The following is a 124,623-nucleotide window of genomic DNA, read 5'->3' as shown; positions in this document are numbered from 1 at the left end:
GCCTTACATTTGGGAGAGTTCCTGTATACACACAAAGCTCTGGTAAAGATGGCACTTTGGTCTGCAATTTGCTACTAAGCCCTGCATGGTGTTTCCACCAGCTAGGACTTGAAAGTGAAAGAATACGCCATACGAATGCATTTTAAATCCCTAGCACATTCTGATGTTTTATGCTATGATTCCGATCCAAGGTGACAAACACCAAAGGATCATGGTAAAATGGGGGTTGGTGCTGCTACCAAGGCCATTTTGAGCCGCCACATGTACCCTGGCAGCTGGCCTTGGCTAGTGTATAGCAGGTTACAGCAGCTTTTGTTGCAGTCTGAATGGAATAACGCACTGCTTTAGTTGAAATTTCAGGTGTCAAACAATGCACAAGGAGAAAGCCACCCTTGTCAAGGATCGGGAGCTGCCTTTCTTTGGAACGCACAAGCAAGCAAGCAGAACTCTGGCCTTGAACAATGAATGGATTGAAGAGCTCACAGTGGCCTTCAACCTACCAGGCAGCTCTGCTCCTCAAGGGCGCGGGTAGGCTGAAGGGAGGGCCGTCTAGCAAGAAAAGGAGCTCTGCAGGAGTGTGGGTAGGGAAGTCCGGGGAGACTCAGTGAAGCAGCAGCTCTTCTGGATGGCCCAGCACCGCTAGATTCTGATCCGGGAGGGGCAGCTGTAAATGCTGGGACATCGCCTGCTCAAAGGAGTGACGGGTGTGACCCAAAACTGAGCAGGATGCTCCTTCACTACAGACCAGGCACTAGCACACGTCAACGTGAAAGAATTGAGAATGGAAACATGACCAGTCCTCCCTTATTTGGAGATCAAATCTGAATTTTCTTACCAGAAGCTACAGAAAACCTGTCCCAGAAGAAAAACAAAAGGAGTCCAGTGATTTCATTTCATCAAAATGCAGTTAACATTATTTCCGAGGGACACTTTTTATATAATGTGATCCATGACCTTTAGCAGATTAGAATACAGTGAGGATCTGAGAGATGGCTCAATGGTTAAGAGTATTTGCTCTGTCACCGTGAGGATGAGAGTTCGAATCCCGCACTCACGAGAGCAACTCACCTGTAAAAGGCAGGCAGAGGTGGGAAGATCAAACTTGCTAGCTTCTTGCCTAGATGAGGAAACGGGAGCAATACCTTCGGAGAAAAATCCTGCCTCCAAACAATAGATAATGTGGCAGAGGACACCCAAGGGCCTCTTCTGACCTCCACACACAAGTATACACTCATACACACAGACATGCATAAAAAAATCTTTAATTAAAAAAAAGAATCACCATGACCACCAGGCCTGTTCCAAACTGACGACTTTAATGAGTTCGAAAGGCAAAGAAGGAAGGCAAGATGGTTGGCTTTTTACTTTGGCAGCTTGTACTTTTCACTCATGAAAACTTGCTTTTGGGGAACACACACAAGTCCACTGTCGGCAGGCGGAACACCCGAGTTCATTTCTCTATAACCTGTAAGCAGGGGCCAAGCCACTGGCCACTCCGTAGCTGGATCACCACACACAGGAGTCAGGCTTTCACTTCACTCTCTCCCCTGGAAGAGCCTCAACACCGGCTCCCCCACCCCTGGCCTCTGGGGCAGCTGCTCTGCTCCATCTCATTACTAGAAGGGGGCAAATCCTGCTGAGGGTTTGCCTTGGGTAAATATCTAAAGCCTGATGCGTAATGCTGCATTACAGATCAGCAAGCAACCGGGCATTTCCCCAGACTTTTAAACTGATGAACACTGACTAGAACGTCCCTTGTGCCCTTGTGTTAAGTGAGTGAGTGACTTTTGCAGCCCATCATCTCCGAGCCACGAAAGCAGGTAGAAGGTACAAGAGATTCTGAATGTGGAATTCAGGAATGTCCTAAACATGAAAGGACACATGTTCACAACATGGAGGGGAAACCTGGACGGTGAGAAGGAAGCACGGGATTACAATGAGCGGTCAGCAACAGGAAACATTTGGTGGTTCTGGTGTCAAACTCTAGCAAGACAAAGAGCTGGCTGGCCAGGTCGTAACTCCTTCCCAGTCAGACTCTAAAATGGCTGCAGGTGCAATGCTTCCTAAGCTGTCAGAGCCGGACATTAATGACTAGTGGACAAAAGCCCTAGACATTTGCAGAAAAATATTTTAGACCAAATGAAACAAACCAAAAACAACAACTGTAACTTCTCGACATTCCTCCTGCCCTCGACGTACCACGTCTGTAACTTCTCTGTATTCCCTCGAGCCTTGATTTACCGTTGGTTAACTCTTTCTCCATTTGCATATTGCAGTTACCACTCATCACTGGTTAAAAGATTTACAACCACAACACCGGCCTCACATTTTGCAATAACATCATTTCACATTCAAACTTATTCTTGGACACCGTTAACCTCCTTCTAAGCTGTTATTTTAAAAAAAAAAATGTGTTTGGAATTATTCTCTTAAAAGTGTTATTCAATCCTGTAAGAGCACCAGTGGATGCTTTGGTTTTAGACTGTTGGGGGAGGTGGCAATGGGGAGGGTTGGGAGGAAACACCCATAAGGAAGGGAGGGGGAGGGGATGTTTGCCCGAAACCAGAAAGGATGAAATGTATATAAGAAATATTCAAGTTAATTAAAAAAAAAAAAAGAAATCTGAAACTTGCACTTTAGGTTTTATAATTTTTAAGAAGAATACCCAGCCCATCGGGAAGTGGGAGGCAGTCTCGTTTAAAAAAAAAAAAGTGTTATTCAATGCCACACATGCTTTAGTTTGCAGTATAAAAAAGGGAGCAGGATGCTGTGTGGTGGTGTTACACCCCTTTAAACCCAGCCCTCGGGAGGGAGAGGCAAGCGGGTCTCTGTGAGTTAAGAGGCCAGCCTGGTCCACAGAGCAAGTTCCAGGACACCCAAGGCTACACAGAGAAACCCCATCTTGAAAACATAAACAAGCAAGCAAACAAACAAACCAAAGAAGAAGAGGAGGAGAAGGAAAGAAAACAAACAAATAAAAAAGAGATAGCAAGATGAACACGTATTCAGGCCAAGAGAAAAGGAAAGTATACTGAACTGTGTATATAAAGGGAACCCAGGCTCACTCAGCTTCACTGCGATCCTGTTTCAGCCTTGCTAGTGCTGGGGCAGCAGGCACGCACCCCCAAGCCTGCATATATTTAAGTATTACATGATTTGGACGCCCTCCGCGTGGCCCTGACAAAAGCTTATGGGCACTGTTCTCAGTCCGCTCTGGAAAACAGAAGTGTCGAGGGTTGTTTGTGTGCCCAGCGGCACACCAGGGCGGACCGTGGAAAAGCCAGTTGACAACCGCGTTCCAGACTTCTACCTCGTGCTGGGCAAACAAGACCTGCACTTGTCTACCCCACATCCAAATCTACGGGCAAATGGAGCTGGTCTTCCAAGGAACATGTTAGGACACGGCTAAAAACCCAAGGTTTGGTCTCAGCCTTCAATGAGAAAGCACCCATCCAAGCGTTCATTTTTCACTCTGCGTGCAGTGAAGACTTGTGAAGAACAAACTCAGTTTCTGCTCAACTCTGGTGGCCTCAGAGCCTGTGCCAAGGGCTTCTTCATAGATGTAACTGTTCAGTTCTGGTTTAGGGAAGGCCAGCGTGGTTCACGCTTCTCCGCTGGTTGTGTGTCTTGTTCTCCCACACTCTGTGACATCCCCTCAGATCTCAAGTCCTCCGAGAAGTACCGGACCAGCGAAGCCTCACCACTTTTCCTATTGAGAACGAGGGGCAGCCAGCCAAGTGTCTCACTAGCAATAAAGTTACGTTGCCACAGCTAAATGTTCAGGCCCCAAACTTCTATTTCCTTTCCCTCACACAAGGACTTCAGAAGCTTCATAAGGCTACTGATTCACTAATGAATCTCCAGACGTGAACATCCGGATAACACAATGTACACATTAGCTACTAACCTTTGAAACTGGAAGTGTTAATCCTGACCCTAATGTACAGTTTGTTGGTGACCAATGGGCACAGATGTGTCGTTCCCGTGTTACAAATGACCAAGCATCTAAGTGACCTGAGCTGTCCGACTATTTTCTCATTGGCCAAGACCTGACATAAGGGGGGATGAGGGGGAAGCTGTCAGAGTCATATATTCTCAGGGGAAATAGAATTCCCAAGGAAATTATAAGAAAATTGTATATAATATTTCCATCATCTCTAGGATTTTAAAGGTAAGAAATGACGCTTTTATACCATTTGCCTTCCCACTGTGCATGAATATAAATTACTATACCCTTCAAACTACGACCACATGACTCGAAGTGACTGATACTCACACTCAAGTCCTCTATGAGGACTGCTTTAATTCCAACAGCAGTGACTCGTCATCCTCTACTCTCACCTGAGGCTTAAAGGTCACCTTCAAAGGCTCAGGCGTTGGGGGGTCCCCTCCCTCTTGGGGAATGTACCCTACTTTGGTCACCTCCTTTTCTGTTTCACTGAACTCATCAGAGTGGAACTCATGGATGGGCCCCAGAGCCAGGCTACCTGAGATGATGTCCACCCCCATGCCCCTGTCTACCTCCTGGCCTTCCGCCTTGGGGTCCTTCAGTTTTCTAAGGCTCCGGATCTTAAAAGCTTCCTTGGAGGGGGCGGCATTTGAGATCGATTTCTTAAATCTTTCCCCTGACAGCCTCAGCCTCTCCCCCGACTGCCTCAGCCTCTCTCTTCTCTCGGGTGTGACTATCCTGGTTCTAATTCCACTCACTTTCTTATCAAAATTCTGCCGCGTCTTCTGCATGTTTTCTTTGGAAAATGCCTTCTTAATATGATCGATGTGCTCTTTGCCTGACTTTCTCAGCCTGGCAGATCTGCTTTCTTCAACATAGTATTCTTCATCCGACGAGAGATCGATCGGGGGATCGAAGACTTCCTCAGCTTCCTCCTCATTCTCCGGCAGGCTTCTGTCTTTAACAACAGACAGGGATGCAGGGCAGGGAACATCCTCCTGAAGGAGAGAAAAACAGTGTACGTGAGTATTTCCTGTGTAGCCAGCACCAGCTACACCTTACAACATGCCTCCATGCTGTTTGTCCCCAGCCTGCATCTTTCAGGGTCTCCCCCGCCCCCGGCCTTTTTCTCACAATATTGTATCTTTGCTTCTCCACTCCCAACCTGACAAACTTCTCCATCTCAATATAGCACAGGCACCTCTCACTATAATCCTCAAGACCCATCCACCATCCATTTTCCTTACACTGCCTTTCCTGCCTTTCTCAGCATCGGTGGCCATCTCAGCAATACAAAAGGTAGAGACCTCAGAAACGTCCCCCAAATACATCCTCACCCTCTTGTCCCGTAGTCATCAGGTTCCACGGATGCAAACACTGCAAAATGCTGACTTTGCTTCTCATTCCTCTACCCATGCCTTATACAGGCCCTCATCACCTCAGGTGTGGACTTGAGCCATCAGTCTCCCCAATCCCTCTCCTTCCAGACCATTATCTGAGAGCTTCCTGAGAAATGCTTTTACAAGCAGAGTTTGGTTATAACCCACCAAAGACTTCTGAGAGCCCACCAGCGCTTAAAGGCAGAACCTGAATCTTCCAGGATACTTAGAAAGCTCTGGACCTGACCCTAACTCTCCTGCTCCTCAAGCCCAGAGACACAAAACACCCTCAAGTTCCTCAAATGCAAAAGATTTTGAACCCTCTAACAGGAGGGGTCCACCCTATAGCATGCTGGGATGTAAATCCCAGGATAGCTATGGATGTGCCCCAATGTATGTGCGGATGTTCAAGTCACATCTCAGTGTGGAGCAGTTGGACACTACACCATCGTATGCATGGCTGCCTCTGTCCCCAGTGCCCCTTTACCTCTTTTTAGCTTTACGAATAATAGCTTTCTTCAAGAATCAATTTAAATGCCCTAATTTCCCCCCACGCAGAGAGTTGGGAAAGCCAGGTCAAGAGAGGCTCTAGGGCCAATAGTGAGGACAGAAGCTACTATTCTGACAGGAAGACTTGTCAAGGTCTTGGGGACAGCAGTGACATGATTTGACCCATGCTGTGCAAGAGTCACTCTGCTGGAGACAAGGCTCATGGGTAGGACAAGCAAGGAGAGTGACAGGATAGTGATGACTTTAAGCAAAGGGAAGGCAAAGCAGGGCGTTTGTGGGCAGGGAAAGGGGTGGGAGGTCCTCTGACTGCAGATCTGCTTTGAAAGCCAGAACCTATAGGACCTGTTGCTAGATCAACAGACAGGAATCCGCCATTAACTGAGACCGCACAGAAGAAAGAGACCCTGTCCTTGGAATGTGCACTGGGTATGCAGGTAGAGAGGCTGAGCAACCGGCATGCAGGAGGGAGGCCAGAAATATGCATTCAAGAACCATTAGCTGGCATCACGAAGCTCTTGCACTAGGGAGATCACTCAGCTGGTGAAGCGGCACAGCCATATCCACTAGACATGGCAGGAAGCACAGCTGCTTGACACAGTTCCAGCAAAGCTGAGCGGGGGTCTACAATCGCTGTCCTTCTAGATCTAACGTTTGGGTTTCGGTCTCTGCGTGTTACGTTACTGGGGACTTTCTTCATTATGATTCATTTTATATCTTTTTCTAGAAAAAATATGTCTGAGTCTTATTAGGAAAATTCTAAAGTTAACTTTATCTGGCCACTATTTGGAAGTCTCCTTATCCCTGGAGATCATTAAGCATAGATAAGCACATAGTTAGATGAAGCCATCTCTCCGGGAATCTTCTTTGGGTATCTGCCCCTGAGCTAACTCAAACAGCATAACTGATGCAGGGTAAACAGAGACATCTGACAAGCTGACGAACCAGGAGAAGAGATTAGAGATTCAAGGTCTCATTTTAATTATAGGCTTAGAGGTCACTAAAAGTATAGTTTAAAGATGGGGGGGGGTCATACAGGGTACACCCATAGAGGAGTAGAACTCAGTAAATAGGATAGATTGCCTGAAACCTTTCTCCTTTATAGACTTTATAGATGATGAAACATACAGTAAAAGAAGTTATTATGCAACTAGTATTTGCTGTTTATAAAAGGCCAGTTCAGATACACTTTTGTTTGTCCAGAGTGCTTTCAAACAGCAAACGCTGCCAACTGAAAAGCAGGCTGTCATATAATAAATATGTTCGCTTTGAAGGAAACTTCTTTAGATTCTTTAAATTGGAGTGACAGGTGGATAATAATAATAATAATAATCTAATCCTGTTTTATTTTCTTTTTCTTTTTTTTTGTTCTTTTTTTTCGGAGCTGGGGATCGAACCCAGGGCCTTGGGCTTCCTGGGCAAGCCCTCTACCACTAAGCTAAATCCCCAACCCCTCTGTTTTTATTTTCTAATTGTGACTGAACTTGTTACCCTGGATCAAGCACATGTTCTGGACCACTTGGATAATCATTAGTCTGACTCTCTTCTGTGAAACCTGTATAAATAAAGAGGCACCCGATTGCTAGTCAGTCAGCTGAGAGATTCCCTGGCCATCATGCCTGGCTCACTCCCTCTCCTCAGAGATTCCTAATCTCATCTACAGGCCCACCTTGTCTTCAAAGAGCCTCCAACACTCCTCTGTGCCCGGGAAAAGCTCCCCGGGAAGGCCCTAGAAGTGAAGGGTTCGCCCCACAAGAGAACCTATATTCAGCCCCAGAGATCATGTAAAAAAGGAGAAGAGTCTGGCTGGACTCGGTAGGTAAAACATAGTCGCCAAGCAAACCTGACGACCTGGACTCAGATGCCACAGCAGGAGAAAATCAGTTCCCAAACACTAAAATGGAGTCCTCTGGACTCCACTCACATGCTGTAGCATATTTGTGCACATCACACACACACACACACACACACACACACACACACACACACACACACACACGCCAGTAAAAGATCAGAAGACAGAGTGGTGTTTCATTCATAACTCCTCAGAGGTAAAGGGTATCTCAAAATTCAGAATGAAATTGACTTTGGGAAAATTATACACCATTCCCCGGATGACTTCAGGCCAAGCAAAGTCTCCTATCAAATGAGTTATCTTAAAAGTTTTATTTTGCTGCCATGGTGGTCCATGACTATAGCCCCAGTTCTCAGGAGGATGAGGGAGAAGGACCACAAGATCAATACCAGTAAAAAAGGAAAAAAGGGAGGGAGGGAGGGAGAGAAATATGGAAGGGAGGGAAGGAGGGGTAAGGGGTGGGAGGAGGAGGGAGGGTTGGGGGGGAGAAAGGTGCAGAACAGAGAACAGACTCTGCCAAGTGTGTCAGAAGAGAACCAGCCTGAGACAGGCCAGCCCAGGGCACAGGTGAAAGGAGCCTGGTGTCCTTTAGAGATCCCATCTAGAGATTATTTCTAAAACATAACAGGCAAAACTTCAGGAATTAGGAGATTTTTAAAAACTGGACCATGAGTTAATTTCTAAAAGAAATGGTATTGACATTTGAGATTCAGGTCAATTCCACTCAACAGATTCAATAAATACACAAGAAGGATGTTTGCACATACTCTAAAACGTGACCAGCTCGATAGTCAAGAAGGCATCCTTAGAATCTAATTCCTTAGTTTCAATGACATCTTTGGCTCCGGGACCAGAATGCTCTGAGCCCCACCTCTCCCCAACAAAAGCGGCAGAAGTGGGCGTCTCATGGCTCTCTGATGAGTCAGTTGGAGGCGGGGAAGTTATTCCTCTCCTTTCCTGACACCTGTCGTGGCCTGGGCAAGCCTAAGAAGGTATAATTAGAAAGGGGAGAGCCAAAGGGTAGCGGGTATTACTTGGTAGGTAGAGACCCTCATAATCCTTCAGTGAAGGCATCAGACACAGGGGACCTGGAATGGCACACACCCTCTCTTCAAACACACAGCAGACAGTACAAACAGAGGCAAGGGAAGGCAAAGACCTTGCCCGGGAATCTATCACAGCCCCGATGAGTTGGTATTACAGTGAGTTAAGGGCAAACGCCGTGCTAATACTGGAAGGTTGTAAGGGTAAATCACAGATGACTTCTGAATAACAATCACATTTCTGTATCAAAGTCCAGGCAAAATTTGCCTTTTACTGTTTTTGTGACGGGGTCTCCCATAGCTCAAGCATGCTTCAAACTCTCAGTATATCTGAATTCCCAATCCTCTTGCCTCAGCCTGGCGATTGACAGGACTGGAGGTTTGCACCACCACACCTGGTTCAAAGTATCACTTTTACAATAGAAGGAATGCTACAGATCACAGTAAAGTGGACGTGAATCGGTGTAAAAGGAAAACAGAGAGGAACATTTTGGATACACAGAAGTCTAGAACTTATCATTAGAGGAGCTTAGACATATACAACTGTAGGAGATGAGATACCAATAAGCAGTATCAACAGAAGAGGTGCCTGGGAAAACCTCACATGGAAATAAAGAGTAGATTAGCTCATTTTTGAGTAATTTTATTAGGGACGGTCTTCGAATAACTACGAGAATTAACTAAGGTTAATCTTAACTGCTAAAAATAACCACGTAAATATCGTACCTATCTATATACGTTCTAACCTATAACAAGTACACAAATTTGAGCCTTAGGTCCACAATACGAGACTTCATATTTTCCCTGTAGGCTTATAAAAGATGGTAATTTTTTTTTTTGACAAGCTGCTGGCCTAATTTAAACATCTTAGTTTTGCAGAACCTTCCAGATAGTCTATCCTAAAAGAAAAGAGGATTATCATTAACTAGTACCTCTCAGCTTCTCTACGGAACTTTAGGATCCAAAGACAGGAGGGAAACACCAGTAAGTTATGGAGGATAGAGACAAACAGAAAACCAACTTTTAAGTAGAGGTCAGGGCAGGAATTACATCAATAGACACGGCCAGGTGGAATTTCTCTGTTTCCCTGCTGTAGCTTCTGTGCGTCCTGAGGGAACCCTGGTCCGCTGCCTTGATACAGGTTCCCCAAAAACATGGGACCCCAAGTGTACTTCCTGACATTATGCATGCAAATGGAGGGTAGGCACCCAGGCCGTGGCTGACGCCCCAGAAGGTGAATGGATTTATCCTTCCGTCCCATGCCCAGCTCACCACTGTCTGCACCAATACTGGAAGGGACACCTGAAGTCAGGAGACATTGTTAATAAGCATAGACAAAGGCCTCTAGGAGCCTAGAAGAAAAGGGTGATGGGAAAGGAATTCTGAAGACATCAGTCTACTCTTGTATCTTTGAAATTCCCTATTTTTTTCCCCTAAATAACTGTGAACTCCTAAAAACAGATCCAAAAATACCACTCGCCCATTGCAGTGTAACTTGACCACTCAGAGAGTCTGGGGCACTGCCGAATGCACTAAGAACATGAAGGTTAAGGTCCAATATTTCAATCAAGCATGTCCATATTCCATGTTGTGTCTACTCTTCTAGGGTTCCGTGCACAGAGACTTTCACTTTTAAAAGTACATAGCTGTGCGTACGCATAGATGAACATTTCACACATTCCTGACTTCACGCTCACAACAAATCCTCTGACACCAAATTCGGGGGCCAATAGGAATGTTTAAAGTTCACAGTACACACTATCAAAAATGTCTTCCAAACTGTTGTGCCAACCGCTTCTCCCCAGAGCAGATCAGGACAGGCGGGTCTGCCCCAACCTTCGCACTCTGGATGTACAGTTCTGTAACGGGCAGTGTTTAAATCGGTGAGCAAAGAACTCTGCCCTCATCTGCTTCGTCTCTTCCTGTCATCGCTCGTTCTTAATGTGGCTAAGGAGTCCAACTTGTCCTTTTTAATTCAAGAGCTTAAAAAACATATATGCATTTGCCGTGGGTTTTTTTTTTTTTCTTTTTTCTTTTTTTCGGAGCTGGGGACCAAACCCAGGCCCTTGCGCTTGCTAGGCAAGCGCTCTACCACTGAGCTAAATCCCCAACCCCTTGCCGTGGGTTTTTAAAAACAGTTATTGAACAGTTACAGGAATTTAGCAAACAATAAAAATAAAAAGGTTTTTCAATTGAGTAAGGAATTATCTATGGGACTTCAATATCTGTATTATTGTAAGAATAATATTAAAACATAAAACTTAGGGGGGGACTTGTGGCTCATGTCTATAATCCTAGCATGTGAGAGGCTGAGCCCAGATTATTACATAGTGAGGGTTATATCAGCATGAACTACAGGATGGACTGTCTTCCAAACACAGTCAACATTTTAAAAACAAACAATGACTCGATTATTCATGTGGAAACAGGTAACTTTTCTTATTGTGAATAGTACAAAAAAAATTCCAATGGACAAACTATATTCAGAGTTTTTGATTTACCAGTTGGGTTCTTAGAATAAAACCATGGCTGCCGGGGTGCTGGTTCCTCACTTGTTTTCTTTTAGGGGGATGCTGTCAATCAAACACAGGTCTCAGCCACATGGGCAAATGTTCTACCCCTGAACTGCATCTCCCTTGACCGCCCTCCCACCCAGTTTCTTCTTTTAGGTAGCAAAGGTAGTTTTTAAACTTGAGACTGCTTAGGACCTGTTCGGTTCCAACGTTCTAAAGTCTACTGGGTCACTGGGCTTAATAGGACTCAAATGCCGAAAGAACCTGACGGGATTGAGTTTCAAAGGCAAGAAATAGCCTGAGCCACAAGGCTGGGCCCACACTGCATGACCAGTAAGAGGCCTGCCCCATGGTGACAGCAGCAGTGGTTAGAAATGGCTCTCTCCCGAGGTGACTACTCGGTGAGCTCAGTACATTCCCATACACTGTGGCTGGGAGGTGACACTGGAAACCCCTGTGACCCGATGGCAAAGGATGACGGGGATTATGGTCATCGAGCTGGCCCCAAGTGCAAGCTTACCTGGAAGATTACCACGCGGAACTTGTTCTTCTTCATTATTTCTTCTTGCTTGGTTTCGACTTTGGTTACTCGAACCTGTTGCTTCTCTACCCGGGCCTTCACATCTTTAATGTGAGCGCTGACTTTCCGGGTCTTCTCAAACAGCTTGTTCACAACGTAGCCCGTGTTGCTGTGTGATTGTGAGAGCTTCAGCAGGTCTATCTGGACAGACTTGATGGCGTTTCCCATCTCTCTGTGTCTCTCCTCGATTCTCTTCTGGCTTGCCTGCACGCTGTCCACGACGGTGGCCACCCTGTCCAGCACGGTCACAATTGTGAGAGCTGCGTCTTGGTCTTCATCTTCAGTCACACTTGACAATCGGTTCTGGTGGATTTTACCAGCATTTGAAGCAGATCCATTGTGTTCCATTTTACTTTTTTTTCTCAGCAGAAGATGTCCTACAGCGATCGGCTCCTACACTCGGAGCCAAAAGTCGGCTTGGTAGCCGGCAACGAAGCTGCTTTAAAGGGTTGAAAAACGCACCCTGGAGAGTGGTCAAGTATTTATAACTACAAGTGCCCATACGTGACTGCCCTGCAACATGAGCCCTTGCAAAGCACCGGGGCTGGTTCCAAACATGCTTGCCGACTGACTAAGGACCTCAAATAGGTCTGTGTGGGTGGAAGGGGAGAGCTGTCTGAAGGCTTCACTGAAGCCACTATGTTGCCCATACTAAGCCTACAAGCCATGTAGCTCCAAACACTGAATAAAGCTTTTCTCTTCAGATCATGTGTAAGAGGAAAGAGAATTCTGAGCTGCAATCTTCCTGTCCTGTAATCTCGCCTATTATGAGCCCTCGCAGGCCAACATCAAAGAACACAAGAAATGAGCACACAAAGACCGTATAGCGAAAACATTATATTATAACATGCTTTTCCAAATCAAATTATTAAAATTAATATTTAAGTTTAAACATAGTCTTTCAATTCTACATGCATAATTTTGACTGGCTAAACTACACATTAAACACCTCGATAACATTCTACTCACAGTTCAGACTTTTAAACACCAACAATCTATTAATAGAGCTACTGCAGGACAGATTCGAATTAGAGGTCTTAGGTCATTTTTTAAGCTCGCTTTCAGAGCACCGATCATCAACAATTATTTCTGCGTTGTATTCACAAACACTGATACAATTTGTACATTTATATGAAAACAGATACAATGTTTAAAAATGAACTCGTATTAAAGTAGTTTAACTGATACTGTAGGTTTTCTCCCAATCTGCTCATTAAAACACCCTATCTTGACAATATCTAAGTCTATTTTCAGCGATCTGTTCCATCGTTAATTCCCAGGTACCTTTTAAAATTATTAGGATTACTTCTCCAAAGAGAGAAATGGTCAGTTCCAGTTCGTTCAGCTTATAAATATGTTACATCTAACACACACACAGCTTTGCAGCTCATGCAATAGGGGAAGTATCTAAAAAAACCAGGTACTAAATCTCAAAAAACATTTGAATATCTATTTAAACACAGTGTCCTCTAGATTTTTTTTCTTTTTTGTAAGAAAAGTAATCTGTAAACATCTTTACTTTTAGTTCATGCTTTGTCATTTGCTGTGGTCATTGGGGAAGAAAGTATGACTTTATAACGACCAGGAAGTGGGTCCATCCGTCTCTGCAAAAATATTACATTCCATGGATAAAGAGCAAATCTTAGTATTACCATGTGTTACAAATCCGTGGAGCCAATTTCCATATTTAAAAACATAAGACGGAGACTACTAAACAGTCAAAAACTGTTGTAGCTGAATATTCTAAATACGAGCCAACAGTACTACACTAAAAATGTCCAAAAATAAGGCCTCTGAAATAAATATTTCCATTCTTTAAAAAAAGACATAATAAATGTACATCACGTGGTCAGTGTGCATATAAAAGTCAGCAGCTCAAACCATCCTGGATGAAGTCTCTGAAGTAAAGTGACCTAGGTTTTGCTTCTGCCGCCGTCCTCTGTTGTTCTTGGGGCATTTTCTGTTGCATGGAAACACAGAAATTAAGAAACGAAATCACTTAAGGATGTTTATACGAAGTCAAAGTACCACACAGTTCATACACTGCACCCCGTGAGAGAAAGAAGAAAGAGACGGTTAGTTCAGGGCATAATGAGGAGGACAGGCACAGTGACTGGCTGTTCTCTGCTGTGTGGCTGGAGTTGGGAGAGCTCGCACACTGCTGATACACACTCTGTCTGCCTCTCTGGCCCGGTAACTCCTCAGCGCCTGTGACTGATCTCAGTGTCGGTAGAAAAGATGCTGATCTGAGTACTTTTCCTGAGCATCATTCACAGAGCCAAAACGACGAGAAAAGCTTCGCTAGCGGAGACCGAGTAGCACCGCATCGGTGATCTCAGACAGGATGCACCGGAGTCCTCTAAGTCAAGGAAACAAGTCAAGCAGGGCTGGAGGACACATGGCTGCAGCACGCCACAGAGCCACCCAGGAAACTGGGACCCTACAGGTGAGGGCCTCCTGGTGTCTGCTCTTATATTTCAGTAAAGGTGGCCCTAATGTAGAATGAATCTCAGGACAGTGTAACTATTCCTGTCTCTACCCACCAGACTGCATGGTCAGCTCTTGCAAGGGAATGTGCAAACGCAGAGTTGAATTCCGGTCATTTTGAGTTTGGATCCTACTGCTAGTAATAACCGCCTAGTATTAGTAGTAGCCATCTGTGCAAATGCTCCTTCCTGGAAACAGTGCCGTTACAAGACCATTTCCACTCTAATGTTTTCATTCAGTTTCAAAGAGGGCTGCTCTGCCTTAACGTGAAAGCCGTAATGATAATGTTTCTGGTGGTTACAGTGGATTTTCTCTCACTAATCCTTATTTAAAAAATCGTCTGGTATAGACAGGGCTGGGATCACATCCATTTCATCACGAGGGAGCTGGCTGACAGACCAAGCAACTGGCTTCAAACTGCCACTAACCCACCATGACCGGGAGGAATCCCAAGTTCCTGAGACCAGGCCTTTTCCTGCTATACAGTGAAAAGTTTGGCCGAGACATGTTCAAAGTCCCTGTCAATCTGTCATTCTAGGAGCCTGAGAAAGATAAAGATTCCAAGCATAAAAGAAGAAAACATGACTCACAGGTAGTGGGGTAGCAGGGACATCCATTTAAAGGAAGATTCCTCACAAGAAATAGTCACCAAGCATGTACAGCTCTCCCCTAATGGACTACATGGGAGAGGCGTGCCTTAAAAAATTAATGGTGTGGTCCAAGAACATAATCACGGTATTCCACATACAAGACAATAAGCTGTTCAGGGACACGGGTGGAGAAAGGCTGTGTTTCTCATATGACAGTACGTGTGGCCATATGGGGCACAAATGTGGGGACAGTATAACTACTCTTCCTGTACCCCACACACATTATTAGTAGGGGCTTTCCTCTACTAATGCCCTAAATGGTCTCCTCTTATCACATGTGTGCCCCAGTCCAGTCAGTTCTGCACGTGACCATCGGTAGGGTTCAAACACACTGAACCTTGACAACATCGAGTCTGGTTCCTGTCCCAGTGCAGCCGTCATACCTGGCTGACCTAATCCCACACAACGTGACACTGCCCTCTCTGCTTCTCAATGGCTCAGTAGAAAGAGGAAGAATGACTGTAGAATCAAACAGTACTGAAGCCAAGCCCAGACACTTCCCCTTGCTGGCTGAACGACCAGAGGCAAGGCGGTTAACCCGTGGGCCTGTGGTGAATGGCCTCGGCTGTGAGGCTGTTAAATGCTTTTTCCCCATCTTCTGTTCCTGTTGTCATTGTTTGTTATGGCATCCCGTCCCAGCTTTGATCTACTGCCCGATTTTATGCTCAGTTGTCTTGCCCAAAGGCAGATCATTAGTTCTGAGGAATAAAGCATGCTGCCTTTAGTGCCTAAACTCCATGAAGAATATCAGCTGCTCAGAGAGCATTTTTCCATCACTTATAGATTTACCTTTTTTTTTTTTTTTTTTTTTTTTTTTTTTTTTGTCTCCAGGGTGCTGGGACTACTTGAAGATCTTTTTCCAGGTCTTAGATAGAAAGTCTATAAATCTGATCAGCTTGTCAATATCTGTTTGATATGCTATGACTCTCTGCCCTGAGCCCCACCTCCCCCGCCCCAAGGCAGGCAAATACAAAGATGTCGGAACATGAGAACCAAACTTTAGAGGAGGTAGGAAGAGGTGAGGAAGAAGCAAACAGAGAAGCTGGAAGGGCAGGACCTTCTGCTCTGGCTTTTCCAACTCAGTCTGACATGTTTCTACTCCATTTGAAACATCCATTTATTGTCAATTATGCTGCAAACAAGTCTTTTAAAATATGATGAATGCTTTTTTAAATTTATTCAGAATGTGTGTGTTGTGTGTGCATGTATGTGTGTCTGTGTATGTGTATGTGTCTGTGTGTGTATGTGTCTGTGTGTGTGTGTATGTGTCTGTGTGTGTGTGTGTGCATGCGGGTGTGCATGTGTGTGTGCGCATGTGCGTGTGCAGGTGTGCATGTGTGTGTAGGTCAGAGGAAAACTATGCAGAGTTGGTTCTCTCCTACCATGTGGGTCCTAGGGATGAAACTCAGATCAACAAGCTTGCTGGCAGAAGCCTTTACCCACTAGCCATCTTGCTGGCTTGTTTGTTTTTTTGTTTTGTTTTGTTTTTTGTTTTTTTAATTTATTTATTTATTATATATACATCATACAGCTTTCTGCCTGCATGTATGCACCTGCAGGCCAGAAGAGGGCACCAGACCTGATTATAGGTGGTTGTGAGCCACCATGTGGTTGCTGGGAATTGAACTCAGGACCTCTGGAAGAGCAGACAGTGCTCTTAACCTCTGAGCCATCTCTCCAGCCCCAGCTTGTTTGTTTTTAACACAGCATTTTAAAGCCTTTTGCATACCACTGTAATCTAGACTAGAGAGCACTGTTAGGTCCGTGGTGCAGTCAGAAAGGTTATCTTTAAAGTTGACGGTTGCTTTCTTTCTCACTACACTTACTGTGGGTGAAGTGCATCTTCAGACCTAACACACGCCGCAGTTCTGCAAGACTTAAAGCACTGCTGCACAGCTCTTCTGTGAACGCACAGAAACTTCCAGAAACTCTGCTCCAGCCACTTCCCCTGAAGTCCGCATCCTAGCATACAGCTGTAAGACCCCTAGCCTCCTTGATTACACGGACTGCTCTCACCCCTCCTCTGCCTATGACTCAAGATATGTGTCTAACTCTGGGAAGGAGTTCCTACACATATTCTAAAGAAGCAAGACAGGGAGAAACCAGACCCACGTGGGAATTCTGGCTAGTGAACCAACCAGTGGAACTGTGCTCGATGGACTGGCAGCCATAAGGGCCTAGCACAGTGAACGTGCTTTAAGGTTCTCTCTGATTTACAAGTAACAGTGTCTAAAGACCACACTCTATGGTCTTCACCTACCTTGTTATGCACATGACAATTGCTACTATAATGGCGATCTGTACTGCTCCAATAATGGCTGCGATAAGAACATGGGTGAGCTTCTGCCTACTTGGCACTACATAGAGAATACTAAAGTCCGTCTTCTCACAGTGCTGTCCAGTATAACCAGATTCGCATCTGCAAGGGGGAACAAAAGCAATCCCTGTGAGAATTACGTTTTTAATATACCATTTTTACTCTTCGAGACGTTCATACATTCATATGATGAATTTTGATCGTGCTCGCCCTCCCCAATTCTTCCCCTTAACGTCTAGATTTACCCCACCCCCATCCCTCCCAGCCTCGTGTCCGTTAATAATCCATTTGGTTTAATTGGTGCTGCCCATACACACAGGTGTGAGACCATCCACTGGAACAGGATCAACTTACCAAGGACCCTGTACCCCTAAAGAGACTGAGTCTCCCTCTCCTATAGCCATCAATGTCAATAGAGCTCAGTTAGGGGTGGCGGCTCATGAGCCCCTCCCCTCTCTATGCTGGACCGTTGACTGGACTGATCTTGTACAGGTCTTGTGCAGGGATCCACAGTTGTTGTGAGTTCACAGCGCAATGAACCCGCTATGTCAATAGGGCACTGTTCACTCCCGTGTTAAGCGACCTCTGACTCCTGCCATCTTTCCACTCTCTCTTACACAATGCTCCTTGATCCCTGGGGACGGGGTAGTCTTTCAGATGTCTCATTTATGGCTGAGTGCACCAAAGTCACATGAGTATAGAGTTTTGTTTTTTTGTTTTGTTTGTTTTTTGAGACAAGATCTTATTATATGCCTTAAGCTGGCCTAGAACCAGCTCCCAGGAGCTGAGATGTTGGTGTGTACTGCCACACCTGAAAGAATTATTTGTCAGGATTTTTAAGTTAAAACACAAAAGAACAACAACACTTGAACAGGAGTAGAGAAATCTCTTCACCGCCATGGGGGAAATGTGTGGTTTTTCACGCCTGTGCTTAGTGAGGATAACTTCATCCAGACTCATCAGACTACTTTTGAAGTTATAAATTATCCTTATCACCATCGTCTAAACTAGAATCACGGCCGAGTAGGAACTACCCTATTCATTCTGAGATGCACCTGTTGTCTCCAGACTTCACCCCGAGAAACAGGATAACATAAGATCCCAGGGACAGTGGCCCTTCTCCATTTAGACCTACTCTTCAGGATAGATGTCTGGGAATGCGATTGCTGGATAAAAAGGAAGAAACCTTCCAATTCTGTGGGCAAAGCACGGAATATACTCAAGACACTCCTCAGTGTGAACAGCACAAGCGCTGACTGTGCAGGGAGGATGAAAATAAATGATTAAACAAACAGCAAAGCAGCCAAGTGTAAGCTAACCTTACAAACCCTCTAATGAGAGGAAATGTAAAGACACCATCATCGGCCGGTGATGGCCATCTGATAGGGAAACACTTAGATATTTATCAGAAGAAAGGCTCCTATTTTAAGCTGACAGGACTGACAGTATTGACATGTGAGAACACCGTGGGCGCTCACTGGGCATCCGTGTGCGTGCTCACTGCTGCCTACACTTGGATAGGAAAGCTTTTAAAGCAGCATTATCTCAAAATGCAAGCAACAGAAAAGAAACCTGGATACGGGCAGCAGGGGAGGCCAGGGTGTGGTGGGCTTGCACACTCACTCTAGGGCTCGTGGATGCCTGCCAGGAAGATCTGCACTGAGTCCTCGACCTCAGAAAATTCAAAAGAGTGAGGCAGTACATTGGCCATGAAATCGAACTGAGAGGCCAGAAGAAAAGCATACAGCTATGGTTGGTTAACCTGTTTGACAGAGGTGCTAGGGTGAGTCAGTGGAAACAGTGTCTTCAAAAACTGATGCTGAGAAACTGGGGTACACGTTATGAAGCTGAGCTTCTTCCTTGCAACCCCAAAATTAAGTAAAGAGGGTGTGCAGGTTGGTTTTGTCAACTTGACGGAAAGTAGTCATCTGGGAGGGCGGACCTCAACCGAGGACGCGCCTCCCTCAGACCGGTGTGTAGGCAAGTTGTGTGGCTTTTGTTTTTAAATCGGTCATCAATGTGAGAGCCTAGACCACAGTGGACAGTAGGCCTGGGGGTACAAGAAAGGTCGCTGAACACAATCCTGAAAGCCAGTTAGCAATGCCCCCCCATGGCTTCTGCTTCAGTTCCTGTCCCTTGGGTTCCTGCCTTGATGTCCCTCAGTGAAGGAAGAAATCCTTTCCTTTCCAAGTTGCTTTTGGTCAGGATGCTTTTATCATAGCAATGGAAAGCAAACTAAGACAACAGTCACACATCCAATGTAGGAGCCAAAGCTATCAAGAAGCCCTCGGGAAAAATACTAGCATACAAAGTTTCACAACCCCGGGTTGGGCAATAATTTCTTAGACATGACGCCAAAAGCAAACTGAAAAGGTAAAGCAGGGTAAGTCACGGTTAAGATCCTCATGGTCACGGTGTTATCACAGTGAAAGTGCGGCCTGTACAAAGGGAAGTGACAACTGCAAACTACGGGTTCGACGTGAGACTTGCACGAGTAAGTGGCTGAGGAGACGAGGGTCGGCTATAGCTACGTAAACCTGATGATCCAAGTTTGATCCCACGGGGGAGAAGGCAGATGCAATGGTTCACATCTGTGACCTGTCATATGGGGAGACGAGGGGATGGAGGGTGGGGGTGGGTGGAGACTGAACTGTCCAGAAGCTGGCCTGGAACACACAGGGCAGGGGCAGAAGAAACAAGAGAGACCTCGCCTCACAAGGTGGAAGGTGAGGACCAACTCCCTCACACAGGTTGTCTGCTGACCTCGAAGATACACACTCACGCGCACGCGCACGCGCACACACACACACACACACACACACATAGACACAGACACACACACACACACAGACATAGACACAGACACACACACACACAGACACACACACACACACACAGACACAGACACACACACACACACACAGACATAGACACAGACACACACACACACACACACACACACCATTTTTAAAATAATTAAATAAAAAATATTTTAAAACACGCATCCTTAAAAAGCACCCACTAGTTAAGAAACAGGCAGAGGACCTAAACTCCATTTTCCAGAGAAGATATACAATTGGCCAAAAGGAGAGTCAATATGGTGGCGCATACCTGAAACCCTAACACTCAGGAGGCTGAGACAGGGGGATTTCAAGTTAGAAGACTACCTATAAAACACATGACCCTGCCTCCAAACCAGACAAACAAACAAAAACAAGCACACACAGTGGGCTAGCACCACACGCCCAAAGACAAGCTCACACAGTGGGCTAGCACCACACACCCAAAGACAAGCACACACAGTGGGCTAGCACCACACACCCAAAGACAAGCACACACAGTGGGCTAGCACCACATGCCCAAAGACAAGCACACACAGTGGGCTAGCACCACATGCCCACAGCCCCGCCTAGATCAGAAAATAAGGTGACTACAAATGCTAGTGAAGGCCTTGGAGAAGATGAGAAATGGGAAGGGTACTTTGAAAGACTGGCGGTCCTTGAAAGGTTAAACAGGGTCAGCACTGGACCTAGTAATTACATTCCTAAGCATTTACCCAAGAAAATTAAAGCAGGTGTCCACACATAAGCACAAGTGCTCAGGGCAGCTGCACTCAAAACAGCCAAAATGTGCACACAAGCCCAGTGTTCATCAGCAGACAGCTGGAGGTAAACATGGGATCCAATCCCCAGAGCAGAGCGTTCCTCAGCTCTAAGAAGAAACCAAGTGTGGACAGACAGCTATAATACCGCTGACTTAGAAGCAGCTCTCCAGGTGAAAGAAGCCAGGGGCGGAAGACCACGCCATCTCATTCCGTTTGCGTGAAAAGTGAGAATAGGCCTGAAAATGCAGCTAGGCTGACGGAGCACTTGGCTAGCATCCATGCGGCTCTGGTTCGACTCTAAGTACCATCTATACTAGGCTGGCAGAGCACACCTGCCTTCCCAACACTCAGAAGGCGGAGGCAGGAAGACCAGGAGTTCAAAGTCACCCTCTGCTACATAGTGACTGTAAGACCAGCCTGGGCTACATAAAACCCTGTCTCAAGACAGAATAAGGAATGTCTAGAATGGGTGACTTCTAGACAGGAAGAAATCACTGGTTGCCTGGGGCCTAGGACAATAGAAAGATTTGGAAACAGTGAGTAAAGGACACTACATCTCGAAAATTCACTAAAATTGATTGTGGTGGTACTATATTAACACCATTGGATTGGAAATGAGGGAAAGAGAGGAAGAGGAAGAGGGAGAGAGAAGAGACAGGGTAGGGGGAGAGGAGTCAGGGAGAGGAAGACTAGGGGAGGGACACAGGAGTGAGAAAGAGAACTGACACGAAAAGCAATCTCCATAAAATAAAATCAAACAAGCCATTTCAAAGGAGCAGCTGCTTCTGTTATTAAACTCTGGGGAACGTCCCTTCTCTGGTCCTCATTTAAGGAGGGCACCTTCTAATACAGAGAATACCGTTCTCAACAACGCAGCAGCAGTAAATCCAATACTATAATGAACACCCATGGGACTTTTAAAATAATGTCCTTCATGGTAGGCTAATGGCTCAAAGTCACAGCTCAGTAAAATCAAAACAGCTCCACGGAGAGCTGTAACAATACCTGAGATGTGTAGCTCCCGACAGATCGGCGTGATTCACAGATTAAAATCAGAATATCAAAAAGGACCTTTAGACCACATATCATTCAAGCCATCCCCCTGGATATTACTTTCCACGACTGACTTCAACAGTCTTCAAACATCTAGAGTATCAAGTTCTAAGTGGCCGTTGCTTCTTGTGTTACTAAAGGCAGATCCAGGGGTGCGGCCCACTGGCAAACTCATTCACTCCCAGCGCTTCACAGATTCATTCACTCATCCACGTAGCACATTTACTGAGAGTCAGGTACTGACTGCAGGAAGCATTCAGAGAAACAAGGCAACAAAAGGGTGGAATCCCAGGCTATGGAGATGGGTGGAGGGATAAAGCACTCGCCGTGCAAGCATGAGGACCTGAGTTCAGATCCCCAGTATGCATGTAAAGCCAGACGCAGTGACCTGTGTCTCTCAGAGATCCTATGGAGTTAAACAGACAGGAAAATCCCCAGAAACTCCTGGTCAGATGAAATAGAGTAACTAAGACGACTTCTCAACTAATTAGGACATGGGGAACATGAGGAGAGAGAGGTCAAAGGTGTAAGGTGTACACGTGGTACTCTGTCTGAACAAGTGAAGACAGAGTTGCATCCACTTCCACGAAGATGGAAAAGTTGCAGGTGGCCCTAGCGCTGTGGGTGCCAGGGGAGCAGATCAGGTTTAGTCCAGGTGAGACTGAGCCAGACAGCACCGGAAATGTAAAGGAATCACAGTCTAGAACCTCAGATCCAAAAGGAAGGACTGGGATTTATGTAAATTAGGAGCCATCTACGAAAGGCCCAGAGACTGGATCTAGTCACTTGGGAAGGACACAAGATGGAATCATGGTGTATTATAGCATGGTGAAGTCAGGGAGGAAGAGGAAACCAACCAGGAGCGGAACGCCCAGTGAGACCAGAGAAAAACGAGGGAGTTGCACCTCGGAAGCCACGAGGAGAGCGCAGGACACGCGGCAAATGGGGCCAAGCACTTGGGTGCGACTTTAACGGTGAGACTTGTCCAGTGACTTCAGACATAATGAACAAGCTCTCCCCGGGATGCTGGAGACAAAAGCTTACTGGAGCGGGTTCCAGAGAGCCCAGAAATGACAACGGGAGCCGGACCAGGCAACACAGGCTCTTCTGCAAAGGAAACGTGGTGGGTTTCCTCATGGAAGAAATAAAGTACTCGTAAAATACATTTATATCAAGATATGTGATGTGGAGGGAGGACTGCTTGGGTGACAGTGACAGCCTGTGGGAGACCTTGATGTACTGCTCTGGTTTCAGTTCACCGAGAAACACGTTCATCAGTGAGGAAGACAGGGAGTGCTGGCAGTGAGAATAGGAATGGCTGCAGCCATGCTTAGCTAGGTGGCCCTGTGAAGGCTGGAACCAACTCGACTGCAGCTGGGTCAAGGAAGGAGCAAGAGAAGAAGAGAGGTGATACAGGCACTCAGTATAGGAAATGAAGGATGCAGGAGGCCTAGACGGATTACTACAGATGTTAACGGGACACGCTAGAGATGGGCTGACTCTCAAGTCTACTTCTCCCACTTGGATCTCCCATGAATTTTTAAGTTGATTATCTCAAACAGCTTAGTAAACATCCATATACCAGATAACCCATAGGCCCAGGACACCGGATAACCAGCCATAGGCCCAGGACACCAACAGGTGAAACTGAATGCATCATTTCCCCAAAACCCCTTTCTCTGAATTCTCCTATTCAGTTTTACCACAGCCAGAAGCCGAGGAGACTCTGTACGCATCGTCCCTCTACCCTCCATCACCTCTGTTTTGTTTTAAAGTCTTAGATCACCCCATGCACTTGTGCAGATGACATCATTGTTCATATTGTATTTTAGCTACTAAATATTTCCTGAGGACAAGATCCCTAGATCCCTGATATATATGTAAGTTCAACAACCCATTAGCACAGAGTTTAGTAGAAAGAATAAGCTAGTGTGTCAATGGTGGGATAACACTAGGTTTTAGTCTAATAAAAGGATTATGGCTTTATTCATCCCTGGCTAGTACTATAGACACATGGTATTTTAGCCTGATTCTTACAAATGCTGTAAATACACAATAGAAAGCTACAAACTGCTCTTATTCTAGGAATGATAAATGCATAGGAAATAAACTCTTTACCATTTCCAAAGTTCCTCCATTCAGGAGAGTTGATTTGCATTATTAGAAATTTATTTACTACGACCTACTAGGTTAGGCACTAGAAAGGAAGTAATTTGCTAAATGGAGTCCTTGATAGAGCAGGCTTGTGGTCTAGTATCAGTTGCCGTTTCTTAGAGAACTCCAAAGCAACTGCGGTTAGCGATGCATGCTACACACACCACTCTTACAGCCATCATGGCTTGTGGCTGCAGGTTTTTGAGACGGCATCTCACCATGTAGCCCTATCTGGTCGGGAGCCTGCTATGTCGCTCAGGTTGGTGTAGAACTCATGATCTTCCTGCTTCACCCTCCCAAGAGTGCAATGTCAGACAGTGGCACCACGGCTTGAAGTAGAATGCCCCATCTCAAGCCAACCTGAACGGCCAAGATTTCTGTACCACTGTGCGGCAAACGTGAAGAATCCGTTGTGTGCTTTGCTTATGCAATCCGTTCTCTTTATAGACTTGTTGTTCTGAAATGTTTGGGAGGGAGGAGGAAAGAGGAGTTGGCTCCTTCAAAGACAAAGAGAACTGTCAATGGGGAAAAGACAATGATTTTTATAAAGAGCTGCTCAACCATTAACAGTGAAAGCATTTGCTCTGCTATTCATCTTTATGCAGGAGGAAAGGGAAGGGAGGTAAAGAAGAGGGACCCAGGAGGCCCCAGGGCCAAAGCAGAGTCCCTACCCTGTGGGTAGATAAAGAAAAAGAAAAATGAAACAACTCCCCACGTTTTGATGTTTTGCCTAAGAACAGGAAGCAGGTTCCTGCCCAACTCCCAGAGTGAGTGGAAGGATAGCAATGGCCCGCCCCCTTCTCTGCAGAAACCCAGCCTGGCTAACCAGACACAAGACAGCATGCAATTCACGACAACAACAGCAGCATACACACACAGGCACACATGCACATGCATGCACAGAAAATCACACATGTGCACACACATGCACACACACACACACACACACACACACACACACACACACACACACCAGCAAAAGGCACTGATAACCTCAGACTGTCTGTCAGGGAATCTGATGTCTAGTTTCTTCTCGGCTCTATTTCCAACTTGCTGTTGACCTTGAACAAATTCATAACGTCTCTGAGTACAGGAGCTGAAGACTGGACGCTCTCTCCACTTCCCTCTCACAATTCACACCTGGTTCCTTGTCCCTACTCCTTTATTTTTAGAAGTCTATTTTAGCGTATGTTTTATTTGAGTTATTCCTTCTCTATTCGTAATATATTCCTCAGTCGTTCAACCACCTTGTGACAGATTGCCGAAAGATCAAAATAGTGTTGGAATATGGCAAATTAATATTAAAATGTCATCGTAAAGATGTTAAGCTCAGAGCCTCCAAACCCTAATGCAGCCTGTTTCTCATCTTTGCATATTTCTTGCCAGAGTTTGGGGGATGTATAGATGACTTGTTGGTTTATTTGAAACTTATCTATTGTAGATAACACTATTTAGTCTATGACCAATGGAAAAAAGACTCTCAGCCCCGATTATGAGCCGCCAACTTACCTACAAGAGGCCTTCTGAGTAGAGTAGATGAATTCACACTTCCCGTGGATGCAGTACCCATTAAGGTTTTCAGGGCAAGGCATGTGGCTTCCGATATAAACATCTTCCCTTTGATCACCAGCATCTTAAAAGAACACAAACCAGGTCACTGAATACTGAAAACAAAAATAGAAAATACAAACCCTTTCCAAGCCTCAGAAACAAATGAATTCACCCTGTCAATCACCAGCTGGGCGATTTAGAAGGGAGACTGATCAGAGAGGGTAGGCAAGATCTAAGGTCCCTTGCAACCCACCGTGCACAAACACAGCAAGCAGGCAGACAAATAAGACAGAGAGCACACAAGAATAGCTGCAGAACATGACCACTGTGAACTACTGCTACATTAAAAACAATCTGAAAAAGAAAAACATCTTTGCTAAACTATAAGTGCCAGGTGTAGAAGGAAGTTGGCCCTGTGACAGAGATGCTATTCACAATATTGTGTTTGGAGGGGTGGAGCTGCTCACCTACGTGGAGCCTATGAGACTGAGAATCAAGAGCATCGGCAGAGAGCAAGTTACAGGGTTCTGAAACTTTGGGTAAAAGATTTCTTTTTTTGAGTGAAAACTGTCAAGGGCTTGTCTTTTTCCACTGGTAACAGCTTTAGCCAGGTACGGTAGCACACACTGTAACCTCAGTACTCAAAAGGCTGATGCAGGATGAACCCAATTTTCACACCACCCTCGGCCAAATGTTAACACATCATTGCTGTATTGTGTCTCAGAAACATGGTAGGGAAGGAGAGAGGAGGAGACAGACAGACAGAAAGCCGGTGGGGGTGGCAGGACACCTTTGCTAGTTTTTTCTTTTTCACACAGTACCTTTAAAGTAAATGTTCATTCAAAAGAAAGTCAAGTCACAGAACATGACAAAAATGTCTTACAGATTCCCCGCACGTTGGCTGCGTGACCTTTACCACCCTACTCTCTCTAACCTTAGAATTCATAACTGTAAAAAGCAGGGTGACAGCCTATACTACACAGTGGCAATAAAACAACCAGCTATCCACATGACACCACAACAATAAGGGGCTTGTCTCCCCAGATCACAAAGTGTAATAAAATCTGAAAAATGTTAATAGAAACAGATTAGGAAGGTCAAAGAAGTGGGGCTACAGGAGCCCTACTCCTCTGTTCTAGTGCCTTTGGTGTGGGAAGGTACTCGGCAGGCTACCAAAAGACAAACATAGACACCAACCAGCCACAAAACCTTTGACATACAATCTGTACTACCTGCAAAATATGCCAGGGCAACGGCCCACAGGACTTGTGGGAGAATCCGACCAATGTCTAATGTGGCTTAAGGCCCACTCCACAGAAGGATCCCATACCTGACATTGCTTGGGTAAGCAAGAACCAGAGACTAGATAGATAGCCCAGAGAGCCATAATAAAACCATAAGACTCTGGATCAAAGAGAGAGAGAGAGAGAAAATCAATAACATGATTCCTAATGATATTCTGCTGTAGTCATAGATCCGTGCCCTGTCCAGTCTTCATCAGAAAAGCTTCTTCCAGCAGCAGACGGGAACAGATGCAGAGACCCACAGCTAGACACTATGTGGAGAGACAGTCTAAACGGAGGTCTCCATCAAATTCCTCCCCTCAGAGCTCAGGGAACCCAGAGCCATGAGGAGGTGGACAGAACGTAAGAGCCGAGTGAATGGAAGGCACCAGGAGAACAAAGCCATCTGAAGCAGCTCAGCTAGGTGCACACGAGCTCACACAGACTGAAGCAGCAAGCGCAGGGCCTGCATGGCTGCCCCAGGTCCTCTGCGTGTGTGTTAGAGCTTTCAGCTTAGTACTCTGTGGGACGCCCGACTGTGAGAATGAGTGTCTCTGACTCTTCTGCCTGCTCTCGGGATTCTGTTCCTCCTGTTGGGTGGCCGTGTCCGACTTCCATGGAGTTGCTTCGTCTTACTGTATTTTATTTGATTGTGTGAGATTGTTATCATTCCCTCCGATGTATAGAAAACTTAACATTCCCTCTTGTGATAATGCAGGGTAACGGTTCATTGCTTTGTCCTGAAGCTTCTCGAATTACCCTTACACAAATAAAGCTTAATAGCTCTGGTGGGGAAAATGACAAGAAAAAGGGGGTTATCCTTATACAAACACAGAAGGAGGAGTGCCACGGGGAAACCAGTCACAATGCAGATTGTTTAAGGACATTTACATATACTAATAGACTTATGCAGAAAGAGAACCGAGTCAGGACCCAGGCCACAAATCCTCCATCATGAACTCATCTCTGTGGCTTTGTGACCTCATGCACGACACTTATTCTCCAATAGACACATGACGAGACACGGATATAATCTCCTATTTTCTATTTGCCACATTTTAAAGTAAAAAGAAACATAAATTGATATTAATCATATAGCTTAATAAATATTAGCATCTCAATATCTCAGTATGAAAACTGAGACACTCTACATTTGTTCCCAGGACATCAATTCTGTCTAGCCTAATTCAAGTCACAGTAGTCACAAGTGGCCAGAAGGTACCACATTGAAAAGGCTAGAATTAAAGGATAAATTTGTTAATCTTCCATGGGCCTAAGTCTTGAGGACACAACAACAAGACATATCTTGACCTGGAAGGGGTTCCAGGCCCTCCTGCAGCTCCCAGATGATAGCAGAAGCAAGCAGCCTCCCTCAGAATGCTGTGCGGCCTGAGCATCCCTCCCTACTACACGCTCATCACCGTGTACACTACACACAGCAGACACTACACTCTCATCACTGTGCACACTACACAGTGGACACTACACGCTCATCGCCATGTACATTATACACAGTGGACACTACACTGTATACACTATACATAGTGGGCACTACACGCTCACTGCTATGTTCACTAAACACAGTGGACACTACACACTCACTGATGTGTACACTATATACAGTGAATGCTACACATTCACCACTGTGTATACTATACACAGTGGACACTACACACTCCTCGCTGTATATACTATATACAGCAGACCCTACACACTCACCACCGTGTACACTAGACATAGCGGACCCTACATGCTCACCACCATGTACACTATACACAGTGGATGCTCCACACTCCTCGCTGTATACACTATATGCAGCGGACATTCACACTCATCACTGTTTATACTATACACAGTGGAACAGCTGTTTGGAGTTTAAAATCAGCCATACGATGGAGTTCTTCAGGAGTCTAGATACCACTGCTCTTTTTCCCTGTATAATTCCCAGTTCTGAAAAGCAGTGCGTACAATGTAAAAGGACATCTCTAGGGTCAGAATGTTAGAATCTGAACTCTGGTCTCAGCACTTCCCTAACTGTGACCTAAAGGCAAGCAAGCCTTCCACTCCCTAGTCTGAGGAACAGGATATATAATAACCACGTCCAGTTTTCACAGAATTGAGTTGAGGCCTAAGGGAGGTGAGATCTAGCCTATAGTAGTAGGTGAACTGGTTCAGAACGTTACGTTTCTCTCAGAGTTATTTGTGAGAGTTTAGCTGGCAACTATGCATGTGTATCATAGGTGTTCTGGCGCTGGAAGAGGACGACACTGGACCCCTGGAGCTGGATCTACTCGGATGGTAAACCATGTGAGAACTGGGTACAGACCCCAGCTCCTCTACAACAGCACCGTGTACTCTTAACCACAGAGCCAACTCTCCAGCCCTGGTACAGAACTTTCAAACAGTCCTTTGCAAACAGTAAGTGCTTAATCAGTAGTGCCAGCTGTCACTCTAGGCCTAAAGAATGTTGCAAGAATGAGCCACAACTTTCATCTGTTGACGTCACGCCGTAGTGAACTTCCTGGCCATGTGCCATGAGTGTACTTCAAGAGATGGGCTGAAGTTCTGGGTTCAACTCCCAGCAACAGGAAAGAAAAAAAATAGTAAGTGTATGGGTTGAATCATCTTTAGTTTCCATTTAAAAAAAAGAAAAACTATCCCAACAACAAACTAAAAGGCTTCTACTTTGAAATCCCCATTCAGAAAGAAGCTGCTTTGAGCAGTGCTGCCCTGGGTCTCACAACACAGGCTGGAACTTAATTAACAGACTGCTTGTTTACAAACACTTGTGATCAAAGCAGAAGGCATGCCTCAAGCAATCGGCGCTGATGAGAAGGAACCCACAGAAACCAGCCGCACGTACTTTTCCCCCGCTTCGATTTTGAGCTGAAAGTGCAGTTTAGCATTCCCGCTCCAGTGGCAAGGAAGGCGGTCACTACCCCACTTCACCACGCTTCTCGGAACATGGAACCTAATAGTGGGACACCCTCAAAGTGTGTATTCGTGGGTCCACAGAGTGAGATTGCGGCGGTCAGGTAGTGTCATAATGGATCATAAAAAAAGCCCAATACACTGCCGAAAAATCCAGGCATAATACTGTGGGAAAATTCAACTACATGAAAGCAGTGAGAAAAAAATAGGGTAAATTAAGAATGGGTTTTGAGACATTAATAGTGTGGTGCTAAGAAACATTAACTGAATGGACCCATGAGGGAAAGTGGACCCTGGCGACACACGAAGAGAAGCTTAGAAAAGAAGGCACATCCAGTAAGGCTGAGTGCCTGGCTGGCAAAGTCCAAACTCAGCATTCCACTCTATGCCAAAATTACCCAGCATGCTCTACTTCCACGCCACTCTACACACGGGCTCAGCTACCTGGAGAACATGAGGGGGAAGTTAACACGCCAGAGAACTCATCGTAACGTGGTAGGATCGGACACTGCTGGGTATTTTTCATGCTGAATGAAATCTCTAACTTTGTACACATTCCCTAGTGTCCACTCACTCATTCACTACTGCCTACCTGTGTTGTACTCTCAAGGTCAAACTTCACATTCCTATTGGAACGAGTTTAGGCTACATCTATCTTAAAGAGTGGGACCCAGGGCCTGGAGACACAGCTCAGTAATTAAGAGCAGGTTCGATTCCCAGCACTCGCATGGTGGCTTGTGACTGTAACTCCAATTCCAGGAGACTCAATGCCCTCCTCTTCTGGTCTCCGTAGGCACTGAACCCACGAGGTACACAACATAAACATTCATACTCTAAAATATGAATAAATATTTACAAAAAGAAAAGTACCCATCACTAACCCAGTACATCTAACGGAACAGAACTATCCTCTTTACCAAATACGTTCTTAACGGAGCATCACAAATGTCTCTAAACCTGAGCCTCATGAAGGGGAGCCCGAGAGAGAGACCAGGAAGCTGAGTTAAAACTTAGATCTGTGGTCATCCTAAAAGTGCTTTTTAGAGATTTGCAGTGATTTGCCACGTTCTGAGCACCGTGGTAGTTTCCTGGAGTTTGAGAGAATGGCAGAATGAACAGAGTATAAGAACAAAGCCACACTAAGCAACTGCGTGTGTGGACAGAGCTCAGCAAGGTTCTCTGAGTAACAGACCAGAAAGAGATTCAGGAGAGAAAGCCGCCAGAGAGCGCAGGACTCTCACCAGCTGTGAGATACAGCCAAGAGCACCAGGGTTCGGGAGACTGGCTCTGTTCAGCCTCTCTACGTGGGAAAACACTCAGTTCCAGCATTATCATGCAAAAGGAGGACAGCATGGATCACTCAAAGGCCCAGGAGCACACAGGACACTTGCTTAAAACCTGCTCAATGGCTACTGAGACCACCCATGAGCCATTACAGGAATCTGCAACAGAAGTGAGCTCAGCTATTGTGAGAATAATCGGAACCAGCTACTCGGTAATAATCGTGTATCAAAAAGTGAAGGCAGGAACCTGGCGGTTGATTTTTCAGAGTGATTGCAGCGAAGGGGCATTACCCGTCTCTCCTAAGCCGATGTGATCTCTGAGGCTCAGAGAAATCGGGTCTCGTTAGCCTTACGTGTAGCTCAAGTCTGACTCCACAGCACAAGACCTTGGCTACTAAACTCTGACTTCAGCAGTAATCTCGCAGTAACCTGGGAGGTGTGTAGAACCTGGGTCACAGTGTAATGCTCGAGACATGCTCTCTAGCCTATGTAAGTGAGGCCGATTGAGAAATGAAAGATAAAAAAGCTTTAAAGACCCGATAAAGCATGACTTCAGATACCAAAGGAGAGACACGGCAGCCTTGGCATAGGACATGGCCACAGAAGAATCCTGTCTGAACAATGCCCTCAGGCGAGTGGTGACAGGCTCCAGCATCAACAGCACCCACTGCTGTTGCCTGAACAATGCTTCAAGTGTGCACAGTACACACAGGACATCTGGCCACCCAGGGACACGGTCCATCCACAGAAGCTTCGTAAACAACTCCGGCTCCAGCAGCCAGGTTTTCATACACAAAGGAAGGACAGTGTGTTCTAAGTAGTGATGTCATAAGAAACGGTACCAAGCGGCCTACCGGCAGAGGACCGTTCCACTGATCATCTGGTCTGTTCCATAGGAACTGATCTTAGCAGCTGAGACATGTCCCTACAGGGTTAGCCCTTGTGGCTACAACTCTGACAGCATGTCACCAATAACGTTAGGGCTCCCTGTCTCTACAGAGTTAAAAAAAATTTTAAATATTGTGTATAGCTTTCCAAAAGACGCCATCCTATATCCCAACCATCACACTTACATATCCCAATGATTGCACTTACATATCCCAACTATTACACTTACATATTCCTTAGCAGACTTCCCTACCCCTGTCTCCTGAAATCTGGACTTGAGGAAGTATCTACCCAGTAAATACATTCCTACCTTCTCTCAGTCATAAATCCATTGCACTCCATCCCAACCCTGACTCTCCCTAGCCCAATTATGCCAGGGAAATGACTCTTCTAATGTGTATAAGCTCCCCTACCTCCTCAGCTATCCCCTTAGGAAAAACATCCTTCCATCTTCCTTCCTCCACCTTCCCCTGACGCGCTCCTGACAGCTGCTTCCAGCAAGCCCTTCCCTTCTTAGCCCAGATCAAACCCTCCCTTCTCAGGAGATCTTGAGCAGCTCCAACAAGACTCCCACCTGCTCACAACTTGGGTTCCTTCCAGTGAGTCTCACACCTGTATCATTGACTCATTGCCTTTAGAGGGACACATCAAAAGATGATAGACTGAAACACATCAACAGCCACCAGGCAAATGAGACTCTTGGTAATGGCACCTCGATAGCTCTCGTGTCCCTGGCCAGTACAAAACAAGAAGAGTCTCAAGAGCAAGTTCAAAGATGAGGGGAGGGTGGAATGACAAGTGTGGGTGTCTTTCTAATTAAAGCACTACAGTTCAATCTAGGCTGTAGGAAAGTACTTTTGGATTGTAATGTCTGTATCATGAAGGAACTTCCTGGGTAACTGGAAATACTGCCAAGCACAGTAGGGTGTGGTGTAGGTGAACTAAATTGATTTCAGGGTCGAAACTATATCTAAAAATCTGTAAAATTCTAATTATGCTGATAATGTGCTCTGACAGTAAATATAATAAAATGCTAATAAAAACTGACAGCGGGACCAACGTGATGACTCGTGGTTAAGAGCACGCACTGCTCTTGCAGAAGACCTAACTTCAGCTGCCAGCACCCACACTGGGTGGCTCACAATTTAAATTCAGAGAGATTCCACAGTCCTCTGGCCTCTGTGAGCATCTGCATTCGAGTGCAGAAACTCACACAGAGATACATACATACATACATACACACAAACACACACACACACAAACACACACACACACACACATGAGCGCGTGCAAAATGAAAGTTAAATCGTAAAAAACAAACAAACCTACAGATTGGTGCTGGGTACATACAGGTTTGTTATGTTCTCTTGACATTATCTTTGAAACTTTCTATAATAAAGATTATATCTTTCTCCCCTACACACACATTCCTTGTACTCCATCATCACACCTTTATGATTCGAGATCTTCCAATGCTACTGTAAACAGCCGAACTAAACTTATTGAGTTGCTGTCTTAGGGTTTTACTGCTGTGAACAGAAACCATGACCAAGGCAAGTCTTATAGACAACATTTAATTGGGGCTGGCTTACAGATTCAGAGGTTCAGTCCATCATCATTAAGGCAGGAATGTAGCAGCATCCAGGTAGGCATGGTGCAGGAGGAGCTGAGAGTTCTACATCCTCATCTGAAGGCTGCCAGCAGAATACTGACTTCCAGGCAGCAAGGACTAGGGTCTTAAAGCCCACATGCACAATGTCATGCCTACTCCAACAGGGACACACCTTCTAATAATGCCACTCCCTGGACCAAGTATATACAAACCATCACAGTGGCCCTTCTCTAAATAAATAAATAAATAAATAAATAAATAAATAAATAAATAAATAAATAAATACAACCCTTTCCCACTGGGCATCACCTTGAGTTCTGTATGCTCCTGCTTCCTATGGCAGGCCCTGTGGAAGTACCTCCTACTCACACAGTCTGGGCTATGGGCAGGAAGACACAAGAATTCACCAAGGGCTCCTACAATGCTGTGAGAACAGAAACAAAAGGTAACAGAGCTACCTTCTAACATACTCCCTTACAGTTCTACAGTACTGTAACGAGACACCATGACCGTGGCATGTACCAAACTCTCACAATCTGGCCTCCATCTTAACCCTATAGAAATTCTGTCCAATGGCCTTACTGTTTACAATTCAAGATGGTTGACGCCTCATCCCAGAATGCCTTCCTGCCGCATGATAAACTACTGGCCATCCTTTCCGCTTACCAACTCTGGACCAGAGGTTTGTCTCTAGACTTATGCTGAATAGTCTCCTGGACGAGTTTCACATCGCATCAGATTCCAAAATGCAATTAGTCACCTTCACCAACTCCTCCTTCACCCTACTCCAAACCCCTCTGCCTCCCAGCATATCATTTCTATAAGAAGAACCGATTGTCAAAGTCTTGGGGTTTAAGACTCAGTATTTTTAACTTTTACTATCCCACATCTAAGAGGTGTCTGTCCCTTCTGGGCCTGCTGATTTCACCTCTGCCTTTGCCCCTCTGCACAATAAGCACTGTGTTCCTGCAGGTAACCCTCACTCGAGTGATTGATATTGGAGTTTTACCTTTTTCATTTATATTACAGTAATGATCTCTGTCGTAGTTTTTGCTCTATCACTGTGAAGAGACACCATGACCATGGCATTGCTTATAAAAGAAAGCATTTCACTGGGGGTGGCTTACAGTGTCAAAGGTTTAGTCCATTATCATTGCAGGGAACATGGCAGCATGCAGGCAGACAAAATGATGATGGAGAAGGAGAGTTCTACATCCAGACCCATCACATCCACAGACAGCAGGAAGAGAGTAACACTGAGTCTGGCTTAGGCTTTTGAAACCTCAAAGCCCACCCACAGTGACACACTCCCTCCAATAAGGGCACACGTACTCCAACAAGGCCACGCCTCTTAATCCTTCTCAAGTAGTGCCACTCCTTGATGACTAAGCGTGTAACTGTGTTAGCCTATGGGGGCCATTCTTACTCAAACGATCACATCCCTATGGTTCAGAATGAAGTCTCAATTGTCCAACGGAGCAAAACCTGGTCCCAAGCTGCCTTTCCCACCTACCTCCCTCTTCTTCCTCTAAATCCCTCAGCACTTTTCAATACACCCTGTCATAACATTTGAGTCTGCATTGCTTCTTACGACCTTTTCGCCTCCCAAAACCATCCTACAACTTGTTCAAGCTCTTGTAGGTCAAGTTCCATTCAAGTTCATCTTCTCCATGACTTTTCCCCACTGATGAGCAATCCATCTTTTCTAAAGGCCATTTACACTTACTGGATTCTACTGCAAAATGTCTACATTGTCAGAAACCCGTTAAGTGCATGTCTTGCTATAAGGGACACCCAAAAAATGCATACCAAGTACTAAATGATCTTCCCTTCCACGAGTTGTGTGGCTAAAATGAACCCTATAATAAATCAGTATTTTCTAATACAATTTCACAATTACACGACAATTCTTGTGTGTACAGAATTTTCAGCACCTCAAAAGTGGTGCAGATAAGATTATCAATACGTGGTCATATTATTATATGATTTTTATGAACATCACACAAGTGTTTGGGGTATACAAAATTCCCAAATTGCCTTTAAAATGAGCTGCTAACTACTGAAAAATGGTCTTTGTAATGTAGTCATATTTATCAGTAGAGAGAATAAAACTAAAGCTGGTCGGCTATGACTCCAGTGGGAACAGAGGTGATTTCCTATTATAAATACAGCACTTAGTATCAGCAGACGAAAATGTTTTTGAGGGCCTTGTGGGTTAGAAGAAATTCAGGTTTAATACAATTCAAGTAAAGGAAGTAACATATTATTCGATTACAAAAGTTTCTATTTACTGGGCACTTACAACCATGTCAGACACTGTTCTAAGCACTGATGAAGAATCTTATTTAGCTTTGAAGAAATTCTATACAACAGGGAAACTTTTTAAAAAGACATATAATGAATACACATTTTCCCCTATTGTGGTCTGTGGATCCAGCCAGCCAGGGTCCAAGGTTGCCAGGTAAATGCTCTATTGCTGGGCTACCTCGGCCCTTGGTGTTGTGAGACACAGTCTCACTGCTTAGCTCAGGCTGGCCTTGAACTGCACAGCCCAAGCTGGCCACAGGCACATGATTCCCCTTCTTGGTCTCCCAAATGTCACACATATCACACATTTTTATTTATTTTATTAATATCTTTTCCTTCTTTAAGGTGTACTTAATGTGACGATTTAGGAGTCCAGTGATGCAACTCCTCTTTAATTAACCAGATAATCATCCCTAAGCCTCACAGGGGCCACCGGTTGGGTGGTCTTCTTACTGCTACCTGTCAGATTCAAATAAAACAATGCATGTGACCTCAGATGGCAAACACGGTGAAACGTAAGGTCAAGGCACGTGGATTCCAGTCTCTGCTTTGATCTTTACTCGACATGAGACTTTGTGCAAGTAAATAACGCGGTGCCTGTGACTCACGTCCATTCTCCCGATGAATACGGAATAGCTACCAATTTGCCAGACACTCTGCCAGGGTTAGCAGCACAAAGTAAAGGTGCCTCATTTTCAATCCCCATGGAACTCACGATCTGAGGCACAGATGGAGAAGGGAATTATTAGAGTGCGCTAAGTGCTCAGACAGGGGAGGTCTAATCCAGATTTGGGGGCCAAAGAATGATCCTTAAAGGAAACAGTTCCCACCCTGAGACTGGAGAGGATGAGCAGGAGTCAGTCAGTCAGACAAAGAAGTGGAAACTCCCAGATAAAAGGAATGAGGTTCAAAGGCTGGGTAACAGGGAGGAATGTTAATAGCAGAGTCTAGGGGACTTCCTATTGTAAGGAATAGCGCGAATCAATAGAAAGCACATACGTGAGCATTCTCTAAATGGAGCCTCAGCTATCTCAACAAATACTGCTAATCAATTAGTCAAGAGTGCTGTCACGGAGAGCTAATCTAGGAAGCAGAAGCACCAGGGACAGCTAATGGCCACACCAATTGGTCCAAATCTAGGAAACCTTGATTCAGTACCTTTCACATCTGGCCGATACTGCAGCCCGTCATCCTTCTTTCCCAACAAACTTGTGTCATCCGTGTCTGGAAGAAAAAGCAGTTGCAGGTTAAGCAATGCCTGATGCTGACACCACACCAGGGACCTCAGTCACCGCAGCTGCTCTGGCTCCTTCCCATCGTCTACCCGTCCTGCTCATGGAGGACTTTTACCACTCTACTCCCCTACCTCACAGAACTACGTGTGCAAGAATAACATTCTGACATCTACAACACTGTGGGAAAGTTCCCGTCATTCTCGTTACCGGTGGTTCCTTTTCTCTCCCAGCTCTCAAGTGACCTTTACCACTCTACTCCCCTACCTCACAGAACTACGTGTGCAAGAATAACATTCTGACATCTACAACACTGTGGGAAAGTTCCTGTCATTCTCGTTACCGGTGGTTCCTTTTCTCTCCCAGCTCTCAAGTGACCCCAGGTACATCTGCATCTCTGCGTGAAGAACAGATTCAGGACTTCAGCTCAGATGTCACCTACTTTAAAAGTCTGACATGCATTCCTTGGAGAACCTACCTCCTCCCCCCCCCCCACTCTCTCTCTGTAACCACTGAGCTCAAGACTGTTCTTTTCCTGCCATGTTTATCTGGAAATATGAGATTACAATAAATATGGAATCTCTGCTAAATTGTCAAGCAACATTTAGATCCTCTCACGGGAACTGCATTCGACCGTGAAAACCAACGGGGTCCGTAAGCACGTGCCGAGAAACACGGGCTTCCACCTCCAACGCCAGTGCAAGAGCCAATAAGGACCTCAGTTAGGGTGGATGGAAAATTACTGAGAGAAAGAAAATACAACTTAAGGCTTCATCACTCCAAAGCTGCACAGATTTGAATTAAAACCCCCCAGGCTTGCCCATTGCTCTGAACTGGATACCCCAGGGAGGACCATTCAAACATCCCATCTGAGCTCTAAATGCTACTGCATGAAATAAACCGAACTGTATTCCAAGACCAAGGCAAGAGGGATGTCCACCTCTCGGACCTCTCTGCCAGAAAATGGCCTCTGCCATCATGCCCTATCTGCCCTACCTGGAAAGCCGCTGAGGACTATCTCAGCTCTGCTAGCAGCTTGGAACAGTTATGGGACGTGTGTCAGAAATAATTCTTTACTAAGACAAAGGAATAAACTGGCCTTTACGACGTTTCTGCCGTGGCTCAGGTAGAACACATGCCTCTAGTAAGTCCCCAAAGAGCAATGGTAAAGGGAGTGGGATGACAAAGCAAGAAAGGTCTGTAATCCTAGTCCGTGAGCGGGCCTGGCCCCCATGTACTAGAACTGATCCAGTAATACCCAGCCCACGGGTACTACTGAGGACAGAAGCCTATGTCCCCGGCTTCAGTGACTGTTGACATTTCCAATAGGAGAGAAAAACAAAGCCCATTCTTAAATGGCTTATGCTTCCTGACTCAGTAAACAGGAAGAAGGGCAAGCGGAATTTTCCATTACCTTCTGTAACTTTACACTAAAAGCTATATATAATATGTTATAAAAGCTACATATAATATGTTTGGGTGGTGAGAGCAAAGGGAGCTCAGGTGCTATGGGGGGAAAGTAAGAATATATACAGCAAATGTATAGTTTTGCCATAATTAAAATAATCAAATTTCTAGCTACAATTGAATTTGAATTCACCTTAGAACTGTAACTAAACCTCAAACTGATTCGGATACACTCACATTAGACACGGATAAGCTTAATAACCAAGCCACCAAGACACAGTTTATGTCTAAAGAGGGCAAAGATAAATGTCTAAATTAATAGCAGATGAAGTTTTAAAGTATACAGTCACAAAAAGACCAAGCCTGAAAAAACAATACTTATTTTATAAGACGGAGACACACATCACTAAGCAAGAGTACCAACTTGTGATACTCAAGACAGGTTCCCGGTGGACAGAGCGGCTTTTACCTGTGCAGTGGCCAAGATGCCTTATGTCGATCTGTTCTTGCTTTATACAAGACGCTTCTCGAAGCTAAACAGGGATTGTTATAGGAACTCCCGCCGGAAGCGCACACCGGGTTAAAGCTGTACCCGCTGCAGTCTATATTACACACACACCTGTTGAGAAAGACAGCAGTCACCTACATTGGACGACAAGAGGATTTACAGTGCCACGTCAGCAAACAGCCTCCTCTCCGCCTTCTGCAGCACAGGCAGAGCGGTGCTATATATCACAAATAAGTCTAACTGAACGCCAAACTAAACCTGGCTCTCAGGTACGAATTTGGAGATATTCTAGACACCATGTTACCCCAGTCGGTAATCTCTAAAGTTTTCATTTTTAGATCAAATCATGAGGAGCTGTTCAATGTCAACAACATTAATTAAAAACAAGATGGCACCATGGGAAGAACAGTGTTCTAAACCAAAGGTCACAGTTTACACCCAGCATCGTCCTCAGTCTTATTTAACCCACCTGTAAAATGGATAATAATCTACCTGCACCAAACAGTTAGGACAATTAAAGAAGGATATAGATATGAACTATGTAGAAAGTTCTTCCTAGCAACACATCTACCCAGCAACAGAGCATCTACTGTATCCAGAGCCCCACAGGACAGAAGTCAGGAGAACCAGGCTATGGCAATCCTCCCAAGAGCAATGAATGACAGGGGAGGGCATCCAGTCTCCAGCAACATTCTAGCCTACTTCACCACCCTCCTACTGACAAATGCTGGGTAAGGCACTTTAACACTTCCTTTCGGATTCGCCCCAGAGTCGGGAGGAACACCAGGAACATTCAAAGCACAGTCAGCAACATGAAGACGCAGAGACAACTCCAGGCTCTCTAAAGGCAGTTTTTACCTTAAAGGTGTTTTCCAAATGGCAGTCCCGACCATAAGCTTTTTGGTATTGCAGCCCTCTGGGAACAGGAGACAGGTAACAATGACCCACCTAAGAAAGGCTATAGAGGCCCCCCAAAAGCTACAAGCAATGGCAGAACAGGAAAGCCTTTTAAACAGGGCTGCCCTGAGCCATGGCACAGAACACTGGGAGAAAAACTTCTCCCCTGAGAAGCCACAACCACAGCCAGTTCTTTGTTGCAACTTAAAATGCAATTGGTCCTTCTAAGGTCCCCAAGTCCAGAATTGAAGAGGTTAAGGACTAGTTGGGGCCCTAAACCAAGTAACAGAAGCAAACAGGATGTCCTCTAGAGAAGCCCAACTCCACCCTAGGTCTTTGTGGTTCTCCAGAGTGCAAAAGTGAGAAAAATAACCATACGTCCCACATGCAGGCACACACACACATACACACCACACACACACACACACACACACACTATATATATATATATAGTATATATATATATTATATATATACACACCATATATATATATATATATATATATATATATATATATATGGACTAAACTTTACAATAAAATATCAGAGACAGGCTGGATAAAATTACAAAAGCAAGCTCTATGCTGCCTACAGGATAACGAAAACATGTGCCGCTCTTGCAGAAGACACCAGATCAGTTCCCAGCACCCACCCACATCAGGTGGCTCTCAACTGCCTGTAACTCTCGAGGGGACCTGATGCCCTCTTCTGGACTCCACAAGCACCTGCACTCTCACATACCCGTACCCACACAGACACGCCATGTGTGCATAATTAAAGACAGATAAGTTAAGAAGTAATGATACAGAAATTGAGGAGAGAGAATAATGGTGAAGGAGATACTCCTGGTGTGGCCAGTTAGTATCATATACAGAAGACTTTGGGGGCAAAAAGTATCATAGTAAGAATCATAATAATACAGAAGTTAGGAGGCTACCTTATGATACTAAAACATTTTATTGTCAGGAAGATTATCTGATGTTTTAATATAGTCTCAGAATCTTCAAAGCAAATATTGACAAGACTGTGATGAAAATATCACTCAGTAACCCATACAGCAAATATAAAATGCCAGTAAAAATGAACACATATTCTCTCTCTCTCTCTCTCTCTCTCTCTCTCTCTCTCTCTCTCTCTCTCTCTCTCTCTGTCTCTCTCTCTCTCTCTCTCTCTCTCTCTCTCTCTCACACACACACACACACACACACACTGAATCTGAGATTTGCTAAAAATGTTACCCCAAAAAAGTTAAGAAGAAAAGATAAAACAAACAGCCTTTTGAAGATGAGGGGTGGGTATACGGGAAAGGGCCCACTTTAATATTTTTTTCCTTTCCTGTGTGTTTGAAGATTCCTTTAAATCCTGATACTCTATAGAGCAAATGTGAAAGATAAAACTGAACACTAAGAGATTCAGAAGATCAAAGGTAAGAAACTGATAAACCTGACTTTGAAATAAAAAAAGAAATAATTACAGCCTGTATAACCCACAAGAAAATTAGTATCCAGAATACATCATAAATATAAACCCATTTCCTAAAGGATATATATTGATGGGGAAAGAGGGGAGCGAAAACAGACTATGAATGGAAGGAACTTAAACACGGTATTATAGAGACGTGTGCTACCTAACAAGGTTTGTCTTTTATAGTCATGAAGTTGGAAGCCAGGACCACAGCACATTATCACAGTCACGAGGTTGGTAAGAATTAACACAAAGGCGGTGGAAGCACACACAGGTGAGGATGAGGAGCGGGAGCTGCCATGAGGGCCTCGTGGAGCCGTGGGAAGACTCATTCCCATGAACACCTAGACTTGTACTTGCTCCACGAAGTCACTCTTCCAGGGACTTGAACGTTTCTCACAGGTGGGCGCCAGGAGGCATGAAGTACACGGTGTTTGCCACGAGAAGACTGTAAATGACCCAAATGACTATTTGCAGCAAAATGGGGCCATAAAAGCACGAGCTCCATCGGTCAAATTCCACACAGTGAAAATGACTCTGATCATGTACAGTGCCCTAAATGAATCTCAAAAACGCCTCCATTACATAGACAGGGTTAAAAGATACACGTATTATACTTTTTGTCAACTTGATAAAAGTCTCTGGGTCATCTAGAAAGAAAGAATCTCAGTTGAAAAAATATTTCCATCAGACTGGCCCATAGGCACGTCTTGGAGCATTTTTTTGGCTGACTGGGGAGGATTCAGAGCTTTCCCAGCGATAGGCAGTACCACCATGACCAGGCGGGCCTAGAGTGTATAAAGAAGCAAGCTAAGCAGACCATGGGGAGTAAGCCAGTAAGCAGCATTTCTTCATGGTCTCTGTTTCAGTGTGTGTCTCAACTTCCCTGAATGATGGGCTGTGATAAGGACATGTAAGCTAAATAAACTCTTTCTTCCCCAATGTGCTTTTGGTCGTAGTGTTTATCACAGTCATAGAATGCAAGCTAGGACAATGCATACAGCATAATTCAAATATATAAAACCAAAGTTTAAAAAAAAAAAACAAAAACAAATGGTGGAAGAAGTGGCTCAGTGGCTAAGAACATTGTCTGACCATCTAGACAGTTCTGTTCCAGCACCCACATGGTGGCTCACAACCATCTGTAACTCCTATCCCCAGGGGATCTTCTACCCTCTTCTGGCCTCTATTGGAACTGCATGAACATGGTACACAGACATACATGCAAGCACAACACCAATACATATAAAACAAAAATTCAAAGATAAAAAAATTACCTTTTTTTAAAATAAAGGTAATAAATAATAACATACAGCAGAATAATACATATTTTAAGACATATACCACATAGAATAAAACTATAAAGAAAGCAAGGAAATACTTTACACAAAATGCAGTCTACTGGGTGAACAGGAGAGTCAGTCAAGGGGAGCCCTTAGTTCTAGTGAATGCTATGGCTTGAATATAAGTGACCTCCAAAAGACTTGTGTATTGAAGCTTTGGTTTCCCAATATAGGGGAGTTCAGAGGGAAGACTTTGGGGGAGGTGCAGGAGCAGGAGCGCTCTGTTTACACCAGTGGATTCACCCATCCATGGATTTCTGATTTGAGCATCACTGGATGACAGTGGGAAAGTGGCCTAAGTGGAGGAAGCACTAGAACTAGCCCTTCCAGTCTCTCTGCTTCTCACCCACTGTAAGGTGAACTGCTCAACTCCATCATGCTTCAACAGCCCGCTACTCACGTTCCCATAGCAACAGGGCCAAGTGACCACAACCTTCCACCTCTGAAGCAGTGAGCAAAAGTCATCCTTCCAAGGTTACTTCTCTTTGGCGTTTTATTAGCCGCGAGACAGCACTGTAAAACTCCATTCCTCAGTTGGGAGGGAAGACTCACAAAAGCTTGCCTTATTTCTGTGCTACTCCAAATATAAAAGCTGTCTTTAGAGCCAAAGAAAAACATTTAATTCATAAGAACAATATTCACTAACAAGTAAAATGATAACAATCTCGGTGCATTGTTTGTTTTCTAGAACACAGGAGCTGAGGGAATGACCAGAGAGTGTCCTAGAAGGTTAGCTGATCAGAAAAAGGGTGAGCTCAGATGAGCATAGGAAGAGACAAATCCAGAGACCAGCCACCAACTGTACATGAGTGAAGACATTTGTATATTTAGTTCTCTTTCTCCTCCCTCTCCTCCCATCCATCCACCCCGTCTGCCCATCCATCCATCCATTCATCCATCCATCCATTCATTCATCCATCCATCGTCCATCCATCCATCATCCATCCATCCATCATCTATTTATCCATCTATCTATCATCTATCTCAGTGGGTACTGTGCCTATGTATTTATGTATCTCTCTATCCATCATCATCTATCAGATGATGGCACTCTTTTGGATTCGGGGAGTGAGTATCAATGCTGGGAGGGGTGGCCTTGATGGAAGAAGTAGGATTCTGGAAGCCTGGATGTGATGGCTATCCATCTCCTCCCTCCCTCCCACTCCTTCCCACTCCCCTTTATCCCCCTGTCTCGCCCCATCTCCATACCCCTCTCTCTCTCACCCCTTTCCCGGATGTGATGAAAGGAACAAGCTCCTCCTCCACACACTGCTGACACCGCGACTTCCTACCCGAGAACAAGAGGCCGAGCAGCTGTGGACAGAGATGTCTGGAACCATAAGCTACACAAACCTTCCTCCTTTAAACTGCTCTCTGGCACGTAGGTCACGGCTACACAAAAGCACTGGACAGGATTCTGAGTCCACATGTGATCTCAAAACTATCTTCCAAGAACTCCTCCTAAACATTCAGAAACACGTATGTTCTCATTTCTGTAAACTGGATCTCAAGACTATGCATCACTCGCCAATGTGATATTTTTTAATTTGCAACATTTTCATAATAAAGTTTAAATTGCTAAAGATTATTTAATGATTACTCATTGTTCAACGTCCCATGCCCACATCTAGCTTAAGTTTATTATATGAGGGACGCAAAAAACAGCATGTAAAGAATACAGAAATGATTACATTCCTTATTCTAGATACTGTAAATGTCACAGATTCCATGAATGTTCTGTATAATTACATCTAACTTTGACCCATACCAATCAAGGCTCTTACACATACCCATTTCTGCATGTATAACTCTCAAAGCATTTAACTGTTATCTTTTGGAAACCAGGACTCTGAGGATCCTTATCAAATTTTAGGTTATCTCAGAATGCTAAAATAGTTTGGGTTCTAACACTATCACTTAATATCTCTTCTAGATTGACAGTCATAAATTAAACAAGTACATTACATATTTTTACCAAGTCATCAATAAAACACTGATAAAGACAGAATCATATCCTATCATTACAAAACTTTCACAACTTACAGAAAAGTTAATCCACCACTGATCACCTACAAAGAAAAGCTGTGGGTTACGGATGTGGGTCACCTGCTTGAGTGCTTGCCTGGCATCCGTGAAACCCTTGGTTTGAGCCCCAATACGGCATTAACTAGAGTGATGGCCCACACCTGTAATCCCACACTGCGGAGACACAGAAGGACTAAAGTTCACTGTCCTCCTCAGCTATGCAGGACGTCGGAGGCCAGCCTGAGCTACAGGAGACCCCATCTCAAAAGGAGAGGAGTCGGGAGCTAGGACAGTACCCACCACCTACCTGACCTTCTGACTCGTGTGTACCTCAGGCTGGCAAACATCTCTTGCTAACATTTTTAGATGCTGCCATTAGGGCTCTGCTCAGCTCTGATATAGGAAATGTTATTGTACACAAAAAAAAAAAAAAAAAAGAGAGAGAGAGAGAGAGAGAGAGAGAGAGAGAGAGAGAGGAGAGAGAGAGAAGAGGGAGAGAGGAGAGAGAGAGAGAGAGAGAGGGAGAGAGAGAGAGAGAGAGAGAGAGAGAGAGAGAGAGAGAGAGAAAGAGAGAGAGAGAGAGAGGAGAGGAGAGGAGAGGAGAGGAGAGAAAGAGGGAAGGAAGGGACGGAGGGGAGGGGAGGAGAGAGGAGAGGAGGAGAGAAGGAGAAGTAGAGAGAAAAAAGAAAAAAAGAGGAGGAAGGAGGGAGGGGGGGGAGGAGAGAGGAGAGGAGAGGAGAGGAGAGGAGAGGAGAGGAGAGGAGAGGAGAGGAGAGGAGAGGAGAAGTTAGCTATAGCATGACTTGTTCCTGGTAAGCTCAGTGTTACTAGAAACCTCAATGCATGCTCGGAAACAAAGTTTAAAGAAATCCAATGCTGAAAGTCACCCCAGCTCAGAGATCATGACTTGACCAGAACAATACTTATTCCATTAAACAAATGTCCAAAGACCTTTCCCGCTACTCAGACAAAACCTGGGTATTAAATTACTTGTGAAGCTATTTATCAAGCAAAGCGGCCCGCTCCCCTCCCATTTTTCTTGTTTTCACAGTTTCTTCTGCTCCAAGCTTAGCATAAAGGGGAGAGTGTTGGGGACCATCCAATGAAGAAGACGCCTCGCTGTTCGCACAGATGCAAAGTCTGATCTACTCATGTTGCATCTGCTGCTGCCCTTGCTCCCTTCCATAGAAAACTGTTATAAAAATAAGGCAAGGTCGAAACGCTTGAGCATGTGTTTATCTTTCAAGGCAAAGAGAATGCTTACTCTGGAGGCCAAGGGCAGTCGCAGCAAGTTGACATGTAAAGGAGAGACCAGCAAAGATAGGCGCTCAAGCCACCAAGAGAATGGATAAAACTAACTTCAAAAGGCAATCTGTCAAAGTTAACGGACTTTCTGGTAAATTACTATTAGAAAAGGAAACTGAGTCAAAGGTAATAAAGGGACTGATCCAAAAGAAGAGAAAGCTCTCTCCATTCAGTCTGCTCTGCAGGAATGAGGGATGCTTGTGGAGCAACCCAGGGAAGAGATGAAGCAAATGGCCCCACTAAGCACACACATGCCCTGCCTGTAGGACAAATCAATGGAGAATATGGATAGAGGAGAAGAACATGAAGAGAAAGAAGAAATAATGGAAAACTAAGGTGAGGGGGGAAGACATACAAGTAAAGCAGAGGCTAAGGCCCTATTCACTCTCACCTTCGTCGTGTACTAAGAAGAGTCTCACAGTACTCACATGTACTCAGTACTGAGTGCTTGCCTAGCATGCACAAGGTCCTGGCTTCACTCTCCAATACCACATAACATGTGCACACCTGTAATCCCAGCACTCGGGAGCTAGAGTCAAGATGGCCGAAAGTTCAAAGTCATCCTCAGCCACATGGTGATATATGAGTCTGGGATATATGAGTTTGTCCCCAAATATCTGGATGGATGGATGGATGGATGGATGGATGGATGGATGGATGGATAGGAAGGTAGACAGACAGACATCAACAGACAGACAGACCGACCGACCGATATTCTAATCATCAGAAGATTTAATGGATAGCTCACGGGTTGCCAAACTATAGTAGGTCAATGCAGACAAGCTAATCAGATGTTTCTATGTTGTGTGTGCTTGTGCGTGTGGTTTATGTACCCACAGGGGCAAGAATGAGGTCTCTCTTGGAGCTGGAGGTATAGACAGCTGTGAGACACCAGACATGGGTGTTGGGAACCAAACCCTGGTCCTCTGAAAGAGCAGCAACTGCTCCTGACCACTGAACCACCTCTCCAGCTCTGAAGAAGGTATTTCTATTTGTAAAGGGGTGGCCATAATAGGGCACATGTAGCCTGTAAAGCCTTAAAGGTTTACCATCTTTTCTCTGCACAAAAGAAAACTTCCGCTAGTTTACAAGACAAAAATAAGGCAACCCGGAATAGCAACCACATAGAAATGGCAGCAGTGGGGAGAGCTGAAGACCCACTCAGAACCATGAAAAGGGTTGGCAAAGAAGACAAGACACTGTGCCAGTCTCGTCAGAAGCAACAACAACCACTCGTCTGACAAGCGGCATTGTTTATGGTAGGCACTGTGATCAACCAGGAACCGCCTTGACAAAGGTCTGGCAGAGACGAGCGCTCCTCAGTGGGATGGAACCACCGCGTCTACTTCCAAGAACTATGAGCGAACCATTGTCACTGCCTTCTATGCTGTCTGAAGAACTGAGACGAAATTAGCATCTTAGTAAAGGCCAGCCCAGCGGAGCGGTGAGCAGAAGAGAATATAGACTGTGAAGGCCACAGACACAGCCGATTACAGCAACTACAGATGTTCCCAGACTGCCAACGGGAGTGGAGGGCACGATGCCCACCGGCTGGAAGGTGAGGCATGAGAATGGCTCGTGAGTGAGAAACTCCAAAGTCAAAGCATCTGTCAACACTGCCTGCACTCATTGGGTCAGTACACCAGTCACATCATTTAATCCTGACGAAGACGACAAATGTCAAAAGGAAACGAAAAGTAAGACATTTTAAAGCCCACGGAGGGGCGTGTGAGGTGACGTTTTCTCTACTCATTTGTCACCTGAAGTGAATTCTAAACACGGGCATTGCTGCATGGTCACATGAAAAAGAAGTGAAGGAGCTGAGGGTTTGAAACCCATAGGAAGAACAACAATGTCAACCAGCCAGACTCCCCAGAGCTCCCAGGGACTAAACCACCAACCAAAGAGTATGCATGGGGAGACCCATGGCTCCAGCTGCACATGTAGCAGAGGATGGGCCTTGTTGGGCATCACTGGGAGGAGAGGCCCTTGGTCCTGTGAAGGCTCCATGCCCCAGTGTAGGGAAATGCCAGGGTAGGGAGGTGGGGGTGGGGGGTGGGGGAGCACAATCATAGAAGCAGGGGGAGGATGGGACAGGGGGTTTCCAGAAGGGAAACTAGGAAAAGGGATAACATTTGAAATGTAAAGAAATAAATTATCCAATTGAAAAGAAGAAAAGTCTTTCCACTAAACTGCCTCCCATTGCTCTCTGACACACCCGTCCCCACCTCTGTGCATTTTCCTGAGTCATAAAATAACGGACGTAAAGAAAATCACTGTTATAAAAAATAAGTCTAGGGGAGGGTGGAGGGTGGAGAGATAGCTCAGCAGTTAAGATGGCTCACTGGCTGTTCTTCCAGAGGACCTGGGTTCAATTCCCAGCACCCACATGGCAGCTCTCAACTGTCTATAACTTCAGTTAATTTAATAATTTAAGTAAATTATTTTTTAAGTCCCTGGGTGGGAAAGGGGACAGGGAGAGGAAGAAGGGAACATGATCAGGTATTAGGGTTGGGGGGAGGCCCTGAAGGCCAGCAGAAAGAATGGAAACAGGCAATCTCAGGAGGGAGGTGGGGGGACCCTTTACAATGTACCAGAGACCTGGGAGGTGAGAGACTCTCAGGACTCAAAGCGAGGGACCTTAGATGAAATGCCATACGGTGGGGAGAAGGAACTTGTAGAGCCCACCTCCAGTAGAAAGACTGGGCATCAAGTGGAGGGATAGGGTTGCCATCCCACAGTCAAAAACTCTGAATTGTTCCTGTCTGAAAGAACTGCAGGGTGAAAAGCGGAGAAGAGGCCGAGGGATGGGAGGCCCAGTGACTGGTCTAAACTGGGATCCTGCTCAAGGGGAGGCTCCAAGGCCTGACACTATTACTGATGCTACGGTGTGCTTACAGACAGGAGCCTAGCATGGCTGCCCTTCGAGAGGGCCAACAAGCAGCTGAATGAGACAGATGGAAATACTTACACTCAACCAATTGGCAGAAGCTGGTGACTCCTGTGGTTGAATCAGGGAAAAGCTGGAAGAAGCTGAGGAGAAAGGCGACCTTATAGGAAGACCAGCAGTCTTGACCTACCCAGGCTCCCGAGATCTCCCAGACACTGAGCCACCAACAAGGCACCATACACCAGCTGGAATGAGGCCCCCGGCACATATAAAGCAGAGGACTTTTAGAGAAGGTACACCTAACCCTCAACAGACTTGAGACCCCAGGGAGGTCTGGTGGGGTGGGGGATGGGGATGGTGACACAGTCAGAAGGTGGACTGGGAGGGGGACTGGACTGTAAAAAAAGATTAAAGAATAAAAGAAAAAATATGCCACAGACTTGTCTATAGGCCGCTATTATGGAGGCATTTTCTCAACTGAGGCTTCCTCCTCTCAGATAACTCTAGCTTATGTGGAGTTGACGTAAAGCTAGCCAGCATAAATATACTGCAGTTTATTTACTGCTCTGCTGAGGGGCAGGGAGGTCATTTTCTGTGTAATGCTGTTAAGAACAACCTGTGTATGATCACTTCCCTCGCAGGTTAGTTTCCTTAGGGTATTTTAGGCAGTGGTTAGGAGCCGCTCGGTGACAGCGTCTCTGTACAATCTTCCTTCAACCGTCACGCTAAACTCTTGCCCGGAGCTATAACTCTCTCCACTGTCACCAGCAGTGTGCAGGAGGTCAACACAGTTTGACTTTGCCGAGATTGTAGCATTGTCACTTAAATTTTCATAAACTAATTCCCCACCCTGGCTTTTCAAACACAGTCAGAAAGCTGGAGAGATGGATCAGTCAGTGCTCTTCCAGAGGTCCTGAGATTCCATCTGTAATGGAATCTGATGCCCCCTTCTGGTGTGTCCAAAGACAGTGACATTGTACTCACATATATCAAATAAGTAAATCTTTATTAAAAAAAGTTGGGACTGGGAAAATGGCTTGATGGGTAAGGATACTTGCTACCCAAGGATGAGGGCCTGAATTCAGATAATCTAGGAACCATGGACTAGGCATAGCCTTGAACATCTGGGACCCTACCACTGGCAAGAGGGGAATTACCAAGGCTTGCTGACCAGCCAACTTGGCCAAAATAGGAAAAAGTCCAGATACAGTGAAAGACCCTAGACTCAAGAGAATAAAGTGGAGAATTAAAAAGGAAGACACTTGGGGTTGGGGATTTAGCTCAGTGGTAGAGCGCTTGCCTAGGAAGCACAAGGCCCTGGGTTGGTTGGTCCTCAGCTCCAAAAAAAAAAGAACCAAAAAAAAAAAAAAAAATGAAGTCACTCCAATATCCTTCTCTGGCCTACACACATGCTGGTGATTACACACATACACACACGTGCACACACACACACACACACACACACACACACGCGCACTCGAAAAAAACCACAAGCCGAAGACTGCACACTGCCAGCCATGAGCAAGTCAGCTTCCAAACAGGTTAACGATGAGGTCCTGAAGGCTCACAATGAGTACCATGTTCAGCACAGTGTTTCCCTCTGAAGCTGTGTAAGCTCAATTAGGAAGCTCAGTAGCATTCGGAGGCCCTGGCCAGCATAAGAATCTTCAAGCATTGCCCAGGGTCCAGCTGTGGTGAGTATTGGGAAAACCTCGCATGGGCATCCTACACTCAGGCAGAAAAGGAGGTGCTGACAGGTGATACAGGGAGATCCAGAACGACCACTTTCAGAAGTGGACACTCCGAGTGTTGGAACCAGGGCCTCTTCAAAGAGAATGTGTTTACCTGTAAGCGTCTCTCTGACAGCTGCACGTGAGCTCATTCTGATTAAAGGAGGGGCATCCAAGTCATTTATCCAGAGGGTTACCTAGACCGCACTCACTCAGACTGGTAAGAGAATTCTGACATACTTCTGCTGTCATTCTCTAAGCAGACATCTTCTGTATCTTTCTGACTTTTAGTCTCCACACTCGGCCTCTGTGTATTCTGAATATTTACCATGCTGAGTAGGGTCATTTTACATCATCTTCCTGCATTGTAATTTCCTCTTGGTAGACTTTAAAGAGTATTAAACCTCCCTTTAAAATATGAAGAGGATGGAGGGAGAGAAAGGGAAGGAACGGGCGGGGTGGGGGGGCATACTGAAGAAATAAAAGGCAAAGATAAAGAAATCTTAAAAAATAAAATAAATTTTTAAAAAAGATCACTTAAGCCAAACACTGCTTCTTTGAAAAGACTCAGGTCAGGAAAACAGGCTGAACAGAGAAAGACAATGGAAGAACTAAAGAAAACAAAGCCAATCGGGGGCTGGAGAAAAGGCTCGGCCTTGCAGAATGCTTGCTGTTCTTCCATGGGACAAGAGTCTGGTTCCCAGCACCCACCTCGAGCAGGTCACAACAAGCTCGTGAGCCCAGCTCCAGGAACCCTCTGCGGGTGGACACACAGACACACATATATAAACAACAGAACTAACAGAGTTAAGAGCACTTGCTGTTCTTTCAGAGAACCTAGGTTTGGTCGTATCACCTACATGGTGGATTACAACTCCAGTTCCATGAGGTCCAACACCCAAGCACACGACGACAAGCCTGGGGACCCGAGTTCAATTCCAAGGACTCACATAATGAAAAGAACCAACAAACTCCTTGAATTTGTCCTCTGATCTCCACATATGCACAGTGGTGTGTGTGTGTGTGTGTGTGTGTGTGTGTGTGTGTGTGTGTGTGTGTATTACATATATATATATATGTTCTATATATATATGTATTCATATGTGTATATATATGTTATATATGTATACACATATGCTATTCACCCACATATTAGAATCCTGTCAGAGAGTCTAGAGAAATGACTTGTACTTAAGTGCACTAGCCGTTCTTTAAGAGGATCTGGATTTGAGTACCATTGCCTACATGGTGCCTCGCAACCGTTTATAATTCTAGCCCCAGAGAATCTGGTGCCCTTTTCTGTAGGTTGATGCCATCACGCAGGTGAAGGCAGACAAGATAAAACAAGGCCTGTCATTGGACGAGAAGGGAGGGAGGAGGAAACAGAGGAAGACGCTGGGAGGACATGGCAGCAGATGTTAAGATTCTTCTCTTCACATAAATACAGGTTGACATGAATCTGTTTAAGGGAAGGGTGTGTACAGAATTTGGTGCCGTCTGGATGGGCAAATTATATCTCATCAATTGGATCAGAGGTTATTGTGTTGTGTAGTCTTTCATGCGACAACTTGAGTTCAAGAGAGGGTGCAGTGCGGTGGCTGGACGCACCACGCCCGCCATGGAATTGGGATGTGTGTGCCTGGCGTGGTAACAACCCGCCAAGGGAAGTGTGAGCGAAAGTAAAACAGTGTGGCAGGGTGCCTCGCTGGAACGGCTCGCAGACTGCCCAGGTTAGAGAGAGAGCCCGCACCACTTTTCTTTTTTACCACAGCACTTTTCTGTCCTCCACTGGCATGAGGCACACACATGGTGCACATACACATAGACAGGCAAACACTTATACACGTCAAGCAAAATAAGCAAATCTTTTTAAAAAGTGAATCCTGTCAGATATCCCAGAGAGCGTCAACATCTCCAGTTTCTTTAATGTCGTAAGAGGCAATGTCGAAAACTCCACAGAGCCGAAACCCAGCTTCTGGCTGAGAGGCTCTTGGGGGTTCTTGTTCTACCTGCTTTACCGGTAACACGACCGCCCTTTCATTCCCTGGTGAAGCTGATACTGCAGAGTTGGCAACATTTTATTTTATAGCCAGGTACACAGCAGTTCCCTAAATCACACGTGTGCATTAAACACTTCTGGATATAATATAGATGTTACAATAAAAATTCTAAGTAACGTACAGCCTGTGCTGCGACGGCTTTATAAAAGAAAATGGATGTGTCTATGTTTCTGCTTGGACATGCATGAAACACCCCTGGAAGAGTAAACAAAACCGATCACAATGATTGAAGACAACTGAGTGACTGGGAACACGGGTGGGGGAGAGACCTTCCCCTGCACAGCCTCTCCAAGCCTTCCAATCCTTAACACTGTGAATTTCAAAGGCATGAATGCATGCATACGTAAGTAAATAAATGACTAAATAAAATGACTTCTATGATTTAGGGCTATGATTTTGGTAAATTGCAGCTTCCAGTCTTTAAAACTGGAACAATACCTCCTAACACCACTGACAGAGCCCTTTGAAATATTTCAAATGGTACGCGTACTTAAAAGGCACCATTGTGCTATCATTCAAACGTATCTAACCCTCTCCGGTCTTTCTTCTAACTCTGCACGGAAAGCACCATTTCATCTTGATAGTTTACTTAGCAGTTAGGAAAACACTGACTTAAACTAATGCTGGTGAGTTTATTTAGATTTAACAAACACCTAATCAAGCCTGTCACAAGTTCAATACATTAAATCCCCCCAGGTAGCTCTAAGTGAATAATGGATCCAAACCACAGAGTGCTGTTAACCTAACAATGAGGGACCACAGGAAGCACACACACACACACACACACACACACACACACACACACACTCTTGTGGTGGTTTGAATGAGAATGGCCACCATAAGATCATATATGAATGCTTGGTCCCCATTTGGTGGAACTGTTTGGGAGGAATTAGAAGGTGTGGCCTTGTTGGAGGAGATGCATCACGGGGGTTGGGCTTTGAGGTTTCAAAAGCCCCACACCATTCCCCATTCCCAATTAGTTCAGGAGCTCTCACTCTCTTTCCCTCCCTCCCTCCTTCTTTCTCCCTCCTCCCCTCCCTCCCCCTCTTCCCCTCTCTCTGCCTTATGGTTGTGTCTCACGCTGTGAGCTTCTGCTCCAGCACCATGCCTGTCTATTGCCCTACCACCTACCACAATGGCTGTGGCCTAAACCACTGAAACTACGTTCCAAACGAATCCAGCAATAATCTTACAGCAAAGTCCTCGGGACTTTACAACCCGCCAGTGGCCACATGAGATAAACACAATGTCACACAGATGTTGTTCTTGAAGACCAAGAAAGAACTCATAGAGACCACAGGAAAGGCTTCCAAGAAGAGGTGGTGACATTCTAGTCACACCTCATCTCCATCTGGACGGAATGGGTTAAAATCGATAAACAGGTATGGGACTCCAGACAAAGGGAGCACGGGAAAAAACGAGGCAAGAAAAGTGTCCCGAGACACTATAACCAGACGAGAGGATGTAGAGAGATGAAGGTCTGTGCCTTAAAGACAAATCTACCGAGGGGAGCCTTTACTGGAAACCCTCAGAAGTTATTTCTAGAAAAGAACCAGTCTTTGCTAACATCTAGATTACACTTCACATAAAATACAACTGAATAGTATTTATTTTCTATTACCAGCAGAGAAAGAACTTAAAATTATTTTTCTGTAATAGTCTAAGGGACCACAGTAGGAATTCATTAAACTGGGTTTTATTTTTATCATCTGACAGACAATTTCATACATGGACACAATGTATTTCCATCTTATTTGTCCCCTACCTCTCTTCCTTGCCCTCTCATTCTCTCTAAAGCCCTTCTTCTAAGGAAGTCCCCCTCCTACTCTTTCTTATATTTTCGGATGTGAGCCTAGCCTTTAACAGCTGAGCCATCTCTCCAGCCACTTGTCTTTCTCTCAATGACCCCCAGGAATGCAATTAGGGTTGCTTGCAGGAGCATGGGTGTGGGGTTACTTCTGGATCATGGGCAACTTACCAAAAGCTACACCCCTGAGGAAAATACACGCCCTCTTCCCCAGTAGCCAGTAATTGCCAATAGCCCGTCGGCCAGCTGTGAGGCCTTGTGAGTCTCCTAAATTATTTTTAAGTCTCTTATTCTGAATGTACACAACCAGGCAATGCCAAATGACAGTCATCGCCATCATCTCTGTGCAGAAACAAAGCCGAAAAAAAAATATGAGAAACACATAAAGCTTTCAGAAAGAAAGGCAATGTGTAAGTTGATGTCTATATGTAGGTGAAGGATGACACGAGTTAGGTCAAGGCCATGACTGGACAGTAAAACCATAAGGCAAGGACAAAGCTTTTGTAAGGCGGGAGAGAAGGAGAAGGAAAGAGACTCAAGATAGAGATGGAAAAAGATGACCCAGAGATATCTTGATACTAACATTTTGTTTTGAGATTTACATATTGCAGATGATGTGCAGTTTGGTGAAGCTCATCATCAGAATGCTGAGCTGGCCTGCTTGGATTCCTGACTTCAAGAACTTTCAGCAGGGTTCAGTCAAGACAGACATCAGGCTACAACAATTCCCCCAATTTCCCTACCCTCCATCCCCAAAGGATATCTCAATGCCCACATACAGCTTGAAGAAGTTATTGAAGAGTTGTCACCCCAATTCCCTAAACTTTGGGAGGCTAAAAGTGGTTGTTCTAAGGTTGTCTTTCTAGAGAATTTAGAAATGGTCATAATTTAACAGGGAGATTTGCTAGAATTGATTGTATAGCCATAATCTCATTTGGTAAAAAAAAATCCTTGTATGTGTTACTAAGCTAAATATGTAATCGTTACATTGGTATAGAATTTATTTGATACAAGTTAAGATTTTCATTGGCATAAATTTCCTCTATTGTTACAAAAAAATTTAAAAGTACAAGGTCCTTCCATTAATGCCATTGCAAACGAATCTGAGATGATTAAGCGCAGGAATTAAGGGTCAAATAACAAATCTGTGGCTCGTAGTCTACGGCTAGGATGTTTTCAAAGTATTCTCATCATAATACCTGAGAGTAGTTAACAGACAACAGGCCAGATTGCTTTATATAGATAGGTGGTTTTCAAAACCGTCAGAAATCCACAAAACAGGACATTTAATGTCATTTATCTTTGGTTGAGGCATGTCTGCTCCTAACAGCTCCCCTCTGGTGGATTCAAAGAAGGAACTGAACATCTCCACCTCCAGGTGAGGTGCTGTATTGTGATGAGACAGCCACGAGGCAAGAACTGCCTCTATTCATCTACAGACAAAATACTGTCCAAAAAAGGACACTTTGCAGAACAGTCGACTGGTAATGTCTGCCGGCCAGAATAACCAGCCCTTCCTAAGTCTACATATCAAAAGTCTGTCAGGTGATCCTGGCCAGAGGCTGAAGACCTGCTCTCATGCGTTGCTAATGGGGCTGTGCAAACAGAAATTTATCTCTTCAACCTGTCTTAGTTCGGGAAGCCATGTTAGGCTTCCTATATTTACAGATATATTGGTCGTTCTCTGGTTTCTGACGTGGCTGAAACTAGTTATAGTCTCATAGCCTGCTGAGGCTGTTTGAGAAGACATGTTTAATTGGATAGTTATCAGATAGTACACCAGCTAGCCAGGACATGGATTTTAAGCCTTTCTTAAGCAGGAATGGATAACTAACTGTTCTGTTTAACTGATAAAATGTCGGACTAGGTGTTAAGTGTATTTTATACTTTATAAATTACAGAGTGGTAATGGTTGTGCTCAGCTTACATTTGAGAGAAAAGTTTTGTTTTTTTATTAGACAGAAAGGGTGAAGTGTAGGTTGATGTCTACATGCAGGCGAGAGCTGGCACAAGTTAGATCAAGGCCATGATTGGACAGTAAAAAGAATAAGGAGGGGACAAAGCTTCTGTAAGGCAGGAGAGAAGGAGAAGGAGGGAGAGTCAAGATGGAGATGGAGAAAGATGACCCAGATCCGGGTGGTCCTGAATTGCCACGGTAGCTGGGATGGATTTCTGTAGGCAAATTTATCTTATCTAGGTGGGCGGTTTACATCCTTATCGATTGGGTGTGAGTTTATTGTGTGGATGCATTGTGGATTGAGAATTTAACACATAAATCTGATTGTTGGGTTGCAGTTTGTTGAGTCTTGATTTTAACGGGTTGTTGGGAGTTTATACATAACTATTAGGGGGCGGATGTTGGGAGTGTAAACAGAGCAGCGGCAGAGTTACGAGAGGGTAGCGGCCGCTGAGACCAGGGGATGGATGCTGGAAATGCAAGCAGAGTCCACAGTGAGAGAGCCTCGAGATAGGCAGTCTCTGTATGAAACTGGCGTGGCAGCCACCTGCCTTGGGAACCAGATGGGTAAGAGATTGCTGCCGGGCTCAGAGAGTAGTAAGAGATGGGATGGAGCTTAGCTGGTGAGATGCTTTGTTGACTGAGATGAAAATATCCCACAGATGCCATGTGGCCCCATGGGTGGCGGGAAGCACCAAGCTCACCACGGAATTGGGATGTGCATGCCTGGCGTGGTAACAGCCTGCCAAAGGAACCGTGAGTGAGTGGCTCTCGGACTGCCAGGATCAGAGGGAGCCCGGGAGAGAAAGAGCAGAAGGCATGGGAATCGGTCGCACCTTTCTCTTTTTTACCGCAACAGCAATGCATAACCATAGCATTGCTCTCTTCTTGCAATGCAAAGAATTCGTTGTGCCTAGAAGGGAGCCATCAGACATTGCCCTGGAAACTTCCCCCACCACTCCCAAAAAATCGGTAGCAGGCAAACCAAGATGTCCACCAGGGGAATTAGCCAGTTTTCAATGCTGTCTGCCTGCCACACCTGTACAGATCTCTTAGCAGCTCTCGGTTATTTATATCATGCAGCGGTAAAAAGGAAAAGCAGCCCCAAAGAACAGACTGCATCAAATACGCAGAAGAGCAGAGACTACGTCCATAAAGCACAGCACACGAAGCTGGAAGAGAACCATTTGTAGACTTTTGCATCTCACCTGTATTGGCTCCGTGCCTGGGGGGGGGGGGCAATACAGGAGCCTCAGACCGTTCCTAGGCAGGGATGGGGTCAGGCGCATAAGGGCAGCAGGGGGAAGGATCCTATCATTAGTAGCTACGCTGCTCAGGAAAATGACTAGGAGCCGACCTGTGGCCATAACTAAAGCCTTGGACGAGTTAGAGATGCCCTTGAGGAAAGGGAGGTGGGCAGGAGAGTAATAGCAAGAACGCACGCTTTAGAAATAAGCCTCAATGGAAAGGGCATGCTGTTCCTACGGCTGAAGACTGAAGAGGCCATCCAAGGAGTCCCTGTACCTCACAGCCCTCACACTGGGGTACCGAAACCTCACCAGGAAGGGAGCTGCTGGTTTTGAACCTCCCCTACATACACCCAGATATAAATTCAAAAGGCAAGGAATGAGATTGCAGCCACTAAAGCCCATGCAAAGCTCAGGGCACCCGAGGAATAACACAGTCTGCCTCAGGAAGAAGGGAAAGTAGCTCAGAAGTCATTTAATTTGGACTCTTCCTATTTTTAAATTGTGAGTACTTGTGTGTGTGTGTGTGTGTGTGTGTGTATGTGTGTGTGTGTGTATGTGTGTGTGTGTATGTGTGTGTGTGTCTGTCTGTCTGTGTGTATGTGTGTATGTGTGTGTGTCTGTCTGTGTGTGTGTGTGTGTGTGTGTGTGTGTGTGTACCTGCATATAAGTGCAGACGCCGGCATGCCAGAAGAGCTCTAGGCGTTCCACCTTCTAAAGCTAGAGTTACAGGTAGTGTGAGCTACCCGACATGGGTGCTGAGAACTGAATGGTGTCCAGTGCAAGCGCAGGAAGTGTTCTTAATTGCTGAGGCTGAGGCGAGAAAGAAGGGAGGTGACAGAGATCGCAGTCATTTCTGAGTAGGGAAAGTGTAAGCTCATTTGACATTTAAGTTATTCCTGAGCGAGATGCTGTTTGCAGACTCTTCTGTTCCGTGTTGGAGGAGGCAGAAAGGCAAACCTCAGTCAAGTTCACTGACAGGCCCACTGCCAATGCCCACAAACAGCGGCTACCAACCTGACAAAAGAGAAGAAAGCTTTGTTTTGTTTTTTGGGTTGGGTTGGGTGGCTTGGTTGGTTGGGTTGGTTGATGGGTGAATGAGTGAGTGGGTGGGTGGGTGGGTTGGTTGATTGACCTTTTTTTGTCTTTTTGGCTTTTTTATCTTTATTAACTTGAGTATTTCTTATTTACATTTCGATTGTCGTTCCCTTTCCCAGTTACCGGGCCAACATACCCCTAACCCCTCCCCCACCCCCTCTATATGGGTGTTCCCTCCCCATCCTCCCCCTATTACCCCCCCCCCCCCAACAATCCTGTTCACTGGGGTTCAGTCTTGGCAGGACCAAGGGCTTCCCCTTCCACTGGTGCTCTTACTAGGATATTCATTGCTACCTATGAGGTCAGAGTCCAGGGTCAGTCCATGTATAGTCTTTAGGTAGTGGCTTAGTCCCTGGAAGCTCTGGTTGGTTGGCATTGTTGTTCATATGGGGTCTCGAGCCCCTTCGAGCTCTTCTAGTCCTTTCTCTGATTCCTTCAACGGGGGTCCCGTTCTCAGTTCAGTGGTTTGCTGCTGGCATTCGCCTATGTATTTGCCGTATTCTGGGTGTGTCTCTCAGGAGAGATCTACATCCGGTTCCTGTAGGCCTGTACTTCTTTGCTTCATCCATCTTGTCTAATTGGATGGCTGCATATGTATGGGCCACATGTGGGGCAGGCTCTGAATGGGTGTTCCTTCTGCCTCTGTTTTAAGCTTTGCCTCCCTATTCCCTGCCAAGGGAATTCTTGTTCCCCTTTTAAAGAAGGAGTGAAGCATTCACATTTTGGTCATCCTTCTTGAGTTTCATGTGTTCTGGGCATCTAGGGTAATTCAAGCATTTGGGCTAATATCCACTTATCAATGAGTGCATACCATGTGTGTTTTTCTGAGATTGGGTTACCTCACTCAGGATGATATTTTCCAGTTCCATTCATTTGCCTATAATTTCATAAAGTCATTGTTTTTGATAGCTGAGTAGTACTCCATTGTGTAGATGTACCACATTTTTGTATCCATTCCTCTGTTGAAGGGCATCTGGGTTCTTTCCAGCTTCTGGCTATTATAAATAAGGCTGCTGTGAACATAGCGGAGCATGTTGATTGACCGTTTTTTAAGACAATCTCATATTACTACCCAGGCTGGCCTCATATTCACTGTGTAACTGAGAATGACTTGAACTTCAGGAAATCAAACCGTGGGTTTAGGCAAGCACTTTAACACTGAGCTATCCCAAGAGCCAGAAGAGTGTGTGTGTGTGTGTGTGTGTGTGTGTGTGTGTGTGTGTGTCTGTCTGTCTGTCTGTCTGTCTGTTCACAGGTACACATACACATGTATTCATGTGCATGTGGAAGTTAAAGGTCAGCCTCAGTGTTGTTCCTCAGGTGCCATCACCTTGTTTTTTGAGACGGTCGCTACCTGGGAACTGGAGGTCACTATTAGTCTACAATGGCTAACCAGTTGGGCCAGGAACCTGTGTGTGTCTACCTCTCCAGGGCTAGGTTTATAAATACACACTATCCTAGCTGGATTTTCACCTAAGTGTTGGGATCAAACTCAGGTCCACACCAGTAACACATCAAGTACTTTACCAACTGACCTATCTTCCTATCCCAGAAAACTCACTTTACAAACAAACACAAGAACCCAAACTACAAAGCAGAGTGGCGACTCAAGTGTAACAGAGAAAAAAAATGCTACACCAGAACCCTCACACAGCACAAAGGATAAAAAAAAAAAAAAAAAAAAAAGCCTGTTAACAGCGAGCCTCTCCAGGCTTCCGAGCTCACACTCCCCTGGAAAATCAGCACAGCACTTCCCTGCCCTCCTGACAACTGCTTGAAAAGCCAATGGAAAAATTAGATAAGAAAACTTCAAGAATACGCCAAAATGTACATACTCTCCCCAAGAAAGCAGGGACAGTCGGTCATGATGGGACATGCCTATAACCCTAGCACCAGGGAGGCTGAAGCTGGAGGACTGGGAGGTTCAAAGCTCGGCTAAACTAACTGGGAAGACCTGGCCTTAGAAGGGAAGAAAGGAGGCGGGGTGGGGGTGGGGGGGGGTGGAGCTCAGTGAGTAAAGTGCTTTCCAAGCAAGTGTGAGCTCCGGGGGTTCAAATCCCCAGAGCCCTCAGAAAGCAAAGCACGGTAGACCGGGTCTGTAATCCCTGTGCTCCATGAGGAGATAAGCAGGAAAGACAGAAGACTTCTAGGCCAGGCAGCCAGCACATGCAGCAGCAGCAAAGCAAACAACCAGAGAAACCTCTGTCTCAAGCAAAGTGAACGGTGAGGACTAAAATCCTCTCTCTCACCTCCACACGGGTTATGGCATGCACACATCTGACATGCAAACAGACTTTAAAGAGGAAGGGGGCGTGGCTGGATGAAGGACCCTGTGGCTAAGAGTGCTGGACGCTGTCAGGAGGACCAGAGTCTAATTCCCAGCACCTACGTCGGTCTTTAAAGGAAGGAGATGTAAAAAGGACAGAGGGATTTATAAGGTGTAATTAATTAAATTTTCATTTAAGCAGCTGAAGTTTGAAAATTAGAGCTCTTTCTCTTAACAAAATTAATTTCCATGGTACCACTATTTCTTCTTCCAAAGTCCTGGGTTTTTCTTTCTTTTTATTTTTTTAATGTATCGATTAACAATAGAAGGATCCTTAAGTGTGAGAAGTTAGATGAATTGTGCAGCATTTCCTCTGACAGCAAAGATATGACGAAATGAGAAAGATAAAACATCTTAATGGCTACCCATATCTAAAACTATGTGAGATATATGGCTATGATAGTTATGTTTGAGAGCATTATCTTTCAAACCGTAAGTCATAGAAGGAGTGGATTATGAAGTCAATTTGTGGGCCACTATGGTATCACTTCCTTTGCTACTGGCTAGGGCAAAATGCCTGAGAAAAGCAAAGTAGACCAGGAGGCTATGGTGGTTAGAATTTAAATGGCTCATATATTTGAATGTTTGGTCCCCAGTTGGTGAATTGTTTAGGAAGGACCAGGAGGTGTTCATCAGGGGGTGGGCTTTGGAAACCGGGCCCAGTCAGTCTCTCTTTCTCTCCCCCCCACCCCCTTAAAGCAAACCCCCACACCAGCATCTGCCTCTTCTTGAGGATCAGGATGTAAGCTCGAGTTTGCCCGACTGCCTGATGCCACCCTCCCCACCATGATGGTCATGGACCAACCCTCTGAAACTATACGCAAACCTCCAATTGGATGTTTTAGTCTTTACATTGCCTTCATCCTGGTGTCTCTTCCCAGCAATCAAACAGTAACTAAGCAACCGATAGGAGTATTTGCATCACAGTTAATGGTGCTGACCATCCTGGTGGGAAAGGCCTGGCTGTGCTGGCTTGACTTGAGGCCGCTGTCTGGTCACGTGGCATCCTATGTCAGGAAGTGGGGAGAGAGCACTGCTGGTGCTCAGCTCTATCCAGCCCATAGAAAGGCGTCTCCACTGCCTGCAAGGTGTGGCATCCCACCTCAGTTAATTCAGTCTAGAAACTCCTTCACAGATGCGCCCAGATGTTTGGCCCCTACACGATTCTAGACCTTATCAGGTTAACCTTCACGACACTACCTTAGTTATTTTCTACACCATGACCAAGCAACTTACAAACGAAAGTATTTAGTTTAGTGTTACAGTTCCAGAGGGTTAGAGTCCGTAACCATCATGGTGGGAAGCATGGCATCAGGCAGGCAGGCAGGCTTGGCGCTGGAGCGGTAGCTGAGAACTTAGATCGTGCCACACAATCATGAGGAATGCCGTGGGCTTTTTGAACCCTCAAACGCTGCCCCCCATAACACACCTCCTCCAACAAGGCCACACCTCTAATCCTTCCCAAATAGTTCTACCAACTGGGGACCAAGCATTCAAACACATGAGTCTATGGTGGTCATTCTCACTTAAACCACCGCAACCATCAACATTTTTTTTTCTTAAGAAAACAAGATTGGAAAATATTAGAAATATCTTTAAATGCATTGCACTTAGTAAAGGGTTCCACAGGACCCTACTCAAGATATTTAAGTACAGTGTAAATGGGTAAGAAATGTTAGTGAACAATTCTTTTTTACTTTTAAATTTGTTTGTTTTATGTATATGGGTGTTTTGCTGGAAGATATGTGTGTTTACCTCAGCTGTGCCTGTTGCCCACAGAGATAAGAAGGCACTGGATCCCCTGGAACTAGAATTACGTGTGTAAGACACCATGTGGGCGAAACCCAGCTCTGCAAGAGCAAGTGCTCTAACCGCGAGCATCTCCCTAGCCCTGAACTTCTGCAGTGGAGTAGAGTTTTAAAACAACCTGAAAAGGCACATGAATCCTAGCATTCTGGAGGCTGCAACGGGGGAGATGGGATTTCTAAAGCCAAACAGGACTGTATAACAAATCTGCAAAGCCACTGCTCTCGGATGCAGCCGGGCATGATAGGTTATGATCCCAGTACTTAGACTGAATCAGAGAGCTCATGGGAGGCCAACCTGGGTGACATAAAGAGACCCTGACTGGAAAACTGTCAGCAGACAATCTAATGGCTGCTGTCTGCATTGCCCCATCTCTAAGCCCTGTGCTAGAGCTCTGGTGCACAGCAGGACCGCTATCATCTCAATTAACTTCTTATTCATTTTATAAAAGGACAAGTGGGAAACCCAGACTCTTAACATAAGGAAAAGACAAGGTGATGGACATGCTGATTACCCAGTGCACATACATACGGAAGCAGCACACTTTATACCACCTAGACATGTGCAATTACATGTAGGCAATAATTTGTACGTGGATGGCGTATGTGTACACATGTGCATGCCTACAGAAGCCAGAAGATGAGGTAGGGTATTTTCTTTTTTTGTTTAAAGATTTATTCATTTTATTTATTTTATGTATATGCATACACTGTAGCCATCTTCAGACACACCAGGAGAGGGCACCAGATCCCATTACAGATGGTTGTGAGCCACCATGTGGTTGCTGAGATTTGAACTCAGGGCCTCTGGAAGAGCAGTCAGTGCTCTTAACCTCTAAGCCCTCTCTCCACCCCCAGGTTATTTTCATTCTTTTTTGGGGGGGAGGGGTTGGTTTTATTTCATTGATTGGTTGGATAGATGGTGGTTGGTTGGTTGGTTTTGTTTGAGACAGGATCTCAATATGTAGCCTTCCATGGCCTGAAACTTGCTGAGTAGAACAGGTTAGACTTGAACTCAGGAAGATCTGGCTGTCTCTGCTTCCGAGGTGCTGGGATTAAAAGTTTGTGCCACCATACCTGAGGGTAATTTCTCTATCAGTCTCCACCGTATGTATTCCCCTGAGACGGAGGAGTCTCTGCTGAACCTGAAGCCTGGTTTCTGTGAGGCTGCTGGCCAGTTAGCTCCTAGGATCTGCCTTGTCTTCTTCCCCCATGGTTACAGAAACATGCAGCCATGCCCCACTCTTCTGACTGGGTGCTGGGGATTCAAACTTTGGTCCTTATGCTTGCTTAGTGGGTATTCTTACCCGCTGAGCCATTCCCTAGACCACAAAATAAATCGAGTGGTGCATAATAGAGGGAAGGTAGATGGCTTCTGTGGATGCCCGCTCTCACACCAACACAGACATCCACTCACACACGATTCAAAGTAAAACGTTCTTCTAAAACTCAAGGCTACTAGCTAATGTCGTATTTAGGCATGTCTTGGTTTTCTGTACCGTGAGTTCTCTGGAGCTGTGTTGTTAGAGCTGCAAAACCTTCACAGGGAGCCTTCTTGGAATCGAAGCCCATTTAAAAGTAAATTAGAAAAACTCAACGTTGTTCCACCCACAATCAGTAGCAGCTCACAGGCTAATCCTGTAAATAACATTTCCTTTTACTGCATATCTACAGTAGCATCATTGTCTGGACAAATGGCACCAATCGTCTCCTTCAATGTTTTCTTAATTGTGTCATCATCTCCTTGCCTGGCCTTGGCTAGCCATTGCAGTCCATGCTCTCCTCTGCCAAGGTAAGCCCCTCCCAGTCACTACCCACTCACTATGCTTAGACCCGGTTTCTACATGAAAAGTGTCAGCCAAGAAACATATAAAACAGGGCTGAATAGAGAGAATGTTAAAGGAATAAAAACCAGCTAATATACCCAGCCAATCAATCATGGGCAGATATGTAGCCTATGAACACTATTATAAAACTATCCTAAGGGACTAATTCACACACACACACACACACACACACACACTGCTGTTGCACCATGCCTTAGCATTAGTAGCATTGAAGCATAGTATTCTGGAAATACATAATATTTCTTTTTGTCCTATGGAACATTGTCTTCTTTGGATTAAAAGAAAAAAGGTTCTCCCACATCAAATCACTGTAATGGACATAAACACAGGCCAGTCCTGTAAACAACATGTAAAACAACAAACACACTAAGATATGAAGTCCCCAGGTGGTTTGTGGCACATGCCTTTATTCCCAGCTCTCAGGAGGCAGAAGCAGGCTCCATGAGTTCAAAACCAGCCAGGTCTACAGAGTGAGTTCCAGGACAGCCAAGGCTACACAGTGAAAAAAACTGTCTCTCGAAACAAAACAAAACAAACAAAAATTCTGAAGTCACTTCCCTAAATCCATTTATACCAAGCATTTAATCTTATCAAATTCCACCCGTGCAGCTAATATTATGCTGCTCACATTGAAAATGGTATGGCCTTGATTTATAAACTCACTCTGGGCATTAATGCTAATTAATACACGGTTTTGATGAAAAACATTTAAGCACAGAATAAAACATATTTTCTGAAGGCACAAAAACATATACAAAAGGAATACAGTACAAATCTCTATAAAATGAGTGTTTTTGACTATGCACTAGAGGAAACAGAGGAAATGAAGAGACGTCTAGCTGTCAGGTCCTCAAGTCAGTATCAAAGCTTTGAAAATCAAATATGCACAAATTAAGCACCATAGGAGAAGGGAAGAACAAGGCAGGGAATAGCAAACAAGGTTCTGATGAAAGGAGAACTCAGCCTGACGCTGGCAGATGCCGGCTTGTCACTACTCTACCAAATCCTACTTCTTTTTTTTTAATTTTTTATTAGCTATATTTCTTCACTTACATTTCAAATGTTATCCCCCTTCCCGGTTTCCCGTCCATAAGCCCCCATTCCCTCCTCTCCCCCTCCTCCATACGGGTATTCCCCCTACACATCCCCCTTACTGCCCCCAAATCCTACTTCTTACAGGGACAGGTAGGAAACCCATTGAGTCTGCTGGCCGTTAAACTCACCCCGGGGGTTAGAGGAACACAGAGAAGAGAAACAACATGACCTACAACGCCGAGATTTAGAAGAATAACTTTCTATAAAATAGCAACTACAGCTACATTTTTGAAATTTTTTTGGATTTTTCTGAGTGTATGGAAACACATTAAGTTTTTGCATCAAACCGCAAGAGGAGAAACCGGGGCTGTTCATTATAGATACTAGCAGAGTGGAACGGTACAGTTCAAAACAAAAGTTTTGATGAATAAATCATTAATATACACAAAATTAATTTTAAAGGACACAGATAGAACTCAAAAATTGCAAACGGATTCTCATTCTAAACATTTAAACAATTATTGTATTAACATCACGTTAAAAGGGGAGTCAGTCGGACTAGCTAACGGCAACAGTTAAAACTTTACGCATGCGCAGAACCTCCACGCCCCACCCCCCCCCTCCGGTAGAAAGCTCTTCCGACATCACAAGGAAGTGACCTAGGAAGCAGTCGGCGCCTCTTCCCACAACTCACCCAACGTTTTCGGCATCCTCGTCACACTCAGCCTTGTACTTGCACGGTCCACACTTGGAATGCTTCCTATGAGCCCCGGCTCCTGAGCCTTCCTCCTCTGTTTAAACAGAAAAGTGAGTCTTTCAAGCAGGAGTTGGGATGGATCCTTTCCAGACACGCTTCGGGAGCCATTGTCTTCCTTTGAAGGAAAATGCACCCAAGCTTCTGGAGGTAATCGCTTCTAAAGAGTCCTCAGAGTTGGAGGCCACAAACGCTGCTACTACTGAACAACGTATCCCAAAACACAGCGAGGTTAGCAAAATAACGCCCTAGGCTGTGTGTGCTGGAACAATACAGAGGGTGTAATAAGTGAGCTTCTAAAGAATTGCCATTGAATACTGAGAAGGAGAAAATAAAACATGAGCAGAACATCCAGTCTGTGACTACCCTCGCCCTAGAGCAGCCTGTGGAGGCTGATTGGCACAGACGTGCTGGGACACAGCCCGAAAGAGCAATATCGTCACCTCCCTTCACACCAGCTCCACACTCAACTTTCTAAACACATAAAAACTAACCTCACGGTTGAAAGAAATATTTGTCTCCAAGTTCTGCATAAGGAAATGGCTGCTCTTACAAGCTCCCCTTCTCGGGTTGGTTCACTCAGCATAGCCCAAAATACTCAGGTGTAGAAATCTTTGAGTCTCCTATTTTCAAGCCATGCAAGGAGCACATAGGATTGTCCGCAAAAGAACTCAGAGCCCCCAGAGAAGGGCACCCTGCATGTGTGGCCCTCAACTAGAGTAGATCTTTGCAGCTCTCCGGAAGAAGTCCAGGAGGTCAGCTGTGAGAAGGAGTTCGGCCTCGAGGTATGTGCTAGAATTCCATATCAGTGCGCCATTCACTGAAGAGCTCGTCCAAAGGCAGGTCTACAGAACACCTAACATTCCCAGTGTTTGCCATCTGCCTGGCCTGCCCGGGTGCACTCAAACACAAATGAATACCCAGACAGATTGCAACAATTATAACAGTTAATAATTCTAAGAACTTCGGGCCCATCCCGAAATCCGGAATGAGTGAGCTAACCACTACCCTTTCTCACGCATGCTCCCCTGAAGGCTGAGAACGACCCACATTCTCAGCAAAACAGTCAGGACTGTATTGTATTGGCAAATCTTGGGAACATCTGAGGTTGCTAATGGAACAATGACCATGGGGACCAGGTCACATGACCTCTTAAAATCCTCTCTTGCTCTCAGATCTAAAATTCATGAAGTTAGCTTTTCACATGTGATTACAAAGCTCCTGCTTAAACACGTCCATTCAAATCAAACCCTATTGTTCAGTAGCTTTTATCATTTTCTCCCACCCTTCAATTCCTCCCCATAAATGTCCTATTCTCTGCAGTCCTTCAAAGTCCCTTCCAACTCAGGAACTCTTGGGACTCTACGAAGTGCAGAGGAAGGAGCCGCCTGACACAAGGTTTCAAGGTTTCACATGGTTAGGATCGTAATTGCAGTTTACATTTGGGCTGAGTGTTCTCGGTGAGTCGTCTTTTAATATAACCTCAGGGCACCTCAAAATAGGACTTTGCATAGAGTAGATAGTAAGATTTACAGCTTCATTAGACATGAGGCAGATTAGTCATCCTCATTCTGGACCCGCAATGCTATTATCAAATATGACACTTTTTAAACACCAGAAATCATTTTTCTGTGAAATGAAATTTAGAACAGAAAAATTTAAAAGCTTAAATTTAACTCTTAATTCCACCAGAGTTGTCTTGTGGCCTTTCTCTTACCGAGACACGACTTACTCTAAATTTTTTTTTAACCTCGTTATAAAAAAAAAAAAAAAAGGAAGCAAATAAAAGATATTTCAGAGTCCTGTTTCATGATTAAAACCGCGTGTGTAGACAGTCCTGAGCAGAGGTCAGCTTGTGTAACCTGAATTTAACAGGCGCTATGACGGGTCCCCTTTGGTCTGACAATAAACCTTCAGTGAAAGCAGTGTGGAACAAAGGCTGTCTGAGGTGACGTGAAGCCGAAGTAGCCTTGGTGGCCAGGGGTACAGGGCTCGCTGTCAGGATGATGGTGGTGGTGAGCCCAGGACTCTGCATATCATTAAAAGTCCTTGAGCTAGGAACTTCAAGTGAGTGAGTCCTATGGTGTTTGCATTATATCTCAGAGTTGTTAAATATCCCAGGGAAACGAAGGCTTTAAGAGCTATCTGTGCTGGACATGGAGGACCACGCCTGGAATCCCATCCCTTGGGAGGCTGAGACACGAGATCAGAGGTGAGTTCAAGGCCAAACCCGAGCTACACAGAGTTCCAAGCCAGCTTGAGGTACGAGTGCACTCTCTCAGAATAGCAAAGTATTGGAAACTCACCTCCTTCTCCAGATCCAGAGCCGTTATCTGAGAAGAAAAACAACAAATGTAAACATTTCTACTGAAAATTCCAGCTTTTCAGATAGTAACATTTCTTATCAAAAAAACCTGTGACATCCAGGCTCGTATATTCCTTTTCTCACATTTCTGACAGCTAAGTTTATTTTCCTATGTCTACTTTAGGCTGTACAGAGTAAGTAGCCTAGACACATAACCATCAGTCTTTCTTGTATACTGAATACATTTCTCACATCTCAGAAGTCATCGGGCCAGGAAATACCCACATCTCGTGTACCAAGACTAGAAAAATGCTATAAACGGCTAAACAGAGATGATGAGCCCACTCGTTTAAAAGGTAAAAGGGATTTTTCATTTTGTTAGGGCTGGAGAGGAGCTGAACAAAAACTGCTTCTAGTAGCAGGCTAAGCCTGGCTCCTAAAGTCTTCTTAATCAAATCTGTGATACAGACCAGAGGCCAAAAGACTTAAAAAAAAAAAAAAAAAAAATCCCTAAGGTTTAGTGAGGAGAACCTCAGGGTTGAATATGCATAGAAATGATAAAATTAGCTTCCTCTAGAAATCTGTTCAGGATAAATCTCAGACAGAGAACAGCCTAAAATGTAATTAACGTACAAACTTTTTAAAAATGGAGCGCCGGGCCTTGTCCATACTAGACGACCACTCTACCACTGAGCCTCACTCCAAACCCTAACACTGTATTGTATAGGGCTGAATGTACCAATATATAACCCAGAGTGGAAACAGGATACTCTGACACATCAGCATGGAGTTGTCAAAGCTAAAACAGAGATGGCAGATGAAGGCGTTGACACTCTGCAGGGGAGATGATATCATGGACCCGGGGAATTAATGCTATTCCTCAAACAGTCTCTAGAATGGAAGGAAATACTGAATGCCAATCCTTCCCTCCAAACTCCACCAAGCAACAGTCAAATCCCCAGACACGAGACAGCGGGGGTGGGGCGGGGGGATCAGAAAGCAGACAGTGCAGGCATCGACGAGTGCACTGGCTCTGGGTGCAAAGTTACATCCAGTTGCATTCAGTTCTGACTTAAGCAATCGTATAAGGCTTTCTCCTGAAAGGAAAGAGGTTCCTTGGAGGAACGGAAGAGGAGAACGGGAATTGAATTTGTAAAATCTTATGACCGTATTTTCTTAGGGAAACCAACTCTTCTCCCTTTCATTCCATGTTCATTGATTGGACACATATTAAGTCTTTTTTTCAAGCTGTGTCCACTTTTAATGGGTATTTAAAAACCTCACACTTCCTTGGTTATTAAGAATTCCTAAACACGGGGGCTGGAGATGGCTCAGCGGTTAAGAGCACTGACTGATCTTCCAGAGGTCCTGAGTTCAAATCCCAGCAACCACATGGTGGCTCACAACCATCTGTAATGGGATCCAATGCCCTCTTCTGGTGTGTCTGAAGACAGCTGAAGTGTACTCGAATACATAAAATATATAAATCTTGAATTCCTAAATAAAAATGTAAAACTGTAAATACCCTGAGGATACAGTAATTTTCCTTATTAGAATCATATTGATGGTACACACACCCGTGAGTCCCTCCCAGCCCTGAGAAGGTGCTTTGCTTCCCTAGACAGGATACACAGCTTCCTGGCTGAGAAAGCACTTACGGAGCTGTAGGCAAGCAGAGCAGGTAAGTGCAACGCGGCGGCGTGCACTACCTGAAGATAAAACAAACTTCCTAGAGAGGTCATGGAAGAAGGACCTAAGATAGGAAAGCCTAAGATAGGATTTCTCTGAGTAATTGAAAGAGAAAATGTTTCAGCTCTCAGAATAGACACGTCTGAAGACCAAAAGACATGAAAACACTGGCCGGGTCAGCAACAAAGACAATACGGCAGGTACCTCACCGCCTCGGTATCCTGAGCTTACCAAGCCCAGAGGCGGATATTCATGTAATGATCTAGAGAAATGGAGTTCACAGAGCCATGCCGGCCTGCACAAGGGCACATAGTAACTAAGAGCTGGGACGACTTTTACGTGAGACTTCCTAGTTTCAGGGTTGTTTGCAACCTGCCACTCTATCTCCCGTCTAACACTCACCGCTTATCAAAGCACTTGGTGTCTTACACACGCGCTCCTAATAAATGATCAAGGTGGCATCAGAAAGAGTCCCCAAAACTTCACATAGAGCCTGTGAAGCACAGTGTGCTTAGAGAACTATATGAGGACATCCCATGACAGCCCAAGAGCACAATACTTTCCCTCAGACCTAATTATCTTGTATACAGTAAAAATTTATCCTTGTCCAAAGAGGTCTGATATTTATTTAACCCATGCTTCTGGGCAGTCACTTTTAGCGAACCTGATAGGAGTGTCTGTTGGGAGTGAGTTCCACATCAGAAATGGAGAGTGGGCCAGCCACATCTCACAGTATGAGGGCTCATTAGCAAGAACAAGACTGGGACCATGAGTTTGGGCCCCCAGCGTCAGTGTACAAAGCCTGATGTGGCAGCGTACTCCAGTAACACTAGGACTGGGCAGGCAGAGACAGCTCCTGGGAGCCTCCTGGCCAGCCATTCTGACATACAACAGTGGTTTCAGATGCAGTGAGACCTTATCCCAAGAGAGAACCACTAGAAGCTGGACGTTGACCCAGTGGTTAAGAGCATTTGCTGCCTTACAGAGAACCTGGGTTTATTTCCCAGCACCCACAACTCTAGTTCCAAAAGATTAACTCAACACCCTCTTCTGACACTCTAGGGCTCTGCACAGATGTGGCACAAGCAGGCGAAACACTCACATACAAAAATAAAGTAGTAATAAAGGAAGGTAGCAGATGTCTCCTCTGGTTTGTCATACATCCACGTATAGAGGAGTGTACCTGAATACATACATGCAAATATCACACACTCAGACACACTAAAGAAATGAAAAAAAAAAAAAAAGGATCAGTCATGGGATTTAAACTGAAAGCTCTGGGTCAAATGTCGTTAGAGAAGCTATAGTCTAAGATCAGCGGCCAGCCAGGGGTAACGAAGCTGTGATAAAGCCCAGCGCTTGAGCTCAGCTTTCTCAGTTGACAGTACTCCATGAGGAAGTAACACTGTCCGTGACTCTCTGGAGAGGACAGCCAGACCTTCCATGTTTAGACCTCTCCCAGAATCTGCCCTATGCATCTCTGCTTTGCTCAGTTTTAAATATATCTTTTCCATGCAATAAATCATAACTATTATACCTTTTAGAGTTTTATGAGCCCTTCTAGAAAATTATATCTGAGAACAGTTTGGGGAACTTCCTGCACTCTAAATGGTAACGTAAGGGAGAGCAGTGTTGGGGACTATGCCCACTAACTTACAGTTGGCCCTAAAACCTCCACATAGCAAGAGGGAGAGCATTAAACACCCTATGCACTACAAAAAGCAAGGCAATGGAGACTCCACCAGCCTCTGTCTTTACCACTGGCCTCTACACAGTAACTCTAGTTACAGTACCTAAACTGCACCTACACCCTCACACTCAAACACAAGTAAGCACTCGCATCAAAGCTTCCTGGAAGCAACCACCACCAATTCAAGGAGAAAGGAGAGGGTAATTAAGATGGCTTTAGGTGGTGGTGGAAAAGAGCAAAACACTTGGAAAGAAATACAACCTAACACGTTCATAGAGGATTTCTAGAGACAATCAGATAGATAGATAGATAGATAGATAGATAGATAGATAGATAGATAGATAGATAGATACTATCTTATGCCAGTTCCCAACTCCAAATTGTATCAAGCAAAGGATATATGAAGTTCCCACATAAAACACTCAACAGGCATACAGTCAATACAAAAATCACGTCAAATTAAGAAGCAGTAACATAAACCATGAATAAAGCCCTCTCAGTCACTACCAGTCCCTGCAGCAATGCAAGCCAAACGCTTCTGGCTAAATGTTCTTTTCAGAATATATGGCAGAGCCATTTCCAACATCACACATACCAGAGTAGCAAGGTCCACGTGCCACCACTGTTATGTCTTTCTGGTGCTTGCAAGCAGCCCTCCTGAGAAAACACTCATTCTGGTAAGTGTCCCCGTTTGATCCACAGACAGGAATGTAATTTGTATGGCACTGCAAAGAAAAACAAAAATACACTCTCAGAACAGGACATGAATATTAATGGCATAGCTCACACTCGTCAGCACAAAGGCATAGTATTATGACATTCTTCCACTGCTAGAACAGGTTGTCCCTGTGTTTACTTTAACAAAGAAGACCTGCGCCTTCCTCCTGCCATCTTCTCACGTTCATAATGAAAATAACCACCACCTACCCTTGAGTGAACCTGGAGATCCCTGTGCAATCTACTTTATCTGCTAAGAAAAGCCATAGAAACATTAAGAGGAAAGTCGTGATAATGCTTATAAAGAGCTACTCAGGTGGTGTCACGTTATCATTAAAATTCATTTACTCAATACCTCTAGTAGGAAAGTCCCCAGGGAAGGAACAGAGGAGACACAAAGAAATCAACAGTCTCTGTACTCAGAGACCTTATTTACTATCCCGTTAGAATAGAGGAAAAATTTCAAAGCCAAATCGTGTTCTAAATCAATCCATCAGGCAGAAAGTAGGATGCAAGATGCCCAGTAATACCAGCAAGGGAGCCTAGAGAGAGCCTCGCCAGTCAGAGAAAGTGGGATTCAAACTGAGCACTGAAGGACAAACAGGAACCAGGCAGATAAAGATAAGCAGTTGTGAGATTCGAAAGATGACACTGGCTCTACACGCTTAAGGAACTTTAGAACTTCTACATGTCAAAAACAGCACAAATGGGGGCTGGAGAGATGGATCGGCAGTTAAGAGCATGTTCTGCTCTTGCAGAGGACCAGAGTTCAGCTCCCAGCACCCACACTGAGAGGCTCACAACTGCATGTGAGTCCAGCCACTGACATTTGACGGCTCACAACCACCTGCAAATCTGGTCACTCCAATATCTTCTGGGTTCCATGGGCATCTGCACATACCCACATAGAGACACATGTGCATACACGTAATTTTAGGAGTTTTAAAATGAATAGTTTTTGAAAATAGAACAAGTGAAGTTTCAAAATCTGGGGGAAATACTTTAATATGATACAAGCGATCTTCATTACGTAAATAAGAATAGTGCAGACGTTCTTCTAGAATAGGTCAAAGTATTTACAGGAAAATTAGAAACAGGCAACTAATATATAAAAGTAATTGACTTTCATTAGCAGTCAGGGTTGTATACTGAATATGAGAATTAGTGGTAGGGATTCACTGAGGTCCAGACTAACACGGAACTCTCACCTATCTGAATTCGCCTTCCCAGTGCAGGGATTAATTACAGGCATGTGCCTTCATGTACAGCCTACCCTCTTTTAAAAGTGTTATTTATCTATGACAGTGAATGCAAAAAATAAATAAATAAATAAAATATAGCAAGAAAAGAGATCGCATTCAGAGTCTAATTTAGAAAATATGCATAAATTCTAGAAGAAAGCGTCAATATATTTTTCATATATCTTTAATTTTCTGTATATCTCAAATTTTCTGCAATCAACAAGATGCACTTTCACTATTACCTTCTTTTTTACGTGATCGGTTCTCGGTGTCTGAAGTATAAATGTGGCAAATTAGCACGGCTCAGCAACCACTAACTAACAAAATATTTTAAACCAAACTGACTTCACCATATATTCACTATCAGCAAAATCTTACACAAACTTTTATTGGAATTAAATTTTTATTTGGAGAGCTTTGTATATGAAACTGCTTATGAATATTTTTAATCCAACTTCATTATAAGCAGACATAAATGCCTGGGTACTATATTGTCTTCTACCATGATCACTCCAAAGCACGTTAAGTTATGAAATATTTATATCATAAATGACCTTTATTTTTCTTTTATATTAAAATTGTGTACCACAATTCATTTCTTTAATCCTGTGTTTTGTAGACTACACTGTGAAATTCACTTAAAGGTGATAAAGAAATAGAGCATAAGTTATTGGTGATTGAAAGAGTTTTGAGTTTGATAGGACTGGAGATCTTAACATTTATAAAACAATATCCCAGTAAGCAATAAGCAGCAATTTTAAATGTCCTATGGACTTAAATACTCTAACATCCAATGAATCCCATGATAATATCAGCGCCAGGGCTCTGGCCCGTCACCCGTGTGAGGTCAGTACCTCTTTCCCCACCTGTCTAAAGCTATCGTCATAGATCCTCCCCAATAATGTCACTACAAGGACTAAATAAGGTGTTTCTATTCAGCCACAGCAAATCCTTACTAAATATGACCTGTCACTGCTATAGCATATATGACTGTCATTTCTAAGTCTTGAGTTCTTGTGTAGGAGCACAGCTACTGAGAGCAAGAGGAGTCACAGTTGCTCCCAAGTGATGTACTTTAGACACCACACACACACATTATTCAGAATCTCACCCATTAGTCACTGGTGAGCAAGGGTCCTTACGTCCCTGCAATTGGTCAGAAGCACATACCTCAGAGTGACCCTGAGGTGAGGACGTAGACCTGTCGTCTCCATCATCCTGTTTCTAGGGTCTCTCTCGGGAGCCTCCCCATACCCTTACGGACAAATGAAGAGATCTGGGCAGCTTTCCAATGGACCCTGGACACTATCCCTAACCTCTAGTCGGCCACCTTTGATGAGGGATAGGAGTCTGAATTACTTGTGATTGTGATGATACTGCCAGCTATTGGAAGCTGTTTGAAAGATACAACACTAAACAACTCTGGAACTGTAGCCATTCACTCACTTGCTGTATACCCACTATGTGCCAGGAACTGTTTGGATCACAACAAAATAAGAAACTAAGATTCCCAGGATGGTTCATCTCGATTGTCAACTTGACTGACTGACGGTTGGTACCTAGAAGCGTAATAAAGCAGATGTCTGGATGTGTCTTTAAGAGGATTAATTCAGGGAGAAGGGCCATCCCTGAATATTGGTAGCACCACCCAACAGACCTGGGGCAAGGGGAGCAGGGCAGAAGAGAGCAAGACAGGAAGCAACAGCCCACAAGCACTGGTTCTTCCTCTATTTCCTGGACATGATGTGAACTGCTCTACTCTGTCACACCATGAAGGACGAAACCTCTGACAATGTACAGCAAAATAAAATAAGCCTTTCCCCCGTGTAGCTGTTTTGCACCGGTGTTTTGTCACAGCAAGGAAAAGTAGGAGTAACATAGCTGTGATGGTTAATTTCATGTGGCAACTTGACTAGGCCTTTGGGTATCCAGATTAAAAGTTATTTCTGGATGAATCCGTGAGGGCATTTCCAAATGAAATTAGCGGTGGAGTCAGTGAACCAAGTAAAGCAGGCCGTCCTCCCCAGGGTGATGCGCATTATCCAATTTGTTGAGGAACCAAATAGAACAAAATGGCGGAGGGAAAGCTTCCCTCTGACTGTACTGAGATACTGGCCTTCAGCCATTAGCTTCCAACAGGGGCTTGTACCACTCTGTTCCCTGGGTCTTCGGCCCTTAACAGATTGTGGGATTCCTCACCCTCCGCAATCAAATGAGCTAACTCCTCATTAATCTCTTTCTCCACCGCTCTCACACGGTCATGTGTATGTATGTGCAGGTACCCCTGTTCTCTCTATTTCTGTGGAAAACTCCTATACAAAGGTCTAGTAAGAGCAAGAGGCCGTGGGAGCTAGTAAGAACAGACACAAACACAGGAAGACAGGCTACAGAACTCTAAATTCGACAGGGAAGAAAATTAGGGGAAAGCCAGAGACACTAAGTTTTAAGGGAAAGACGCAGCACTAATAATTTTTCTACGCGTATAATTAGTGGGCGCCTTTGTTTATGTAACTAGCAGGATAATGGCTTTCATGAACCAACTAACAAGACTTGCAGTTACACACAATTCTACCTTCTGGGAAGATGGGACCTAAATCACGCTCCAGAAGCGTGTGTCGGCTCTGAAAGCATGCAGAATTATAAGCCATCTCTCAAGCAATTTGATTAGCGCTCCTAAGATTTACACAGCGGAGAGCTGGGCCTAATGCACATATCAAGACGTTTTTAAGCTGCCAATAATTTAGGTTCTGTGAACAGATCCATAATATCATAGGAAGACAGCAGAGTAATCAAAGGAGAGCTTCCTCGGAGGAAGGAACAAACTCTACTGTAAGCCTTTCGGCAGCCTGCCCGGCAAGGCAAGGAACCCGTCCTTAAACACCTTCCCCATCCAGCTACCCTGGAGGAGCACCTTCTGACCCCGCTCCCTCCCTCACATTTCTCTTCCTGCTTTGCCACGGGTTAAGAACCAAATGATTTAAGGCAGATCATGGAAAGATGATTTTTTTTTTAAGCTGTTGGAGGACATTGAAAAGGCTACTTAAAAAAAAAATAGTCTTGAAAAAAAATCTCAAGGGCTCACAAAAAAAAAAAAAAAAAAATCGTAGGGAAGCAGAATATAAAATCAGCTCCAGAGAAATCAAAGAGGTCCATGGAAAGGCAGGCACAGAAGGAACTGATCTCCCCCAGCCAATGGGTAGCAAGGGTGTGAAGCCAGCCAAAGCACCCAGCTTTGGAAGAAAGTGGCCATTGTGGAGCCCGTCTCACAGAAATACAGCTCTGTATAAAGGAATGAAAAGTCTCTTTGACCCTAGCTCCAGTGGTCAGCAGCAGTGTACCTTACCACCCGTCCCCGGGGGCGGCTAATCACAGTGTACCTAGCTACCGGTCCCCGTGGGCGGGCGGTAGTGATGTACCTAGCTAGCCATGCCGGTTACTTCAATTGGAGTCTCTATTCCTTATAATGGAGATAAACACCACAATGGTTTATAGTGCTCAAGGAAGTTTCAAACACAAGTGCTCTTGTCCTCTGTATTCTCACGGCATCTTCTAAGTATGAAATGTGCCTTTGTTCAGACGGGGTACTGGTGAGGAAATCATTCTTGAGGACATATATTTGCCTGGGGTCACTGGGTTGCCAGAGAAACTAACTCGGCTGAGAAACCCAATGCCTGGCTTCTGAACCTCCTCTTCTCCTCATAATTCCCAATGGCAGCAAGACCGTAAGTGAAAAACCAGACAAGCTCTTTCCACACCTCACGCCCGATTCTGAGAGGCCAGCTACAGCTAGATTATGATCGAAAGATAATTTTTTTAAAAAACAGGCAGACAGGAGCAATTGAGAGTGACCTCCACCTCTCCTTGCTTTTCAGACAGTAACAGCACAACTAAACCCACTTGGAAATTCTCAGGCGCCACACTCTTGAGTTGTGGCTCTAATTACCAGCTCATCTCTGACCCTGTTCGTGCTGAGACTCTAACGCATCCTGGTTCTCACAAGGTACAGTAGGGGAGGAGGAAAGCCAGGTTAACAGGAAAAAGGGAAAATCATGTCAGCCTGTTAACTAAGAGTCCCTCCCGGGGACCCTCGGCTTTCCCCACCACGGCAAAGCTTGGCTATTTAACACTTTCCCACACATGTGCTTCTATCACGGCCTCTTTAATTTCTGAAATGAACCACAGAAAGCACAAAGAACAGAACTTCGCCTGGCAAGAAAGAACCAGTGGCTGTGCGCTAAATCCCTTCAGAGCTCAAGGGGCAGCGCTTTTTACTTGAGAAACGTCGGATTATAAAATGGGGGGGGGTAAAATTAAGTTAATTTTGGTTTTCTCACCTGAAACTGGCATGCGCATTTCAAACCATCTCCGTCTTCCTTGCAGACACCTCCATACTTACACGATGATTCATCACACGCTCGGATGTCAGATTCTCTCAGATTTAATTCTGCAAGAGAGGAAAACATTGTTTCATGTGTACACACACACACACACACACACACACACACACACACACACACTCAGATTTAATTCTGCAAGAGAGGAAAACTTTGTTTCCTATGTATACAAAACCATACACCACACACACACTCACAACAGACGGACACTTACCCCACAACGTAGACAGATTAATAACAGTGCAAATCTAACGTGCTAGGCATCTTGTTCACTGGTATGTAACTAGACTATATAAAAAAGGGATGGGTACCAGAGAGATGGCTCCAATGTGAAAAGCACCCGCTACACAAACGTGAAGACCAGAGTTCACATCCCAGCGCCTACACAATAAGCCAGGCATCTTACTACACCCGTAACCCCATACAGGAGGCTCTCTAGGGCTTGCTGGCTTCCAGCCTACTGAGAAAAATGTAAACCCTTGGCTGAGGAAAAGACCCTCAAAGGGATAGTTGGAAATCCAAAGAAGTCACCAACACCCTTTTCTGGCTTTCACATGAAGGCACCAGCACAGACAGACAGACAGACAGACACACACACACACACACACAAATCTTTAAAAAAAAAAATAAAATAAAATAAAAACAGAAGAGCAAGATCCTGTCAACGTGTTCAGAATACTCCAAAGAGAATCTTAAGCTGTATCCCTAAAAGGAACTTTACCCCAAAAGAACCTCAAAATGCTACGTTTTAAGACGATTTCCAAAGATGAAACTATGGGTTTTTTTTCCATTTGGGCTCTGCTAAACACTAGATAATGTTGTGAATGTCTTGGTAATTTAGACTCTTTGTCTGGTGAGTAACTCAATTTTAAGGCTAACAAATAACAAAGTTTACATCATCAGTATTTATTCCGGGAAAACAATTTTAGTTACAAAGAATTATCAAAGTAACATCAATTTCACACAATAGGTAGGTATGGAACATTTATGAGCACAAAATTAGGGAGATTGAAATTTCCTCTCCTGTTGAAACTTTCAAATGATCAAGTCGATTAAAGTCACCACAGAAAGCAAAGTCATGCACCAAATGCATTTCTGCCCCAAGGCCGTCAGCCCTGCACTGGAAGCAGCAACCTCCTCAGAAACCAACCACGGATTCCGGGTTAGTGCCGAGTCAAGTTTAACTGGGTAAGAATCATTGGGCGCATTCTCCTTTCTTCCCACTGGGACCTGGAGTCACAGCAAACGCACGTATGCGAACAGTAAACAAATGTCCGTCTTAGAAACCATCTCAGGATAGTCATGCCATGTACGTGGAGGAGCCAGAGCCAAAGCTACCCTCTGGCTGGCTGCAGTGAGGGACTGATTAACTCTAAGAAAAGTACAAGATGTCTCTTGCACTCGACATCATGAGGAGGTAGGTCCTGGATTGGACCCACTTCCCCAGCAACCCACTATCCCAGGTTTTCAAAGCAGGGTTCCTGGACCAAGTCAAAGGACTCCAGTGTCTAGTGACAGCTACCTAGTGGTATCTCACTGGCCTCCCCAAGCCATCTGCTCGCACACTCTGCAAGGGTGTCCATGCTATGCCACTTCTAAGAGCTGGCAACTGGAGAACTGAGTCAACAATTCTTACATGAGTCAACACTCAGAAGCACCAAGTCATGGGTTAGGGTAAGAACCGTTTAGATACCTGTGGGTTATAGTTATTCTTTGTCTTAACTAGGTCTCAAGGTCCCAGCAAAATTTTGCACTTAAAACAAGACAGCCAATACGGTTCTGTTCTACAAACCCACCTACGGAAGATGGGGTCTAAGTTGTAGCCAGGGTTGTAAGGTCTTGGCTCTCCTCTCCTGATTTTTGCTTGCCCTTCCTTCCCTCATTAAAAATATATATTTACCTTTCAAGAATCCTTGGTATGGGCCTTTTTTTTCTATATCTAGTCAATAAAAATGTATAGCAGGTCCAGATCCAAATACTTCAAGTTCTAAGCTTCAGACCCTAAGAAGATCCTGTTGTCTACAGTTAGAGCTGCCACCAGACACACATAAGGGTGAAAGAAAGCCATCAGCTCAAGATGTCAGCAAAGAGACAGGTGTCAAGAATCGTGGGACCACCACACCACACTGTGTCCATGCCTTTCCATTACTGTTTTAAAAAAAAAAAGATAAAAGCAAATGACTACATATTTTAAAAATCAAGCACTCTTCACATAAGCCAGGTCACAGACGCAAACCATTAACTATTATCCCGGTAACATATTAAGACAAACATTTTTGAGCAGAAGGCTTACACCTTTTGAGCTTCCTCATACATTTCTGCATTTGTCAAAAGCACCACGAGTTCCGAGTTCTGTACTTCCTAACTGGCGTGGCAACCAAAGACTTAGCTCAAACTCAACAGAGGACTCCGCGCGTCCTTGAGAAGACGGCACTCCCTACCTGTCAGAGATGAAGATGATTACACACCTGCCTTCCCCTGAGCCCAAAATGGAAGCTCAGCAAAATGGATGCTCTCAACAGATAATCTCTCCAAATAAAAAATACTACACACACACGCACACACACACACACACACACAAAGCACTCAGAGAGTGGCTCAAAATAAAAATAGTTCGCTCCGGTTGCCTATCTTCTAATCATCCAGTTCTCAGATTGTAAGACCTGTCTCTGATGCCATCGCTCTTCAAGGCTGGAAGACAAAGCGCAGGATGGGCCAAGAACCCTGCGTAGGAGGAACAAATACTGCCAGAGCGCACTGGAGGTTCCAGTTCAAACCAGAACCCAGCAGCCCGCCGGATGCTGTGGCTTTGCTACCACTTTTCCAGCACACAGGGGAACGGGCCTGTTTGGAGGGCACTCTGGGAGAACCAAAGCGAGTAAATTCCTCGATGTGACCAGAGAACTGGGGCTTCTCAATCTGGGCTAGATATTTGGGGGAAGATTATTGATCGTCTTGAGCAGTGCCAGTGTTGAGTGACATTTCTGGCCTCTACTCCCTAGCTGTGACAAGCAAAATGCCTTCAGACTTTACCAAACGTCCCCTGGGGAGACAAGATCGCTCCCAATTGAAAACCGCTGTGAAAATGAAATCAATGGCTTTGCACTTCATTCTTCTCTAACAGGGGTGTCCAAGCCTTCAGCTCTGGGACAGGATGTCATCTATAAACCATGCTGGGCCACATCCACGGCTATCCTGAGGATCCGTGCATGCCTCGGGTCACAAGGAAGACACACCTGCAACACAATCACTGTAAGCAGTAACCTCCGAGAGCCTAAAATATTACCAGAATCGTTTTCTGTTTCAGAAGAGGGACCTACATACAAAGCTATAAAAAGCTAAGGCTCAGAGTAGAGGTCCTACATGTTCTAACGCCTTAATGTCCAGTAACAGCGGCTTCCTCAACCTCTCAGGCACGCCAAAGCCTTTCCCTCCCTATGAGAGCATTTTCTTTAAAGTGAATAACATCTCATTCTAATCAAATGACAGCTTTTTTTAGGTCTTCCCTGTTTCTCCCATTTATTTATTTGGGGGAAGGGCATACACAGTACACACGAGGAGGTCAGAAAACAACCATCCTGTGGGTTCCCGTGTCATAAAACTTGTCAACAAGCACCTTTACCCACTGACCGTCTCCATGACCCTCTAATCCATTCCTTGACCCTTCTGTAGCAGATGACGCTGATTCCCTACACTTCTGGAATAATCTTTATTCTCCCCCAACCTTCTCATTCTCTCATTCTCTCTCTCTCTCTCTCTCTCTCTCTCTCTCTCTCTCTCTCTCTCCCTCCTTCCCTCCCTCCCTCCTTCCCTCCCTCCCTCCCTCCCCCTTTGCTGTTACTGTAGTCTGCTATTTTGTTTTTTCAAGGCAGGGCTTCTCTGTGTGGCCCTCACTATCCCCCATTGATTTGTAGACCAGACTGGCCTTAAAAATTCACAGAGATCCTCTTGCCTCTGCCTCCCAAGTGCTAGGATTAGAGACTCGTGCCACCATACCTGGCTCCTTTCTTCTTTCTATACTGTCCAGCTCAGGGCAATACATTCCTAACTACCCAGACCAATCAAGGTGTGCCATTCTCTGCCGCCTACAGACCAACGTCTGTGGCACAAGGGACCCTCGAGACTACTGTCAGGCTGCAGAATGCCAGGAAGACTTCAGCTCCCACCACAGGAGGAGCCGTTTTTATGTGACGATGTCACCGGACCTAGCTAAGCCCATAAACACATTGCTATAATTATGTCGCTTCAACATTTCATTGAAGTGAAAATCCATTGTTCCCCTGAAAGCTAAACTAGGAGAGTTGGAAGAGGTGAGCTACTTCAAAAACAAATGGCCTCACTCGTGCAATTATGTATCCACAGGTCTTTAGGTTCCTTTTCAAAGGGAGGAAAAAATGGAATTTGTAATTAACACATTATGAATATGCTTTATTTGATGAAGAACAAACCATTCTCCAGGGAAAATTCTGTGCCTGTTTTCAAAGTATCATTTAAAGATACTTTTTAAGATAAACTAACTATACCATGCATTTATGTATCATTTTGGGATTCCTGACTTAGAGCAACTTTCTCAAGTATCAGAACCCTACTGATCCATGCAGGAAGAGGGTTCTTAGCACATACAAAAAACATTCTGTCTTCGGTGGTCCATCATGCCATCCTCTCTGGATCGCTCCCTGGTATCATTCTCTATCACACTGACTTCAAATCCTGTGTGTCTTTCACAGCCTTACGAAAGCCAGACTCACTTGCCTTCACACAGTCTGCACAGCGCTACTAGGAACGGCCCTCTCCATGAAGGCTTCCTGAGGCCTCCTCGACATAGGAAGCTGTCATTCATCGCTGGGCGAGGGCCCAGCTGACTCCTCATGAGGCATATTCAAACATGTTACCTTGTCTTCAGAAACACAATTTCAACGGCTTTACAACCACTGTCTACGTGTCACTTGTATTTGGGGAAAACATCCTTTTTCAGAAAAGCACAGTCACTCAAACAACGGGGTCCTGATAGGTTTCATTCCTTCAAAGTATATTCTGGGATACATGCCCAGCTGTCAGCTAGGCCAACCCACAGACCCTATCTATGCTGAAAACTAAAAACATGGAAAAGTTAAACAGTTACACTATCCCCCACCCGAAACATTGTGGTACAGCCAGGGGATATTATACACGGATTTAAAGATTCATTTTATACACTACACAGATATTTCATAAAGGCTACATGAATGTTTAAATGAAAAACAACACAAAACTATACCTACATCGTATACATACAATATTATATTTTTATATGCATACAGGGAAGACCAGTTAGGAGAATTAAAAACGGTGACAGCGACCGTTTTCTGCTCACGTCAAACAATGAGTGACTTTTTCCTCTTTTCAGGTTTCTATATTGGTTATTATTTGATTGGGTGTGGGGGTGTTGCTCAATGTGATTTCAAATCAAACCGAGGCAGTTTGCTACATCATGAACAAAACTGCAATGCGTGAGGGTCAATGAAAGCCAAGTTCCCGTGCCTGGCCTTTTTGATTCAATGAGATAACCTGTTCAAAGCAACAATGCCTAGGACATGTAGACAACAAAGACTGGCCCCTCCCTAGACATGACTTCGACCCCTGCCCCATCTGAGAGGCACCTCTGATGACACAAGGCTGAAAAGATAAAGTCAGGGTAAACCAAGAAATAGATGTAACTGTTGGCTTCATGCTCCGGCAGATCTGAAGAATTAGAAATTAAATTTTCCTCGGCTTGTTTGCTGAATTAACATTATCACAGTCTCTCTTCTATCAGGGCACAGCGACGACGGCAGAGAAAATGAACTTAGCATTCCACAATGCAAATGCAGCCTACATTGATATTAAAGTGCCTTAATAGCAAGAGATGACTACGACTTCTCCAAGTTATATTTAAATGAAAGAAGCTGCACGTGTGCTCTATGATTACCTGCCTCCTCCAGTATCCCTGTCATATCCCTGTCATCCATTCTGCATGCTACTGCCAAACCAGCTTTGCTAAATAACACTTGGATCCCATCAGTCCTCCACACCCGCACCTTCCCCTGCTGCCTCCCCTTCAGTACGAAATGCCTGTGTCAGGATGCTCCAGGCGAGGTGACAAGGAGGACGCGCTGCCGGTTCTGATGAGAGAACAGACCGAGATCCCAAGCTGAGTAGTAAAAACACCAGCTTCTGGCCAACGATGCAGGACAGCAATGGTCCCTCCTGCTTCCAGAGTACTGACACTAACTTGGCAAACCTGTGAGTTTTCCTCTCACGGATTCATAAAGTGAATCTATTACGGTGCTTGTTAAAAATAATGATGACAAATCTCCACATTTCCTGACATGATACATTAGCCTTATTAAGGGCTCCCCCTGCCCCCATATGCACAAAGACTAGAAATGTGGTCTAGAACACTTCTGCCACTACATACGCAATGGTAATGAGGTTACCTGGCTAGCACAAAGCCCCAGGTTCGAATCTCCAATGCCACTCTGTACAAGGGAGACAGGACCTCTCAAGATGTTGCTGGAGGATTAAAGATATGGAAGGACCTTAGAGCAGCAGGTAACATGCAGATGCCCTGATAGTGTCAGACACTTCATTGCTGTTAGCCTCTGTGCTGGAAAAGGTAAGAAAACTGAGCTCGGAGCCAGCTATGAGGACATCCCAGCAAATCTCTCACAGCCATATGTATTAAAATCTTGTCTTTATCCTTTCACCAAACAAATTTCCTTTCTAGGAAATTACGATAGAAAAACAAAATATACGACATCTGAAAAACTTTTTCCACATCCGTTCTTCCTGTGGTTTTTGTTTTCACAGTGTCTAGCTGGGTTGCCCAGGACTGTCCTGGAATTCTGAGGTTCAAGTGATCTTCCAGCCTTCCCGGTAGCTGGTCCGTTTGCATGTGCCTCCGCATCAAAACATGCTCATCTTTTCAAACACCAATCTAAGTATCCATCTGTTAGGAATTAATTAAATAAACTATGCATCCATCTGTTAGGAATTAATTAAATAAATTATTGATAAAACGTTACCCAGCTACTAAAGTATGTGAAAGAAGACCCGTGGGCTGGAGAGATGACTCAGTGGTTAAGTCACTCACTGCTCCTGCAGGGGACCAGAGTTCAGCTTCCAGCACCGGTGTCAGGCAGCTCCCAATCATCTGTAACGCCAACTCTAGAGGACCTGACACCCCCTCCTGGCCTCCTTGTACGTACACACACACACACACACACACACACACACACACACACACACACACACACACACACACACACACACACACACACACACACACACACACACACACCACACCACACACACACACACACACACACACACACACCTCACACACATAAACACACTCACATACATACACACACTCATACATACATACCCACACATACCACACACACACCACACACACACCACACACACACACTCACACATACACACACTCACACATACACACACTCACACATACACACACACTCAGATACACACACACACTCACACATACACACACAAACATACACACATTCTGACACAGATTCATACACACAAATAAAATGAATATTAAAAAGACAAAGACCCACTATAAAATTAAAAAGAGAAAAGCAGGATATAAAATAGCACATGGTCACACACTCATTTTCACTTTACATGTGCATTTGGTTACATGCATGTTTTAGAATTTTCCTAGCGCCCTTAATACACAGCCTACTTCAAACATTTTTCAAAAGTTAATAAATCTGGGAGCTGGAGAGCTGGCTCAGTGGTTAAGAACACTGACTGCTCTTCCAGAGGTCCTGAGTTCAATTCCCAGCAACCACAAGGTATGTCTGAAAAGAGAAAACAGTTATAGTGTATTCATATACATTAAATAAATAAATATATTAATAAGTCTGAACATACAAATATTGGTATTGGTTCTATTTCTAACTTCGGTCCCTTAGTGTCTAGAACACTGAGTACAATAGGAGGTAACCAAAACCCAAGAACTCACCCACAGAGAAAAAAATCTATGTAAGAACAGTCTGAAAATTGGCACTGGAGAACTTGGCATTAACGGCTGTAAAGAGGAAAACAATGTTTTGAGACAGGGTCTTCCTATGTAGTCTCAGCTAACCCAGAACTTGCTATGTCAAGCAGGTTATCCTCAAAGTCATAGAGATCCACCTGCCTCTGCCTCTTAAGTGCTGGGATTATTTAAAAAAAAAATAGATCTGAACAGGAATGAGTTTAACAATATATGAAGTTACCTAACCAACAAAAAATATAGACTGAAAGGAGTTTATGCCTCAAACACGTAATTCTCAAATCCAAGAGAGTACTATGCCAAGTTCGTAAATCCCTTATCTCTCTCTGGAGAGAAGCTAATAACAGAGTTAATAGTAATGCATAAAAATAGTTCTGTTACAAGGCTTTTAACCCCGTATTTTAAAAGGCTTCAATGGGTCGAAGTCACCACCTCACCAAACTTAAAAAGAAATTTACATTTTTAATTCATTAATTAATTCATTTTCATATGTAGGAAAAATAAAAGTCAACAAATATCAAATTAAGTGAAGATGGTTGGTTGTGACAGAAAAAGGAAAGAAAAATACTGGTGAGGAAGTGGAAGATGGGGGACGGGGCCACACGGGCATCACAGCCAGGCTGACCTCCAACCTTTAGCCCTTGTTCCCTTTGCTATAAAACAAAAAGGATCCTGTTGGCCCCTCAAAGCCATACCCCAGCTCGCTGAACCTCTGTGACATTTCCCAGTTTCGCCAGGCAATTAATGGTCCCTCTGCCCATCTCCTTACTGGAACAAAGCTTTTTTTCCCCTAAAACTCCATAACACTAACAGATAGGAAGTTTCTTTGGCGGGGAGACAAAATTGATTGCAATGTTTACACAACCTGTGTTTATATTAAAAATCACTGCATTGTATAATTTAAGAAAAAAGAAAAGGAAAGCTTGGCATAGTGGCACTACACTGTGATCCCAGTGCCAGGGAAGTGAAGTCAGGCCAGCCTTGGCTGCAATGGAGTGCCTCATTAGTAAGTCAGTTTCAGAGCACCGTGCCTACAGCACCCTTGCCCTCATTACTATCCCGCTACAGCACTCTCATTACTATCCCGCTACAGCTCTCGCCCTCATTACTATCCCGCTACAGCACCCTCGTTACTATCCCCGGACAGGGCCCTCATTACTATCCTGGTACAGCACCCTCATTCCTATCCCCGTACAGGGCCCTTGTTAATATCCCTGTAGAGCGCCCTTGTTACTCTCCCCTATAGCGCCCTTTACTATCATTCCCTACAGTGCTCTCGTTACTATCCCCATTCAGGGCCCTCGTTACTATCCCCAGTGCCACAAATGCAAAATGAGGAGCAGCATATACATCACGATGACATCATCTATCATGACATCATCTATCATGACGGCATCTGTGATGCCATCATCTGTGAATGGGTTGAAGGCCTAGAAGAGCTGAATGATCCATATCCTGCTGGAAAACAAATCCCAGCTCTGAAAAACTAAGAGATAAATCCAGAAATGATTGGATATTACAAACTTGAGAAAAGGCTTTAAAATGCTCTACATAGGGGTATAATGTATAAACGAAGTCAAAAAGTACAAGAAATTATCAAAGTTTAGTGTGTGTTTCCTAAACTAAATAGCAAAACCCCCTGTTGAAAACCTGTGTTACATTTGGAGGTTTCACTGTCTTATCAACAGATGACAAAATAAAAATTAAATGTACAGGAATGCTAGGGAGTTGGCTTAGTCAGTAAAGCGTTTGGAAACATGAAGACCTGGGTTCAGATCCCCCAGCACCCCCATACAGCTGGTGTGCAACTGGGTATCTGAATTTCCAGCACTGGAGAAGCAAGATGGGTGAATCCTGGATCGTGCTAGCCTAGCAGCGTAGCTTCATCAGTCATCTCCAGGTTCAGTGAAAGCGTCTCAAAACTTAGACAGAAAGAGACTGAAGAAGACACACCCCTCATACTGCTGGCCTCACACAGACACATCCATACTGTACACCACACACACACCCACACACACACACACACACACACACACACACACACACACACACACACACACACACACACTAAAACATACAGACCTAATACAAAGCATGAATGAGAAGCTGGAGACACGGCTCAGTGGTTAAGAAACCGCTGCTTTTCCAGAGGACCAGAATTCAGTTCCCAGCTCCCATGTCCAGAGGCTTACAGTGGCCTCTAACTGCAGCTCCAGGGGATCCCCACCCTCTTCTGGACCTGATGGGCAGCCGAGAGCATGTGTACAAACACACCCGCACATTCAAACAAATAAAACAGGTCTTCAAAAAGTAACTTGCATCTTCCCTGTGTGAGGAACCAGTCTGGTAGAGCGAGGTTCACAGGGAAGAGAAGAGGGACAGACAGAGAGAGAGAAGCATACACTGAGTGAGAGCGGCTGTAGAACGACTTTAGGAGACCTCAGCTAGAGAATGTGGGCGCACTCCCATGACTCCCTCTTCTGAAATTAAGAGCTTTTAGAAGTTTAGTAAAATAAGGATCGCTGTGGAAAATGAGAAGTCGAGGAACCTTTTTTTCCCTAGAGTGTAAATCTTTCATAAATTTTTTTCAAACCGCGATGTCAATACCCATCTACTTTTAATATACTCAAACATAAAAATCTATACAGCACGTTCTCCCACCATAACACAAAACCACTAAGCAAACCAACACACCTGAGTTCATGCGCTTTATAACCATAAGTGGAATGTGACCATAAATGCCTCCGTATTTAAAAAAAAAATGAATGCAACAAATTTAGAAAGAAAAAAAGAAAAGGCAAAGCGTAAAAAGGAGGAAGTGCCAAGACGAAATGAAGAAAGTACAGTGGAAATGAGTGTGGTTAAAAATACCGTAGGGAAACTTAAGGAAAACGTGATAAGCAGATAGTAGAGTAAGTTCCGAGACAAAGAAGAGAGGTGGGCTCAAAATAAGGATTAAGAACAAGAAGGGGAAAAATCCTGAGTGAAGCGGCCCTTCTAGCAGTGGCCATCCATGAGCGGTCCCTTCCTCTGGGAGAGTAAAGAGAGGGTGCTAGCCTGGAAGTGAAGGGAGTAGGGTGCACCACACAGAAGGTCACACACGGGCGGGGGTAGGGGAGTGCACAGCAGGGAAGGCCTGTCCCAGCCTCCCCAAGGCCCTTCATCCCACATGAAGTGTGCCACAACCCACAGATCTCCAGAACAAGAGATCCAAGGGCTAAGCAGAAGACACAGGAAGCAGGCCAGCTGCTGCTGGACCGGAAGAGTGAAGGGACCACGCCTTAGTCATCACTGGCTCATGTGGCTATGTGAAAATGAGGGCTCAAAGTTGTCAGTCTTCAGGTCTGGAAAAGGCTGAAATGCAGATTCTGAGCTGAGGCCTGAGACTGATGGTTAACAACCAACGCCACTTGTAAAAACACCGTATAGGCTGAACAAGCGTCTCGATCGCCACGGTGTCTTTTCACCACACTGCCAAGTTCTCCATTTCTGCCTGGCCAGTTCCAGGCTTTGTTTTCTAAAACCATGAGGCCAATGTGAACTTTCTAATGAGACTCCCAAGTCTTCAGAACAACTGCCAACCTTCCAGATTATCCGTGAATGCCTGCAGCTGACATGGTGGCAACTTGTCCCTATCTTCCCCTTCCCTTTCTCTGACCTTCCCCACCACAACCTATGGCAGCATAATAGTTACTAATACCTAACAGAGCAACTTAAGGGTTTATTCTGGCTGATAGTTCAAGGGTTCGCTCCATGGTGCCCAGGCAGCAAGAACTTAGAGAGCCAGTCAGGATGTGGAGAACCATGACTGGTATTCAGCTCCCTTTCTCCTCCTGGAATTGATGCGCTCCTCCTTAGGACAGGTCTTCCCATCTCAATGAATCTAATCAAGATAACCCCTCACAAATGCCCAGGGGTGCCCTAACCTAGGTAACCCCTCACAGTTGCCCAGGTTTGTCTCCTAAATCAGGCGTCACTATTACACATCACAGGCAATGCCGCTGACATTCCAAACCTTCAGTTTCCCATCGCTGTGCCTTTCCTAAGCCTAGAAACACTTCTCCCAGTTCTCTTCGGAGGCGCCGTTCCTTCGGCCATTATGCCATCCCATAAATAAATATGTCCCAGGCAGCTTACCATGGCCAGGTGCCATTCTAGGCACGCTGTGATCTAAGTGAACAATGCAGACAAAAATACCTTTGATGTGCAACTTATAAAGTTAGAAAAAGAGCATGAACCATGGGGTGAGAGAGGAGAGACTGCAGAAGGTCCTGAAGGCAGCCATGTTGGAAGGTGGCATTACTGCGAACACTTGAAGACGGTAAGGAGCTACAAGACCTGGACCAGAAGGTTCTAGGCAAAAGGAAAAACAACAGCAAAGGCTCCAGGGGAAAGCGCCCTGGTGTTTCCAGGTGACCTACTATCCTATCCCTCACGACCTGGTTCAAGCATCACTTACTCTGATCCCCACCAATCAGGACCATCATTCCTTAGCTCTGTTTGTATATCTTCTTACGAGCATTCCGTACGGGTGGTGGGGGGTTGTACAACCACCACCCCCTTTCTGATGCACACAAGAGTGAGTGGCGGGAAGGAACTGGAAAGGCGTGGGGGTAAGGAAAACTGTAATCGGAATAGAGTATTTGGAAAAAATCTATCTTCAATACAAGAAAGAAAAGCAAAGGTGATTAAAACTGATTACAAATGATACAAATTGTTTTTAAACGCTGGCTGGAGAAATGCTCAGCGGTTAAGAGCACTGGTCTGCTCTTCCAGAGGTCCTGAGTTTTAGCAACCACATGGTGGCTATAACCATCTGTAAAGAGTTCACTTCTCACTGTCTGAAGACCTTTACTTATATATAATAAATGTTCTTTTTTTTAAAAAAATATATATATGTTATGTAAACCTTTGTTGTTCAAATGTATATATATAAATGTATATGTATATGACTCTGTGGAAAGCAGCGCCCCGTTTTCCTGAATAAACCACACTAACAACCCAGTTATCTGTGATATCTGTGCTCCTTTTAGGAGAGCATGACTCTGAAAAACACTTGTAATGAAGAAGCCAGAACTTGCTGGGGTTGTCCCACGGTTCCCGTAGTCTTAATCTCAAATCCAATCCATTCAAAGGCCATTCACTCTGTCTCTTTCCAACATATCTCTCCTAAGCACTTCACAAAATAACTTCTCGTGTCTGCACTTCTCAATCTGAGGAACACTTACTAAACTATACTCAGAAGTACCGTTGGTATAAGTAAGTTTGAGAGCAAACATGACTGATTCTTAGTAGGCGGGGAAAGTAAATAGCACACAGGTAAAATGCAGCTAAGGGAAGAGCTTTATCACCTAAATGTGCATTGTGAGCCTTCCTGAGTATAAAGGGAGACTGGCTCACTTGAGAGGTCAAAAACCAAGGCCAGGAGAATATGTACAGAGACATTTCCATTCACCAAACAAGATTTACAAATGACCAACAACTACATGAAAAAGATGTTAAACTCACACTAGGCCATTTGGGAAAAGGCAAATCAAGGCCACCTTGACTCAGTTTCACACCCACTGATGGTTGAAATCAGAAAGACAGACACAAATTCTGGGAAGCATGTGGGGAAACTGGAAGCCTCACACATCGCTGGTGAGAATGTAAAAGAGTACAGAAACTTTGGAACACGGTTTGGCAGTTCATCAAAATGTAAAAGATATGAGTTAGCGTGTGATCCACTAACTCGTTCAGTGTACACCCAAGAGATGGAAAAAGCAGGATGCACAGGATGTCACCACAGCCATACAGTAGGATATAATTCAACCCTAAAAGGAATGTAGTTCTACTACAAAGATGAATGTTAAAAAATACCATAGTAAATAAAAGAAATGGGAAACAGTGGACCTCATAAGGTGTGATTCTACTTCCTTGTATGACTGGACCTCGTAAGGTATGATTGCACTTCCTTGTATGTCTGAACCTCATAAGGTGTGATTCCACTTCCTTGTATGACTGGACCTCATAAGGTGCGATTCCACTTCCTTGTATGACTGGACCTCATAAGGTGTGATTGCACTTCCTTGTATGACTGGACCTCGTAAGGTGTGATTCCACTTCCTTGTATGACTGGACCTCGTAAGGTGTGATTGCACTTCCTTGTATGACTGAACCTCGTAAGGTGTGATTCCACCTTGTATGACTGTGGTGTGATTCCACTTGAATGCAGAATGCAAATCCACAGTGACACAATGCAAAGTAGTAGGAACCAGAGGCTCTGGAGACCAGATGACTGTCAACAGTAAGTGGTTTCTTTCCAGGATGATGAACTATTCTAGAATTAGTGGTGATTATTCAATTTTGTTACTAGACTATTCTTGCTGTACTGTTTGTTTGCTTTTTAATCCAATCAGTGTTAGTTATCAGTAAGTGCTTATTCACCGGGAGAGAGGAAGATCCAGATGCACTAGGCAGGAATTTCCACTGCACATGTTTTATAGGAGAATAACCACACTCCTTCCACTATAAGGTCTCTGAAGGCAGGGAGGACCTCTCCTATATTTCCCTTAATATCTGGTATGTCAGATTATACGACACAGGCTCACTCAAGGCTCACCAAGTAAATTTATAACCATACTTTATATGTCGGAGACCTCGACCACTGCTCTGACCACTATTTCCCACACTAACTAAACAACTCATTATTTATTCCCTAGAACTCTGAAGTGCGGACAGCAAGGTTCTCCTGTCAGCCTGGCATTCATAGATAGCTTCTAGAGGACCCTTCTAACTTCTCTGGCATGCTGGAACCCAGTTCAAATTCTCCCTCTTACATCTGCCACTAAATGCCACTTGCCGCTGTTTTACCCCTTTAACCACAGCCCCTGAACCAGAAATGTTTCATGTATTCAGACTCATTCATTCTTCTCAAACACCGAAAGCTCCCGAAGCCAAAAAGGACCATCGATCCTATCAGGGGTGGGAAACAAATGTTATCTAAGGTTATCTAGTCTCTTGAGCTCTAGTTCATCTTCACAAAAGTCATACAATTGCCACATTTTTTTTTTCTCTTTGGAAAAACAGAAAGCCTCCTCACAAGTTAATTTTTAAAGAGTAACTATTAATAAAAAGATGTAAACAAAGTCAAAAAAAAAACATCAGAAGCCTAAAGTCTAGAATGAGTAGAGGACTGTAGAAAGAGACCAATAAAAAGAGCTTACATAAATGAGAGAAGAAAGGCGCTTACTGCTTGGGGAAGACGCTGCCTCAGCCAGAGCTGAAAGGACAGCACAGACCCATTCAGCATCACTGCCTTAAAGGCACATGCTCTCCAAACGGAGTCTAGGACTCTGACAAAAAGAAGAACTCCTACAGTAAGCAGCTTGCACCCTGAACGGCTGCAGACCACAGAGCTGACTCCAAAATACATTTCCTGGGCAAACCAATTTGAGGCTGAACAAACTTTCAGACCATACTTTAAAACTACTGCTAAATATCTACAGTCCTGACCAGGGGCCAGAAGAGCAGAAATTAAAGAACACACTCTCATGTTTAGAAAAAGAAACTGGAGGGCAACGTGCCACCTAGCTGGAGTTTTTGAGAATAAGTTAATCTATGCATGCTAGTTTGTGTGTGTGTGTGTGTGTGTGTGTGTGTGTGTGTGTGTGTACACTTAGATTCCTTATAAAGGCATGCTCTAAAAGGCATCTTTCTTTTCCACTAGAATGGAGAAAGGGAGAGAGATGTGGCCTAACAAGATGTTCTGACCACATCTTTTAGGGATAGTCTGGTGAAGAAGATGGAAAATGTCAAACTCCAAAAGCTTGAAAATCTACTAAACTCAACTAAGAGAACACACCACTTGAATGTCTGATTAACTAACACACCCACAAACTTCCAGTAAAACACCCCAGGACCCCAACTTTCCTATAATCTAAATAATTACTATTGATAAAACCCATGGGCTTATCTTCATATTAACAAAAGACTCAAAGATCTGAGTAACCCAGCACACACAGCCTGACAGAATCGGGACTCCATTAAAGATCACAGAAGTCTAAAATGGCAAACCAAAGGACGAGACCAAAAGGGAGTCAAGGACGGTACTTAGATTTTAAAGCTAAATACATACACCCTTGAGATAATGTCAAGGGAACCCTAGGACTTGTAATCTCAAGTATTTATAACACAAATGCATCGTGTGCTCATACTGGATTACTACAGTTCTCAAATTCATCAACTAAAATGTGTATTTTCCTTCTTTGCCCCAGAGTGTTATAACAAAAAAAAAAAAAAAAAAAAAAAATCTGTCATTATTCCTTCTTTGCCCCAGAGTGTTATAACAACAACAACAAAAAATCTGTCATTATGCCCTGGAAAGATGGCTCGGCCATCAGGAGCACTTACTGCTCTCACACAGGGTCCTGAGTTCAGTTGCCAGCACCCACATGATGGACAGCCCAGTTCCTGGGGAATTTTCTTCTCCTGCCCTCTTCTGGCCTCTGGAGGCACTGCAGGCATGGTGTGTGTGTGTGTGTGTGTGTGTGTGTGTGTGTGTGTGTGTGTGTGTGTGTGTGTGTGTGTGTGTGTGTGTGTGTGGAATTTTCTCCTGCCCTCTTCTGGCCTCTGGAGGCACTGCAGGCATGGTGTGTGTGTGTGTGTGTGTGTGTGTGTGTGTGTGTGTGTGTGTGTGTGTGTTTGCGTTCAGGTAAAACACATTCATTATCAGTGACAAATATTTTTAAGATTGGATATTAAATCCAAATCCGTTTTGACTGAAGAAACTAAGAAACATCAACTGACTTGCACCCAAATTACAGGTCTGCAGCAATAGCTATGGCCTCCAGATGAGCCCCCTTCTTCCCACTCCCTGTGAGTGCCCAGTCCTTTCTGAACACTTGTCCTATGCCCTTGGACAGGATCAGATAAAGTATACACAAATACCATTCAATAAATGCTATGCTTTGCTAAGGACAAATGAAGTTAGCTAACTCCTCCCCCCAACACACACACACACACACACACACTCATATACACACACACATACACACACACACACACACAAATAACCATAACACATCACCCAGTAAGATATTTTGACACCGTGTGATTGATCACCTACAAAAGGTAACCACTATTCATTACCCAAAAAAGTCACTCTGATAGACAAACAGCTTCTTCTTCTTAAATAAAGAGCGATGGCAGGGTTGGGGATTTAGCTCAGTGGTAGAGGGCTTGTCTAGCAAGCGCAAGGCCCAGGGTTCAGTCCTTAGCTCCAGAAAAAAAAAAAAAAAAAAAAAAAAGACAAAATAAGAGTGATGGCTTACTAAAGCATCATCGCACCCCAATTACTTTTAGGAAAATAAAAGAGAGTTTATGGGTGGGCAGGCTTTTAATGGACATGCCACTGTAGCAGCTCTCAAAACCTCTCACCCCTCATTAAACATACCATGTGAAATTAACTAAAAAGGGTGTCCTCACACCACCAAAAGACAAAGGCCAGCATAAACCCTCTTACCCCTAAATCACTGTCCCATACCATAGCCCCTTCAAACCACAGGTCCAAGGTTGCCTGGCAGGCCCCCATTAGCTGACTCCCATTGGCTCTCAGGTGCACCCCTGCTCCCCACTTCAACCCTAGTTAAAAGGACAAGTGCCAGGCTGAGAAGTGATAAAAGAGAAGTGATAAAAGCCCAAGTGAGCAAGGGTTGGCTGACGACCCCTAGGTCTGCTGGACCAGCTGCAAGTAGACCTACCCTCCCCCAAAGAGATCCTGGAAGCCTCTCTTTGCCCCAGGGCCTGAATCCCCTGGCTCCTCTGGGACTCCTTCCGAAAGGATGGGGGAACTTTACTGCCTGGTCCCCTCCTCCCCAGTGTCATCCATTAAAACCCCAGCAAGCTCTTTGTTTCCAACAGCTGTGGGAGGGCAGGCGGCCTTGGAGAGAGGGGAGAGGTCACTTACTCCCTGGCTCCCCTGGCTGCCAATCTCCTGGTCCTCCTGCAAAACACACACGCCACCATTGCCTCTCTTTCTACACCACTTTAATTAACCCGGGGTTACACTAGCTACACAGGGGCACTCTCTGAGACCTAATTACCTTTCATACCCAAATCCCACACAAGATGACTCCCTAGCTCCCTCCCTCTGTCAAACTGGGCTCACTCCTGGACTCTCATCTCTTCACCCTATATACATACTCCAGCCTGGTTACCTGAGCCCCAGGCTTTTGTCCAGACATAACCAACAGAACACTTCCTGGGCCCTCCTGGGACTCCCTGCTGCCCTGATTCACAGACCAGTGGACAGTATAGGCCCCCACTGCACCCCTGAACCCAAAGGACAAACATAACCACTCCTTCTTTTTACCGGCATAACCTCTGAGACCCAGGAACTCTAAGGAAGAACCTCCCCACCAACACATGGTCAGTCCTCAGGCCCTAACCTCAGTTCCCTAGCTCCTCACCATCACACACACACACACACACACACACACACACACACACACACACACACACACACACACACACCCCCCTTGAAGCCCACCCGTCCTCCCTCCCTTGAGGCTTCACAACACTTTACACGCGCTTCCACGAGCACACCCAGGATCACTGCTCCGTCTCGCGGAACCTCACCAGCTCACCACGCCGCAGGGCCGCCCTAGCCCCGGCCACTCGACACCCACCGACTCACACACGGCCACTCCCCATCTCCAACCCAGGTCCCCAAGCCTGCACCGCGAACTCGCGTCCTGCCCACCTCCCGGCCCCCGGGACTCCTCAGTACCCTTAGTCTACACCGGTGCCCCAGAACGGCGGAAGGGAGGAGCCCCAGAGGCGGGCGCCGGCGGCTCCTACCTGAGCAGTTGATGCTCTTGCCTCTGCCTCCGGGACAGTCCCCGCCGCCGCCCGCGGGCTGGTTGGACGCGCCGCTCCCGGGCAGGCAGAAGGCGAAGAGCAGAAGCACCGACGTGTAGCCGCAGACGGCGAGCGGGGGCGCGGCCGGCAGCCGGAGCGGCGCCTGGGCGCCCATGCTGTCGCGGCCGCACGGCGGGGAGCTCAGGGAGCGGCAGGCCGGGCACACCGGCCCCGTGCCGCCTCCTAGCAGCCGTGCCGCCGCCCGGGGCAGCCCCGCAGCATCCCCTGCCAGGCCCCGGCCCTCTGCGCTCGGGACAGCCTCGTTGGGGTACCCCGGCGCGGGCGAGGGGCGCGGGCGCGCGAGGCCAGGGAGCGCGCCGCGTGGGGAACACGGAGCTGGGGCGCGCGCGGGGGGCGCGGGGCGGGGACGGACGCAGCCTCTAGCTCGCAGGCTCGCCTTCCCTTTGTGTCCGCGCGGCCGTCGCCGCCGCGTCACAAAGACCCCGGCCCGCCCGGTGAGGGGCGCGTGACGGAGCCGCGGGCGGGGAGGGAGCGGCGACCCCGCCCCGCGCACACCCCCGGCGCCGAGCTCCGCCCCTCCCGGGGAGCCATTGTTCCTGAGGCGGGCGGGGGCGCGGGCTGGGGTCGCCGATCCTTCTGGCTGGTCAGACGGCGCCGAGGATGCTGGAGAGCGCTCCGGGACTGTGTCTCAGAAGCCCTTTGTGAGCCTTTCCCACGCGCCTTCTAACCCTGCACGAGCTCAGGTGGTCTTTCCTGGGTTTTCCAGGTGGAGGTAAAGGCAAAAGGTGACTTGTCCAAGGTCAGTCACATCCCGAGAAATGGGCAGGATCGGGATTGGTACCAGTTCTCACTCCAGCTGTGCATTTCTCAGGGGGCAAGTCTTAATTCCCTAGTCTCACCCCACCGAGTTCCTGGATAACTGCATCTCTCTGCTGAATCTTTAAAGTGCGTTACCCTTTCCGCGCATAATAGCAAAGATTTAGAGCGGATTTGCTATATCCAAGGCCTAGAGGAAGCTCTTAGCCTGTATCCTCTCCAGTTCTATTTCACAGCTTTACAAAGGAGTTTGCATTCTGGTCTTCTTCCTTCCCCAGATCAGGAAGTTGGGACCAAGAGTCTTCCAGCTTTCTGGAGCCCAATAAGTCCGCTGCAGTCCTCACGTTACTAAATGATAACTTTACACAGGCAATAAAACCATGAATTCTTGGAAATTTTCTGCTTTTTGCAGTGTGTTATGTTTCCCACTTGAGAAGGAATTTTAGAATTTCATTGTAAAATTAAGAAATATGCAAAAAGGTCACTCGAAGAAAGCTACAGTCTAAATACAAGATAAACACTGAACATAGAAGTAAAGACAAGGAAGGAAAATGTGCAGGCAAGGGGTACACCGGAAAGGTTTGGAGTCTAGCAAGAGATAGCCCTGCCGCTGAGAGCATAGGATGCTTTTGCAGAGGCTCCAGTTTGGATTCCCACAGCAGCTCACAACCATCTGTAAATACAGTTCCAAGGGATCTGAGACCCTCTTCTGGCCTCAAAGGGCAGTGTAGACATGTGGTACAGATGTACATCAAACAAAACATCCATAGACATTATGAATAAACTTATTTTTTTAAAAAATCTTTAAAGCCACTTTAAAGATTTTTATTCCAAAAAGGGAAAGATATTTATTCCAAAAAGTTACTCCTCTGGGTGATTATTAAAAAAGTTAGAATGACAAACTTACCACTATTCATTTATACATTTTGGAGGGAGGGGCAATCCAAATATAAAGAGAAAACTAAACTTGCTTCTCTAACAATACCAATATTGGGAATTATGCTTTGAAGGTGGATGAACAAGACACAACGATGAATAAATGAAGATGTTCATTACAGCTTTTTTGTAATAGTAAAATATGGCTCCGGTGGTCATCAGTGGGACTGAGGTATGATTGTCTTTGTGTACAGCTTTTGATAATGATTAGCTTAATGATTAATGGTGTAGAAACAGGGATACTAGTGAGTGTACATAAGAAAATCCTGGGGACTGGAGAGATGGCTCAGTGTTTGAGTTCTTCCTGCCCTTTCAGAAGACCTGGTTTTCGGTTCTCAGCAGTCACACCAGGTGACACCCAACTGCCTATGATCCAGTCCCAAGGGGTCTGAAGTGCATAATCTCACATAGGCACACATTAATAAACAAATACTCTTTAAAGAAAAGAAAATCTTGCTTTTCTAAAATATGCATATGTACCAGCCTAAAGAAAGGGCAAGACTGCTTTACCCCGTTATATTACCATTGACTCTGGAAAAGGGGATTGTGGGTAGTCAATATTTGCCTGTCATGTTTTTCTGTTGAATTTTTTCAATGAAAAGTTTTTGTCATCATAATTGTATAATCTATTTGCGGTTGAGTTGCATTTCTGTCATGCTTTGTATCTAAATAGATCTGCATCTCTAACACCCTCTATGGTTTGCCTCCAGCCTCTGGGCTGTTAAGCCTGGCTCTTCCTGAGGCCCTGAACCAGGTGATCCCAGCCCCTCGGTGCTCAGACTCCCAGCAGCCTCTCTGTTAAGCTTGATGTCACGGGTGCTCCTTCCATGAACAGTGTCTTCACACTTACAGCCCCGGTATTCTGCCTCAGATTTCCATTTGTCTGCTAATCGTAGCCCAGGCAAAAATACCAAGAGGACACAACCTTGGTTTAAATTGAAAGCAAATAACCCTAGGTCGCTAATCACATTTCTTATCTGGATCTTTCTCCAGATCAGGTAAGAAAAAAAGTCAACATGGATTTCTCGAAAAATTTTCCCAATGGAAAAGATTCTGAGAGGGAGAAAGAATCTCTCTTTAATCATACGGTGTCAGAAAAGATTCCTCTTTTTATTGTCTGGTCAAAGGAAAAAGAGTTTAGAAATTACTTAGAAACCCCATCATACACGTTAGCATCTGTAATTCCCAGATAACAGGTAACAAAAGGATGTGGAATTCCTATATAAAATCTACGCAGATTATTTAAAAGGAATGTAGATTTCTGAAAACCACTCCAGACAGTCTGGAGGAAGTTTTAGTATCTATTTCTTTTAAAGTCCTCTAAATAACTCAGAGGCACGGCCAAGGTTAGAGAACCCTGACCTAACCTTGATCAATCAACTGTTTCTCCTTAGCAAACAACCATAAAATGCCGGCACTGTGAGACACTCTTTCTTCATAGGTCTTATAGGGTCTGTGCTAGGATTGGCTAATCTGGGACAGCCCTGGCTGGATGGCTTTGCTTCAACCTCAGATCCAGCAGAGCTTGGTTCTTGTGCACAGGCTGAACTCTGGGTCACTCCACCAGAATTAATTCCGGGGCTCTGGTTCCCAGAGCTGAGGCTTCTGGGAGGACTTGTCAGCGTTGAAGGTTGTGTAAGCGGCTTCCTCCTGCTGCTTGTCCATATCTAATGACATCTCACCAGCTAAGACCAGTTCCCCCAAACAAGATCCCAAAATCAAAAGGTAGGGAACTCTGGGCTAGGTGTCAAAAGTGCTTGTGGTATAAGCATGAGGGACTGAGTACACACACACACACACACACAGAGAGAGAGACTCTACCACCCACAAATTAATAATGATACATCATAATTTTAAAAAATAAAATGTATAGTTAACCAATGGGGGAGATGTTAGAAGTCAGCCTCTGACCTACACACACACACACACACACACACACACACACACACACACAGAGAGGTATGGAAGTTAGCCCAGACATGTGGAATGGATATTTTTGAACAAAAACCTATCAGGGATCCTGCGTGTGACAACCGTTTGTTATGATTTTAAAGAATGTTTTCAGCTCCAAGTAATAGAAAACCCAAAGAAACTTAAACAAAAAGATTTGGGGGACACTCAGGGTTTTTTTTTTCCTTGTTATTGTTTAAGCCACAGGCAGTGCCTTCTCTAAGTTGGTTTTTGCCCTCAGTAATAAAGCGGCGAGCAGTCATTTCTTTAGTAAACCTTTGTGAGCACTCCTTGCATGCTAGGCACCACAGCAGCCTCTTGGGGCAAGAGATAATCCTGCCCTTGCTGTGTGGGGATGGGGAGACATCTGAAAATTAACAGTTACAACACAATGTGATAAGTACTAAATATAAACGTGGTTGGGGTTGGGGTGAAGAAAATGGCAAATCCTATTCCAGACTCCCAGTCCTGCCAAAATCCCGGCTTTTCTGGACCTCCTGCTGGCTGCCCTAGCTGTATAATGAAGTCCTGATAAACCTAATGAGACACCTTGGGGCTGACTAATTGGCCCTGGAGGGAGACAACCACAATGCTTGAGCCAGAAATAGGGAGAGGGGTGGTTTATGGAAGAGCATGGGAGCACCCTGAGATTGGCATATAATCCAATTTGAGAGTCTAGACCCCACTTCCTAGAGAGAGGGTGGGAGAGTCTTTAAAACATGGAAAGTGAAAAAAAAAAAAAATCCGTTAGCAAATCTGGACTGAAAGGCTCCCAGTTGGCACCAATGCGATGTCTCTACCCTAAGGAAGTTTAGTGTCAAATATTGATAACATAGTTAGCATAATATAAAGATAAGACTGCGGCGTTGCTAACCAATGGTATGGAGAGGAAGAGGCAGACAAGACTTCATAAGTAGTGCGGAAGAACCAGATGAAGAGGGAGGTTTCAGTCAAGCAAAGGGCCTGTTAGAGCTCTGAACGGCAGCCACTGTTGAAAAGACAAGTACATGGAGTCGGCCGGTAATTCCTAAGAATCTGATATGGTCGAGGCTCTGCTCTGGGTATAGAGAAGCAGCAGTGGGGAAACAGAGCCGCCACCTTTCCTTCGTGACCCTTAGAGCCCGGTAGGGAAATCCAGATCATAATAAGAATAGAACACAAAATTGTCGGGTGGAGAAATGGTGATAAGTACCGTTCACTGGGGACACACTGCATCCTGGATGATGTCCGGCACCTTGTATCTCGGCCACTAATCCCCCTCCTGCCTGCTCAGTGTGACTTCCATTTCACAGATGAGGAAGCAAAGTCCTAATAAGGTTCAGTCCCTGAGGCTACATCAGTAAGTTGAGTCGACTGCTTCACCCCAGCCCTGAGGCCTCCCCACACCACAAACTGGGAGGAGGGAAGCATCATGTTCTGATACAAGATGAGTAAAGATTGGCACCAGCAGGGCGGCAACCAGACTCCTAGCAACCACTAAGAGGTGCGATCAACCTGGGTGCCATTCAGACGGATGGATCAGGAAAGCATATATGTGTTTCAGTGGAGTGTCACTCAGCCTTAAAGACAGATGGGACCCTCTTACTTGCAACACTTAGAGCTGGGAAACGAAATGCAGACTGAGATAAGCAAGACACAGAAAACACAGCTCATGGGCTGTCCCATACCTGGATGCTTAAACACATGGACCTTTAAGTAGAATGAGTGACAACTAGAGGTTGAGAAGGGAGCAAGGGTCAGGGGAGGGTCAAGGACGATGGTTGGCTATCACTAATACACCCTATGCATGTGTAGAGATGTTAAATGAAGCTCCCCTTGTACGTGTGACTAATATAAATGTTTTAAAAATAAGACTGCAGCCGGGAGCTTGATGTGTAGCTCAGAGATAAATCACATTCCCTAGCATGATCCAGGCCCAGGGTTAGAGCCCCAGAATCAATCTATTTTTAAAATTTTAAACCCACCAAAGGATATGCACAAGCCATCGTTGGCACACTGCAAGGATGTCAAGAGATTTTGTTAGGCTTCTTTGATGGCATGATGTGGGGGGATCTTTTGAATACTCCGCTACAGACGCCAGTGGAAGGTGCTATTATTGTTACCCATATCCCTCTAATGATCCTCAATTATGTAGATGGAGAACGGGAGCCAGGGAGGCATTTGCAGACATGTGAAGAAAAGGTGCTATAGGAATCCGGAGAGCTAGTCTAATTCCACCTGAAGGAGAGCAGCCTCCCCACTGTAGCTCTGTCAGTCTGAAAGCCTTCTCACCCAAACACTCCTGTGAGTGGGTAGAGAGGGAGGGGACACCCCTGGATTTTTCCCACAGGCCTTCCTGTCATTCAATTGTTCAGCACCTCTCTAAATATAGAGGTGAGGTTTTTTTTTTATTATTTCTATATCTTTCAGCCATCAGAAAATGTCAGCTGCAATTCAGATTTCTCCAATGGTTTGGGAAGGAGTGTACCCCCAAAATGGCTTCTGTAGAAAAGACAGTCTGACATAAGTGAAAGTGGCAGTTCTAATGTGCTAACTAGGTGTACACTCTGGATCCAAGCCATCTGGGTTTGTCTGTAGCTCTGCTAGTTCTATGACGCTGGGCAGGTTACTTAGCTGGTCTATGTCGGTTCCATCACCTGCTCAGTTCCGTTCCTATCCACTTCACAGAGTTGCACTAAGGACAACACGAGCGGATGTGTACGGAGTACTTAGAACCCTGCTTTGGGCATCCCAAGTACACAACAAGCAATTGGCTAGAAGTAGAAATGGTCTAGTTAACTACCTGATAGATGTTAATAGCTGTCAGTAACTAAGCTGTGGTTACACCATAAGCTAAGAGCTCTGCAAGTATTGTCTTATATAGTACCACACAAAATCCAAGCTAGGCCTTGGGGTCATTTCTATTCTGAAGATAGGAAAACCGTCTTGGAAGGGGTAAAGAATCTGCCCGAGTTCACAAAGTACAAAGCAGGGTGAGTGCCTGGTCTCTCTTGTTCCACAGTCTGTACTCTGAGTCAAACCCCGAAGAGTTAACAGTCAAGAGAGCTCATTTGGGCTGGCTGCCTACTAGGGAAACATGTAAGAGGGCAGTCTGGTGACTAGCAGAGGCAGCCAAGCTGTTAGGAAATAAAGCCGAGGCAAATAACCAGGTGGGCCAGGGAGAAAGACAAGAGCCGAGCAGCATGGCACACACGTCTAACCCCAGTGCTTGAGAGGCAAAGGCTGGAGGAGAGAGAGAGTTCTGAGCCAGCCTGGGACACATAGTGAATGAAGGGTAGCCCAGGATACATAGAAAGACTATTGATGAGAGGGGGAAGGGGAAGGAGAGAGGGAGGGAGGGAGGGAGAGGGGGGGGAGAGGGAGAAGGAGGGGAGAGCAGACGGAGAGGGAGAGAGGAGAAGGAAAAGAGAGAGGGGTAGGGATGAAAGGAGAAACAGAGTTTAATTTTTATCCCGAGCCTAGGAACAGCATCCTTTGAGCCCAGGATCCTGAAAGAGACATCCAGGAACTGGGAATTAGAGCAAATCAAATGTAACTAGATAACTCTGTTTTGCCATTGAGTGTGTTTAAGTATGTCAGCTTGCCTCTGTATGTATACATATGTATTGAGCATATGTCATTTGCCTGTATGCATACATATGTAAGGAGTATATCATCTTGCTTCTGTACATACGCATAAGTGCCGAACATATGCCATTTTACTGGGTATGTACATATGTAAGGAATGACTATATATCAGACTGCGGCTGAGGAAAGTGTGCATGTATGCATGCATACTAGAGTGTTGCAGTCGATCCCTGTGCTCATGCATGTACATGTGCACTTACACATACATGGGCATACAAACCTCATCTTCTTACTGCAAATCAGGAGATTTAAATTTCTTTCTTCGCTCCCAGTTGAAAATTACTGCCTAAAATCTAGTGGCCGAGGGAGCCGGCAGCAAGGTCAGTACAGTTGGACTTAGCCGTCTGGATTCCCAATTAAGGGAGACGCAAAGGTGAAACAGCACATCCTGGACTGTTCCTCTCAGCACAGAAGAGCAGTGATGGGATACAGAGCGACTGGCAGTGGCGACTTCAACAATGATGAGAGCAGGGTCAGAGCAGGGAGCATGGTGACAGTCGCTGCATTCATCGTTAGCGCTGGCCCATGATGTGTCAGGCAAGCGTGTGAGGCAGGGAAGATTCAGAGGCCGACAGGACAGACAACGCAGTCCCTGTCCTGCAGCCTAGCAGAGGAGTCAAACCTCAAACAGACCCCTTAGGTACCAAGAGCTGGAGGTGCGACAGAAACCTTCCCCAGAGTGGCATTTAAACTAAGACCGAGAGGTTAATATAGAGTTAGAGGGAGGTGAAGAAGAGAGATCATCCTATGGAGGAATCCAAAATGTGGAAATGAAGTCGAGACTATGGCAAATTCAAGAGACAGAGGACACAGAGGAAAATGAATGTCCTGTCTCGTGGCATATGCGAAGTCAGAAAATGTTGAGCTCATAGAAGCAGCAAAGAGAATGATCTTTATAGAGACTGGGATGACTCATGAGTGGGGTATGTTGGTTAAGGGAGATATAATTATAGTTAGAAAGGAAGAATAAACTCAAGAGGTCTGTCACACAGGATGATGGCTGTAGTTAATGGTCCCACTCCACCCCCACTGTGTGTGTGCGTGTGTGTGCATGTGAGTCTGTGTGTGTGTGCATGTGACTGTGTGTCTGTGTGTGTGCATGTGCGTGAGTGTGTGCATGTGCGTGTGTGTGTGAGTGTGTGTGTATGTGCGTGTGTGTGTGCATCTGTGTGCATCTGTGTATATGCATGTGTGTGTGCGCGCGCGTGCGTGTGTGTGTATGGTGCTGGAGATTGAACACTGGGCAGTGCCTAAGGTGTACTGCTGTATTATATTCTCGACAAAAATGCAAAGAAAGTGAAGCTAAATGTCCTTGCCCCCGAATAGCAATCTCATGCTAGTACATGTATTCGTTAACCAGGTTTGACCATCTCACAGGTGCGTACTTCACGAAATCACAGCATATGCAATAAATACACATGAACGCATCCAGTAACTTAAAAGAGGGAACAAAAGGCAGCTGCACCCCAAAGCCTAGAGAGTGAGCAGCCCAGAAAGAAGCTGGGGACTCTAAAAAGCGAGTGGCAGACCCTACAGACCTAAGTGAGAATACACATTTAGGCCTGGTTAAATCTAATCAGGCATCTGGGACTGATGGCTCATGCCTGTAATTCTACTATATGGGAGAATAAGACAAGAGGACCATGGAGGCCATCCTGGGCTATATAGTGATTAGGAAAACTTGGATTGCGTGAGGAAGCCTTAGCACACACAGAGGAGAGGAGGGAGGGGAGGGGGGGGGGGGGGAGGAGAGGAGGGAGGGGAGGGAGGAGGGGGAGGAGGGGAGGGAGAGGAGAGGAGGAGAGGAGAGGAGAGGAGAGGAGAGGAGAGGAGAGGATGTCTCTTGCAGTGGCCCAGGTAAGTTGGCTTGGAGTTGCAAAGATGGTGTGAATAAATGAACTAAACAGATATTGCAGATAAAAGTAATAGAATCTGGTAACAGACGAGATGGAGGAGGAGGAGGAGGAGAGGAAGTGTCAAGCGATGGCTCGGTGGTATTTATAAAACAGCCAACCCTGGAGGGAAAGCAGGTTTGGAGAAGGGATGGTGGGTTTAATTCTAGGCATACATTGAGTTTAAGAGACGGGAAATTCAAGTAGACATTAGAGCGATCTCCTTAGCCATCAGATAAATCTCTTCCGGCAAGAGAGATTTGCACTGGGCATGTGTGAACGCGTCATGAAGATGACTGTAAGGGCTTACTATCAAAACCAGAGGGTCTGTTCTACTTCTGAGAAACTCAAGAGGAGGGGACTGGATAGGCACTGTCAGAAAATTCAAAGAATCAGAAGAGTGTCAAGGTGACCAAGGAACAAATGTGTGTCAAGAAGAAGGATGTGGCCAACTGGTCAAACGCTGCTGTGAGGCGAAGCAAGTGTGAAAACCAAATAGTGTCCAAATGATACCGTCACTTGACGTCACTAGGGATCCCAGAAAGAACGACTGGACAAACTCTAGGTTGGAGTCCAGTGTAAGGTGAATAAGAAGTAGGAAATGGAGACAGACCATGTAGACAGTTTGTCTGTGGAAGGAAGAAAGGAAGCAGGAGGTGGCTGTGGGCAGAGAAAGAACCAAAATATTCAGATGGCGATGATAGGGCTTCATTGAGAGGAGAGGCGATCTAGACATACAGTAAGATTCTTGAGGGAAAAAAGTGGAATTCAAAGTACATATGGACACGCTCTTTATACAAGTAGGAAGGATAGACTGGGGGCTCACACAGTCTGTCTTATATATGGGGTGTTTAGATGCCAGGGATATTTCTGAATTCTGGCTCCAGTGCTTTCTGAAGAGAAAGGGGAGTGGGGATAAAGGTTGTGGGTGGGAGGAGTGGAATATGAGGAAGCTTTAACCCCACTCCACTCTCCATCCACCCCAGCCTCCCTACCCCAGCCTCTATCAGTGACTTCAGTGTGAGCAATTGAATTTCTCCATCTTATATAAGATGTTGCTTTTTAAAACTTATCTATAAAATGCATTTTATATAACAGAGACCATATGAAGACAAATATCCCGGTACCTCCCTTCCAACCGGATGGCTGCCCCAATCTCTGCTACAGAGAAATGCTGAGTCAGATTTGAAGAGTGGGAAAACAGTGCTACGGCCACTGATGACGATGGATCAGAAAGTAACTAACTTTCCCCAGCAGAACTCAAGGATAATCAGTCGTGTCCAGAGACGCAGTTGGGGGCAGGATGCTTAAGAGAAGGTAATTGGGAGTCGTCTTCTCTCAGGCGGGCATTTCTTGGCATAGTGTAGAACAGAGGGGATCTACCTTGGTGCTCCTCACCTCCAGTAAAGAAATGTGAAGCAAGCCAGGCATGGTGGTACATACCTATAGTCCAAGCATTTTTTGAGATAAAAGCAAGAAATTGAGAGTTCAAGGTCATTTTCAGTCACCTGGTAAGTTTGAGGCCAGCTTGAGCTAAGAATTAAAAAACAGGGGAGAGGGAGGGAGAGAGGGAGGGAGAGAGAGAGAGAGAGAGAGAGAGAGAGGCAGAGAGAGAGAGGGGCAGAGAGAGGGGGGCAGAGAGAGACAGAGACAGAGAGAGACAGAGAGAGGGAAAGAGAGAGAGACAGAGAGACAGAGACAGGATTTTTTTTTGGTGGATTTTTTGTTTTGTTTTGTTTTGTTTTCTGTAGTCTTGTACTAGGTTTTTCAAATCCAACACAACTCTGTTCTACATGAATGTTGTAAAACGGTCACTGCTGATTCAATGAGCATTTTGAAATCCTCAGTGAAATAACTGATTTGGGTAAAATACGTTGTGACAGCATGCACAAAACTTACACAAGCTCAAGCTGGATACAATCCCGTCATGGAGCTGCAGAAGTGGGCACATGTTCATCTCTAGCTGAGGAGCTACCTGATAGCTTCTGGGAGAGGGAAAGTCAGTTTTCTTCAATGACCCCTTCCCCGGGTAGGTTGACCACCCTCCAGGGTAAGCCCCACTCCCAAGAATTGTTGGCTCACATAAACAGGTTTCAAAGAGAAGATAAAAGGAAAAAACCTCATGGTTGAATGGTAGGGAGATAGGAGTGGATACGGAGGATTTGGGGAAGGTGGTGAATATGATTAAAAAAAATACACTGTGGGGTTGGGGATTTAGCTCAGTGGTAGAGCATTTGCCTAGCAAGCGCAAGGCCCTGGGTTCGGTCCCCAGCTCCGAAAAAACAAAACAAAACAAAACAAAAAACACTGTGTGAAACTCCAAAGAATTGATAAAATATCATTTCAAAAGAGAACCTTCAAGAAGCTGAAACCAAAAAAAGAAAGAAAGGAAGGAAGGAAGGAAGGAAGAGAGAGAATATAAAACCATTACGTAAAAGGTTATAAGGAGACAGAATATTCAGTCTTACATTATTATCCAACAGATAATATTAGCCTGAGTGAAAGAATATAATCCTTCAATTGGCCTGGCAGACACCACCTTCACAGGGCGATCAATTTAACATTGGCAGTGGTGGGACAATCCGCCAATACACACCTCTTGCTCTAGTGCAGTGAGTAGGACATGACACTAATCTACGAGGTCCTCTGGCCAAAGAACTTCGACCCAAATCTAACGATGAGGATGTGGACAAACAGATCCAGAATGTGGAGTGCTTTACAAAACCCGGACTGGAAAAGAAACCCACGTCATTAGGACAAAGACAAAGGTTTGTTCCAGATTATACAAAACAAAGGGAATGATGGCCAAATGCATCCGAGAAAAGACCCAGCAGTAGAAAACAGTATCACTGGAGAAATTTGAATGCAAATCACACATTAAGTGATTTATCGATTTAATGTTAAGGTGTGATAATAGGATTGTGTCATGTGGGATAATGTTCTTATGCTAAGTACCTATTGCTGAAGTACTTATGGGTAGAGTGTCATAATGTCCAAAACACTCTAGCTACAGAGAACAAAAAAGAGGAGGGGGGGGGGGAAGAGGGAGAGGGGGGGGGGAGGGGGAGGAGGAAGAAGAGGAGGAGGAATTAAAACCCAAAGCCGTCTATTTCTTAATTACTCCACCAAAGACCTTCTTGTGGCTTTTACTTTGGATGGCTTTATGCTTATAAACATAAGCTCCACAGCTCAGTGTGCTAAATTAGATTGAAATCTCTCCAAAGGCATCATGGCAAAAAAACAAAACAAAACAAAACAAAAAAAAACAAAACAAAACACAAAACTATTCTGTAAAGCTTTTTAGACCAAAGGTCTTCCAATTTGTGTAGGAATGCATGTAAAGGTAGAAGACGCCCTACACAGCCCCATGTGTGAACCCTTTGCTCTGACCCTTCCTTTATCCTAACAGTACTGCTCTCTGGCTCTCAGGTGCTGGCCTTTTGTCCCGTTGTCCTCTGTGTCCCTTCTTCAGAGGTAATGTCAGGCCTGCCTTACTTCTCAAGAGAGGTCTAAGTGTCACTTTGGTCCTGCTACATCTGACCATACCTGGTAGACACGATCCACTATCTAGGGTGTTAGTTTGTCAGACATGTCATAGCCTGCCCCCGCAGAAGATTTGGTAAAGTGGGTGAATGAGCCAAAAAGGAGAGGGGGAGACAGAGAGAGAGAGAGAGAGAGAGAGAGAGAGAGAGAGAGAGAGAGAGGAAAAAGAGTTTCTTGAAATTAGAATATTTGGGGTCTAACACTTCAAGGAGGTATCCATTTTTCTCAGGTGCATAGAGGTTTTGGAAAGGCATCATGCGACACAATGAAGTGATGGAATCCACACATGGTGGTGGGCTGTCAGCAGCAGTTCTTAAATGTTACTTCAATGGCATGGGAGCTTGTTAAACTTCTCGGTGTCAGTGTGGCCTTCGGAGATCCTGGTTCGGCAGACCTGGGATGAAGCCCACATCTTGATTTATTGAAGCTCCCCCGTCCCTTCAGATTCCAGTGTAGTGCAAGTGGTCTAAAACCCACATGGGGAGCCAGCATGGATGAAGTCACTCTTGCCAAAGTCCTTGCTACTCAACCATTGGTCCGTGGTCCAGCATCACCACTCAGGAGTTCATCAGGAATGCAAAATCGCTGAATCAAAACACGCTTTTATAACAAGGCGTCTAGAGGTTTCTCATGCACATTAGTGCCTGGGAAACACAGATATAAAGGCAGGGATAATTGGCCACTCTTTTGACTTGATCACTGTCCTTAGCTTGCCACTTTTACTGCTGCTGACACCTTTCACCTCACTTGACTCTTTGCTCCTCTGTGCTTCTGACTCCCGTGTCATGGCAGATCTCTTAGAAGCAGGTTAATAAACAGAGCTAAGGGGTTGTAGTGCTTTTTCCCCACACCGTGCACACGGCACACAAAGCATTCCAGCTTGAGCTGTACCTCTTCCTGAACTCCTCACTAGGTCAGTGATATTTTTCCCTTCTGTCTTTTTCACTTTCCGTGTTAACCATTTTAGGTTTACAGTTCGGTGACGTGAACTATATAGTTCATTCTCACTCATTGGCACTACCCATCGCCAGAGCTTTCGATGCACGGGCTGGGCAAATCCTTCACTCTCTCTGAGCTTCATTTTCTTATCTACAAGATAGGGATGGTAGTATATAGGCCTGCGGAGTATTTGAGGCATTAAGTGAAATCATACATACCACGTCCGTGACTCATTAAAGGTGTCCCATTAATGCTGACATTTTCCTCCATGTTATTGTAAACATCTAAAGTCAACTGACAACTGTGTGTGTGAATCTGTGCCTGTGACTCTACATGTGTAGTTTTGTGTGTAGTGTGTTTGTGTGTATGAGAAAGAGAGCAAAAGAGAAGGAAAGACAGACAGACAGAGAAAGAGAGAGGGAGACCCTCTGAACCTGGTATATACCCATTTAGCTACACTGACTGGCCAATGACCTCCAGGAATCTGCCCCACCCACCCCTTTAACATAGGTGTGATGGTTTGGATAAGCAATGCGCCCTCCCACCACACACACACAGCCTTGGGCGTTTGAACGTTTGGTCCCTAATTAGTGGCGCTGTTTGGGGAGACTTAAGGGGTGTGGCTTTGTTGAAGGAAGTGTATCCCTAAAGGCAAGTTTTGAGAGCTCAAAGACAAGTACCATTTCCAGTTTGTTTTCTCTGCTTCCTGTCTGTGGTTCAAGCTGTGAGGCATCGGTTTCTGTCCCAGCCACCATGCCTGCTATCTCCATTCCGGCACCGTGGACTTGAACCCTCAGGAATCGTAAGCCCAAATAAACTCTTTTATGCTGGCTTGTTCATGGTGTTCCAGCGTAGCATTAGAGAAGTAACCCTTACAAGTGTCGTTACAGCTGTGCGCTGCCACCCGGCTTCTTTATGTGGGTGCTGGAGACATAAACTCAGTTCCTCATGATTTTGTAGCAAACACTTTACTTGCTGAATCATCTCCCCAGCCCTCAAGAGTTTTTCTAAGTATACAAAAATCTGCACATTCTTGGCCTATCACTGCTGAACAACTAAGTTTGTAAACAGAAAGGTTCTAAAAAAATCTATAGAATTAGGCCTTTAAAAAAAGAATAGTCATTCAGATATCATTGAGGAAATTACATTCTGGGAAGCAACAACTTCTTTGTTCCCATTTTATATAAATTCCTTTATTGAATATTTAGATTAAGAACAATCATTATCCCAGTGTCAACGACATTCACACCTGGTGCTTTCAATCTTGGGACTGGGTCACTTGGATGTAGTGTTTGAATTCTTTATATAAACGTTATCTTTTCAGAAGGATACTAAATTGAGAACTGGGGTCCTGTGCACTAAATTTCAAAGACTAGTTTAACTTCAGAACTGAGCTAATCAGAGTACAGGGAAGAGAATCAGTCGTCCTCTTCTCCCTTACTCTTACAAATAAGGATCTTGATCCACACAGTGCCTGTTTCCTGCTCACAGTCACAAGATGAGCTGCCAACAAGGGTGAGACCAGAGCCCAGGTTCCAGGAGTATGTTTTGGTGTTCAGTTGACCTTGAAGGACTGGCAACCTTTCAGCAGCACAGTTGATGAGGGGTGCAGAGAGACTGGGGGCTCTCTCGGGGCCCCAGCTATGGCTCTGAGTGAGGAGACTGGAAAGACTCAAGATGAAGTGTCACTATGGGCGGTGATAGCCTTGATGTCTCTTGTAACGCAAAAGGTCAAAAATGAGGTGAAGGAGCTATTTTTAATTTTGATTTTGCACTCTGTAGGGTGGTTCCATACATTTATCTTACACAACACTCTAGCAATCGTGAGTGGGAATTTATAGGTGATTACCTAATACCCAGGAGATGTTCTTTGCAGAGCTAAAGATTGGAACTGAGGCCCAAAATAGGAATTCTACGTATTAGGGTTCTTAAAAGCATGAGATCCAGAGCCAGAACGCTGGGGTTCAAATCTTTGTGTCTCCATATAGAAACCACATACCTTGGGTACATATACTGAAGTTTATAGTTTATTACGTGGCAGATACTTTTCTAGATATAAAAACAATGCTTGACTTTTAGTACTTCAACTCCTGAGGAGGGGTTGTCATTTATTTTTAAAACTATGTCTTTGCAGATATGTCTGTTTGGGGTGTGGGGAGTGGTATGTTAATGCGAGTGAAAGTACCTGAGAAAGCCAGAAGAGGGTGGAGTTACAGGGGGCAACATATGTAATTTACAGGTGTTGCAGGGCACATCGCATGACACAGGTGCTGAGAACTGATGTAGGGTCCCCTGGGAGAGCAGCACATGTTCTAAACCATTGAACCATTTCTCTGGCCCCCAACTACTGATGTTTTTACTTTGCGATGGTACAAAATTGACTATTATTCTATAAATAAATAGATAAAGTTTTTAATTTTGATCTCAGACCAGCAATGCTGGACAGTGACACTGAGCCTAGGGCACTTTCAATTTGTGACAGTTTCTACTTTCCATGAGTCTTTCTGGCTATAACTTCATTATCAGTAAAGGACTCTTGTACCATTCGCTTAAACCAACAATCCAATGAAATACAATTTATCATTATTATAATTTTCAATCCTCTCTCCCTAAAAATCAAGGAGGGAGGACAGAAGAAAGAGGTATTTCAGTCGAGGTGGGTGGTGGGAAATGCAGTTCCCAACTAGATTTTCTGTTCCTCGAGTTACAACATAATCTCAACTCATTGGTATCCAGCTAGCTCCCCTCTCTCTAGTAATCCTCTGATAAACTATTGCTCTGAAATATTCACCTTCTGAGGAAGACCCTACTTCCCTCTCTTGACTTTGGGCTCAGCCATGTCAATTGCATAGGCAGAGAACAGCAAATAGAACACAGAATGTGGACTCGTCTGCAGTCGTGCATGGCTTCTTGTGCTTCTGTACTGAGAACAACACCCCCGGACAGCTCCAGCCCCTTTAGCCTGGGATTTAGGAAACCACACGAGAGCAGATCTACTCTGTGTTATGGTGGCTGAGTGACTAGAGGAGGAGCCCCAATCCCCCAGAACTTTTAATACCAACGCATTCAAATAACAAAAACAACAAGCAAACAACAAATCTCTTCGGAGACTGGCAGCTAAGAATCTAGGTCCAGAGACTGGGGTAACTTAATGGCAGAGTGCATGTCTAACATATGCAAGAAAGGCCCTGAGTTCCAGCTCTGCGCCCTCCCAGAAACCCAGGTTCCCCTGGACCTTCCCAGCAGAGCACCAGCTTGCTCTCCTCTTATGTTGGTTCCTGAACTAGATAATGGGGCAGACAAAGTACTGAAACCTTATCTTCGCTGCTAACTCACAGTTCCTATTTCCACTATAACAATATCTCGGTTTGGGTGTTTTGAGGGTTTGGGGTTGGGGAGGTTGAGGTCTTAAGTAGCCCCAGCTGGTCTCAAACTTGCTATGTAGTTAGAGACGACCTTGAACTCAGACTCTCTGCCTCTGCCTCTCCAAAGTTAGGATTACAAAGGTGTGAGCCACCAGGCCAGGCCTCATATATCCTTTGGACTAGACAGAATCAGCCTTTAAAGTAACAGGATTTGAAACTACCCCACCCACAGCAAACCTACAGAAGAGGAAACTCAGACCAGAACTTAATAAAATAAAATATCTTAGCAGGAGTTTAAAAATGTATTTCAGGCTTATGGCTGGAGAGCTCCTACCATTCCCTGGATAGTATCGAGGTTACCCCACCACCAGCCCAGACTGATGTGTTTTAAGACATTTTTCCAAGCAGAAATAGAGGTCTAATCTCATGCAACAGGATTACTGTCACGTCCATCCCGAGTGATGCTGACAGTGAGGGGCCTTCACTCGCAGCTGGACATTGAGTTAGTGTGGGAATACACATTTCCATCTAGGCCTGTGGTGTCCATCACACTTGCCTAGCACGGGTAATAGCCAGATCGTAAGTTTGTAGTTGTATTGGGTAATGGAGAGACAGCAGCTGTGTTCTTTTAAAAAAATATACATATGCATAAATCACGTTTCTACACATTGAACCTCACTATAAATGCTCCAAAGGACTGTTTAAAGAAATGCAATCTTGGAATTTTTCATAAAGAAAATAACCATGGGCCTGGGGGATGTAACGCAGTTGGTAGAGAACTTGTCTATTGGGTTAGGAAGGCTTGAGGTATGTCTAGTCCCGCCTAAGCCAGGCACGGTGGCACAAGTCTACCAGCCCAGCTCTACTGCTCAGTTCCACTCTCAGGCAGCCTGGCCTGTCTACAGCAGTGCATCCATGACGACAGCAATGTCAAGTGCTTGGTATCATTCTTTATTTCAGAAGTGCTTTACCAACACATACTAATCTTCACAACATCCAAGGGAGGTAGATAAGTATTACATCACTTACAGATGGAGAAACTGAGGCAGAGATTAGTAAACTGTGTGGAAGAGTGTAATATATGGCACAGTCGGGAAAGAACTGGTTGCTGTCACAGGTTCCTGGTCACCTTTCCCATGACTCTTTGAGTCCCACGAGCACAAAGGTAGACAAAGGTAGCGACTGCAGCATGGAAATAAATCAGCTCTGTCCAGGGGCTGCCGCAGGAGCTGAGGGAACTGCCCTCTGAGCATCCGCAGGAAGAGCATCCCACATACCTTTCACCTCTACCACTGGACAGTGAAAGCGACTGTGAGGGCAGAAGGTGGGCTTGGGAGGTGGGGATTGGGTAGGAGGGAGAATACAGCCAGCCAGCAAGGGCAGGGGGAGTAGGGGGACCACCTGGGAAGAGGCCCAGCAGAGAGGAAGGCACAGAAATGAAGTACCATCCCTGTGCAAAGCTCAGGCGTCCAGAAATGCTACTGAAAGGGTAATTCTTAGTAATGACATTACAAGCCACTCCTCATGGCTTTGCCAAATATAATTATCAGGTCCTTGTGACATTCCCAGGAGGCACAATCATTCCTTTCCTCTGGTCTAGACCAAGTGCTGATGTAATTGACCTGACACAGCAGAGACTGTTGACAACTCCAATGCATTCTCCCACCATGCCATCTCTGCCCCCTGAAGCGAAACAAAAGAAAATGCATCTAAAGATTGTCCTGGCATCCCCCTTGAAACATTCCTAAAGCATGGACCCATTGGGTAGGGTTCCATATTTGATTTTTTTTTTTAAAAAAGGGCTGTGATATGCAAACATGGAAGTCACCAATCTTTTCCAGCCACGGATTTGTTATTCAACATGGGACCAAAAACGAAGACAAAAACAAAAATCAAAAACAAACAAACAACAAAGAGCAACCTCCTCTGGCCATCTTAGTGCAACCCGACGTAGACGATACTGAATGAGGTGCCCCTAATAACAATGGAGGGATTGGAGACAGAGGAAGTACCAAATAGTCAGGTGACCAAGGACTGAGTAGGGCCAGTTCAAGTGAACAGGCAGAAGGAACAACGGCAGGTGACAAGGAGGAAGAAGTTGCTGCAGAGACGAGGTAGACAAAGAATTGGGAGCAAATACCAGTGTCTGTGCCTAGGCACATCTAGGACGTTAAATATCCTAGAGGACATTTGTATCATCTCCTCATTTCGGGGTTATTATCAGTATTATTCTCTCACGAGTCTAGCTGTGAACACCTTCCACTCCTCTCTAACAAAAACAATCACCATCCACTCGCTCAGGACCCTGGTCTCCTTTCCACGACCTCCTCTGGATCCTGTCATCCCGGCTACCAAAGCCAAGCCCTCCTTCCTGTCATCCCAACTGCAGTCTCCTCTCCCCTCCGTTCCAGCTTCTAATTTCCCTCCTGGTGCACGGTTCTGATCAGATTTGAAAACTCCCCTCTAGCTCACTCTTCTCTCTCCCATTTGTGTGTCATCTGGTGATGTTCTCTGCTTTCCCAATCCCTACCTGCCAAAATGTCAGCCCCACAGACTCAATTCAAATACCACGCTTCTACGATTCCGCTCTCCATTTTCTTAGCTCCCTGCCCTCAACTGAGAGAGCATTTGAAGATGTGCACCGGCTGAGTCTACAGTCAGCTGCGTACCAGCCCTCCCCCCCTCATTCCCTCCCTCCCGGGCAATGCCCATGATGTAGAACCATGTCTTAATATTTTTTTATGTGTATCTGGCCCACGATTCCTGTCAAGAAATGGTTATTGCATTTCTACCTCAGGAAATAAAAGGCTCAAAAGCAAAATGAACTGGGATGTGCTATCTGTTCATGAATGAAGCTGCTTCAGCAAGCAACTGTGTAACGTCATCCGAGCCTCAGAATCAAGCATCCTTGGCTCGGCTTCAAAAGAAAGGGTAAAGACAGCAGGTGGGGCTGTGCTTCTCGGAACCAAGAGACCCAGCCCGAAGTCTTCTTTGCTATTTACTGGCTACAGGCCTGGTGCCAGGTGGGCTCTTCTCCGAACATCAATTCCTTCCTTCTCCATGGCTTTGTGGAATTAAGAAGCAACTGAAATACATTCGTAAGCCGTACAAAGTGGCTCTCAATCTCAACTCTGCATCCTAATCACCTAGAAAGCTTCCAAAAATACCCAACAGCCAGCCCCGCCCCAAGTCAACTGACTCAGAACCCTCTGGAAGTGAGACCCAGTGGGACTAATTATTTATAAAATATTATTCCTAACACATAGCCAAATATCGCAAGCTACTATTGTAAACTCATAAATACCATTAGCAGTACAGCAAGGGGTTTTATGCTCTGGCTTAATTATCCTGTATTTGTTCAGACAGGAATTAGTTCAATGCTTTTATAGTCCAATTAAAATGCGTTGCAATTTTTGTTATTCTATGTGGCTGTTTGTGAGTTTAAGTTATGAATTTTTAGAAAATCGTAACCACCACATCTATATATGTAAGAGATGGAAAACTTCCTAAGGTCCCTTTAAGTCCTTGTCATTCAGAGATGTGTTGAGCAGAGCATCAAATCAGGCCTAATCCGGGAGCTTGTGAGAACAGATCTCATGCCTTACTCTGGATGTGCATATTAAGAGGATGTTTAGATAGATCAGTACGTGAAGCAAAGGCAGCCCTCTGCACCTAGATTTGTGCTGTCCATCCCTGTCTAGATCCCGAGGCAGGACACAGGCAGTGGAGTCCTACCTTCTGCGTACCATCGAACTTGAGACTTTCAAACCATTCACTCTCTGAAGGCTCCATCTGATAAAAACAAACGACAGAAATCCTCATGGAAGGATCCTACTTCTAGTCTCTCACTGCAGGATATATCTAAAATAATGGACTAATTCCTCTAAGATATTTAAAATAGATTCAATGTACAAAATTGATATCTGCTTACATTATATGCAGTGCACAAACTGTGAGTCCGAGTGAACCATACAAAACCTAACAGGCCCTGGGACCAAAATTCCGAAGCTTGGCCACTTCTGGAGACAACTCTGTGTAGACTCATGCCCTCCGGGCTGCCATGGAGTCAGAGTGCGCACAGAGGGTCACACAAGCCGCAACGTGGCTAAGGAGCTGAAACAGGCTCCAAATGTCTCCTCAACTCCCTCAGTCTGTGGACAGGAAGCACCAGCTTGAGGTTTTAGGGAGTTAGCCAGAGCCACACTTAGAACACTGGCTCTTAAGGGTCCCCCTGCTGCCTCCAGCTACTACTGTCCCAACTCTAAAAAAAAAAAAAAAAACAAAAAAAACAAAAAAAACAAAAACAAAAACAAAAAAATTTTTTTAAAGCATCAGGTTACAGCAGAAACATCACAGCTCCATCAAAACACCCATTTATCCATCCACATTTCCAAACATGTTGGTCACCCTAACCCTGATCGGTGGTCAACACCAGCATACAGCATGAGTACAACGAGGGCGGGGCCTCTCCTAAGGGAGTTAGAGACTAAAAAGTCCGGACAACCATTCACTCAGCAGTAAAAAGTTGGGAGGGATCCGGGCTGGGATAGCAGCACCTTTAAAAACATACACAGTGTAACTATAAAATTTTAAGACATTTTTAATAAAAAACCAACAGGATGTAGAAACCTAAATGAACATTAAGCCCTCCAGTTGTTACATCCCTACTTCTACTAACCGCCACGGCTGGAGCCCTGGTTGGAAAGCCTCTGTGGGGAAAAGTCTAAAAAGGCAGTTGGTAACCCACATTAGGAAACACCCTTCCAAAGGCTGGGCTCTTCAAACGCCCACACTCAGAGTACACTGAAAGGTGGAGAAACAGCCAAGGTACAGCCACACAATGGGCGGGCTTCACACCTGCGTGGAAAAGCGCCACTGTCAGCTGAAAACACACAAAACCCCACTGACAGATGAGGTCAGAACCACCAGCCTCACTCCTTTACTCACACTTGCATGTCCTAAAAAAAATACAACACTCGCACACGGTTCGTCTATGAATTCTAATTAAGAACATTACATTCAGAATTATAGCACGCGTAGTGGTGACTTCTAGAAGACTGTAACAGCTTCTTGGCCACTTTCGGGGTAGACGGGGTGCAGCTGTTTACCTGAATGTGTTCTTAATAAGTGACTAGTACCACTCTAATTCACCTAGCCGTAGGTCTGTCATGGCTACTGACCACGCAGGCACATCCCACACTCGCCTTGCCAACACAGCTTAACTACAGGGAGCCATCCCCCAGTCTCAGGGTGAATTGGGAAAGGGCCGGTTAAATGAGGAGACGGGCCACTCCTTGGTGAAAGTCTGTAGCTTTCTCTCCCAGTACATCTTCTTCTTGTTGAGGACCTCCATCTTGATCCTGTGCTCCTCCTCGGCCATCTCGCACTCCCGTTCTATCTGCTGGATCTTGGCCACGTGCACCTCATTCATCTGGATCAGCTGCAGTTGCAGGATGGACATCTGCTGATGGTGCTCCTCCTCGTGCATCTTTTTTAAAGCACCTTCCTGAGGGGTTTTGCTCCTGTAGTTCTTATTGGCTGTTATTCTGACGGCTGAACACGAAGGTTCGGGTTGTGAGGTCCCCTCACATACAGGAAAGTGGACGAACTCTTTCTCATCGTCGCACAGTTCTCGATTTGAAACAGCAAAGGACTCTGGAAACAATAACAACAAGAACAGGAGCAGGAAACATGTTAAACGATTTCACAGGCAGAAGAAAAACATCACTCCCATTCCGCTGCAGGACGGATCTAGAGCAGTGTCTGCACTCGGTCCCCACGTCCAGGTCCTCTGACCACATCTGATTTGGTAATGTGTTTCCCGTTGTCATTTCTAGAACCACACACTGGGATGTGCTCAGAGAATGGGATCCTCATGAGTCAGACAGCCTGAGACGGTGATGAGAACTCCAAACTGAAAAATGCCGGACTCTGAGAAGCACGCGGTCGTGGGATGGGGCAAGAGTGTTAAGAGTCCTCCTGCTATCTGCCCTGTCTGATCACCTTTGTCGGTTTCTCCAACAGCCTCGAACCTTTCATTCTAGCCCCAGGGTGCCACGGGGCTTCCTGCCCATGGGAGTCAGGGTCAGACCCTACACGCCTCCTTGGGGAAGAAGTCTACACTCTCTGGCTAGCTCCCTCCATGCCTCCTTAACCGCCTCCATGTGGCTGTCAACTCCAGCACTGCGGGGAGGAGGCGGGGTACAGTTCCCAAGGACATTTATTATTATCTCCCTTACCCTCTCCTCCGCACTTGACAACCCTGAAAACCTCCTTCCTCCATTAGCTCCTGCCTCACTGCCCTCCCTGAGTGTTTTCATAGCTGGAGTCCTCTGGCTGGTCGGAGTGCTAAGGCTCTTGCTCCATCCACCTTGTTATCAATTTAACCTAATAATCCGGCCCCAACCTTGTATCCTCCTGTTTTACTCTTCAAACTGCCCTGTATGCACCTCACTTCAGTCCTAGCCCAACACTCCTCTAAGGTCATGCTTCTGTTTGTGGCCGTCTCACTATTCCCACAGCCTGACGTCAGGCTCAGTGCTTATATGGTCACCACTTTGTGATTTCCAACCTTCTCTGTGATTCCTGCTGGTTCGGGGCCAACACTGCTTGTTCTGAAACCTCAGACCCCTCCTTCTGAAGAGTTCTCCTCAGCAGCACTCAGCACACCGCATGAGATTTTGGCACCAGGCCTTTCTCACTTCATCTACCCTTGGGTATTAATCATTTACCCTGCTACCCAATGGGTGGCTAGTACTGCTTACCAGCGGAACCCTTGAATCCACAAGGAAGAGAGCACATGGATACAACAGGGTTCCTTTAGATGCTTGCAGTGTTTACACTGGTGTTACTTAGAGGGCAGTGGTATTAGGATTAGAGAACTTCAGTAAGAAATTCACTAACTCCAGTAACTCAGGGAGTTATTTTGTTTGCCTGCTTGCATGCTTGTTTGTGACAGGGCCTCTAGCCCATCCTCCAACTTACTGTGTAGCTGAAGATAACCTTGAACTTTCACTCCTCCTGCCTCTACTCCCCACCCCACTACCCAATGATGGGATTACACCAGCACTTCTGGTTTTATGTGATGCTAAGAACTGAACCCAGAGCTTTAGATGGTAGGCAAGCAGTCTCCTAACAGAACTGCACCTCCAGCACCCTCCTTACCCACACAGGAGTTTTCTAGCTGTGACTCCAAGACTTTCTTGAGAGGCTCTGCATTCTCAATAATGAGAGTCTTCTCTTTAGAGAAAAGTAATATTAATTTGTTACCAAAATTGGTTACATTATATGTCCATTACATTGTTCTGGAAGATGGGATGCTGGCAATGTTAATAATGTCTGCTTGGGGGAACCTAATTTGGAACGCTCTGTTAATGAGGAGAATGGTTACTGTCTGGATGGTTCCACTCCAAGGGTTAGGGTAACAACTATAAGTGGTCGCTAATTAAGGCTAAATAAAAAGTACAGATATCTGAAATACAGGAACTACTGGTAGAGAAAAAAAAAAGAATGCTTCCGTATCTTCTAGATAATGGAAATGTTTCCCTAGCTCTCTCACCAAGTCCAATGGCTCTCACCTGGTCAGTGTCTTTCCTGCAAATTCTATCTTTCTGGGCCAACACCTGTCAGAGCCCTGGCTTAAGCCGGATGTTACCATACACGCCGGCTCCCAGCATCAGAAGACTGAGGGGGAGGTACACCTGTTTGCTGGCAGCTTGGGCTCCACAGCTGACTGGGGCTGGAGAGAGGGCTCAGCTATGCGAGCACTCACTGCTCCTTTAGAGCATCCAGGTTTGATTCCCAGCACCCTTCCAGTTCCGGGGGAATCTGATGCCCTCTGCTGGTCTCTGTGGGCACTACATGCATGCTGTAAGTGCATGCAAAACACTTATACATAAAATAAAAGTAAACCTTTAAAAATGAACAAATATCCAACTCCTCCCCCCCCAAAAAAAAGGGAGAGAAAGGAGCAAAAAGGTCTCTGAGTGTTTCCTCCCTCAAGTCCTCAACTCTCTGGGGATGGAACCTGCCTCTCACGGCTTACTTCACTCCCATGGAGAGCCCAGCTCGGAGCCTGGGGCAGCACCGAGTCCCAGGCTGGTAACTGACAACAGTGGGACACAGCTCTCTCCACCTGACACAGCTGAGGGACTAGGGCACTGGAGAAAGGAACGGCAGCCTCAAAGGTGAGCATCAGCCATATTACCTCTGTGATCTGAAAAGCTAGAACCAAAACTGCCCTTTTTTATATTTGTTTATTATTTATTTTGAAGACTGAAAACACTTTTTGGACACCTCTAGCCTCACAGCTTTGATTCCACTTGTACGAGTCTTTAACGGTTACCCATCATGGTGTAAGGCTTTCTCCCAATTCTTAAATATTCACCTTGATCTCAGTTCTAGACTTCAAGAGCATGGTGGTGGCAGTGGCCGTTTGTGTGTACCACAACAGGTACCAGCACTATGTGTCTCATCTTTATAATCCGTGAGGACAACATGACTATAGAAAAACAAATTCAGTATCCAAGGCCATCTGGCTAGATGAAATCTAGGCCTCAGATCCAGGTCTGCATAACAACAAAATCATAGCATCTTAATGTTCGTAAGAAAGAAATGGCCCCTTTTAAACTACCCTGTTTAAAATGTGTGCTAAATACACGCTCCATAGAAAAATGGCTACACCTCTTAAGACTGGCAGAAGACAGGACTCAAAGCCATGTGGAGTAGTAAAGTGATCTTCAAACAAACATTAGCAGCAATAAGAAACAAGAACTCAGGTGGGCCGAACGTCCCTTACTTGGGAAAAGCCCAGCCTGGGAATGGTAGCCTGCAGCAAACACAGCCCCTACCATCTCTCTCCCAGGTGAAATCGTGCCACCCAAAGTAGAAAACTCAATTCTATGCAAAAAAGAGTAGGAAGGCTTTCTGAGATTCAGCACACAGCTGAGAGGGTGTCCTACCACTTGGGTAATTTGAGTAAAATTAGCATCCACAGGAAAGCCTCCTGCGGCTATGAAAAGATGAGAAGAGAACTGCGGGGCAATCCTCACCAGAAGGGAGGGAAAGGATGAGTGAATCAGCACTCACAGGGTGGGTGCACACAGAAGGTGCTCACAACTTAACTAGGAGTAAAAGGCTGGGTTTGCACGCATCAGTGGGCCCAGATCTTAAACTCATTCTTCTAGGTGAGAACGGGGAAAGGGAGAGCTAGCCATACAGGGTTTACTTGTAGGGAACACTGCCGCATGGCAGACCCATCTGGGTGTGATACAGGAGGGTAGGAGTAGGCATGGGCATCAACAGGAAATACACAGAACTAGCACAAGAGGACGGCTGCACAGACCAAGGATGCAGGACTGCCACCACCAGGATACACCTCGGACCTCTGTACCTGAGGTCACAGCCTAAGAGAATAATGGGACCTAGAAGGAAATGTTCACATGACTTAATCGTGGCTTCATAATAGAGACACCATGCATACAAAATTAAATATAACTTCTCCCAAACATGCAGCTGCCCCTGAAAATGACTTGTTCTCTTAAATGTATTTAAGTGGCTGGAGACACGGCTCAATGGGATGGGGTGCTTGCTGCCAACCCTGATGACTACCTGGGTTGGTATTTATTTAACCTGTCATCCTACCTACTCCCGTCCCCACACCTGCTCCTCAGAAGGGATAATTAAATTATCACAGATCACCAAGTGTGCACACTGGGAACTGTTTTAAGAGCCGGGCTTACAGGACAAATGCTGGCTTTCTTATGAATATGTTCCTCAGTGTGCGCCTCAGTGTAAGACCACTGTGTTCAAACACTGCTGCACACGTCAAGAAAGTCTCCGACAAAGCCATAAACATCCCTGGGTTGGTGACACAGTGATACCGTCTCCCACAAAACAGTAGCTAGAGGGAGGCCTCTAGTGGAATC

The 124,623-nt window shown here is 45.1% G+C and overlaps 3 protein-coding genes across 5 annotated transcripts in view; all 3 read right to left on the bottom strand.

Annotated features, from left to right (window-relative positions):
• Positions 1 to 3,159: 3,159 nt before the first annotated feature.
• On the bottom strand, positions 3,160 to 12,552 carry Cavin4 (caveolae associated protein 4). The gene is made up of 2 exons (XM_032904373.1): positions 11,767 to 12,552; positions 3,160 to 4,947 (listed from the first exon to the last, which is right to left on the bottom strand). The coding sequence occupies exons 1-2, from the start codon at positions 12,172 to 12,174 to the stop codon at positions 4,288 to 4,290; spliced, it is 1,068 nt and encodes a 355-aa protein (XP_032760264.1). The 5' UTR covers positions 12,175 to 12,552; the 3' UTR covers positions 3,160 to 4,287.
• Positions 12,553 to 12,650: 98 nt separating this feature from the next.
• On the bottom strand, positions 12,651 to 97,923 carry Tmeff1 (transmembrane protein with EGF like and two follistatin like domains 1). The gene is given in 11 exon segments (XM_032904408.1): positions 12,651 to 13,786; positions 17,224 to 17,382; positions 25,601 to 25,724; positions 37,105 to 37,170; positions 39,055 to 39,118; positions 39,120 to 39,204; positions 66,627 to 66,723; positions 68,993 to 69,019; positions 72,966 to 73,095; positions 78,663 to 78,772; positions 97,609 to 97,923. Coding segments are annotated over 11 exon segments (1,122 nt in total). The 5' UTR covers positions 97,784 to 97,923; the 3' UTR covers positions 12,651 to 13,701.
• Positions 97,924 to 119,273: 21,350 nt separating this feature from the next.
• The window catches only part of Msantd3 (Myb/SANT DNA binding domain containing 3), a 23,777-nt gene continuing 18,427 nt past the window's right edge, over positions 119,274 to 124,623 (bottom strand). For all 3 annotated transcript variants that reach the window (XM_032904397.1, XM_032904390.1, XM_032904385.1), the window contains exon 3: positions 119,274 to 120,352. In XM_032904397.1, the coding sequence (XP_032760288.1) occupies positions 119,943 to 120,352 (410 nt within the window). In that variant the 3' untranslated portion in view covers positions 119,274 to 119,942. The remainder of the gene's footprint in view (positions 120,353 to 124,623) is intronic.

Source organism: Rattus rattus, chromosome 1 (assembly GCF_011064425.1).
Source record: "Rattus rattus isolate New Zealand chromosome 1, Rrattus_CSIRO_v1, whole genome shotgun sequence".
Classification (NCBI taxonomy): Eukaryota; Metazoa; Chordata; class Mammalia; order Rodentia; family Muridae; genus Rattus; species Rattus rattus.
Note: the sequence above shows the minus strand (reverse complement) of the source record. Positions and strands in the feature narration are given on the sequence as shown.

Coding starts and splice junctions, on each gene's coding strand:
- Cavin4 (XM_032904373.1), bottom strand. CDS start 12,174: ATGGAACACAATGGATCTGCTTCAAATGCTGGTAAAATCCACCAGAAC. Junction 4,948..11,766: donor TCCGCGTGGTAATCTTCCAG/GTAAGCTTGCAC, acceptor TCTCTCCTTCAG/GAGGATGTTCCCTGCCCTGC.